Source organism: Salarias fasciatus, unplaced genomic scaffold (genome assembly GCF_902148845.1).
Source record: "Salarias fasciatus unplaced genomic scaffold, fSalaFa1.1, whole genome shotgun sequence".
NCBI lineage: Eukaryota > Metazoa > Chordata > Actinopteri > Blenniiformes > Blenniidae > Salarias > Salarias fasciatus.
This window is the reverse complement of record NW_021941376.1, coordinates 691770-824182: the sequence shown is the minus strand read 5'-3', so window position 1 is coordinate 824182 and position 132413 is coordinate 691770. Positions and strand designations below refer to the sequence as shown.

The 132413-nt window shown below is 53.4% G+C and overlaps 4 protein-coding genes across 4 annotated transcripts in view; 1 reads left to right on the top strand and 3 right to left on the bottom strand.

The window, feature by feature from the left end:
- Positions 1–39221, bottom strand: part of psen1 (presenilin 1) — a 54895-nt gene extending 15674 nt beyond the window's left edge. The window contains exons 1-8 of the mRNA XM_030087226.1: positions 39126–39221; positions 32442–32525; positions 21498–21817; positions 21072–21213; positions 19892–19959; positions 19594–19814; positions 5792–5890; positions 1849–1941 (exon numbers count right to left, since the gene is read on the bottom strand). Coding sequence (XP_029943086.1) covers positions 1849–1941; positions 5792–5890; positions 19594–19814; positions 19892–19959; positions 21072–21213; positions 21498–21817; positions 32442–32477 — 979 coding nt within the window. The 5' untranslated portion in view covers positions 32478–32525; positions 39126–39221. The remainder of the gene's footprint in view (positions 1–1848; positions 1942–5791; positions 5891–19593; positions 19815–19891; positions 19960–21071; positions 21214–21497; positions 21818–32441; positions 32526–39125) is intronic.
- Positions 39222–49889: 10668 nt separating this feature from the next.
- LOC115385239 (BRD4-interacting chromatin-remodeling complex-associated protein) lies at positions 49890–72985 on the top strand. The gene is made up of 13 exons (XM_030087203.1): positions 49890–49956; positions 51771–51816; positions 52553–52595; positions 52723–52788; positions 52856–54334; positions 57024–57224; positions 57502–58039; positions 59222–59367; positions 59447–59508; positions 60612–60760; positions 61348–61442; positions 69727–69829; positions 72333–72985. Coding segments are annotated over exons 1-13 (3582 nt in total). The 5' UTR covers positions 49890–49955.
- A 4500-nt stretch (positions 72986–77485) lies between these two features.
- On the bottom strand, positions 77486–97744 carry exd2 (exonuclease 3'-5' domain containing 2). The gene is made up of 9 exons (XM_030087180.1): positions 97613–97744; positions 96266–96631; positions 95349–95605; positions 95140–95266; positions 89965–90251; positions 89794–89900; positions 85468–85603; positions 83931–84299; positions 77486–78532 (listed from the first exon to the last, which is right to left on the bottom strand). The coding sequence occupies exons 2-9, from the start codon at positions 96587–96589 to the stop codon at positions 78316–78318; spliced, it is 1824 nt and encodes a 607-aa protein (XP_029943040.1). The 5' UTR covers positions 96590–96631; positions 97613–97744; the 3' UTR covers positions 77486–78315.
- A 20065-nt stretch (positions 97745–117809) lies between these two features.
- On the bottom strand, positions 117810–128928 carry numb (NUMB endocytic adaptor protein). Its single transcript, XM_030087179.1, has 8 exons — positions 128887–128928; positions 128027–128101; positions 127539–127679; positions 123746–123950; positions 123320–123589; positions 123102–123245; positions 119699–119848; positions 117810–119251 (listed from the first exon to the last, which is right to left on the bottom strand). Exons 1-8 carry the CDS (start codon positions 128926–128928, stop codon positions 118353–118355), a joined length of 1926 nt encoding a protein of 641 aa, XP_029943039.1. The 3' UTR covers positions 117810–118352.
- Between the last annotated feature and the right edge of the window lie 3485 nt (positions 128929–132413).

The window sequence follows — 132413 nt, the reverse complement described above, 5'->3', positions numbered from 1 at the left end:
GACTGAACAACCCGTCCATCCGGCCACAGCCGAACGAAGACCAGATCGCTGCTGGTTCTGTTTCCACCGGGATAAAAGAAACACGTTAAGGCAAAAACACGACAGGACTTGAATGTGAACAGTTGTTCTGGAACACGTATCGGCTTCCAGCGTCCGCCTTGCTTCCTTCAGACCGATGCGGCACGCGGCGGCAGCGCCCCGGAGCGCTGGGAAAATAGGATCCTTGCTGAAAGTTTCCGGACCGCCGAGCGGGCTCCGTAGCGGCGCCGAAGCGGACCGCGGCGTGACGGTCCGGGCACGGTACTGGAAACCGGCTCTGCAAAAGAACCCGGTCTCCATTCTCATCCCTACATGCTACACACTGCTGCTGCAGAACACAGCTGGTGGAGCTGGGATCCAGGTGTGAAATTACAGCAGAGCATCAGGAGAGGGCCACTCCAGCCCCCCAGAGGGCATCACAACCCCCAACACACACACACACACACCAGAAGGGGGGTCGATCCCCCATTGGGCTGCTTTACCAAGACTGGGATCCAGATGTCCCACATTTAAGGTCAACATGTACCATATTGGCCCGAATATAAGACCATGTTTTTTTCCAGAAACTGCATCCTCAAAAGTGGGGTGGTGTTATAATCGCAGACTTACGGTAGATGGTCAATACACATCCGCGCCGCTAGATGGAGCCAAAGTATCCTGATCAGAGAGCGAGTGGAGCGATGAAATGAGATCAGATGATCTGATGAAAAATGGCGGATCATCTGGAACAAAGGGGGCTGAACGCTGGACAACTGAGCAACAACAGAGGAGAAGTTATGATACCAACTTTAAACTGATGGTGATCAACGCAGCAGAGTCATCAAACTACTGCCAAGCCGCCAGGAGGTCTGGTGGAGCAGAGCCTCGTTCTGACTGGAGAGCACAGAAAAAAACACTCCAGATGCTAACGCTATGAGAAAAGCTTTCCGTGGTCCTGAGAGACGCTTCAGAGAGACTGATAGAAGGGAGAGAGAATACGTCTCTGAAAGACGGACAGACGGAATGTCCACCACCAGAGCCTGATTCAGCTGAAGGACCTGGACAGTTATTTACATCATTGATGCAGTTTGGACCCCTTGAGGTTCTTATTTGTTGCTTATTGTTTTGAGAAAGAGAATATATTTTTACTCAATACTGTAGTAATATTTTTTCATTTTATATCTCGTGAAATGTTATCTCAGTTGTGAGTTTTTGAGTTTTATACTAATTGTATAATAAAAAGTAGTTTATGAGTGACCTTACTGTCTAAAGCATTTTTTTTTTTTTTTTTTCACAAAATGATCTTTGAAACATAGGGTGGGTGTTATAATCGGAGTCGTCTTGTATTCGGGCCATACGGTAATTCACTTCCAATGTGGAGCAGTGGAGAAGTGGTAAGGCCCTCACCTCACGGTGAGAACGTGTTGGGTTCAAGCCCGGGTAGGGACTTTGTGTGGGGTTTGCATGTTGTTCCTCAGCATGTGTGGGCTTCTTACCACAGTGGTGTGGTGTGTGTGTGTGTGTGTGTGTGTGTGTGTGTGGTGTGTGTGTGTGGGTCCTGCGTCTCTCCACTCACGTTCCTCGTCGTCGTCTTCCGGGGGAGGCCGGGCGGACGGCATCTGCTGGACCTCCCTGCGGCTGTCCTGGGTGGACTGGAGCGGTCCCAGCTGGTGCTGCTGCTGAGTGACCCAGCCGGGGCTGAAGCCGCCGTCGTCCTGGGACGGACTGGAGGGGTCTGGAGACGCTGCTGCTGCATGCAGGTGAGACCAGACAGGCTCAGTTCAGAAGACCGTGAACGAGGGTTTGTTCGTTCGGATTCACTCAAGTCACCTTCTAGCGTCTCCGGCTGGGGCGGAGCCGCTTCTGCGGAGTTCCTCTGCTGCCGGTCGCTGTCGGCCATGTTGACGAGCCACACCATCGTAGCTGAGAAAAGAACCATAACGTCAACCTTCAAGAAGGAAGAGGGTCTATTTAGGACTCCCTGTCTCTGGAACTCCTCCCCAGGAGGTTCCTCCTGAAGAGGAGCTGAGCCTCCCAGCTCCTCCCCCTGGTGACGTAGCTCCCTCCCCCTGGTGACGTAGCTCCTCCCCTGGTGACGTAGCTCCTCCCCTGGTGATGTAGCTCCTCCCCCGGTGGTGTAGCTCCTCCCCTGGTGACGTAGCTCCTCCCCCTGGTGACGTAGCTCCTCCCCCTGGTGACGTAGCTCCTCCCCGGTGATGTAGCTCCTCCCCTGGTGACGTAGCTCCTCCCCCTGGTGACGTAGCTCCTCCCCCTGCTGACATAGCTCCTCCCCCTGCTGACGTAGCTCCTCCCCTGCTGACGTAGCTCCTCCCCCCTGCTGACGTAGCTCCTCCCCCTGCTGACGTAGCTCCTCCCCGGTGGTGTAGCTCCTCCCCCGGTGGTGTAGCTCCTCCCCTGGTGATGTAGCTCCTCCCCCTGGTGACGTAGCTCCTCCCCCTGGTGATGTAGCTCCTCCCCTGGTGACGTAGCTCCTCCCCCTGGTGACGTAGCTCCTCCCCCTGCTGACGTAGCTCCTCCCCCTGCTGATGTAGCTCCTCCCCGGTTGGTGTAGCTCCTCCCCCTGCTGACATAGCTCCTCCCCCTGCTGACATAGCTCCTCCCCCTGCTGACGTAGCTCCTCCCCTGTCTCCCAGGGAGCCCAGCCCCCCTGCGGAGTGCAGACTGCCCGGTGACCCGAGAGCTTCTCCTCTCAGCTCAGCTCTTCCTTCAGCACCACTGCTCCGCCCGGCAGCCTCATCTCCACCCGTCCTCCACTCCTGAACACGAACTCCTCCACTCGGGCCAGGGTCTCTCCACCAACCCAGAGGGGGCAGACCACCTTCTTCTGGTCCAGGACCACGGCCTCGGATTTGGACGTGCTGATCCTCATCCCATCGGCTGCAAACCACCCCAGTGCATGATGGTCCAGGTTCCATGGAGCCAACAGGACAACATCATCTGCAAAATGCAGAGATGAAATCCTGTGGCGATCAAACCAGACCCCCTCCAGCTCCTGGTCCCTGAACCAACCCCCTCCAGCTCCTGGTCCCTGACCAGACCCCCTCCAGCTCCTGGTCCCTGAACCAGACCCCCTCCAGCTCCTGACTGTGCCTCAAAATTCTGTCCATAAAGATTCTGAGCAGAACCAGTACCAAGTTCAGCCCTGCTGGAGCCCAACATGCACCGGGAACAGGTCCGATTTACTGCTGACAATGTGGACCAGAGTCCTACTTCGGTCCTACAGAGGACCAGGCGGCCCTGAACAAGGGGCCCTGGACTCTGTACTCCCGACCCCCCCAACAAGACACCACGAGGAACGCGGTTCGGAAACGTCTTCTTCAAGTCCACAAAACACCAGTGCACTGGTCTGGCGAACTCCCACGAGCCCTGGGGCCCCTATGGAGGGTCTAGAGCTAGGTCCAGGGGTTCCAGAGCAGGACGAAAACCACATTGATCCTCGAAAAGAAGTCCCGAAGCTCTGTGAAGAGTCCAGGACTAGGGCTGTACAGGTCCCGAAAGACGCAGAAAGCAAGACCTTAAAGGGGAACGGTCGTTTTTACAATCTGGACCTTATTTCACATTCGTCACAACAACATTTACTCACCCGTTTGACTTTCGTGTGATTTGCAGTTGGTTCGGAGATAATTAGCTCCTCCCATATCCATATAACGGCAGCGGGCGGGGCGCCGACGTGCAGCCGTTACAGACGCTCTTTTCTCTTATGTTTGTTGTGGGGTGGTAGATACATGTAAATTTATTAAGTCAGCATCACTTAGCGCTACTGGGAAGTCTGTAAACCGACTAGATTGAGCAACTCTCCGGGAACTCTGAAGCGATGATGTCATCACCCTGCGCCGTGGCGCACATTCATTCTGTTTGTTTACATGGAAGCAGCGTCTCTGCTCTGCAGTCAAACCACGGCATCTCCATCGGCTTTTTTAGGCAGTCAGAGTTTATTTTCAGCTGGTTGTAACTTTGGTACAATGGTTCCAGTGTGCATATATCCTGGCTGTGAAAGTAAAATGACCAGCTGGACGTCACTGAGCTCACAGGCTCCCACTGCGTGACGGGATTTATTGAAGCTGTGGCTAATAGCGCTCAACACGGACCCCAGCATCAAAGTTCCAACTTTACCACGTTTGGATTATCGGGTGTGTAGTGCCCACTTCACATCGGAGGACTTCTTCCCAGTTCAGGAAAGAAATGAAGGCCAGAAGATCCAGAGAATGAACCTCAAAAAGAATGCCATTCCAGCGGCCGCAGGAGGAGGACAGGTCGAGGTAACGTGATGCTAATAATATTCATTTTTTTCTTTACTAACGTCTAGAGGCTGGATGTTTACTGTTTAGTTCATTTGAGCAACAACAAAGGATGATACAAGTATATCTGTCAATGACAAGAGTTGTACATAAACAGTAAAATATTCTGTACACTGTTGCTCAAAAGGAGTAGGAACAAGTTTATAAAACTCTAGCCAACTCCAGACATTAGTAAAGGAAAAAATTAATATTATTAGCATCACGTTACCTCGACCTGTCCTCCTCCTGCGGCCGCTGGATGGCATTCTTTTGAGGTTCTCTGGATCTTCTGGCCTTCATTTCTTTCCTGAACTGGGAAGAAGTGCTCAGATGTGAAGTGGGCACTACACACCCGATAATCCAAATGTGGTAAAGTTTGAACTTTGATGCTGGGGTCCGTGTTGAGCGCTATTAGCCACAGCTTCAATAAATCCCGGTCACGCAGTGGGAGCCTGTGAGCTCAGTGACGTCCAGCTGGTCATTTCACTTTCACAGCAGGATATATGCACACTGGAACCATTGTACCAAAGTTACAACCAGCTGAAAATAAACTCTGACTGCCTAAAAAAGCCGATGGAGATGCCGTGGTCTGACTGCAGAGCAGAGACGCTGCTTCCATGTAAACAAACAGAATGAATGTGCGCCACGGCGCAGGGTGATGACATCATCGCTTCAGAGCTCCCGGAGAGTTGCTCAATCTAGTCGGTTTACAGACTTCCCAATAGCGCTAAGTGATGCTGACTTAATAAATTTACATGTATCTACCACCCCACAACAAACATAAGAGAAAAGAGCGTCTGTAACGGCTGCACGTCGGTGCCCCGCCCACTGCCTTATATGGATATGGGAGGAGCTAATTATCTCCGAACCAACTGCAAATCACACGAAAGTCAAACGGGTGAGTAAATGTTGTTGTGACGAATGTGAAATAAGGTCCAGATTGTAAAAACGACTGTTCCGCTTTAACAAAGAGACGGCCGGACATCGAGAGGCCCCCAAATCTGGATCACAAAACTGAATGGAACACTCCTCTCCAGGTGAAGAAGAGGTGAACTCTGGGAAGGTTTTCACCATGGGGGTGATGGACGGTGCTGCAGACTCAGAACTGCTGGCCCTGAGTCCGGGTCCACAACCTCCTCCACTCCCCTGCAGAGAATCCTTCAGGAAGGTCTCGTGGAGGACCTGGTCCTTTGATGGCACCGTTCCTTTTCTCCACCACCACGAACTCGTGTCGCAGTGCAGCCTGAGCCAGACCAGACCTGGCTGAGGAGGCGGTCGGTCCCCCTTTCAAAGCAACACATCATTAAAGAAGCATAATGCTGTTTCCTGGAACCATGCTGGCGAATCGTGAGCGTTCTTCATCCCAGCAGACGGACCGATAGATCCTCTGTGTGCTACCATCCTGTCCTACCTGCAGCCTGGAGCTGCAGAGACCACCACGGTTCTGTGTAGGACCAACAAAGTCCAGTCCTTACATGAGTAGATGAGAGCTGGGAAGATGGGCTCGTTCCTCTCCTGAGCCGTTTCCACCAGGATCCTCAGAGGCCCTTTGGGACAGAGCACCGCCAGCAGGTCTGGAAGGAGAACAGAAAGCAGAGCGGACATCCGTGGTGAGAGGCTGGAGGTTTCAGTGGACCTCCTCAGACTGGACGGAACCGAGAACCACAAGACACTGCAAGGACGGCATTTATGACCCCTTAAAGGACCAAGAAGGAAACTAAAGCACAGAACCTTCCTGATCTATGAACATGGTGCAAAACTAGACTTCAAACCATAGACTGCAAATTAAGAAGTGGACGGACCATGTGGCTGAAAACACGAGGCCGACCCGAAGTGTCAAAAACTTGCAATATCACAGTGTCCACCAGGGGGGGCTCCAAAAAGGCTGTGACTCCTTAGACTCCCATTCAAAATGAAACAATAAAACTGAGCGGCTGAGTTTCTGTAGCTCACAGTTGTTTTTTTCACTGCATTTCACCGTCCGGAAGAGAGACCAGGTGGTCCATCTGAAAATATATAATACTGACTTTTTGACAGAGCGTTTAAGTTTTCATAATGAGGGGGCGTGGCTACTTGATTGACAGATCCTTCTAGCAGCTTTCAGCAGGTTTACATTAAGGAGTCTGACATTAAGATCAAGTTCTCCTCTAATTGTTATTTTCCACAGTGACTCAGTTTGACTAGTTTTAGTTAGTTGTTGGTTCATTGTAACCAGGACTAGTTCCTGGATTAACTACTCAAAAGGACGCTCAAAGGATTCTGTTATCCAGTTTTTTTCTGTAATTTCTGCCTTTATGTATAGTTTAACAGTAAATATGTGTTGTGTTCACCGTAACAAATCATTTTTCCTGAGGTGTTGTGTTTTGAACATGAAGTCTGCTTCGTTTGGATCAGGCTGTAGTTCCAGCTGTTAATGCAGCCTCAGGCTCGGGGCTTCAGCGTCACGGCTCGGTTCAGGATCCACCGGCTGGAGGGGCGGAGACAAACCCAGATGGAGGGGGGCTCCGCCGCTGGCCGTGCCTGGCGCCGCCGCCGGCTAGCGGGTAGCTAGCAGGTAGCTAGCGGGGACAAAACACCACCAGCAGCCGAGGAGAAAGTGCTGCTACCCAGGAGAAAACAGAGCGAGCGGCCGGGGGGGGGGGGGGGAGCACCATGGGGCTGACTGGGGGGGGGGGGAAAGCACCATGGGGGGGGGGGGGGGGGGAGCACCATGGGGCTGACTGGGGGGGGGGAGGGGGGGGGGCTGTTTGGGACAGAGCGCCGCTGTTGGCGCGGAGCGGCGGCCCGGCGGCGCTTCCCTCCACGAACCCTCCAGCCTGTGAATCCCGGAGGAGAGAGAGTATATTTCTGTCCCATTCAGAGGCTAAACTGTGACTTGGTTACTCTGCCTTGTGGCTGCTTGTGTGCCCTGTGACAGCGTAGGTGAAAGGTCACCATAGCTAAACCTTGATCTCTTGTGGTAACGTAAGAACCACGGCCCTGAGGGACATCAGGGCTGCACCAGCCAGAATAAGGAGCTGACGCCCGGTCAGGAGCCCAGGAGGCAGTTCAACTCCAGGTCAGGCTTCCAGGTGTACCCATGTGTCAGTCTATTGCACCGGTCACATGCTCAGATGAGCTGGACTGGTGGAAAAGGCCCCAGGCCAGCAGGAAGAGTGTTGTAACTGTCTGCAGGACCGCAAAGCTTAAGCATGATTGCTAAATTCTGAAGAAGAGAAGTGTCATGTGGTCACCCTTAATTATGCGAAAACCAAGTATCAGGTTGGCCCTCTCCCTTCGATCGGGGCCATTCAGCCTGGGGTTAGGACTGAGATCGGTTCTCGCCGGGCTGATGGACCGAGACGTCTCGTATTTTTATTTTATTGTTAGTATAGACCTTCTTCGCTGTCTGATCATCTTCTTCAATCAAATAAAAGAACCTGTGCTGAGACTTCAAGCTTCCTTTTTTCATTTTGAATTTAGTCTCAACAAGAGCCAGGATCCTGCGGCACGGCGCGGCGGCGGACGTTCCCGGAGTTGCTTGGGATTCTGGTCAAATGCATAAACACGGTAAACGTTATTATTGACAAGAAAATGATCAGAAACACCATGGAAGCAGTTCACAGCAGAACGCCACAGTGCTGGGCTGTCAGCCCCGCCCCTTGTCGCTCTCCGGCCCCGCCCCCTCACTGTCTTTTTCATCTCTGGCTCCAAATTTCCAACATGTCCGCCTCCGAGGAGCCTCGTTTGATGGTAACGGAAAGAAACGGGTGACGTCACGACTGGTACCACTTTAAAACGCAAAGCGTCTCACGTGAGGAGAACTCGGGAGGACAGAACGGTTCTGGAGAACCGTGGGGCACCGAGACACTGACTGACAGAGTGCAGCATGTTCAGAACCGTACAACCCGGGAACCATGTCAGACCAGCCCTGGTTCCTCCCGACAGGGGGTCCAGCAAGTCTCGACCAAAGACAGGAGGGAACAGGCCCCAGTACGGACCCATGCACGTTCCCCCAGAACAATCCCTGAGGAGGTCCAGCCCGGCCCACTTCCTGAGGTGGTGCAGTCTGGTCCACTTCCTGAGGTGGTCCAGTCCGGCCCGGTCCATTTCCTGAGGTGGTGCAGTCTGGTCCACTTCCTGAGGTGGTCTGGCCTGGTCCACTTCCTGAGGTGGTCTGGCCTGGTCCACTTCCTGAGGTGGTCTGGCCCGGTCCACTTCCTGAGGTGGTGCAGTCTGGTCCACTTCCTGAGGTGGTCTGGCCTGGTCCACTTCCTGAGGTGGTCTGGCCTGGTCCACTTCCTGAGGTGGTCTGGCCTGGTCCACTTCCTGAGGTGGTCTGGCCCGGTCCACTTCCTGAGGTGGTGCAGTCTGGTCCACTTCCTGAGGTGGTCTGGCCTGGTCCACTTCCTGAGGTGGTCTGGCCTGGTCCACTTCCTGAGGTGGTCTGGCCTGGTCCACTTCCTGAGGTGGTCCGGCCCGGTCCATTTCCTGAGGTGGTGCAGTCTGGTCCACTTCCTGAGGTGGTGCAGTCTGGTCCACTTCCTGAGGTGGTCCGGCCCGGTCCACTTCCTGAGGTGGTCTGGCCTGGTCCACTTCCTGAGGTGGTCTGGCCTGGTCCACTTCCTGAGGTGGTCCGGCCCGGTCCATTTCCTGAGGTGGTGCAGTCTGGTCCACTTCCTGAGGTGGTGCAGTCTGGTCCACTTCCTGAGGTGGTCTGGCCTGGTCCACTTCCTGAGGTGGTCTGGCCTAGTCCACTTCCTGAGGTGGTCCGGCCCAGTCCACTTCCTGAGGTGGTGCAGTCTGGTCCACTTCCTGAGGTGGTCTGGCCTGGTCCATTTCCTGAGGTGGACCGGCTTGGTCCACTTCCTGAGGTGGTGCAGTCTGGTCCACTTCCTGAGGTGGTCTGGCCTGGTCCATTTCCTGAGGTGGTCTGGCCTGGTCCACTTCCTGAGGTGGTGCAGTCTGGTCCACTTCCTGAGGTGGTGCAGTCCGGTCCACTTCCTGAGGTGGTGCAGTCTGGTCCACTTCCTGAGGTGGTCCGGCCCGGTCCATTTCCTGAGGTGGTCCGGCCCGGTCCATTTCCTGAGGTGGTGCAGTCTGGTCCACTTCCTGAGGTGGTCTGGCCTGGTCCATTTCCTGAGGTGGACCGGCTTGGTCCACTTCCTGAGGTGGTGCAGTCTGGTCCACTTCCTGAGGTGGTCTGGCCTGGTCCATTTCCTGAGGTGGTCTGGCCTGGTCCACTTCCTGAGGTGGTGCAGTCTGGTCCACTTCCTGAGGTGGTGCAGTCTGGTCCACTTCCTGAGGTGGTGCAGTCTGGTCCACTTCCTGAGGTGGTCTGGCCTGGTCCACTTCCTGAGGTGGTGCAGTCCGGTCCACTTCCTGAGGTGGTGCAGTCTGGTCCACTTCCTGAGGTGGTGCAGTCTGGTCCACTTCCTGAGGTGGTCCGGCCGGTCCATTTCCTGAGGTGGTCCGGCCCGGTCCACTTCCTGAGGTGGTCCGGTCCGGCCCGGTCCACTTCCTGCATCCGAACTGGAGCTGGTCTGGGATCAGTCAGCAGCTCCTCATTGGGTCCAGCAGCCGCCACAGCCCGAGCGTCCAGCAGGGACACGTGAGGGACGCCTGGCTGAGGGCCGGCCTCTGATTGGCTCCTGCTCCGTCTCACCCGCCACGTGGGAACATTCGCTCCTGATGTGACGTTTTAACGTCCCAGTAGAAAAACCCCGTCTGAGCCTCGGTCCAGGCAGGAGCGAGAAACACCGTTTGTTTATTTTTCCATGAAATGGAGGCGGAGATGATTTTCTCTAAAGGAGAGACGGCGAGTCCCGAGGCTCGCCCTCACTTCTTTATTTTCTATCTATTTATTTATTTGATGGGGACACCTGCAGACAGACGCAGTGACAGAACAACGTTTGCAGCTGATGTGGATCCACAGCTCCCGTCCCCAGTTGGGCTTTTCTACACAAAATAACACCAATCCTAGAATCAATTCACCCTCAGACAGGCAGATCTAAAAGATGCTTAAAAACTCACAATTACACACACACACACACACACACACACACACACACACACACACACTCCACACACAAGCCTACTATACACAACATAGAAAAGCCTGAAAGCGCTCACACTCACGTTCTCCTTCACTCACAGTGCTATTTACTGATGAGGACACTCTTGATCACTTTTAAGCCAAGACTTAAGCCTGGAGGTGAAAACTTGAAACTCAGATATGGTCTTCAGCTCGGTCGGTAAAGAATTCCACAACTTTACACTTTTAAAAGAGAAAGCGGATTGTCCAGATGAAGTATTGCAGCGTGGGACCCGACCGTTGTGATTTAGAGACGCTCTGGCGTCCCTCTGGCTGTTTTGTCTCTGAATAAATGAACTCAGTGGCTCAGGTGCTGGATTGTTCATACATTTAAATATTAGCTTGAGAAAACACAAATTTGCAAAGCTTTCAAAGCTTAACAATTTATACTTCTCAAGGACATTGCAGTGATGGGTACGGATTGGCTTTTTGTCCGTGATTTTTACAGTTTGATTGTATAATGAACCTCTGCGTTCAGTGGCTGAGGGAGTGTCCTGGCCCAGGCTGTCATGCAGGATGATATGTGTGAGAATATCATAGCTTGCATGTACAGGAGGGCGGCCTGGTTTGGGATGGAAGATCTAATTAATTTAAAACAATTTAAATTGCTTTGAACTGTTTTTGAGACTTTCTCAATGTGTTTATCAAATTTAAGTTGGGGGTCTGGGACCAATCCAAGATATTTAAATTCTGTTACAGTGGTAATCTTCTTATTTTCTAAGTTTATTTGGAAATGTTGTTCTATGTTTTGTTTTCTGATAGAAAAACACGTTGAGACCGTCTTTGTTAAGTTCAGCACCAACTGATTTTGAGTGAGCCACTGACTCCCCTCGGCCACACATGCAGACACGATGTCCGCTGCCTGCTCTGGGGCCTTGGCGGCTGCATAAAAAACTGCATCATCCGCATATAGTTGGCAGTTAGCTGCAGCGCAGGTTTTAGGCAGGTCATTTACGAATAGACTAAACAGTAAAGGCTGGTCCATGCTTCACATGTCCGCGTTTCCGCGTCCGCTTTGGAAAGTCCACCGATGCGGACGCGCTTCCTCCCATGCTACATTTGAGCTCAGCTGTGAGCGTCTCATGCCGGCGCGGTGATCCACGCAGCCTCGACAAGCTTTTCCGGCTCTACAGAGTGTTAATCTGCTTCTTTATTACGGATTATTTAGAGAAAATTAAGCACATACACTGTCAGTATTAAAGTTTATTTAGCCTTTTTTTTCTGTTTCTGCATCGCGGGGCGGCGCCGGAGCGATTAGTTACTTTTTCACTTCTGTCTGCAGACCTTCTCCTCCTCCAGACAGTCTCTCTCTCTTTCCACCAGTTTTTCACTCTGTCGGTGTCTTTAAGTGGAGCCATCAGGCTGGAGCTCCGTCTACTTTCACTTTTACGTCATGTTTTGTTTGCTCTGGCGCTCTGGCGCAGGCGCACACTTCCGCGACCTGCGCGCAACGCGGTCTCAAATTCTGGCTGCAGCGCGGACGTCCGTGGACCGGTCCGCGGGCCCCAGCGGACAGGAATTCATGACGATTTTTACGTCACGCGGACATGTGAAGCAGCCTTAAGGGTCCCAGTATAGAGCCCTGTGGAATGCCCCTCTGACTTTTTAGGAATGAGGACTTATCCTTGCCTGCTTTAACACACTGTTCTCTGTCCTGAAGGTACGATGAAGCAGCCCATTGCCTCAGTGCAGATGTTAAAAGATGGCATTTTTGATAAAAGCAGACTATGACTGACTGTTTCAAAAGCTTTTTTGAGATCTAAAAACACAGTTCCTACCACCTGGCCGCTATCAAGAGACTTTTTCAAGTTTTCAACTAAACAGCAGTTTGCTATTTCGGTAGAGTAACCGGGTCTAAAACCACACTGCTGTGGGTGGAGGAGCTGATTGGCTTTCAAATGGTCAATCAGTTGTGCAGCTACTGCTTTCTCAATCACTTTAGAAAAGACTGGCAGAATTGATATGGGCCGGTAATTGCACATGGCTTCTTTGGTCCCTGCTTTAAATATTGGTATGACGGCTGCTTTTTTCCAGTCTGAGGGAAACTTAGAAGTTCTTATAGAAAGATTGACCAGATAAGTCAATGGTTTAACCAGGACATCACTATATTTTTTTAAGAAAGCTACTATTGATATTATAGATGTCATTTGTTTTTGAAGTTCCTAATTTTGAGATTAATTGAGCAACCTGTGCCTCATTAACTTGTTTTATATAAAAATTATCTACAGATGATGTGTGTGAGGTCATTTTTATGCTCAGGGGTCATAAAATCTTTTGCCAAATCTTCTACTGACCATATAAAATAAGAATTTAATTTCTTTGCCATTGTGGCACTTTTGTTAGTAGTTTTGCCATCAATAGTAAGCTCCTTAATTCCTTTTTGTTTAGACGTTTTATTTGTTATATTATTTAAATATTTCCAAAGTGAGCTATTATGTCCCTTAGCATTTCCAATAAGTTGTGTATAATAAGAGGCTTTTGCTTTCAGTAATTCCTGCGCGACTTTATTTCTTAGACTTTTATATGTTAAAAGATCAGTGTTAAGTTTTGAGGCTAGTGATTTTTTTAGAGCCATATCTCTCATCTTCATCAGTTTTTTAATCTCATTTGTTAGCCATGGAAGGGTACTTTCATTTTGTTTGCATTTTATTTGCTTTGTAAATTTTCCTATAAGACTAATGATTGCTGCAGTCATTGAATTACAGCAGTCATCTACGTCCTCCATAGTCATTATATGCTCCCAATTTAGACTCTTTAGCTCTCTTTCAAATTGTAAGGTTTTAGATTTGGGGATGGTAAGCTTTATATTATTATTGTTATCAGATTTACCAAAGTATTTTAGTCTCTTCTTTGTCAGTTTTCTGTCAAAGTCATGTTGTGGTCCGAGAGACCTGTGATTAAATGATATGTCTTTGTAAGGCGTTCAGGTCTGTTAGCAAAAGCCATGTCAATGAGTGTTTTAGACTGTTTTGTAATCCTCAGGACCTTTAATTAATTGATTGTAATTAAATGTAGTCATTAAAGTTTGCAGCTTTTGCTTACAGCCTTTGTCCAGCCAGTTGATGTTAAAATCACCAGAACATTTCGTCTCTCTATACACTTCAAGCTGTTTAACTACGTGACGAAGTTCATCATAAAAGGACACATTGTGAGATGGGGGATTATAAAGAACAGCAATAGTAAAATTCATGGAAGAGGACAAAGTAACATTCAGAGCAAGGCATTCGAGGGTGGTGTTCAGACTGACTAACTGGCATTTGAATTTGTCTTTAATATAGATTAACACTCCTCCCCCCTTTCCAGAGCTTCTGTCCTTCCTGAAGCACTGGTGTCCTGAAATGTTGATCATACGAGGGTGTACCCAAAAAAAACCGGAATTTGATTATAACTTTTTATTTATGACATTTCAAAATAAAACACCACCGTCGCCTTCAAAATAATCCCCATCTGCATTCATGCAGCGCTCCAGCCGTGTCTCCCACTTCACCAATGCGTCGTCAGACCCGCGCGTAAAAGTGCCATTTTTGCCGGCTGCGATTTTTCTGTCACCTCCTCCACATCTGCAAACCGCTGTCCCTTCAGCTCTTTCTTCAACTTGGGGAACAAGAAAAAGTCACTCGAGGCTACATCTGGCGAATCAGGCGGATGGGAGAGGAGATTCATCTCATTCTTCACCAGAAACTGCGTGACGCGCAGCGCCGTGTCCGCTGGCGCACTGTCGTGGTGGATCAACCGGGCTCCACTCCGCCACTCCGCGGGCCGCTTCCTCCTCACGGAGCCATCTGAGGACTTCCATGTAGTAGTCCTGGTTTACAGTCTGACCTGGAGGGACAAACTTGCTGTGGACGATACCCTGGACAGCGGAAAAGCAGCTCAGCATTGTTTTTACGGCTGAGCGCACCTGACGCGCGGACATCTGGCCCTTTTTAAACCACCCGAACCACTCATGGACCTGATTCTTCCCCAGAGCATCATCCTTGTAGGCTTGCTGCAACAAGGTGAGTGTTTCTGCTGCTGTTTTTTTCCCAGCAGAAAGCAGAATTTAATGTTTACGCGCTGCTCTGTCTTCCCCGTCAATGTCGCCATTTTGGAAAAAATCGCAGACTGCCTCTGCACTCTGTTGCTATAAATAGCTCCTGACAGGCGTCAGTGTAACTCTCGGAGCTCAAATTTCTCACAGATGTGCATGAGGCTTACCTGCAGCACATCTGACGGCCAGAAGTCGGAACTCATTATTATTATTGTTTTCTGACCAAATTCCGGTTTTTTTTGGGTACCCCCTCGTATTTGTCGGTATGCTATCGTGCAGCCAGGATTCCGTTAGGCAAAGATAATCCAAATTGGAGTCCTGCAGGAGTGCGCAGATCTGGTCTCTTTTGGAGATAAGACCACGGATGTTTAATTGTCCTAGTATTCCTTTTGGCTTGCTGGCAGGTTCCCAGAGCACCCTGGCGTGGTTAACAGTTTGAAAGAAGAGATAATCCTTTTGCTTTTGCGCAGCGCGACACGAACGCGTTTTACCGTTTCCTCTGTTTGCACCCCTCGCCGACACAGCGCCCAAGTCCCTCAACGTAACTCCGCAGTCAGAAGCCATGGTTGTTACCGGCATAGTCTCTGCGTGTCGCTGTGTCAGAGGGGATGTCTCACCGGTCGAGTAGCAGTCCGAAGTATACAAGCCGTTAGATCCAACAGCGGTGCGCTCCTCGGCGTAACGCCGCCGCTCCAGCGGGTCCCGGCTCAGAGCCGACAGCTGACCGGGCCTGTGCCCTGCTCTGCGGGGTACCGGAGTCCCGGCGTCACCGTCCACACCAGGCCTCACCTGCTCCACAGCGCTGGCTGGCTGCTCACCCACAGTGGGTCCAGGATTAAGGTGTACGTCCCCAGCCAGACGGAGGAGCACCAGCAGATCCTTGCGCTCGACCCTGCTGAGCTGGCGCTTTATTGGCACTGCTCCCTCTGCTCTTAGACCAGGAAGACGACCAGCTGGAACAGAGTGCTGTGTCCATATCCAAACATGTAGAGCTTAGTTTGTTCACCTTGTATTAAGTCAGTCAAGGTATCTTTACATGGTGAAAAGTTGTAACTCCAGGCATAAAGCAACAATAAGAAAACTTGTAAAATACAGAGGGCTTGAGTGGAGCCCGACAAACCACTCCTGCCCTCAGCAGCCATCTTGACCGACCGCAGCCGAGCTGAGCGTGCTGTGGCAGAATGAGTGGAGTCTGTTTCCATTTTATCATTCTGATTTGTATTGGGCGTCTCCTCCCTGGATTCATGCTGGACTGTCAGTGTATTCCTGTTTTGCGTCATTATACTTATGTGGTACATCCAGGCTTGTGTGACGTGGCGTAGGGCTGGGCGATGTGGCAAAAAAAAATGATCACGATTTTTTTTTCCATATCATTCAATCTCGATTATAATCACGATATGTTATATTGTTTTTAAACCAGTTTTAAAGCATCTGCACTGAAAACTAGAACTATAGAATAGTTTAACATTTTATTAACAAACCAAGCAAATAGCAATGAAAATTAAAGGTGCATTAAGGAGTTTGCACGTTTTATGTGAAGCAGTGCCCCCTGCAGGCCTTGGGCGTAATGCAGCTTAGTGAAAAACTCGTCCCTGTGGCTCGCGTGCACGGAAGAGAGGAACTCCTTCCTCGCTCGTTTAGCAGCGCTCAGTAAGATGTCAGTGTCTCTCCCTGGTGGAGTCTGTGTGGAGCTGCAGTGCTAGAAGCCAGTCTGTTCTGACTTCCTGGAAGATCCTGCTCAGCTGTTGCTCACTAAGCATCTGGCGGAGTAATGGCGGACAAAACGAAACTTAACGAGCCGGAGCGCGCATTACGTCATTCCTTTCAAATTCTCCCCAAAAACTGTGGAGCTGGACCGGCACTGTGACTTTCAAGTGACAGTTTAGCCTGTTAGAGGTTCTGGTGATGAATCTGTCAGGGCTCATTGGACACAGCATTAAAAATGTGCAACATATTAATGGTGGAAAATAAGTATTTTTAAGGTTGGAAAACTCCTTAATGCACCTTTAAATAATACAAACATAGAAAAATATAAGAACAATCTCACTTGACAATGCAGTAAATGGAAAAAAAAATCTAGCACCAAGATGATAAAATCTTGCGATGCAGCGTTTTTTCAGTAAAAGAGAAGAACTGAACCATCGTTAGTTAAAGTGTGACACTTTCCAGCCCTGAGGATTTTTGTTGCTATAAAAGATTAAAAACTAAAGAAACCTCCTGGGGATAATGAAGGTGCTTTAGAATGGAAACATTATTTTCAAGTTATGATACTAAAGATGCTGCTGCCATCATTAATGCTTGCATCAAGTGTACAAAATTTAAATAATCTAGATTGGACAGATTACACTTAAAATGTAACGGCACAAAACTACAATAATATAAAAAAAACAGACAAAATTAATCATTTCTCTCCTCTCAGAATGTTGCTCGTACGGTGCAGTGGCCTGAAAAGACGACGCTGGCTGCGTTTACATGCAGTCAATGTTCATGTTAAGATCAATATTCTGGTTTCTGAAACATTTGGAGTAACTCCAGGAGATCCTCAGTCAGACCGCGGCCACAGACCACGCCATGACTGCATTTACACTTCATGCCACTAGGTGTGCTGTTTGCATGTTCAACCTTATTTTACACGGACACCACAGAAGAAGAACGGCGCTGCAGCCGCTGCAGGCTCTCTGCATGTTGTTACAAGAAGAGTGTTAGGGCAAGATGTGGTGACATGTTCAACGATGCACCGTTTTTTCAGAAAGAGAGAAGAACTGAACCATCGTTCGTTAAACTGGATCACCAGTAGTTCCTGGACTGAAAAGACCAGATTCCTTGCAGATCGGTGAGCTAGCAGCAGTGAGCTAGCAGCGGTGAGCTAGCAGCGGCGAGCTAGCAGCGGCGAGCTAGCAGCGGTGAGCTAGCAGCGGCGAGCTAGCAGCAGTGAGCTAGCAGCGGTGAGCTAGCAGCGGCGAGCTAGCAGCAGTGAGCTAGCAGCGGCGAGCTAGCAGCGGCGAGCTAGCAGCAGTGAGCTAGCAGCGGCGAGCTAGCAGCGGCGAGGTAGCAGCGGTGAGCTAGCAGCAGCGAGCTAGCAGCAGCGAGCTAGCAGCGGTGTGCTAGCAGCAGCGAGCTAGCAGCAGCGAGCTAGCAGCGGCGAGCTAGCAGCGGCGAGCTAGCAGCGGCGAGCTAGCAGCGGTGTGCTAGCAGCGGTGAACTAGCAGCGGCGAGCTAGCAGCGGTGTGCTAGCAGCAGCGAGCTAGCAGCAGCGAGCTAGCAGCGGCGAGCTAGCAGCGGCGAGCTAGCAGCGGTGTGCTAGCAGCAGCGAGCTAGCAGCAGCGAGCTAGCAGCGGTGAGCTAGCAGCGGCGAGCTAGCAGCGGCGAGCTAGCAGCGGTGTGCTAGCAGCAGCGAGCTAGCAGCAGCGAGCTAGCAGCGGCGAGCTAGCAGCGGCGAGCTAGCAGCGGTGTGCTAGCAGCAGCGAGCTAGCAGCGGCGAGCTAGCAGCGGTGTGCTAGCAGCGGTGTGCTAGCAGCGGTGAGCTAGCAGCGGCGAGCTAGCAGCGGTGAGCTAGCAGCGGCGAGCTAGCAGCGGTGTGCTAGCAGCAGCGAGCTAGCAGCGGCGAGCTAGCAGCGGCGAGCTAGCAGCGGCGAGCTAGCAGCGGTGTGCTAGCAGCAGCGAGCTAGCAGCGGCGAGCTAGCAGCGGTGTGCTAGCAGCGGTGTGCTAGCAGCGGTGAGCTAGCAGCGGCGAGCTAGCAGCGGTGAGCTAGCAGCGGCGAGCTAGCAGCGGCGAGCTAGCAGCGGTGCGGGTGGAGCAGCCTTTCCTGTCAGCAGCAGCCTCATCTTCAGAGGAAGACGCCGAGGCAGGGCTGACTTCCTCGGCTTCGCTGCCCTCGGCTCCACTCAGCTCATCCTGTTTACTTCTCAGACAGCTTACAGGCGGAAGCTGAGCAGGAAAAAGTCGACTGTGATTGGCTGTGTCACGCACATTTCTGCCACGTCTGATCGAGTAAACGTGCTCACAGCTGATCACCGTGATCGACGGGAAATTAATCGCGATCACTAATCACGATCATGTAATCGCCCAGGCCTAACGTGGCGGATCTACTTTGTGGTCAGACGGCGATGTTGACCGGTGACGCCGAGCTGTTTTCTACCTGGCCGGACAAGCTGTGTTTTTCATGAATGAATGCTGTGAAGAAACGGTGGAGGAGACACTGTCATGGAGTCAACACACCCTGTGCGGCGGGAGCGGTGCAGCGAGGTGTGCTACTGCGATGCAGCCGGACACAGAAGATCCAGTATGGCAGCGCGTCACAGAGACTGAATCAGCATCACGTTGTGTTTCGGCTCCCATAAAGCCCGTTTACTCGACGAGCAGCTGACGGAACCCTACCCATCAGTTCTGGAACAGGCCAATAGGACTCGCTCTCTACTCCTGTCAGCTGGAGACGGGCGCTCCGCCTCCGCCGCCGCCTCCGCCGCCGCCGCCGGGCTGCTGCTGTCCTGATGAGAGGAGATTACCGGAATTTCCAGACTGTAAAGCGCGCCTGATGGTAGGTCCACCGGCTGAAGACAAAACGAGTGTGTAGATAGACCAGCCGCACCGGACCAAGAAGCCGCAGGTGTCTCCATGTTTGATAACCATATGTAAGGGATTGTGGGAAAAGCCCCGGTGATGTGTTATAACGATGGAGGACGTCTGCGATTCTGCCCAATGCGCCATGTCGGTAATTTGTAGGAAAATTTTGATGTTAGCGACCATAACTGGCCGAACACAGACGTGCTGCCATCACACCAGTCTGCACCCTGACTGAGGGGTGAGTCGGACTCTTCTTTAATCCCGCATCGTGAAAAATCACACACTGTGTAGTGTCTCGGAGTGTAGAAATGGTTTTGCCGATTTAATCAATAAGTAATCCAAGTGGTCTTCCCAGGTAGAAGATTTCCTTCGATGAGCATCTTAACTCTGAACCACAAATGTTCGGCAGCACAGAGAAGCAGAAAGAAGCTTCCTCTGAGCCGTGGCAGAGCAGCACGCCGTTCGCGGCAAAACGGAGGACAAAGGGTGGAATCATGTCTGCAGAATGAAAACTGTAAGACGACTATATTTTTAACAGAATTTCTCCTGAAAGTCATCTTTTAGAAATGGACTCGTCCCAGACGGCCGACAGAAACGCTGCGGGGCTTACCGTAGACCGAGATGACGGCCAGGATGAGCCAGGCGGTCCACTCCGGCAGGTACTTGATGAAAACCAGGGCCATGAGGGCGCTGATCATGATGAGGTAGGCCTGCTGGAGCCGCAGGGGGCCTTTCCAGTGGATGCACATCATGCCCACCACCCCAAAGTTCCAGATGACCACAGACAGGGTGAAGTAGTCCATGGCCACGTTGTAGGTCTTGAAAACCTCCCTGCCAGACACCAGGAGGGAGAACATGAAGCGCCGGAGGCAGACGGCGTCGGGCTGGACGACGGTGAGGAAGCTTACTTGAGGTAGATGTAGGAGAAGAAAAAGAGGAGGAGGAGGGAGGAGAGGAAGAGCCAGCCCTGGATCACCTGGGAAGTTACACAACAGGGTACAACATCAACACAAACACACAACAGTCCAGAGGCTCAGTGGAAACGTCAGACCAATAGTGGACTGGAAACCAGGAGGGGTGGCAGGGCCTGCAGTAACAGGCCCCCCACCGGGCTGCAGGCCCCCCACCAGGCTGCAGGCCCCCCACCAGACTCCAGCGGCCCCCCCACCAGACTCCAGCGGCCCCCCGAACAGACTCCAGCAGGTTTCCAAATTCAAACCCTGTGCTCTTTTCTGATAACTGCAGAGCAACACCCTCATATTTACCAGGTCTGAGTGAAACCAGCCGCAGCTTTAACAAGTGGCACAGCACACGGCGCCGGGGTTAACAAGCAGCACGCGGTGCCGGGTTTAACAAGCGGCACGCGGCGCCGGGGTTAACAAGCGGCACGCGGCGCCGGGTTTAACAAGCGGCACGCGGCGCCGGGTTTAACAAGCGGCACGCGGCGCCGGGTTTAACAAGCGGCACGCGGTGCCGGGTTTAAAAAGCGGCACGCGGTGCCGGGTTTAACAAGGGACACGCGATGCCGGGTTTAACAAGCAGCACGCGGTGCCGGGGTTAACAAGCAGCACGCGGTGCCGGGTTTAACAAGCAGCACGCGGTGCCGGGTTTAACAAGCGGCACGCGGCGCCGGGTTTAACAAGCGGCACGCGGCGCCGGGTTTAACAAGCGGCACGCGGCGCCGGGTTTAACAAGCGGCACGCGGCGCCGGGTTTAACAAGCGGCACGCGGTGCCGGGTTTAAAAAGCGGCACGCGGTGCCGGGTTTAACAAGGGACACGCGATGCCGGGTTTAACAAGCAGCACGCGGTGCCGGGTTTAACAAGCAGCACGCGGTGCCGGGTTTAACAAGCGGCACGCGGTGCCGGGGTTAACAAGGGACACGCGGTGCCGGGTTTAAAAAGCGGCACGCGGTGCCGGGTTTAACAAGCGGCGCGCGGTGCAAGCGGCACGCGGTGCCGGGGTTAACAAGCGGCACGCGGTGCCGGGGTTAACAAGCGGCACGCGGTGCCGGGGTTAACAAGCGGCACGCGGTGCCGGGTGTCAAACAGGAGCATGTCCAGTCCAGGCGGCCTGTGCAGCGCGGTACCTTGTAGCAGCGGTACTTGTACAGGAGCACGAGCACCAGCGTCATGACGATGATCACGGTGATCATGATGGTGGCGTTGAGGATGGAGTTGAGGGCTCGCTGCGCCACGGTGTCGGTGTCTTCGGGGAACGGTGTGTAGATCCTGGACAGGCACAACATCAAGAAAAAACAACTTCATGTTCACACTGAAGCGTGTCAGCCCTGCTGCCGTCCGCCCTGCATGCAGCCCCTCAGGCAGCGTCTCCAGCGACCTGGACCCAGGATGCTGCCGCTGGAGCTCCATCCATTCACCAGACGGTTCCACCTCACACAACTTCAGTCCTGACAACCGACAGCTGCACAGCTCCCCCTGCTGGCAGCCTCTTAGCATTACATCCACATCCTGCCTTGAGTATCAGAGGTCCCGGCGAGGGTCCGCACACTCACAGTCTCTGTCCGTCGTTCTGGGTGTAGAAGCTGACGGATTTTATGGTTGCCACGACGACCACCATGCAGAGCGTCACAGGGACGAAGAGCATGATGACGTGTTTTGCTCCATACTTCAAGGTCAGCTCCTCATCCTCATCCTCCTCAGCCTCCACAGCCAGTGGAGGGCGGGCTGTGGGGGGCTGGCCGTTCTGCTCCGGACTGCTGCCGTTTCTGCCCCCCCCCGCTCTTCCTTCCTCGACTCCTGAGCCGCCCCTGGACCGCGCTCTGGTCCCGCCAGCCTCCTGTGGTTCTGGGGCTGTAATGGCCTCTGGTTGGTCCTGTTGGTGTGAGACAACAACCACATTTATTTGTGAGAACAGTTGTACAATCATTATATAGCGTTCATAAATAAACTCCAAAAACCAATATTAAAGAAATAATTCTTCAATAACAATAATACTTTCTATGCACATTCACTAGAAAAAATAAAATTAATAAAAGAAAGAGCTCAGACGATCCCTCCATCCAGAGGAACGTTCAGTAGCAGGTGGAGCTTCTTAGCGGCCGATATAAAGATCTGAAAAGTGGGGTCTCCTATGCTGCATCAGCTTTAGGTTCAGTCTTCATTAGTTGCTCTTCTTTTGCAATTTGCTTTCTTTCAGTCCATTCTCTGGACAAACGTTTCCATGTGAGGTTGAGAAATTCATTGCTTGCCATTAAAAGCACAAGCAGGAAACCAAAACAACAACAACAACAACAAAAACCAAATTGGCACACTATGAAATACTGGACTAAAACATGTTTGTACAGGCTTGGAAAGTAGTGAATCCAAAACCCAGAGAGAATAACACCCTGGAATCCAGGATGAAGTACAGCAGAAACAGAACCCGTCCCACACCTCCCTGAAGAGACCACTGCACTCTGGCAGCACAAGCATTTCACTGCTGTCCATTTACGCTAAAGGACTTCACACACTGTCGTCCATCCATCTCCTTCCAACCCGCTCATCGCTGCAGGGGTCTAGAGCTCATCCCAGCTCCACCTGGGGAGGGTGGAGGACACCTGGACAGTTTGCACTTTCTCTTTTGATGGACTTCTGGCAGAAACTGCGAGGAGACAGTTTGGAATACAGTTCACGACTGCAGCTACAGCACAGGCAAATATGCAGAAGTGAGAAAAACTGCAAGATATCCTGATTCCGAGTTCTGGAAATAAAGACAGTGGTGAGAGAGTGATTTCACTGACAGCTACATAGAGCCCGGAACCAGGTAGACCAGAGACCACAGCTGCAGCCCGGAACCAGGTAGACCAGAGACCACAGCTGCAGCCCGGAACCAGGTAGACCAGAGACCACAGCTGCAGCCCGGAACCAGGTAGACCAGAGACCACAGCTGCAGCCCGGAACCAGGTAGACCAGAGACCACAGCTGCAGCCCGGAACCAGGTAGACCAGAGACCACAGCTGCAGCCCGGAACCAGGTAGACCAGAGACCACTGCTGCAGCCCGGAACCAGGTAGACCAGAGACCACAGCTGCAGCCCGGAACCAGGTAGACCAGAGACCACAGCTGCAGCCCGGAACCAGGTAGACCAGAGACCACAGCTGCAGCCCGGAACCAGGTAGACCAGAGACCACAGCTGCAGCCCGGAACCAGGTAGACCAGAGACCACAGCTGCAGCCCGGAACCAGGTAGACCAGAGACCACAGCTGCAGCCCGGAACCAGGTAGACTAGAGACCACAGCTGCAGCCCGGAACCAGGTAGACCAGAGACCACAGCAGCAGAAGGACCCGGGCGGAGACAGACTTCCGGTTTATGGGCAGGGGGAGAGACATCTGCTCCATCAGGGCAGCTTCCTGAAGAACACTGGAGTAGACCTCCTGCTGCTTCCTCAGAACACTGCTGTAGACCTCCTGCTGCTTCCTCAGAACACTGGTGTAGACCTCCTGCTGCTTCCTCAGAACACTGCTGTAGACCACTGCTGTAGACCTCCTGCTGCTTCCTCAGAACACTGCTGTAGACCACTGGTGTAGACCTCCTGCTGCTTCCTCAGAACACTGCTGTAGAACACTGGTGTAGACCTCCTGCTGCTTCCTCAGAACACTGGTGTAGACCTCCTGCTGCTTCCTCAGAACACTGCTGTAGACCACTGGTGTAGACCTCCTGCTGCTTCCTCAGAACACTGCTGTAGACCACTGGTGTAGACCTCCTGCTGCTTCCTCAGAACACTGCTGTAGACCACTGGTGTAGACCTCCTGCTGCTTCCTCAGAACACTGCTGTAGACCACTGGTGTAGACCTCCTGCTGTTTCCTCAGAACACTGCTGTAGACCACTGGTGTAGACCTCCTGCTGCTTCCTCAGAACACTGCTGTAGAACACTGGTGTAGACCTCCTGCTGCTTCCTCAGAACACTGGTGTAGACCTCCTGCTGCTTCCTCAGAACACTGCTGTAGACCACTGGTGTAGACCTCCTGCTGCTTCCTCAGAACACTGGTGTAGACCTCCTGCTGCTTCCTCAGAACACTGCTGTAGACCACTGCTGTAGACCTCCTGCTGCTTCCTCAGAACACTGCTGTAGAACACTGGTGTAGACCTCCTGCTGCTTCCTCAGAACACTGGTGTAGACCACTGCTGTAGACCTCCTGCTGCTTCCTCAGAACACTGCTGTAGAACACTGGTGTAGACCTCCTGCTGCTTCCTCAGAACACTGGTGTAGACCACTGGTGTAGACCTCCTGCTGCTTCCTCAGAACACTGCTGTAGACCACTGGTGTAGACCTCCTGCTGCTTCCTCAGAACACTGGTGTAGACCACTGGTGTAGACCTCCTGCTCCGGGTTCTCAGGCTCGCAGAGACTTTCCACTGCATGCATCACAGGGCACTGGCAGACTGAGGCTTATTCATGGCCCTACTGTCAGGGTTAAATATTCCAGACAGGAGAAATCAGTCAGTGGAAGCATGAAGCAATGATGATAACTGCATTTTCCCAACACTACGTGTCATACGTCTGCGCTCGTCTTGGTCCTGCGGTTATGCAGGTTCCAGGGTGACAATAAGTCCAGTTGTTTGGACGTCGTGTTGAAATCACAGCACATAGAATTCCTAATATTTCAGAATATAAAAGTGCTCCATAGAGCTAGGGGGCGCTGGAGTAGCTGATGGTTGCCCGTAGGGGACTTTGGCAGGCCGGGACAGAATCATACGTCTCTTTGAACCATTTTTTCCCTTTACTTTGTTGAATGTTGTGGCAGTGCACTCAGACATGAGACATTTTATTTTGGACGTATTAATCAAAGGATTCCTTTTGGACTACTTTACTGAAGCTGCTACCTCTGATTGCACTGTGTTTATTCCTTGTGTTCAAAAGATTGGGTAATACAACAGTTTGTTTTTTTATGACCACAATATCTTTATATATATATAACAAGTGTTTTTTTTCCCCAACATGTTCAATCAATGACTACGTTTACATGCAGTCAATATTCGGGTTAAGGTCAATATTTCAGTTTCTGAAACATTCGGAAAACCCCGTTTCCCTGCCTAAACCATAGACAGTAAATAAATGGACAGACCACTTGTGACGTCACCCACAGCGTTCCCAACCGCCGTTCTGAAGACCACAAGCGAGTCCAGCAGGACGTCTCCACATTGAATATTTGAAACCGGATGTAATGTGATTGGTCCCGCCCGTCACGTGACCGCATCACGTGGACAGAGGAGGCGCTGTGATAGGGCGACTTATGCAAAACTTTAACTCGTAATATAAAATCAACAGATGACTTATGTGAAAATCAGAGTCTGGTGAAGCAGCAGGTTCTAGAAACTAGAGATAGAGACCAAAATATGTTCTGAAACCGGGCGCTTTATATGTTTATTTGCACTCTGAAAATCGGCGTTTTGAATGGGTTCCAATGAGACCGGGGCTCTTTTTGAAACCAGCACCATCGCCCCCTGCTGGAATCTCTCCGGAATTACAGCTTTTTTGCACTTCGCATTATCTTCATGATTTATGAGCGGAGGTTGGCGCCTGGCCTAAACAGACAGAGTCACCCCGTTTACAAGTCAGCGCATTCAATCGGGATCTCCCCATCAAACCACGGCCACAGACGACGCCATGACTGCATTTGCACTTCATGCCACTAGGTGTGCCGTTTGCATGTTCAACCTAATTTTACACAGACACCACAGAGGAAGTGCGCCGCAGGCTCTCTCTGCATGCTGTTAGGAAAAGAGTGGTAATATGTTCAATGCTGCCATGCAGCGTTTTTTCAGTAAAAGAGAAGAACTGAACCATCGTTTCCACACATTTTAATAACTCAGTAGCAGTTAAACTGTGTCACAAGTAGTTCCTGTACTCAAAAGACCAAGATTCCTTGCAGATAGAAGATGCGCAGAACAGTATTTAATGTCTCTTTCTACCGAGATATCCTGATGCGCGTTTATATGAACAGAAATTTGGGTTTAAAAAGGAGGAACCCAGCGGTCTTATTTGGGTTTTTAAAAACCCAAATATGAGCTTATTTGGGTTTTTGCGGGTGTTTACATGTCCACGAGCTACCGGGTAACTGCCAATATTCGGGTTTTTAAAGGGTTAATCGCTGCATGTAAATGTACTCAATGCTTTTTCAAATTCAAAGACACAATCATGTAAATACGAGGGGGGACCGGAAAGAAACCGGACTGTGTTTATAAAATTAAAACAAGAAGGATTTCAGAGTTTTGGTTGTTCGATCTCACTACAGCAGGTTCTTGTGCAGATCTCTGCAAAGTGTTGTCTCACAAAGTCACACAGGGAAAGCACACACAGCGCCGACGTCAGCACAGCAGGACCCCCGTCTTCGGAAAAGCACAAAATGGCGAAACACATCACTAAACGCGATCAGCGCGCAAGCATCCGATTTGTTTTTTTTGTTTTTTGTTTGCTGGGAAAAACAGCGTCAGAAACACTGACCGCGGTCCAGGAGGCGTATAAAGATGGTGTCCTGGGAGAACGCAGGTTTCTGAATGGGATGGGCGCTTTAAAAGGGGCGAAATGTCCACTGAAGACCAGCCCCGCTCCGGACGACCCGCATCCTCACGCACGCAGGAGAAGATCCGCGAGGATCTTTTTTCTGGAAGCCGAACACAGCGAGTCTGAGCCGCCTGGCAGTCTGTTCACCAGGACCACTACATCCAGGTCCTGAGGGGCTCCGAGGAGCAGGGAGGCAGCAGCGTCCGGAGCTTTGGCGGGATGGCGAGTGGTGGCTGCACCACGATAACGCGCCGGCGCACCGGGCCCTGCGCGGAATGCAGGTCCTGGAGAAAAACGGGATGACCTGCTGCCTCATCCGCCCTATTCGCCGGACTTAGCCCCTGTGACTTTTTTCTCTTCCCAAGAATGAAGAAAGAGCTGAAGGGGCGGAGATCTGAGGACGTCGAGGAGGTTAAACAAAAATCGAAAGACGCACTGCACGGCATCCTTACGCACGAGTTTTCAAACGCCTTGAAAGCTGGAAAACATGGAAGCAACGGTGGATTCAAACCAGCGGGGATTACTGTGAAGGAGACAGCTTTGAATAATTGTTACAATTAAACACATTAAAAGTTATAACCAGTGTCCGGTTTTTTCCGGTTCTCCCTCGTAACGATGATGAGAGTCTTGACCAAAATAACCGTGGTGATTTGTTCCCATAATGGAGCAGCCCTGTGTGGTAAAATGTCCCCAGTAGACCAGGAAATCTTCTGTTGGTTCCAGGAGAACTTCTGTCATGTGGAGGATTCTTCCTGCCGCTGCTGCAGTCCGCTTTCCAAACCAGTCCGGCCACGTGGGGACCACGCCGCTTCTGCCAATCAGGGAGCTGCTCGGATCGTCTGCAGCGCGTCACACTGCAGGCGGCACGAGATGCAACTCTCAAATTGTCACAGGTGTGTGTGTGTGTGTGTGTGTGTGTGTGTGTGTGTGTGTGTGTGTGTCGATCTACTGAAGAACTTCCTTTTTCCCTCACGTTGTGTCTTTCCTGTTAAAACGTCTGCTGACACGCAAACTGCGATCAGCCTGTTTGTGTTTGCGTTGTCGGGTGGAGCCGCTCCACCGGCACCCATCTCCCCTGGAAACCGGCGCCGTGCCCGTTGGCACTCAGCCCGAGGACCCGTCACATCAGGACAACGCCAGGAAGCAACCGAGCAGACAGCCGACCCAGCTGTCAGGCGGGTTGAGACATGCTGCAGACATGAGGCAATCTCCGGAGGCCGGGGATCTCCACAGCCCGACACACACACACACACACACACACACACACACGTCATTTAAATAAGCAGGTACTTTAACAGTGAAAGTTTGAATATCTGTCTTTAGGCAGACGCATCAGGAAAGCTGCAGCACGAGAGCAGCGCCGCGGCCAAAACCACTTCTGCCTCGCAGGCTCAGGGTGAACAGTTCATGAACTGAATCATGAGCAACTGTCCGTCACATAAACTGAAAGAACTGAGAGATGAAGCAACAAAAAGCAATGCGTCTCCCTCCCTCCACAACTCACCTGAGCCTCAAGATGGACTTTGTGCTCCAACATCTAATAAATGACCGCCGGAGCGCCAGCTGGGCGCGCCACAGCCGACCCTCACACACTCTCACTGTGTACACCCACTGGGAGTTCAAATCGCCGTCACGGGGAAGCTACACCGAGAAACAGCCGCAAGTCACAAGAACAACTTCTGAAAATGTGTTGGCAGAGTCCTGGTGAGAGAAAAACCCACATCTGGGGCAGAACAGCTGGATCCTGCATGAAGAGAGGCCAGCCCATTCACACCCGGGTCGGAATGCCGTTCAAACCCTGTCCCACACACACACACACACACACGCACACACACACACGCACACACACACACACACGCACACACACGCACACGCACGCACACGCACACGCACACGCACACGCACACGCACACGCACACACACACGCACACACACGCACACACACGCACACACGGGTTGCATGCTTTGAATCTGCTCAGATTTGTTTTTAGACGTGTGGATTAGAAGTTGACATTTTGAATGAACGCTCGGTTCCTGGACTGGACGATTCGTGGTCTCTGGAGGTATTTGTGGCGATGTTGATGGTTTTGACAGTCTGTGCTCGATGTCATGCTTCTCTGATAATTTAACAGTTGCTTATCCAAATATTAACAACCAGCTTTACTGAGAGTGAGCGTTTTGATTGGTCCTCTTCGAGGCGGTGCCCCGGAATTATTGATGGAATAAACCACAAGTTCTTTTGATGCATAATTCACAACTTCTTTCAGCTCATTTTCTGTAATTCACCCATTTCCAGTAATTGGTCATTTGTGGCATTATTGATTGATTAATAACACCTGGTTAATCAATGAGTTAATGGTTCAATCACTCTGTGGTCTACTCATCCCCAAACAGCTGATTGCTTGACATGATCAACTAGGGATGCAAAATAACGAGTAATTCATTAAACGATAGTTGTTTCATCTTATCGATCAATTATCGATTAATTGGTAAGCGGCAATATTTCCACGAAGCTGAATTTCCCTCTGAATCAATCGTTTCATTTCTACGAAAATGCTGTCTTTCTTATGAAAGAGAAAATGCAAATCATATTCCTTAAAACATTTATTCCTAACAGCAGGAGCAACACAGTCACAAGTAGAACAGTGCATTAACGAGGCTGATTTAAGGTTCACTGAAACATGAAAATAATAGAAGCAAAACAAATACAACAAAAATGAAGGTGACTTTAACTTGAAAATAAATCAGTGCACTGTCTCTTATTTAGCAGTATAATAAAATACATAAATTCTGAGAAGAAATTAAAGGGATGCTTCAACATTTTGGCAAATTGGCCCATTGAGCTCAACTCCTCAGTCCTCAGAGCAGCAGACTGACTGTTTCTGAGGTCGAGCTGTTGTTCATCCAGAGGAGAGTCAGGAAGGTTTTCAGGACGGACACAATGGAAGTGGACGGTATTTTTGTTCCCCCTCGTCAAACTCATCAAATACACAATCCAACAACCCCACAACACTTTGGTGACACGTTATAATCCACACATTCACTACGCTGTGGAACATTAAAGCAAAATGACCAAATTGAGTTGTTTCTGCGAAGATTGCTGAGACGGATCTCTGGGCGTAGTGATTTCAACAGAAAAAGTAGTTCCCAGTATTTGCTTCAGCGTGGTAACGCTCCAGTATCATTTGTTGGCGTTTCCCCCTGCAGGGTATGAAGCGCGACCCTCCCTGGACGGCCGGCTGATCTGCGCGTCGCCTTGATGAGGTGGTCCAGGACTGCCGAGCTCCTTGCCCACGCGAGTCCTGCGTGGTTTGCAGGGGGACCACCGGGCCTTGGTCCAGGACACACTGGTGCACCCCTGGCCAGAGTCCTCCTCCACACCTTTCCGCCACTCCCTCAGATTTTGTCAGCGCCGCAGAGGGTCCGTCAGGAGGGCCGCGCCCTGCTGCCGGTGGCCCCCTTGTAGCCGGCGTGGACAGGGTTTCTCTGGCCCAGCAAACTGCGGTGCCTCCCCAGCAGGAAGGATCTGCTGTCCCAGCACGGAGGTCGGGTCTGGCACCCCAACCCTCAGCGCCTCTGCCTGTGCGCCTGGCTACCGAGTGGCGCGAATCGCTGCTGAGCAGCCGCGGCCTGTCGGACGGACCGTCGGCTGCACGGCGACAATAGGTGGAAGCTGGTCCTGGGGGCGGGGCGGCGCTCGTGGGCCCAGTCGCAACTCTGAGGTACGACATGGACGCTACAGGCGTTCTGGTTTTGAGCGCTGTGCTCCTCAAAACGCTAAAGGCCTTGGTATGCTTCCCCGTCGCAGCGACGCCGTTCCTACGCCGCTACTGAGCACATCCTGCGTCTGCATCAAGGGAACGCCTCCTCTGCAATTTCACCGCCAAGCCGCTAGCAGTCACAACAACAATGCGGCTTCCGTAGCTCCGGCTTTACCAAGACATAGACCTGTAGACATAGATCTACAGACGTACGTATCGACACTCGCTGCACTTACCGAACTTATATCTGCATATACGACATACCTGGACCCCGGGCTGTGGAGGAGAGGCTGAGGCACCCGGAGGAAATGTTGGTGAAACTAGTGAGCTTTTGGACGATTAAAGCCGTTTCAGGAGCGGCTCTACACACAGCGCCGTCTGCTAGCAGTGCTAACACTGCTAACAGTACAGCGATATGCGCTGCTCAGTTTTGGATCTAAATTTCTCCCGAAGCTCTGCTGGGATCAGAAAAGCATTCGGGGTGAGCATATTGTTCTACTTCATTCTATAAACAACGCGAAAGCGGACCAATCACAGCCCTCGACGTTCACGTCACCACGCGTCGCCTCGACGCGAAGTCAGGATTTTCGGGAGGCGCGCGTCAAGCCCCGGCGTAGGCGCCGAGTAGGGTGCTACGTACACGGCGTCGGAACGGCGTCACTGCGACGGGGAAGCTTACTGAGGCCTTCAGAAGATCAGACTTCTGCGCTTCGCGACAGGATTCACCAGGGTGACACTCTGGCAGATATTACAAATTAAAGCTCTCCTAAAAGCTGAAATATTTGCTTACTGAACTACTTTTTTTCTTTCTATTTTACATTGAAAAGTCAAATGTGATCAAGTGTGGATTTGGAGGTTGTGATGTTCTGGATGAGCAGTAGGTGGCGGTGTCCTGGCGCTAGCAGAGAGCGAGAGTAGAGGAGCAGGCGTTTGCTTCACGCTGTCCCGTTCTGAAGGACATCACAGGAAGCAGGGCTGCCGATGAACCGACGCCGCATCGAAACTGCTGCGGTAACCGAACCGCGCAGGGCTGAGGTTTTTAGAGGCATTTGAGTGACAGACCTGTCCACCAATCAAAACGTTCCAGTCTTGCATTCCGCGCCACCGGCCAATCAGAAATGACAATAGAAAGCAAGTATGTCTGCACTGCACCGCTGCAGCTAACTAGCATCAGGTCGCTAACAACAAACTCTGCTGTGTGCTTTGTGGCGTCGTGAGGAGCAACAAGTCTTCAGTGTGACTCGTTCTCGGTGTGAAAATGGCCGAGATGACAGCAGGAGGGGGCGGAGCCGCTGGTGTCAGAAGGACCTGGAGCTCAGCTGTTTGGACTTTGAGTTTGAAAAAAACCACGTGGAGCAAAAGCGAGCCAGACGGCGTCGCCGTGCAGCAGCCACATCAGAGGAAACACGTCTAGTTTATACCAACGCCGCTACACAATTAACAGAAAAGTCGACAAGTCGCAGGTTGTTCTCTCTCTCCCCCGATCGCCCCACAGCCCTCATGTGACGCTCTCTCTCTCTCCATGAAAACATGAAGCTGCAGCCCGAGAATGAGAGAAGACGACCAGAGCAGGGTGACTAATCTGACTGTGATCTAAGAATATTACAGCAATAAGGATTCTTTTTTTTTGCCCTTTATCTTTAGAGGCTGGCCAGTTCTTTTTTTTTTTTTTTTTTTGCGAGTTGAAGTTGGTTTCACAGTGGCGCCTATTTGCGGTTCTGGTTTTTAATTTCCATTTATTTCACGTTGAAAACTGTGACTAAACTAAATAATGTTCTGTGAACCAAGCAAGCGAGACCAGTATTGAATTACAGTTTGGACAGCATTGAATTTACTTTTTTTTTAATTTATTTCATTAAAACAAGGCACTCATTCTTTCCAAAGGTGACGCAGACAGCCTGGCGGCGTCTGGCTGCCGCTGCCTGAAGCTTCGTCAGGTCCGTCTACATCATGTGTTATTTTATGTGTCAACTTGAGCAAGACCATGTCAATGTAACAAGAATTATTTTTTACCAAAATTTTAGCTGTTTTCTGCATTTGAAAGTATAAAATGTGAAAATCGCAAATCGAATCGCAATCGCATGATTGGTCAGAAAAATCGCAATTAGGTTGTTTGTCAAAATCGCGCAGCGCTAACAGGAAGTCTCAGCGCTGCGGTCACACCTCCTCTCCAGGACACTCGTCCGACTCACCACGTTGTCCTTAACGTCCTCGGCACTGTCGGCCATGCTCGGCTCGGCTCTCACTCCTCACATGCAACCCAAACCGGTTCCACCCTGGAAAAGAAGAGAGAAGCAGCAGCTGTCAGCAGGAAGCGAGAGCGGCTGAGGAGGGAGAGCGTTCGCCGCCAGGCAGCTGGATCCATCAGCGCACCACGACACCGGGGTGAGAACGGAGAGGAGCTATCGCCGCCAGGACCGCGGACCGCCCGTTTCCACTTCCCATTCATTTAACAGCAGTCCTCCCCACCCGTCCAAAATGAGACGTTCGTCCTGCAGTCTGCCGGCTGTCTGAACGCCAAGGACGACGGGTCGAGACAGCCGGCGGCTAAAGAGTGGATCGTCTGCGTAGAGGAAACTCAGCGAGTGCCAGGAACCAGCAAGCAAGAAAACATACTCAACACGCTGAACGCAGAAACCAGAACTCCACGCTGCTCAGAAGAAAGGTCTGCAACCAATTTTTAAAACCACTTTCTACAATAGTTCACTGTTTGGGTTATTTCTTCACAACAGATTCAGAACATTAGCTGGCTTCATCCTGAGACGTGTCTCCAGCAGCCCCCCCCCCAGCCCCCAGCCCCCCCAGACTGACCCTACAGCTCCAACAGCCCCCCCAGACTGACCCTACAGCCCCCCCAGCCCCCCCAGACTGACCCTACAGCTCCAATAGCCCCCCCAGACTGACCCTACAGCCCCCCCAGACTGACCCTACAGCCCCACCAGACTGACCCTACAGCCCCCCCAGACTGACCCTACAGCTCCAACAGCCCCCCCAGACTGATCCTACAGCCCCCCCAGACTGACCCTACAGCTCGGGGGGGCACGGTGGGTGCTGCGTTTCTGGACTTGGACAGGCCTCTGACACAGCTAACCTCCATGTCCTCTGTCTGCTCTCCGTGTCCTCTGTCTGCTCTAAGTGTCCTCTGTCTGCTCTCCGTGTCCTCTGTCTGCTCTAAGTGTCCTCTGTCTGCTCTCCGTGTCCTCTGTCTGCTCTAAGTGTCCTCTGTCTGCTCTCCGTGTCCTCTGTCTGCTCTCCGTGTCCTCTGTCTGCTCTCCGTGTCCTCTGTCTGCTCTCCGTGTCCTCTGTCTGCTCTAAGTGTCCTCTGTCTGCTCTAAGTGTCCTCTGTCTGCTCTAAGTGTCCTCTGTCTGCTCTCCGTGTCCTCTGTCTGCTCTAAGTGTCCTCTGTCTGCTCTCCGTGTCCTCTGTCTGCTCTAAGTGTCCTCTGTCTGCTCTCCGTGTCCTCTGTCTGCTCTAAGTGTCCTCTGTCTGCTCTCCGTGTCCTCTGTCTGCTCTAAGTGTCCTCTGTCTGCTCTCCGTGTCCTCTGTCTGCTCTCCGTGTCCTCTGTCTGCTCTCCGTGTCCTCTGTCTGCTCTAAGTGTCCTCTGTCTGCTCTAAGTGTCCTCTGTCTGCTCTAAGTGTCCTCTGTCTGCTCTCCGTGTCCTCTGTCTGCTCTCCGTGTCCTCTGTCTGTCTCAAACCGTGTGCAGTGTGTCAGAACACATGATGCTCTGTCCTCTTTGAAATTGTGCACCACTGGGGTCCCACAGGGGTCACTTCTGGGACCTCTGTTGTTTAGTATCTACAGTAATGATCTTCCGACAGTGTGCAAAGATATTAACATCATCATGTACGCAGATTAGAGGTCGACCGATTCATCGGTTTGGCCGATCAATCGGCTGATTGGACGTTTAACAAACTATCGGAATTAACGGCAGATGACCCGATAGCGGCCGATGGCTGGGGGTTTTTTTTTTTTTTTTTCGGCAGCGCGAACCGCTCCTTCCCTCGCCTGCTGCTCTCTGTCTCTCTGATCACCGAGGGGGGGGGGGCTGCTCTGCACACACAGCGGCATGGGGCGGGGGGGGGGGGACACGGAGCGAGCAGCACAGCAGCAGAGAGAGAGAGAGGGACGTGGAGACACCATTAGCATCATTAGCATCACTAAGTGTATTAAAACCTTCACAAGCTGAAAGTCAACATCTTCACCTCCTCTGTGGAGGAAATCAGCTCCAGCTGTTCAACAAGCACAACGTGCATCATGTTAGCATAACAGCCACGTTTTACACAACCACACTGCTTGTTCAGCTAACAGCTAGCAGCTCGGTGAAAACACGCTGAAAGAAAGCTCTCTGTGAAGGCAGCTCAGCTTAGTTTGCCATGAATCTTAAAATTTGGCAATTTTAGCCGCTGTTTGAGACAAACCAGCCCCCCCCCCCCTCGATTTTCCCCCGCAGATATTCTGGAGGTTCTAGTGACTTTGCTATTGGAAACTTTACGGTTCCTGCTGTGGGTTAGACAGGCTGTGTTTGGGAATGAATTCAGAATTTGTTCTTTCAAAAAAGATAGCCTAACTAAAAAAAACCAAAAAACAAACCATTCTTCCGTAGCGATAAAGAACAACTGTTCAGAGTGTATGAGACAGAAGTTCAGGATAAAGGTTACAGTTTATGGGAGGATGAGAAAATCACAGCTCAAATCCCTTCAGTCCAGACGTTTAACTAGTGTTATTATTATTATTTTTTATGGCGTACAGTAGCATCACTCACAAAATGTGATGCCCCCCCATATTAAAGTGTAACAAAATTATCCATGTCAATTTTGATAGATATTGAATACACAAGTTTAAATTAAATATATTGATTTTTATGTTTTCTTTGCAATTTCATACATTTGGATAATGTTCAGTAGTGCTAATAAAGTCCGAGAGTTTTCATTTCCAACAGTGTTGAATTTTTCCCGGGGGGCTATCGGCCAATTAATCGGTTATCAGCTTTTTCCTGCTCCAAACTGTCGTTATTATATCAGCCTTTAAAAATCCACTATCGCTCCACCTCTAATTTAGACCAAACTTTAAGTTTTAAGAAGCATATCAAAAAACGATGCAATTCAATTAAATATAATATCTCTTCTTTTAGACATATTAGGAACAGTCTGACCACGGAGGCATCTTTTATGTGCTTTAACGCTGCGATCATTCCTCACATCACTCACTGCCTGTCTTGTTGGTCTCAGGCTAATGAGGCCACACTCAGACCTCTCAGATCCGTCTAGAGGCACTAAAGGTTCTGGACAAAAGACCTCTTCGTTATCATCATTGCAATATTCTCAGTAGGTATAAAAAAATTAAGCTTTGACAATTTAATTTTATATACAAACATAAGAAATATCTTTAAAATTGTCAATAACATTGCTCCACCTCCATTAAAAACATTTGTTCAACTTTACTCTGAACAAACTGGAACATCTGGATCCACAGCTCACAGAAACTGAGCGATCCCAAAACGATCCTCTGCCTTTGCTCAAACAGCTTTTTCATTCAAAACCATTCAACACTGGAATCGGCTCCCAGACCGTCTGAAATGTTCTGCAGATTTAAACATTTTTTCTAGAAATCTAAAGAAATATATTCTTGATAACCAACTGTGTCAGCATCAGTCCGGTTGGTTTTGTACGCAGGATTTGACACTGATGGATATTAATTTTAAATGAACTAATGTATTGTGTTTTGTAACAGTTTTTAACAAACAGTCATGTGATTGCAGTGTTACTGTTGTGAAGCTTCCCAGGGACGGCAGACGCTCACGAGCATGAGCTCAATCTGGAACCAAACATCTTTCCTATTGAAACATTCATGTATTTGTACACAGTCCCTGCAAATACATCAATAAACTAAACTAAACTCCAACAGCCCCCCCCCTGCCCCCCCCAGACTGACCCTACAGCTCCTACAGCCCCCCCTGCCCCCCCCCAGACTGACCCTACAGCTCCAACAGCCCCCCCCGCCCCCCCCAGACTGACCCTACAGCTCCAACAGCCCCCCCCCGCCCCCCCCAGACTGACCTACAGCTCCTACAGCCCCCCCGCCCCCCCCAGACTGACCCTACAGCTCCTACAGCCCCCCCCGCCCCCCCCAGACTGACCCTACAGCTCCAACAGCCCCCCCCGCCCCCCCCAGACTGACCCTACAGCTCCTACAGCCCCCCCCGCCCCCCCCAGACTGACCCTACAGCTCCTACAGCCCCCCCCGCCCCCCCCAGACTGACCCTACAGCTCCTACAGCCCCCCCCGCCCCCCCCAGACTGACCCTACAGCTCCTACAGCCCCCCCCGCCCCCCCCAGACTGACCCTACAGCTCCTACAGCCCCCCCGCCCCCCCCCAGACTGACCCTACAGCTCCTACAGCCCCCCCGCCCCCCCCAGACTGACCCTACAGCTCCTACAGCCCCCCCCCCAGACTGACCCTACAGCTCCTACAGCCCCCCCCGCCCCCCCCAGACTGACCCTACAGCTCCTACAGCCCCCCCCGCCCCCCCCAGACTGACCCTACAGCTCCAACAGCCCCCCCCGCCCCCCCAGAACTGACCCTACAGCTCCAACAGCCCCCCCCGCCCCCCCCAGACTGACCCTACAGCTCCAACAGCCCCCCCAGCCCCCCCAGACTGACCCTACAGCTCCAACAGCCCCCCCCGCCCCCCCCCAGACTGACCCTACAGCTCCTACAGCCCCCCCCGCCCCCCCCAGACTGACCCTACAGCTCCAACAGCCCCCCCCGCCCCCCCCAGACTGACCCTACAGCTCCTACAGCCCCCCCCGCCCCCCCCAGACTGACCCTACAGCTCCTACAGCCCCCCCGCCCCCCCCCAGACTGACCCTACAGCTCCTACAGCCCCCCCGCCCCCCCCAGACTGACCCTACAGCTCCTACAGCCCCCCCCCCAGACTGACCCTACAGCTCCTACAGCCCCCCCGCCCCCCCCAGACTGACCCTACAGCTCCTACAGCCCCCCCCGCCCCCCCCAGACTGACCCTACAGCTCCAACAGCCCCCCCCGCCCCCCCCAGACTGACCCTACAGCTCCAACAGCCCCCCCGCCCCCCCCAGACTGACCCTACAGCTCCAACAGCCCCCCCAGCCCCCCCCAGACTGACCCTACAGCTCCAACAGCCCCCCCCGCCCCCCCCCAGACTGACCCTACAGCTCCTACAGCCCCCCCGCCCCCCCCAGACTGACCCTACAGCTCCTACAGCCCCCCCCGCCCCCCCAGACTGACCCTACAGCTCCTACAGCCCCCCCCGCCCCCCCCAGACTGACCCTACAGCTCCTACAGCCCCCCCCCGCCCCCCCCAGACTGACCCTACAGCTCCAACAGCCCCCCCCGCCCCCCCCAGACTGACCCTACAGCTCCTACAGCCCCCCCCCGCCCCCCCCCGACTGACCCTACAGCTCCTACAGCCCCCCCCGCCCCCCCCAGACTGACCCTACAGCTCCTACAGCCCCCCCGCCCCCCCCCAGACTGACCCTACAGCTCCTACAGCCCCCCCGCCCCCCCCAGACTGACCCTACAGCTCCTACAGCCCCCCCCCCAGACTGACCCTACAGCTCCTACAGCCCCCCCGCCCCCCCCAGACTGACCCTACAGCTCCTACAGCCCCCCCCCGCCCCCCCCAGACTGACCCTACAGCTCCTACAGCCCCCCCCCCCAGACTGACCCTACAGCTCCTACAGCCCCCCCCCCCCCCCCAGACTGACCCTACAGCTCCTACAGCCCCCCCCCCCAGACTGACCCTACAGCTCCTACAGCCCCCCCAGCCCCCCCCCCAGACTGACCCTACAGCTCCTACAGCCCCCCCAGCCCCCCCCCCAGACTGACCCTACAGCTCCTACAGCCCCCCCCGCCCCCCCCCAGACTGACCCTACAGCTCCTACAGCCCCCCCCCCCAGACTGACCCTACAGCTCCTACAGCCCCCCCAGCCCCCCCCCAGACTGACCCTACAGCTCCTACAGCCCCCCCAGCCCTCTGTCAGTGTCCCCTGCCCCACAGCTCTAGTATCTGTGTCCTAAAGGCTGTCCCCCGCTGTCCACTGCTGTCCCCCACTGTCCACTGCTGTCCCCCACTGTCCACTGCTGTCCACCACTGTCCACTGCTGTCCACCACTGTCCACTGCTGTCCACCACTGTCCCCCACTGTCCACTGCTGTCCCCCACTGTCCACTGCTGTCCCCCACTGTCCCCCGCTGTCCACTGCTGTCCACCACTGTCCACTGCTGTCCCCCACTGTCCCCCGCTGTCCACTGCTGTCCACCACTGTCCACTGCTGTCCCCCACTGTCCACTGCTGTCCCCCACTGTCCCCCGCTGTCCCCCGGTCGTTTCTGGTCTGGATCTCTGAACATCTCTGGATGATCCGGGCTGGAAGCTGCAGCCTGGTGAAGACTGAGGACCAGAGACAGAGACGCTCTGTGGACAGTGACGGGTTGAGGGTCTGAAACCTCAAGCCTGGACAAACTCACAGAACCTGGCAGTTGAAGTGTCTCTGCTCATTTCCGCCGGCAGCTCCGAAGCTCCGGTCCGGCTGCCGCGGGGGGAGGCAGCGGTCAGACCGGCGCGTCTCACCGCAAACACGGACCGTTTCACGGTGCAGACACGGAGCTGAAGACCGCTCCGGAGGAAGGCTCCGGAGGAAGGCTCCGGAGGAAGGCTCCGGAGGACCGCTCCGGAGGAACGCTCCGGAGGAAGGCTCCGGAGGAAGGCTCCGGAGGACCGCTCCGGAGGAAGGCTCCGGAGGAAGGCTCCGGACCGCAGCGGCCGCTCCGGGAGGACGCCGCTCGGCGGGCTTCAGTGAAACTCGTCGGTAAAGAGGGAACAGAGCGACGCTTACCTCCAAATCAGAGCAGAGGGACGTCGGGATGTCGTGCAGGTTTTAAAGCCCGGAACTCCCTTTCTTTGTTGTTCCTGTGTGGCGCTCTACATCCGGGCCACTGCCGGAAACTACTTCCTGCTACCTGAAGTCAGACTCACGCTCGACACTGACTATCGCATGGACTCACACACACACACACACACACACACACACACACACACACACACACACACACACACACACACACACACACACACAGCCGGAAACTGACTTCGTAGTCCAAAGCGCATCCCCTAATAAAAAGTCCTCGGAAGCTTAATGTTTGCAATTTGACTCAAATTAATCTTGAAATAGTTGTAATATATATATATATATATATATATATATATATATATATATATATATATATATATATATATATATATATATATATATATGTACATATATATATATCAGGGGCGAGCGGTCATAATAAGCTATAAATGCAGTGCATGCCCAAGCCCTTCAATAAAATAATTGCAAATATTCATCTGTCAGTGTGTTCTACAATGCAGTACGTTTGTTCTACTGTTTTGGTCTGAAATTCCTGCCTCATCTGTGCCGTTTTGCTTGCGAAAAGCTGGAAAGCTGACAGCTTGTTTCGCGCATGCGCACTGCGATATTGAGCAGTCCCCGCACTCGGGGCGGTCTGCTGCACATGAGCCTTTTGAATGGCAAAAAAACTGTCAGTGAAGCAGCTCATCTGCCAACGGGCACGCTCACAACTGGATTCACTTCACGACCTAACTTCACTGCCTTGTAGTAGCCGAGTCAAAATGAGTGAAATTAATACAATTCAGTCTTTGCCTTCAGTTTCGTTTTCCCGGAGAACTTTTGAAGAAAAGAGGGAAATAATTTCAAGTGGTCGACCTGCTCCTGATGTAGTCGTCACAGAAACAGTAAAGAATTTTGTCCGTCACTTTCAAGCTAGCACATATGACGATAAACGTGAATGAAACATACGTGTGTTTTAATATATCTGATAAACTTAGTTTATTAACACTGTGCCGACTTTCTGAATGGATTAATCAGGCTAAAATAACAGTTTACAGGACGCAGAGACGCTGATGATCCACCGCTGTCCATCTCATTCGTGCGCATTTACGCGCTGCTGTATGCTCCTACGAGACAGCGTCAGTCAGAAAACAGTCTGATCCTGCTGATCTGCTAACCTGTTCAGCGCTGTGGCTTTGAGATGTTTGGCTCTGCAGCAGCGATCTGTCAGCAGGGTCGGCGGGAGAGAGCGTCCGCCTTCAGGTTGATAAGAAATAAAATACAGCCATAATCACTTTAATAAGAGCTCACTCAAGGGGAGCTGCTGTGACATCAGGTTTTGCGTTATGGGAACAAACTTCTCCAACATTGCAGAGCTCAGTTTAGGTCTCTGTGTTTGTTGCCTCTCATCACACACCTTGTGCGTAATGTCATTAATATAATTCTCTCTCCGTGGTGCCGAAGCTTGTGAGTCCCGCTTGTTGCGGGTGTATGTTGTGTAATGATGTTATTATGACTTTTATCGTTTGGATTAAAAGGCCCGGTCATTTGCCCCGCCCCCGGCCCGGCTCTGATTTGTTCCACTAGTGGCGTGGAGGGAAGGCTTTATTCACGCATACCCACACTATAGAAGGTGTACCCTCGCCTTAATAAAATATTCTGCAGCCTAACACCTCCGGGGCTCGGTAAAAAACATATAACATTTTTTTATTAATAAATAAATACGCAAAAATTGGTGCTAGCTGTAGATGACACTCCAGCATGACTACTGTAACAGGTCACCGCTCTCCACTGATATATTTATATATACACATATATACATATATACACGTATATATATATATATATATATATATACATATATACACGTATATATATATATGTATGTATATATATATATATATATATACATATATACATACATATATATATTTATATATATATATATACACACACCTTTTCAATTTAGTTTTTGTTTATGTGTGCTCGCCTGTCAAAACAAAACACAACAACATTTATCCATTTCTCAGGGTCTCGTGGTCTCGGGGTCTCAGGGTCTCGGGGTCTCGGGGTCTCGGGGTCTCGGGGTCTCGGGGTCTCGGGGTCTCGGGGTCTCGGGGTCTCGGGGTCTCAGGGTCTCGGGGTCTCCGGGGTCTTGTGGTCTCGGGGTCTCGGGGTCTCGGGGTCTCGGGGTCTCGGGGTCTCGGGGTCTCGGGGTCTCGTGGTCTCGTGGTCTCGTGGTCTCGTGGTCTCGTGGTCTCGGGGTCTCGGGGTCTCGTGGTCTCGTGGTCTCGTGGTCTCGGGGTCTCGGGGTCTCGGGGTCTCGGGGTCTCGGGGTCTCGGGGTCTCGTGGTCTCGTGGTCTCGTGGTCTCGTGGTCTCGGGGTCTCGGGGTCTCGTGGTCTCGTGGTCTCGTGGTCTCGTGGTCTCAGGGTCTCGGGGTCTCCGGGGTCTCCGGGGGCTAAAGCCAACCCCAGCTGCTGAGGGGTGCGGTCCACCCCAGACAGGTTGCCAGTCTGCCTCAGGGCCAACACATATAGACAGACTACCATTCTCTCTCTCTCTCACACACACACACACACACACACACACACACACGAACACACACACGGGGAGAACATGAAAACTCCCCACAGAAGGGCCCCGGTCCCCGTGTTAAGCGTCGCCGTGGAGCTTGAAGGAACTTTCAGACGGACAGTCTTCTATTCAGCTCTGCTGGATGTTTGTTTCACGCTGGCAGGCAGAGAGCGGCGTGGAGCCGCCGCTAACATGGAGTCAGCAGGAACAAGGGTAGGGACAACACACTGTGTATCCAGCAACACTGCCCCCTGGAGGACACAATAAGTAAGTGTGTACATGTCCATGTTATGGCATTTAACAGCGGCTGGTGTGTGGACCCGTGTGAGATGCACAGGTGATTTGTGTTAGCTATAGTTCACGTGCAGCTCCCAGATGAGCTCTCGCCTCGTCCGCTTTAATTCACCTTGCAGTCCAACTGAAAGCACTGTAGCCCGACCAGTGTAACGTGTCTCAGTTAGCATAACTTCTACTTCACACACAGTTCATTATATCAACAAGTGGCTACTGTCACTACATGCTATGCGATTTAGCCAGCATTAGTTTGCGGTTGGTTTAACCTTACTGTTGGAACATCATAGCCATTGGTTGGTTTAATGTTACGTACTAAACAACCACCACCAAGCTTGTTGTTAACTGACAATGCCGTCTTTAAGGTGGACTGCGGCGTGTCTCTTCAGGTTTGCTGTGTTTATTCCAGCTGCCTTGTGCCCACATTCCTTCCTGTTGACTAAAATCAAGCATGTGGTTTTTTCTTGTCACCTAAAATGTCCACAGATCTTAGTCCAGCCCATTAACTACATTTTCATCTTGTCTTCATTAGTTCACAACAATGTATACTGATTTAGTCCCTGTTATTGTTCATTAATGGGAGTTTTAGTCTCATCTCGTCCAGTTTTCGTCCAGTGAAAAATGTGCGATCACGAAAATATTTTCTTTTAGTTTTTGTTAACGAAATTAACACCAGGGAGCGATAACTAAAACCTCAGTCTTGTCCTGGTTGAGCTGCAAGAAATTCACTGCTATCCATGACTTGATGTCTGAAATACAGTTAAAAAGTGTTTCTATTGGTCCTGAGTCACCAGGAGACACACACAAAGTAGACAAAGGACTGGTCCCTGTCCTGGTCCCTGTCCTGGTCCCTGTCCTGGTCCCTGTCCTGGTCCCTGTCCTGGTCTGCTGGAGGTTGAGACTCAAAGCAGACCAACCTTAGCAAATGATAGGAACCAAACAAACAAAAAGCTTCCTCTCAGTCTTCTCTCCTCTGTAAAGGGGGGGTGAACCTCCAGGCCAGTCCCGGCAGGGCGAGACATCTCCTGGCGGTATCTCCTTCCAGCTCAGGTCCTCGACCAGAAGCCTGGAAGCTTGAAGGGTCTTCGGGAAGAGCTTCAGAATCAAGTCGTCAATCACGGCCTCTGTGCTGCACAACATCATGACACCAAACCATCGGGGCTCTGCTGCTCATCCTGCAAATGCATGTTTCTTACAGATGTGGCACCGGGAGAAAAGGGGGAAAGAACTGGTCTTCCAGTGGCATGAAATGTTTTGATGAAAAATGTGTTGTGCGTTCATGCACACTCTGTGTCGCTCAGTGCCTTCCTTCCTCTCACAGCCACAGTACTCAGAAAAGTTCAAGAATCACATTTGCCTGTATTTGCACTAGGGCTGTCACGATATCAAATTTTCTCTTCACGATTATCGTGGGCAAACAATATCACGATAACGATATTATCACGATATCAGCAAAAATTTAACTAATAATGGCACAAACAATCAGATTCATCTTTAATTTTATATTTGTTTGTTTTCTCTCTTTTCCCAGATGAATTACAGTCAGAATACCTGTCAAATGAGGTGTTGAAACAACATGAGAACAGTAACTGTACAACTGCAAACCAAAAGTGGAGTTACACTCAACTAATTAAAATCTGATGAACTGATTAACAGAGGATCCACAGCAGAGGCGTAGTTTACGTCGGGTTGGTGGGTTCTGAAAACCCTCGGACCCTGTTGGGGTGAAATCCTGTCCCACCACCACACTGCCGAGAGTTTGTTTGTTTGTTTGTTTAAATCGGAGGCGGAATGAGCAGCAGCTGCTTCTCTCCAGCAGAGGCGCCGCTACTGGCTAGGGCCCCGAGCTGAAGGGGGCCCCGAGGGACGGCTGACATCAGTCAATTTCAATGACAAATTTAAGACGCTACACTAGACGCTGCAACGACAACGTGTTGAAAATCCCCCGCATGGGGCCCTTTAGAGTACTCCCCGGTTAGTTGCTCGAAGGGGGCCGGCGGAGAAGACGGCGGATATCAGCGACACAACTTGAAACCCCTGGACACATTACAATGACACGTCTGGAACCTACCTAATGGGGCCCCACTGCTACCCGGCTAGCTTCAGCGTGCAGTCAGTGTTGCTAAACACACTTTTTTCGGGTGAGGATAGAGCATCTCGCTGTTGCTGTCGGCCACCGCCGACATGTTTAGTTTAGGGAGCCACGCTAGCTAGGAGCCGCCGCTACCGCTGTGGGGGGGGGGGGGACGAAGCAGGGCGGAACAACAGGAGCGGATTTTGAAAATGCACTTCAACACGTTTCAAGTGGCGCTAGATCCTCTTTACGATATTATCATGTGCGCATTTTGAACACGATATTGAAATTTCATTTTTTAATACCACGATTATCGTCAATAACCTAACCCTATCCTGATCGGAGGGACTCAGGGACCTGCTGGGGACAAGGCTGTAGCAGAGCTCTGTAAGTCACCACAAGGACTTTCAATTGTATCCAGACCTCAACGAGGAGCCAGTGAAGAGCCATTAAAATTGGGACCACATGGACCTCCTGGGGGTCCTGGTCAGCAGTATGGCAGCGGCGTTCTGGACACCTGCAGGCGATCCAGAGACGCTTTGCTGAGGCAGGTAAACAGCGAGTTGCAGGAATCCAGATGTGATGATACGAACGCATGGATTAGCATCTCCGTCTCAGCTTGAGACACAATGGGCCTGAGTCTGGCTGTTCCTCAGCTGGAAGAAGCAAGAGCCAATCAGATGTCTCCCCTGCTGATCCAGAGTCAGAGCCTGGTCCACGAATGGCCAAGAACTCTAACGGAAGGTTTAACCTGGAGGTCTGGGACTGAGAGCCATCTTTAATCCTAGGGACAGGACTTGGAGGGGCAGAGATAAGAAATTCAGTTTTGTCAGAATTCAGCTGCAGAGAGTTCTTTAGCTTTTTATCGCAGTGATTCAGAGCTGACAGTGAGGCATTGTTGGGTGAAAAGGAGATATACAGCTGGATATCATCAGCATAGCAATGATAAGAGACACCTTTAAACTGATCTATCTGCCCAAGAGGAAGCAAATACAAGGCAAATAGAACTGGACCAAGGACTGAGCCTTGGGGTATCCCACAGCGGAGAGGTTCAGGTGAGGAGGCGACGGCACAGCTCCTGTCAGGGAGACAGAGGACCACTGCATCACGTCCCCGTCACACCCACCCACTGACCACGCCTCCATCAGCACCGTGGTCCACTGCATCACATGCTGAGCTGAAGTCTAACAGCGCCCCCACTGGACAGCCTCCTGCATCACTGCACATCAGGAGCTCAGAGCAGTTTCTGTAAAGCGCAGCCTTTGAAAACCTGACTGAAACTTGTCAAAGATACCGTGATCATCTAGAGCAGCTCTGAGCCGGACTGCAGACACTTCCTCCAAAACTTCTGCCACAGCAGGCAGCCTGGAGACGGACCGCTGGCTTAGAGGCAGGACTGTGGCTTAGAGGCAGGACTGTGGTTCAGAGGCAGACCTGTGGTTCAGAGGCAGACCTGTGGTTCAGAGGCAGACCTGTGGTTCAGAGGCAGACCTGTGGTTCAGAGGCAGGACTGTGGTTCAGAGGCAGACCTGTGGTTCAGAGGCAGACCTGTGGTTCAGAGGCAGGACTGTGGTTCAGAGGCAGGACTGTGGTTCAGAGGCAGACCTGTGGTTCAGAGGCAGACCTGTGGTTCAGAGGCAGACCTGTGGTTCAGAGGCAGACCTGTGGTTCAGAGGCAGGACTGTGGTTCAGAGGCAGGACTGTGGTTCAGAGGCAGACCTGTGGTTCAGAGGCAGACCTGTGGTTCAGAGGCAGACCTGTGGTTCAGAGGCAGACCTGTGGTTCAAAGGCAGGACTGTGGTTCAGAGGCAGACCTGTGGTTCAGAGGCAGACGGACTGGTGGTTCAGAGGCAGACCTGTGGTTCAGAGGCAGACCTGTGGTTCAGAGGCAGACCTGTGGTTCAGAGGCAGACCTGTGGTTCGGAGGCAGACGGACTGGTGGTTCAGAGGCAGACCTGTGGTTCAGAGGCAGACCTGTGGTTCGGAGGCAGACGGACTGGTGGTTCAGAGGCAGACCTGTGGTTCAGAGGCAGACCTGTGGTTCAGAGGCAGGACTGTGGTTCAGAGGCAGGACTGTGGTTCAGAGGCAGACCTGTGGTTCAGAGGCAGGACTGTGGTTCAGAGGCAGACCTGTGGTTCAGAGGCAGACCTGTGGTTCAGAGGCAGACCTGTGGTTCAGAGGCAGACCTGTGGTTCGGAGGCAGACGGACTGGTGGTTCAGAGGCAGACCTGTGGTTCAGAGGCAGACCTGTGGTTCGGAGGCAGACGGACTGGTGGTTCAGAGGCAGACCTGTGGTTCAGAGGCAGACCTGTGGTTCAGAGGCAGACCTGTGGTTCAGAGGCAGACCTGTGGTTCGGAGGCAGACGGACTGGTGGTTCAGAGGCAGACCTGTGGTTCAGAGGCAGGACTGTGGTTCGGAGGCAGACGGACTGGTGGTTCAGAGGCAGACCTGTGGTTCAGAGGCAGACCTGTGGTTCGGAGGCAGACCTGTGGTTTGGAGGCAGACCTGTGGGTTAGAGGCAGGCAGGACTGTGGTTTAAAGGCAAAGAGTCTGGGTTTGATTTCTTGAGCAGAGGCTGAATAAAAGTATGTTTGAAATGAGCAGGAACACAACCAGATAAGGTCAAATATCTTTAACACTTTTTGACTGACGATTGGTCTGATGACAGACATTAAAAGATAATATTGTAAACTGTACGCTCAGGCAAATATGTTTCTGTGCAAATTTTGCATGTGTTCTACCGATGTTAAATGTGCCCTGTTCAGAGCCTTTTGTACTCCTCTGTATACTGCCCCCTTGTGGTGTAACTATCGGCAGTACACCCTGCGCAGACTGACTGCGGCCTATAATGACTGTTTCAGGCTGTTGATGAAGGTGCCGCGGTGGCACAGTGAAAGTCAGTTGTTTGTGGAAGCCAACATTCCTACCTGTGAGGCTCTGCAGATACACTTAATGTTTACGTTTATGGAGCGACTGGACGAGTCTGAGAACTCCATCATAAAGACTCTGTGTGACCCTCAGAGGAGCAGCAGTCGTTACACCTCTTTGCTGAGGAAGCACTGGATGAGGACATTGTTAAAATGATTTAATATAGATGATTGTCTTTGTATAATATACTTTTGTTTCTGTACTTCTTTTAATCTATATGGACCTTTATTGTGTCTGGCTTAAATAAAGAATGAATGAATGAATGAATGAAAAACAGAGATCTGTTCAATATAGAGAGCAACGCCGGACCAACTGACCCAAGAACATCTTTAAACACAGATTCTGGAAGAACATGAAGTTTTACGGTTAACCAAGTCAGAGAGTTGATGCAGGGTTGTAGGAGAACAGCTCTCCAGGATAGACGAGAGAAACAACCACCAGAGGGAGCCGGAGAGGGGACAATGTTTGATCTAATGTCATTAATCTTGCCCAAGAAAAAAGAAATGACAGATAAAGAATCTTGAATCTTGAAGAAAGAAAACTGTCACAGTCCTCATCAGAGAATATTGGTACAGCAGGAGACGCTGGGTAACAATATTACCAATAGCCTCAAATAACACTTTGGGATTATGCTGGTTATTTCACACAAGCCTGGAGAAATACGCAGCTCTGGCCTCCTTCACTGCATTATTTAAAGATGCTAAAAGCTCTTTCAGAGAAGAACAGCGGGCATGCAGTTGAGTGGATTTCCATCCCTTCGGCAGTCTCTCTTCAGCGAGCGAATACTGAATACTGTCATTAATCCAGGGGGCGGGCTTGGTTGCGGGGGCCCATCTTGTTTTGAAAGGGGCCACATCGTCCAGAACAGTACGGCCATGTTCATTGAAGGAATGTACTAAGGTGTGAACATCACAGTTCACATCCAGCAAACTTTCCTGCAGAGAAGTGGCAAAACATGCGAGAGCGTATGGTAGGGCAGCAGGGTAAGGAATCCAGATTAAAAGACAGATCAAATAAAATACAGCTGTGATCAGTCATAAAAGGATCCTCAAGGAATAAAGGATCCTCATATTCAAACCCAGACTAAAGACAAGATTCCTCTGTTATGTGCAGGGCCTAATACATGCCGTGTAAGGATAAAAGACTCTGATGTTAATAAAGCTACAGGCAAAATTATCTGCGACATCAACATGTATGTTAAAATCACCGGCAACGAGAACGCTGGATAGTTTAAGGATAGAGGACAAGAACTCAGAAAACTTAGATAGAAATAATGCATTTGAGCCGGACAGACGGTAGATTAAAACACAGTAAAATGGATTTTTACAACCAATTTTAGTCATTTGAAGCTCAAAGGAAGAGAAGGATCCAGTGCTCACCGAGCAACGAGTGAAGCGGCTCCTGAACGGCACAGCAAGTCCTCCACCGCCACCCGAGAGCCTGGGCCAGCTGACGAGAGTGAAGCCGGGGGCAAGATCCACCTTCCTCTGCCAGGTCTCCGTCAGGACGAGGAAGTCCACATCTGTCCACAGAGCAGAGTCACTTATTTACAATGTCAAAATAAGCTTCTCGGTATTGATTTCATTTCCCACAGTTGATTCTGAGAATGTCTTTACAGTTTTCTGGTGTAAGTGTCGGTCAAAGGTCTGCTCAGAGGGGGGGGGGGCATTAATCCGGTTGGAGGAGCTACCGCCGCCGCCGCCACGTGGAGCCTCACGCCGCCTGACGGAGCGCGGGAGGCGGCGGAGCGTCCGGCTGCCGCTGCACCGTCTGGATCCTCACGCTCTCACACCCAGCCTGGTACCCCCTCCCTCTGCTCCTCTGCCATCCAACCCTACCCTACCCCATGCACCCCCACCTCCTCCCCCTCCTCCGCAGCCACCAACACCCCCTCTCCTCCTCTTAGCATCTGAAAGGACCGCTGAGTGAGAATCGATGGCGCAGAGGCCCGCTTGACAGGACAATAAACCACAAAGAAGGGGTGAGTCGGTCCTCCTCTTGCTCCTTGTTTCTTTGCTGGCAGGATTCCTGTGACGGCTGGACGGCTCCGGCCGCCGCCGTGCGAGCCACATCCATCACAGGGAATCTTTTGTTAGCGCGATGTGATTTCCAGCAGGCGTCAGCTGCCGTGGTCTCATTCAGGAGGGGAAATGTGTGGAAATGGAAGGAGAATGAAGGGGGGGGACGTGCACGCTCAGCATCCTGCTGCATGTTTTGGGGACATTGTTTCACCTTATGTAACCCGTGAAGCCGTTGTCGGCGCTGCAGCTCTGGATGAGGGGTTCCGCTGCGGTACCTGGAGCTCTTGATGCAGCGCTCTCTTGTAAACAAAAATATGTCAGCGGCTTGAGAGAAGCTGGTCTGACTCTTCTCTACAGGACCTCCCCAGGAACCTGAGCCAGTGATGTTAGAACTGGCCGAAGCTTTTTCTCTCCACATTGCTCCTCTCTTTCTTTTTTTACGGCATGTCCGACAGAGTCTGCTTCCAGCAGAGTCTCAGATCTGCGTCTCACGTCTGAGAGAGCCACAACAATAGCGCCCATTTTCCTCATCAGTCCGGTGCTGAATGGACAGCTGAAAACACGCTGCCGTTACTGGAGATGTGCTCTGGCCTCTCAGCAGATCTGAGCGCTGGAAGCTGCAGCAGAGGAGGAACTGATGAATCGTTGGTCGATCTAGCGTCACATGTGAAGGTGTTCTGCCTGCTGCTAACCTCAGGTGACCCGTCTTCATTCGCCCCCCTCAGCCCACTCCTGCGCCGGCTCCCGGCCCTGGACGCCGCCATGTCCCGGCAGACGGGGGTCTCGGAGCCGTCGTCATCGCCACTTGGATGCCTTGGCCTGGCAACCCCCCAACTCCAGACCCAGAAGCACCGCCGCCACTTCCCATGAGGCCACTACTAGAACGCAGCACGGCCGCTCTGTATGGAGCCTCCCACATATGAAGTAGGTCCACGTCTGCTCCTGTGTGGACAACAGACCCAAGTCCATCACAGACCACTCCAAGAGTGTACAACCCTCAAAATGAACCACAACCCTGAAACCCAAACTCATCCTGAACTGAAAGTCCAAAACCCAAACTGAAGCCCAACGACCTCCAAACTGAACCCCCTAAAGCCGAAACTGAACCCTTAAGCCCCCCCAAAAATCCAAACAGAACCCCCCAAACTACAAACCGAATGACAAAAAAACCCCAAGAAACCCCAAACTGAACATCAAACCCCAAACTGAACCCTGAAACCCCCCAAAAATCCAAACGGAACCCCCCAAACTACAAACTGAATGCCCAAAAACCCCAATAAACCCCAAACTGAACCCTCAAATCCCAAACTGAACCCTGAAACCCCAAACTGAACACCCCAAACCCCAAACTGAACCAGCTAAACCCCAAACTGAACCCTCAAATCCCAAACTGAACCAGCTAAACCCCAAACTGAACCCTCAAACCCCAAACTGAACCAGCTAAACCCCAAACTGAGCCCTCAAATCCCAAACTGAACCCTGAAACCCCAAACTGAACCAGCTAAACCCCAAACTGAACCCTCAAACCCCAAACTGAGCCAGCTAAACCCCAAACTGAAATCCCTAAACTGCAAACTGAATGTCCATAAACCTCAGCAAACCCCCAATTGAACCCTCAAACCCTAAACCGAACCCTCACACCCCAAACAGAACCCCAGAACCCCAAATGGAACCCCTTAAAAGAATACTCTGAAGATTTTGGACCCACGTCCTATCTCTATCATTTTTATAGTGAGACAAGATCATACATACCTTTATTGTCTCTCTGCCTCCAGTGGCTGGATCCCAGCTGTTAGCATCGTAGTTAGCTTAGCTCAATAGCTGGAGGTGAAGAGCAGACAGAGTCGGACTGACGAAAGTGGACAAAATATTCCTCACAGTGGTCCGGGGGACGGCGTGTTAGCACGTGAAGTAAATCCCAATGTTTATAAAAAAAAAATTTAAAAGACGTGTTTTCTTTTCAAATAACGTTTTGATACACAGACCTGCGCATGGCAGCGCTCCGTGGAAGGATATACCGGAGCACAGCGGCTAAGTCTATGGCTTCTACTGCTGTGCTCCGGTATATCCTTCCACGGAGCTCTGCCATGCGCAGGTCTGTGTATCAAAACGTTATTTGAAAAGAAAACACGTCTTTTAAATTTTTTTTTTATAAACATTGGGATTTACTTCACGTGCTAACACGCCGTCCCCCGGACCACTGTGAGGAATATTTTGTCCACTTTCGTCAGTCCGACTCTGTCTCCTCTTCACCTCCAGCTATTGAGCTAAGCTAACTACGATGCTAACAGCTGGGATCCAGCCACTGGAGGCAGAGAGACAATAAAGGTATGTATGATCTTGTCTCACTATAAAAATGATAGGGATAAGGCGTGGGTCCAAAATCTTCGGAGTATTCCTTTAACCCCAAACTGAACCCTCAGAACCCCAAACAGAACCCCTTAACCCCAAACAGAACCCCTTAACCCTAAACTGATCACCCTAACCCCAAACTGAACCTTCAAACCCCAAACTGAGCCGTAAAGGCCTTTCAGGCTTCAGTGGTTCATAGATCAGCCACAGTGAAGCATTTTGAGAGGAAGTTGTTCTGGAGCTGGTCTGAGTCTGGTCTGGAGCTGGTCTGGAGCTGGTCTGGGTCTGTGAGGGCTGAGCACATGAAGTTCCCTGTTTCTATAAAATATCTGATTTTGTTTTTGCGGGACGTGAGCAGCTAACTCCAAAACTGTGCTCTTCCTCAGTGGACATGGAAGATGAAGATGGGACTTGTCTGCTTGATGTCTTGTGGTGAGTGCTATCCTCTCACTGGTTGAAGTAAACACCACCCAGAGGTGGATGTTTCACATAGAGATTGACCTTAAAGTACATTTTTTTGAAGAGATCACAAATCGAACAAATGCATTTAAAATGTAACTGAAAAGACAGATGTTATCTACACACTGAAATATTCAGCATCTTTGACATGTTTCTGGTAATTTCATTCTGACAAAAAAGCGAAAACGTCTGATGTTGTAAACCATTTTCAGAGTCAAAACAGAATTATCAGCAGGTAAAATAAAAGTGTTGAACAAGTCCCATTCTGCTCGACAAATATGTTTCTAAAGGTCTTATTGACAGGAAGTTCTCACCAGACGTTGCTAACACGCCGTGGGTGGAGGAGGTGGTGCAGCCGGTGGCGGTCGTGGAGGTGAAGTCATGTGGTGGACTGACGGAGTTTGAATGCCGACACCAGCAGGAGAGTTTTTGGAGCAGGAGACCAGAGAGAAGGTCCAGGATGTGGACGAGTGGACTGGGTTTGGACCAGGTGGAGGAGGTCTCTGAGCTCTCTCTGACCTCCTCCACACGTGGCGTGTTCGCAGCGTCGGGTGAAAACTCGCCACTCTCCTGTAAGCCATGAAGGCACCGTTCTTCCTCCGGGTTTATCTTCCCGGCCTCAGGATCTGGAGAAGTTCCTGGCCGTGTTCAGTCTGGTTTCTGCACCAAATATTCAGCCACCTCATTTTATTCCTCTTGCTATTTGCAGTGACCCTCAAGCCCTGAACGACTTCCTTCATGGGACCAATGAGGTAAAAAGAAAACAAAATGTTTTGAAAAGTGGTATAAATGTTCATTTTGTGATGCGCTGGACGCTGTGGGAGAGAAGGCTGGAATGTAAGAGGACTTCTGGGCCTGAATGGTCTCTGTGCTCACCAGCTGCAGACTGAAGACCTGCTCATCAGCGCCTCCTCTGGGGAGCCGTCCCTCTTCACCGAGGCCCCGGTGAGTGTCTGGATTTTCGTTTCCCCTCCTCTTCGCTGTCACTAATCACACCGGCCTCCTCCTCCAGAGCCCCGTCTCTCTGCTGGGGGACGGCGGGGACTCCCCGGACACGCCTCCACCCGGCTGTGTGGACTTGTCCTTCCTGGAGGAGGCGCTGCTCTCATCTCCAGAGGGTGGAGCCGACCTGCTGCTGGAGGCCAAGAAAGGAGTGGAGGAGGTGGAGGTGGAGGTGGCCTGTGACATTCTCCAGCAGAGCCTGCAGGAGGCCGAGATCACCGAGCAGACCATGGCTCTGGAGGCAGATCTGGCTCAGACCGGGGACGGGCTGTCCCTGTACTCACCGGCCCCCCTGCTGCCTTTCATACCCAAGGCCGTGACGCTGCCCGTCGCCTCGGCGTTGCCCAGAGACACGCAGGCAGCGGTGGAGCCCCCCCAGCCCTCCCTCTTGGCCGTGGGGCCGGGATGTCCGTCCCTGAAACCCGCCGCCCCTCCTCCGCTGATGGGCCTGCTTCCCGGAAACGTGTTCCCTGCTCCTCCTCCAGAGACCTCCTTCTCTCTGAGTCCAGCCCAAGGCTCCAGCATGATCATCCACAAGGCCGTGGCCGGCGCCGCCAGCCGTCCGCTCGTCACCCCAGCACTGAGAGCGACGACCACGGCGGCGGCGCCGGGCGCCGTCCCGCAGCGGGCCCCTCTCCCCATCCAGCCCAAACTGCCCGTCAGCATTCAGCCCCGGTTGGTTCAGATCAGCCCCAAACCCTCTGGGCAGAAGCCCGCTCCCGGAATCACTTTTGTCCCTGGGACGGCTCCGTCCAATATTTTACTGTCCCAGTCCGCATCCCGAAAGAGCGCCATCCCGCCGGCGCAGAACGCCCAGCAGCTCCCCAAGCCGCTCAGCCTGCAGCTGGTCAACCAGGGCGCCTCCTTCCTGCTACAGCCTCAGGGACTCTTCCAGGCCCAGAACCAGCTCCTCGTCCCGGGCCAGTCCCCCGTCACCATATCACAGGCAGCTGGTGCAGCTCGGCCGCTGCTGACCCCGGGTCTCCCGGGCCCGTCGGTTCACGGTGTGACCCCCTCCGCTGGCCAGCTAGTGGACGGCTCTCAGATCCTGACCGTGCCCCAGAGGCAGCTGAACTTCGGCCCCGTCTTCGCCACGCCCACGGGGCAGCTGGCGCTGCGCCAGGCCACGGTGCTATCAGGACCTTTGCAGCTGCAGTCGGCGCCCGCCGCCGTCTTCCAAATGCCGGCACAGCTGGCCGGAGCCTACACCCCGGGGGGCCCGGGTCAACGGGCCACCCTGGTCCACAGTCCTGCTCTTGGAAACCACATCACGTTGATCAACAGTTCAGGGGTGCTTCCGTCAGACCTGACTTCCATCTCCATCGTTAACGGGCCGCCGGTGGTTCAGGGGCTGCCGTTCGCCGCGCAGACGGCGGCTTCTCAGCCGGACCGGCAGCCGAGTCTGCAGCAGGCGTCTGTCGTGCTGCTGCCGGACAGGAGCGTTCAGGAGGAGAGCCGCTCAGGTCCCACCTTCCACCAGCTGCAACAGGTGAGACTGGCGGGGTGGGATGGGGTGGGATGGGACAGGGCAGGGTGGGGCGGGGTGGGGCGTATCGGGGTCAGGTGGGGTGGGGGGCATTTGAAAAAGAGGCAGATGAGACGGTGTAAACATGATCCTCAAGCCAACAATGTGGAATACTAGTGGAGTCAACAGCAGACCAGCAAACAGCGCCGAGAGCAGGAAACCCAGACCTGTTGTCTGCTCAGCCTCACCTGTCTGTAATGTGTCCACTGTTAGCCGCTTTGTGTCCGCCGTTAGCCGCTTTGTGTCCGCCATTAGCCGCCGCTTTGTGTCTGCCGTTAGCCGCTTTGTGTCTGCCGTTAGCCGCTTTGTGTCCGCCATTAGCCGCCGCTTTGTGTCTGCTGTTAGCCGCTTTGTGTCTGCCGTTAGCCGCTTTGTGTCCGCCATTAGCCGCTTTGTGTCCGCCGTTAGCCGCTTTGTGTCCGCCGTTAGCCGCTTTCTGTCCGCTGTTAGCCGCCGCTTTGTGTCTGCTGTTAGCCGCCGCTTTGTGTCTGCTGTTAGCCGCTTTGTGTCTGCCGTTAGCCGCTTTGTGTCTGCCGTTAGCCGCTTTGTGTCCACCGTTAGCCGCTTTGTGTCCGCCATTAGCCGCCGCTTTGTGTCTGCTGTTAGCCGCTTTGTGTCTGCCGTTAGCCGCTTTGTGTCTGCCGTTAGCCGCTTTGTGTCCGCCATTAGCCGCCGCTTTGTGTCTGCTGTTAGCCGCTTTGTGTCTGCCGTTAGCCGCTTTGTGTCTGCCGTTAGCCGCTTTGTGTCTGCCGTTAGCCGCTTTGTGTCCGCCATTAGCCGCCGCTTTGTGTCTGCTGTTAGCCGCTTTGTGTCTGCCGTTAGCCGCTTTGTGTCTGCCGTTAGCCGCTTTGTGTCTGCCGTTAGCCGCTTTGTGTCCGCCGTTAGCCGCTTTGTGTCCGCCGTTAGCCGCTTTCTGTCCGCTGTTAGCCGCTTTGTGTCCGCCGTTAGCCACTTTGTGTCCGCCATTAGCCGCCGCTTTGTGTCTGCCGTTAGCCGCTTTGTGTCCGCCATTAGCTGCCGCTTTGTGTCCGCCGTTAGCCGCTTTGTGTCCGCCGTTAGCCACTTTGTGTCCACCGTTAGCCGCTTTGTGTCCGCCATTAGCCGCTTTGTGTCCGCCATTAGCCGCCGCTTTGTGTCCGCCGTTAGCCGCTTTGTGTCCGCCGTTAGCCGCTTTGTGTCCGCCATTAGCCGCCGCTTTGTGTCCGCCGTTAGCCGCTTTGTGTCCGGCGTTAGCCGCTTTGTCTCCGCCGTTAGACGCTTTGTCTCCGCCGTTAGCCGCTTTGTCTCCACTGTTAGCCGCTTTGTCTCCGCCATTAGCCGCTTTGTGTCCGCCGTTAGCCGCTTTGTGTCTGCCGTTAGCCGCTTTGTGTCCGGCATTAGCCGCTTTGTGTCCGCCGTTAGCCGCTTTGTGTCCGCCGTTAGCCGCTTTGTGTCCGCCGTTAGCCGCTTTGTCTCCGCCGTTAGACGCTTTGTCTCCGCCGTTAGCCGCTTTGTGTCCGCCGTTAGCCGCTTTGTGTCCGCCGTTAGCCGCTTTGTGTCCGCCGTTAGCCGCTTTGTCTCCGCCGTTAGCCGCTTTGTGTCCGCCGTTAGCCGCTTTGTGTCCGCCATTAGCCGCTTTGTGTCCGCCGTTAGCCGCTTTGTGTCCGCCGTTAGCCGCTTTGTGTCCGCCGTTAGCCGCTTTGTCTCCGCCGTTAGCCGCTTTGTGTCCGCCGTTAGCCGCTTTGTCTCCGCCGTTAGCCGCTTTGTCTCCGCCGTTAGACGCTTTGTCTCCGCCATTAGCCGCTTTGTGTCCGCCATTAGCCGCTTTGTGTCCGCCATTAGCCGCTTTGTGTCCGCCATTAGCCGCTTTGTGTCCGCCGTTAGCCGCTTTGTGTCCGCCGTTAGCCGCTTTGTGTCTGCCGTTAGGCGCTTTGTGTCCGCCGTTAGCCGCTTTGTGTCTGGCATTACCCGCTTTGTGTCCGTCGTTAGCTGCCTCACCAACTCGGCCAGAGTTACATGGCGACTCACAGTGGTTGTGAGTAAAGCCTTGAGATGCTATCTCACTGTAACAACAGACACAACAACGCCACTGAATACACCAATGCAGGGGGGGGATGCCCTTATTTGCCCCCCTGCCTTCTGAGTCTCAGACTGGCCATTTGAGAGGGGGCCAGCCGAGCCCTTCAGGACCAGGGCTCTGTTGAGGCTTACACTTATTTCATCTCCATAATGGGAAACAGAGGTCGACAGGAAGTGGAGCAGCTGCTGGACAAAGTCTGGACTGACAAGCTCTCTCTCTCTTATGCTGCATTTTGAACTCAGAAGTGTCTCAGAATGCTTGACAAGAAACAAATACAAATATTTCAAACATGTTCAAAATTCCACTGACTAATCTGCAAGACCCTCACAAAAGGAAGCTTTTTCAGTCCAGTTTGGAAAGTGTTTGTCTCAGACCAGTGAAACTGGGACTTGACACGTGGTTACTGAAACCCGAGGACACAAGTCCTTAATAACTGTATGAGGACCAAAGCTGCTCCTCCACCCGTCACGGTCAGACCCACTGCATGAACTGCTGAGCCGGTCTCTGAGCGGCCGGCCCCGGACCGACGGGGTTATGGGGAGGTTCTGGTGACTTGAGGCGGTATTACGGTGACTGTGGCATCTCTCTCTGCAGTCCTATGGACACGTTGTCCAGCAGGTGGCACTGCAGCCCACCTCCTCTCCCTCTGCAGCGCCAGTCCTCCAGTCCCCTCCGGAACCGACCCCGGCCCCCAGTCCAGCTGTGAAGACACCCCCAGGAGACGTGAGCCCGGCTGTGGAGGAGGAGACGGACTCCGTCAGCCCAAACCAGGCCTCCATGCAGCGTCTGCAACAGGTCAGAAAGGTCAGGCCGCCTCTTGAGCAGGAGTCTTCGCGGCAGTCTGGCAGTCAGATGGAGGATGAGGGGCTTTGTTGTCACTGCTGTAAAAACAGAACTTCATTGGTCTCAATCCGTCTCAGAAGCAGCAAAAGAATGCAGCGTCTTTAGTAAAGGGACGTGAAGAACACTGAAACTAAACTGTACTTCAGGTAAATGTGACTTTACAGGTCAGTCGTGTTAAAATTCCTAAAAAGACGATGCCGTCAGCTCGTCTCTGGTCCCTGTCCTCCAGGAAGCGCTGGATCCTCCCGTCTCACCGGAGTTGGTTGGAGCTCTGCCAGCCGTCCCCGTGGGGTTGCTCGGCTCGCCGGCCGCCGCCGACGCAGAGACCCGGCCAGCATCCGACGCCGTCTGCAGTCAGGACACCCGTCCCACAGTGTTGGACCAGTGTGTGGAGGTCTCCCCGCTGCGGTCCGATCCCGAGGACACGGCGTCGACCTGCTCCCCTGACCGGACTCCGGACCCCGGCAGGCTGGCCGGGCCTCCCTCCACTCTTCCCTTTTCTGACAGTTCAGTCTCGCAGACCACGACCCCCCAAGTATGCGTTGAGCCCCCGGTCCGGTACCCCGGCCCTCATCAGCTCCGGGTCTCACAGGCTTTATGTACCCAGCCTCCAGTCCAGGTCCAGACCTCGGTTTCTCAACCTCAGGTCACGTCGTCCATGTCCCAGCCGCGGTCGGGGGGCCGGCCGTCAGCCTCGCCCCCCCAGCGGCAGTCTGCTGCCCCGCCCGGAGAAGACCAGCCCGGCGTCCCACTGCACACACACAACAGTGAGTCCCTTCACGGCGTCCAGGGTGGCAGCAGCCAGACCGCCGGTCAGGGGATCAGTCCTCCTCCGCTGTGCTCCGAGTTAGGAACTGAATTTCAGAGAGAGCGGTCAGTACGACGACATTCAGGATCCACATATTTTCCATTTGGTGTCTCAGTGCTTCTCCCCTCAGCCAGCGCTGCCCGATGCTAGCTCCAGGTCACAACACTCAGGCTAACTCTGTTAGCCAAGTGCTAAGCGTCTTGTCACCCCACCGACCACACAGAGTTAGTCTTGGTCCGCTAACATCGCCTCCTTCAGGAAACGCAGCTCTCAACAGTGGGAGCGCTAATGCTCCGGCCTGGTTCAGTCCGACGCTCCAGCAGTAGGCCAGGCCTTCACTCTGCATGTGTTCTGCAGGAAACCTGCTAAGATGAGCCACTGTGCTAACAGGCATTGCTCACTAAGGCGTTGGAGGACATTGCAGTTCGTTTCATGGACTGATTAAGTGGAAAGATGAGGCTTCAGAAACGCCAGAACGAGACCTCCAGCAGGAAGTCTGCAAATAAAGAGCATTTAGAGCCAGTTGAGGACATGACTGAGCTGCTTTCCACCTCCAGGCCAGGAGACATTCAGACACGAAGCATCTCACCGTATAACCGATCACATTCAGGCTTCACAGCGGCTCACTGCTGCGTGAAACCACAAGTTAGCTCCGATAAAGTACATTTTCAGGAGCAAAGTAACTCCACTTCGTTTTCAGTGATTAATTACAACCCAAATGAAGTATACATCCTGAAGCACACCAGAGCACAGAGTTCCAGTTTCTACTGAAGCAACAGAAGTCACCAGACAAGACGAGAGCTCAGCATTTCCAGCCACGACATTAAATGAACTGCAATACCTTTAAAAGAGACTGACTGGGAAGCGCATGCAAGGCTGATTCTCAGGGACGAGTAACTTTACTCCTTTAGAGTACAAATGAGTAGAAACAGGAATAAATCACTGTCATTAACAGAGAGTGGTAATGACACCACTTTTTTAACCAAAGTTGATATGAAATGTAATCGTCATTTTCAGCAGATGGAGGGATGGATGGGAGGAAGGGAGGATGGGAGGATGAAGTAGACGAGCATCAGATACCATCAGGAAGTGAGCGTCCTCCACGCCCTGCCTCTAACATCCTGCCTGTTTCCTCCATCAGAGCCAGCAGCTGCCTCGGTTGTGGGGAGTGAATCATTTCCTCTCGATGTCCACCCCCCCTCTCCGGCGGCCCCGGGGGCCCCGGGTCAGAGGCCCCTGGCTCCCATGGAGGGTCCCCCGCTTCAGCCGGGCCAGCAGAGCAACGAGGTCTCACCACACTGACACACATGCATCCCAGCGCCATGGCCGTCTGTCCCTGGAACTCATCCTGAATGTCTTCCGCCAGCCGGCAGGTCCCCCGGAGCAGAGGACAGACGAGACGCCGGCGCCGGCAGGACGCAGACACAGGTGAAGGACTTCCCCGCTCCGGGCTCGCTGCAGGCGTCACAAACGAGGAGACTGGTTCTGAAAGAAGGAACCAACACAAACAGTCTTCACTGCATGTCCCTGTTTGCAGGCGTCTCCATATTATCGGCTGGATTGTTTCTGCACGGAAACAATCTGAACACGTTGGTGCCTCGCATCGATTTTCACCGACAATCCGATCAAATGATGTCTGCAGACTGTCAGGGACAGAGAGAGCAGAGAGAGCCTGATCCAGAACCAAACCGCTGCCTTTAAATGAACGCTGGTTCTGATGGGAAGCGGTCAGAAAACAGTCTGCTGGGGGGGGGGGGGGGGGGGGGGGGGGGGGGGGGGTTAGGTTAGAGGGACGATGACCGTCCCTCTGCAGCATGAGGAGAGGACACTGCAGCAGACTGAGCTACACGAGGCTCATGCAGCACCTGGTTGCCTCATGCAACACCTGGTTGCCACCTGGTTGCCTCATGCAGCACCTGGTTGCCTCATGCAGCACCTGGTTGCCTCATGCAGCACCTGGTTGCCACCTGGTTGCCTCATGCAGCACCTGGTTGCCACCTGGTTGCCTCATGCAGCACCTGGTTGCCTGATGCAGCACCTGGTTGCCTCATGCAGCACCTGGTTGCCACCTGGTTGCCTCATGCAGCACCTGGTTGCCTCATGCAGCACCTGGTTGCCTCATGCAGCACCTGGTTGCCTCATGCAGCACCTGGTTGCCACCTGGTTGCCTGATGCAGCACCTGGTTGCCTCATGCAGCACCTGGTTGCCACCTGGTTGCCTCATGCAGCACCTGGTTGCCTCATGCAGCACCTGGTTGCCTCATGCAGCACCTGGTTGCCTCATGCAGCACCTGGTTGCCTCATGCAGCACCTGGTTGCCTCATGCAGCACCTGGTTGCCTGAGCTGTTGTCAGCAGAAAGCAGCTGTAAAGCCAGGAGGGAACTAAACTGTGCCTCTTGACCTGGACTCTGACACTGAACTGGGAAACGGCGTGTTCCCAGGAGCAGCTAGCCCATCGCCAGTCAGTCCCCCACAGCTCCGCCCACTGCTGTCCTCTGTCCTCTGCTGAGACCACCGTGTCCCCCCTCAGGTTCCAGCAGCAGCTCTGCTCGGACCGTGCGGCGGCGCACAGCCCGCCGGTCGGCCCCGCCTTCTCCACGCTGAAGGACGCCGTTCGGCGCCTGCTGCCGTACCACGCCTGCGCCGGTCGCCTGCCCACCAAGGAGGACTTCGGTCTAGGTCAGTGAGCCGTGGTCTTGAGACGGAGCCAACCGGCTTTTATGGTCAGACTCCAGAACCCGGAGCTCAGACTGAATATTCATGCAGATTATTCAAATACGCACATCTGAAGAGAAACACCGAGTGAAGGGAGGTTTTCATGAGGCTATCACACCAACAGCGGGATGTTCAAAGCTCCAAAAGTCTGTTTTTCATGTTAGAGCTCCTTTAGTACCGTCCAGATGTCCTGCTGCGGGACAGTCCATCTGACTGGCTGCAGGACTGCCGTTATACTGCAAAACTGGAAGCGGTGGACCATACACTCGTGCGTGTGTGTGTGTACATATATACATATATATATATATATATATATATATATATATATATATATATATATATATATATATATATATATATATATATGTTTGGAGAGAGAGAGACTTCACTGAAGTCTTTGGTTTTATTACAGCAGTGGCAGTGAAGTCTGTCCATCAGTTTGTCCATCAGTTTGTCCATCAGTCTGTCCATCAGTCTGTCCATCAGTCTGTCCATCAGTCTGTCCATCAGTCTGTCCCAGCTGATCTGACTGCTGCCGTTTCCCTCCTCAGTGGACCAGGAGTTTGACACCGTCTCCGGTTTCCTGCTGAAACGCACCAAGGACATGATCAACAAATACAGGCAGCTGTTGGTTCGAGAAGCTCAGGTGAGGCACAGACGGCACCAAGGTGCATTTTCAATATTTGATCATGTGACATGACGGTCAAAATGTCAGAATGTACACCGTTATTTTTCTGTTCTGATGAAACTAAAGTCTGGGTCAAAGGTCATGCCCCTAATTAAGACCAAGAGGCACCTTTATTTTATTTATTTAACCTTTATTTAACCAGGGAGTCCTGGGGTGAGAACGTTTAACCATATAAATGCTATCTCAGAGGCGTCCCTACTCTGCTGGGTTTTTGGGTTTTTTGTGGTGCGAGTTGCTCTTTAGCTACATCTGACCATAAATACGACTCTCTGCATTAAATGACTTCAGTTTAACTCTCAAAACGTAAAATCTTTAAAGGACCTGTATCCTGCTTTTTTAGCTCGTCCAAACCCCATTATTGGCATTAACATGGTAAGAGTTTCTTTTTGGCGCTAAGGAAAAGTCATTTTGTGTGAAATAAAAGATTTTCTGGGGCTAATTCTGAAACCCGGAAGAGAAAACGCTCCGTTTCACTGAAAATCCCACCTCTCCCCCTGTGGACTTTGACTGACAGCTACTTCAACCAATCAGAGCTTCAAAACAAATACGTCATGCGTTAGCGTCTCTCAGGGCTAGCTTTAGCTCTTTAGCTCTAGCTTCTCTACACGCGAAGACACGCGAAAACGTCTTTTCCTGTGAGAAACTCACCAAGCGCAGACCCTCCAGACCCTCCAGACCCTTCGGACCCTCCAGACCCTCCAGACCCTCCAGACCCTTCGGACCCTCCAGACCCTCCAGACCCTCCAGACCCTCCAGACCCTCCAGACCCTCCAGACTCTTGCTTGATTGTGGCTTTCAGATGATGGTTAAAGTTTATCTCCGTAATCGGAGTTAGAAAAAAGCAGCAACGCTGATTGCCGAGGGCCTGCGGGGATGGGGGGGTGGGGGGGGGGGGGGTGGGAGGAGGAGTTCAGCTTTGTGTTGTACTCAGGTTTGAAGAGTTTCAAACGAGCTGTTTTCTACCCGAAGGGAGGGGCTGCTGTAGAGAGCAGCAGACTGGAGAGATTACTCAGACATGCGTGGAAGAAGGCAAATAACATTTTACAGGTGGTTTTAAAGGGAAATCAACTTTGTGGCATGCTGAAAACCAGAGGTGGGAGATTGGAGCCTGATCAAGTCATCTCCATGCCATGTTTTTGCTCTGACCATGTCTCACACCAGGTGAATCTAATCAACCCTGCTCCTCAGCTTGTCTGTAGTACATGGTGAGGGCAAAAACATGGCATGGAGATGACTTGATCAGGGTCCAATCTCCCACCTCTGCTGAAAACCTTAAAAAAAGTGGATTTTGTATGATATAGCTCCTTTAAATTAGTTTCTGAAACATATCAAACAATTAAAAAAAACTATAGTAATGAGAAATCTCCATGATCATTTACACAGTGCTTCTCCACAGAGAGCTGGAACTCAATCTCTGTAGATCCACTGGGTTTATGTTCAGGATCTGCAGTTTTAGTTTTGACGGTAATCCCGTCAGCTTTCCTGGTGAAGCTGCCGCCACTCCGGTTGTTACAGAACCGTTTCTCGGAGCTCTGTCTGGAACTGGCCTCTGCTCCTAAAGGAGCATGATTAAGAATCAGGAATCTGTCTGAATGGAATCTGACCGCTGTAAGATTCCAACGCTACATCAGCTCAGCTGAGGATCCGGTGCTCTGTCTGGCTGTAAAGCTGACCACAACGCAAGCTGGAAAGAAATTCATGAAACTGTTCCAATCCAGGCTGGAGGGGGTCAGGAGACAGATGGACCACTCTCGGCTCGGTCTTATTTCTGGAGGCGGCGGCAGATGTTGATGGTGCTCTGGGAAGTGGGCTGAAGGGGGCGCCGCTCCTCCAGCGGTGCCGGGCGCCGGGGTTCATGGCTGGGGAGGCGCTGTCGGCACCCATCAGCCACCTGGGCCTCCGAGCAGCGTGCTGCAAGAAGCACCCAGAAAGAAACGCATTGAATAAACAACAGAACAAACATGTTTCACAAAGAACTGTTCTTCCTGCTTTGGCTTTAGTCTGCCACACTGATTCAGTGCTTTGGTTCCAGCACACAGAAAACCACTTTTCTTTTAAAACATGCTTTACGGTCTTACCTTTCCTTCTAATGAACTGGAGAGAAAAGCAGGCAGGAAGAGCAGAAAGGTTTTCCTCAGAGGACGTCCACACAGCTCCACCCAGCAGGTCTTCTTCAGCTCCAGTCCGCTTTAGAGCAGGAGGGTTCCCTCGAGGTCGTCTCCAGCCGGCGGCTTTGGGTCAAACTGGAGAACGTCTCGTGTCGGATGTTCTGGGGACGGAGGACATGGTCCAGCCAGCAGGGCGGCGCTGTGCGACCAGGAAGATGCTCGGGGCTAGCCTGGCTCTGAGACCTTCACTGGAGACTGGCTGGGCCGCCTGGTGTTCTCCATGGTCCTCAGAGCCCCTGGTGTTCTCCATGGTCCTCAGAGCCCCTGGTGTTCTCCATGGTCCTCAGAGCCCCTGATGTTCTCCATGGTCCTCAGAGCCCCTGATGTTCTCCATGGTCCTCAGAGCCCCTGGTGTTCTCCATGGTCCTCAGAGCCCCTGATGTTCTCCATGGTCCTCAGAGCCCCTGATGTTCTCCATGGTCCTCAGAGCCCCTGGTGTTCTCCATGGTCCTCAGAGCCCCTGGTGTTCTCCATGGTCCTCAGAGCCCCTGGTGTTCTCCATGGTCCTCAGAGCCCCTGATGTTCTCCATGGTCCTCAGAGCCCCTGATGTTCTCCATGGTCCTCAGAGCCCCTGGTGTTCTCCATGGTCCTCAGAGCCCCTGATGTTCTCCATGGTCCTCAGAGCCCCTGATGTTCTCCATGGTCCTCAGAGCCCCTGGTGTTCTCCATGGTCCTCAGAGCCCCTGGTGTTCTCCATGGTCCTCAGAGCCCCTGGTGTTCTCCATGGTCCTCAGAGCCCCTGATGTTCTCCATGGTCCTCAGAGCCCCTGGTGTTCTCCATGGTCCTCAGAGCCCCTGATGTTCTCCATGGTCCTCAGAGCCCCTGGTGTTCTCCATGGTCCTCAGAGCCCCTGATGTTCTCCATGGTCCTCAGAGCCCCTGGTGTTCTCCATGGTCCTCAGAGCCCCTGATGTTCTCCATGGTCCTCAGAGCCCCTGGTGTTCTCCATGGTCCTCAGAGCCCCTGGTGTTCTCCATGGTCCTCAGAGCCCCTGGTGTTCTCCATGGTCCTCAGAGCCCCTGGTGTTCTCCATGGTCCTCAGAGCCCCTGGTGTTCTCCATGGTCCTCAGAGCCCCTGGTGTTCTCCATGGTTCTCAGAGCCCTGATGTTCTCCATGGTCCTCAGAGCCCCTGATGTTCTCCATGGTTCTCAGAGCCCTGATGTTCTCCATGGTCCTCAGAGCCCCTGGTGTTCTCCATGGTCCTCAGAGCCCCTGGTGTTCTCCATGGTCCTCAGAGCCCCTGGTGTTCTCCATGGTCCTCAGAGCCCTGCTATCAGAGCCAGACTGTGGTTCAGGGGCCTCGTTTCTGAGTCATACAGCAGAATGGAGAGGACAGCTAGGCTGGAGACCCAGAGCTTGGTCTTGGTGAGATGGTCTGGATCCAGAGTGGTTTCCAGAGGGACTGCTGAGCAGATGCTGCCAGAGCTCGTCTGCAGTCAATCTCTGATTTTAGGTCCTGCTGTCTGTCACCATGGACCCCAGAGACACAAAGTTCGTGACAAGCTCTATGATGTCACTCCCGGTCTGCATGGGAGGTGGATCTGGTCCATCACCAACATGCATAGACCTGCCCGATAAGGTTCATTAGGCCTTTTTTTGCATTCATGGTTTGGATTCGTATACACAGGCCAGAGGTTATTTTTCCTACCTTGACATGTTTCGGCTGCCAAGCTGCAGCCTTCCTCAGAAGTGTCACGTGATGTTGTCTGGTCAGCTGATTAATACAGGTTTTGGCGCCAGCTTCCTACTGGGTGCAGTAGGATGACAGCGCCATCTGCAGTCCGACTTCTTCAGTACTGTGTCCCAGGTATGGGAAAGTTGATAGCCCCCTCTGCCCGGTTCACAGTCTGGGGGGCGTTTCCGGATCTCGATGGCCTCCCTGATCCAGCGGTGGTACTTGTTGCTTTCCGTGCCGATGATCTGGGCATGGTCCCAGTCCATGAGGTGGTTTTCCCTCTTGCAGTGTTCGGAACTGGCAGACTTCAGCTGTTCCTGCTCTGCCTGTCGTTTGGAGGAGCGTGTGCACGCTTTAGATGTTTCTTTCTCGCATTCAGTGCGATGTTCTTTGGTCCTGATGTTGAAGGCTCTGCCAGTCTCCCCGACGTAGGATTTGTTGCACGACAAACAAGGTATTTCGTAAATGATATTGCATTTGTGTTGTGGCTCTATTTTGTCCTTGGGATGTACTAGTAACTGCCGTAGTTTTGTGTGTGGTTTTACTGGGGTGCTGAAGTTGTGCTTATTCATGGCCCGTTGTATTCTCTCTGTGATCCCTCTGATGTATGGAAGTGTCACCATGGCCCTGTTTGGTTTCTCAGTTTGTTTAGTTGTTGTTCTCTTTTTTGTGTCTTGGTTTTGTTTTGCTTGTTGGCGGCCTTTGTTTATGGCCCACATCGGATAGTTGCACTTTCGTAGTGCTTTTATGATGTGTTGTTCCTCCTCCTTTCTGTCTTCTTCCTGTGTGATTAGTTTTGTGCGTTCAAAAAGGGTTGTTACGACTGAAAGTTTGTGGTTAATGGGATGTTCTGACGTCCAAAGAAGGTATTGGTCTGTGTGAGCGGGTTTCCGATATATGTGAATTTTAATGCTGCCATCTTCCAGGTGTTTTATGTCCAGGTCCAGGAAATGTATGGTGCTGTCTGTTTCCTCTTGCCTAATGAACCTTATCGGACTACTAAGAACGAATCATGGACAAACCTGTGTCAAAGAGTTCCGCTGCATGGAGCAGCTGGAACAGAAGAGAGCGCGTTTCCGGAATCACCTGAGATTCAACCTGCGGTGCCGAGACGAAGGCATCATACCATCAAGCCTGGATTTAAAGAACCCCATACCAACGCAGAACGCGGACAGAATCGTGAGGAGAGCGCAAAGTGCATTGCTACAGGAAAGGATCTGCTGCACGGCAAACAAGGTGAAAGAAATCAACTTGTCACTAGCACAAAAAACGGCACATTTCAGACAGACATACAATATGGACAAGGACACATACAAGCTGATAGAAACACATCTGAAGCACGCACACGAATGGCAGTTCGCAGAAGCCAAACATCGCCAAGTTAGGAAATTAGAAACACTAATCCAAAATAAACAAGCCAGGGAACGTAACACGCACGACGTAGCATCCAGGAAGTGGGTGCACAACATCTCCAGTCGCTCTTTAACCACCACGGAGCAAAGCGTTTTAGCCCGGGGTCTGAACTCTGCCATCACACCCGCTAAAATTCTGTACGACGATTACATTTTAGCTACTGAAATAGCGTGCAAATCAACAGAAGACCAGGGGAAAAAGTCAGAACTATGAAACGAAATAGCAGGCATTTTAAAATCCGCAAAGCTACCACCAGCCAACATGACTAAGGAGGAGGTGAAAGCAGCACAAACACTCGCCAAAGACAAGAGCATCACCATATTACCAGCAGACAAGGGGAGAGCCACAGTAATAATGAACACGGAGCATTATGAAAAGCACATGGATACTATGCTACAAGATTCCAATACATATGAGATTCTACAGAAAGACCCAACTGAAGACAAAAAGAAGTCCCTGAAATCACTACTCAACCCCCTTCTCAATGAAGAAAAAATAAGTAAGGAGACATACAATCATCTCATCCCCACAGCAAGCATCACTCCTATGGAACCCCCAAGATACACAAACCTGGAACACCGCTGAGACCCATTGTGGATAGCATCGGGTCTGTGACGTACAATCTGTCTGAAGCTCTGGTCGACCTCATAAGACCACTCCTTGGCCTCACAGACCAACACTGTAAAAATGCCAAGCAACTGGCCCAGGAACTGAAGGACATAACAATTCAAAAAGATGAAATATTCATCTCACATGATGTGGTTTCTTTATTCACAAAAACTCCCATAAACGTCACAATACACATCGTACATAATCGCCTCAAGGAGGACAAATCATTAAAAAGAAGGACCCCACTCACTGTCGAGGACATCACAAGGCTCCTGGAATTCGTCTCCACCTCCACCTACTTCCAGTATCAGGGTACCATCTACAGGCAGAAGGAGGGGTTCGCAATGGGGGGTCCGCTGTCTGCCATAATGAGCGGCTTCTTCATGGAAGACCTTGAAGCCCGGGCCCTGGAGACAGTCCCACCACACTGCGGCCTTTCCCTCTGGAAGAGGTACCTGGATGACATTTTGGAAATAACAAGGAAAGGACACACACAAGAACTCACGGATCATCTCAACACACTGGATGACACAAACAACATCAAGTTCACCCACGAAGAGGAAACAGACAGCACCATACATTTCCTGGACCTGGACATAAAGCACCTGGAAGATGGCAGCATTAAAATCCACATATACCGGAAACCCGCTCACACAGACCAATACCTCCTCTGGACGTCAGAACATCCCATTAACCACAAACTTTCAGTCGTAACAACCCTTTTTGAACGCACAAAACTAATCACACAGGAAGAAGACAGAAAGGAGGAGGAACAACACATCATAAAAGCACTACGAAAGTGCAACTATCCGATGTGGGCCATAAACAAAGGCCGCCAACAAGCAAAACAAAACCAAGACACAAAAAAGAGAACAACAACTAAACAAACTGAGAAACCAAACAGGGCCATGGTGACACTTCCATACATCAGAGGGATCACAGAGAGAATACAACGGGCCATGAATAAGCACAACATCAGCACCCCAGTAAAACCACACACAAAACTACAGCAGTTACTAGTACATCCCAAGGACAAAATAGAGCCACAACACAAATGCAATATTATTTACGAAATACCTTGTTTGTCGTGCAACAAATCCTACGTCGGGGAGACTGGCAGAGCCTTGAACATCAGGACCAAAGAACATCGCACTGAATGCGAGAAAGAAACATCTAAAGCGTGCACACGCTCCTCCAAACGACAGGCAGAGCAGGAACAGCTGAAGTCTGCCATTTCCGAACACTGCAAGAGGGAAAACCACCTCATGGACTGGGACCATGCCCAGATCATCGGCACGGAAAGCAACAAGTACCACCGCTGGATCAGGGAGGCCATCGAGATCCGGAAACGCCCCCCAGACTGTGAACCGGGCAGAGGGGGCTATCAACTTTCCCATACCTGGGACACAGTACTGAAGAAGTCGGACTGCAGATGGCGCTGTCGTCCTACTGCACCCAGTAGGAAGCTGGCGCCAAAACCCGTATTAATCAGCCGACCAGACAACATCACGTGACACTTCTGAGGAAGGCTGCAGCTTGGCAGCCGAAACATGTCAAGGTAGGAAAAATAACCTCTGGCCTGTGTATACGAATCCAAACCATGAATGCATGGACCTGGTTTGAGTCCAGCTCCCCTGGAGCCGAGCTGTGCTCCTCCTCACGGTGAAGCCCAGAGCGTCTCAGCTGACTGCAGGCTGTCTGAGCAGGATGGCGTCGTCAGCGTATTCCAGGTCCGTCAGGTGGTCGCTGCCACATGACAGAGGAAATGTGGCGCAGTGGACCAGTGGATCAGCTCCAGTCCAGACCCACAGGGCCGGACCCGGACTCGGCTTTCAGCCAGTGCAAACGTTCCACTGGAACCTGAGAGAGAAGCGTGGAGCGGGTTCTGGTCAGGAGGAAGGAAAAGTGCTTGAGGGCAGCTGCATACCGTAAAGCGTAAAGAGCAGCCATGTTGAACAGGTCATACTTACAAAATGCTCAATAAAAGATCTGTGGTGACTCCGTCACAGCAAGGGCCACAACCTGAGGACTACACACAGGAAGTGTTGAATATGTTTTGTTTGATTGAAAATAGAAATATATTTATATATATATATATATATTTCTGACACAAAATGATAGCAGGCTGAGAGTGATCTGCAGCAGCTTGTTTTCCACTCCACTCATGTCAATCAATCAATCAATCAATTTATTTTTGTATAGCCCAGTATCACAACAACAGTTGCCTCAGAGGGCTTCAAGATGTTACATTTGTCGGTAAAAGTAAAAACAGTGAATAAGCATAATGGTAATATGTCAATATTTACAGTCCCTTCATGTCCCTGAAGCGGGGCAGGCAGGACGTTGTCTGATGGCTTCTGCCCTGGTTTCCACAGCAGGACAGTCCGTCAGCGGAGATGGTGATGCTGGAGCGCCTCTTCCTCCAGGCCGAGCGCCACGCCTTAGTGGAGGACAGACGGCGAGCTCGCAGAGACCCAGGTATGGACATTCAGGCACAGACACGTCTTTGGCAGCTGCAGCCTGGGATGATGTGGAGAACGCCGTGGTGCCGGGTCGGGTTCGTCTGGTTCCATGTTTGTGTCGGGACGCCTCCTGCCTGGAGAGGAGAGAACATGCAGAGACCTGTCTCTGGAGGACGGACAGTTCCAACGAGGACAGGCTGAGACAGCCGGCCACAGTGAGCTCCGACGGCTGGTTTTTACCGTGTGTGTTCTCTGTCGGGGAAGGTGTGACGGAGCTGTGTGGAGCAGAGTCAGGTTCTGGATCACACCGTCAAAACGCTGTGGACGGAGGAAGGGGGGCTGCCGCTGCTCCAGGACCTGTGGAGCAGCGGGGCTCCAACCAGACCCCGATGGAGCCCCGCTGCTCCAGGACCTGTGGAGCAGCGGGGCTCCAACCAGACCCCGATGGAGCCCCGCTGCTCCAGGATCTGTGGAGCAGCGGGGCTCCAACCAGACCCCGATGGAGCCCCGCTGCTCCAGGACCTGTGGAGCAGATCTCCCTTTAATTTGAACTCAGCTTCACTGAGTCAGCCCCAGTCCGACACAGCCACCCGAGGGTTAGGGTTAGGGTTAGGGGTTAGGGGTTAGGGGTTAGGGGTTAGGGTTAGTAGTACACTCTAGTAGACTCTTTCACCGAGGAAGTCTGACGGGTCCTCGTGAGCAAGATACTGTATTTAGGTTCTCGACTGGACTGAACCACAGCTGGAAGTGAGTCTGAAAGACCACAGCTGCCTCTTCTGCCCAGATGTTAAAGGGGACTGTCCCTGTCCTGTCCCTGTCCCTGTCCTGGTCCTGACCCTGTCCTGACCCTGTCCTTACACATCACTGCACTGAACCACACCTAAATAAAAGACTGTGGACAGGAACAACTCCATTGTAGACGGAAAGAACCTGCAGAACCAGACTCAGAGGGGACAGTGTGTGACCCCTGCAGACGGGGGACACCTCCGCTGGTCCACAGCAGACGTCGTCCCGTCAGGGAAGGTTCCACTGCTCCCGGTCCGGCAGGCGGTCCTCTGGATGTGAGTTCTGGAGTGATCAGGAGTGCTCTGGGGCCTGGTGAGAGGCCTGGTGAGAGAGTGATCAGGAGTGCTCTGGGGCCTGGTGAGAGAGTGATCAGGAGTGCTCTGGGGCCTGGTGAGAGGCCTGGTGAGAGAGCGATCAGGAGTGCTCTGGGGCCTGGTGAGAGAGTGATCAGGAGTGCTCTGGGGCCTGGTGAGAGAGTGATCAGGAGTGCTCTGGGGCCTGGTGAGAGGCCTGGTGAGAGAGCGATCAGGAGTGCTCTGGGGCCTGGTGAGAGGCCTGGTGAGAGAGTGATCAGGAGTGCTCTAGGGCCTGGTGAGAGAGTGATCAGGAGTGCTCTGGGGCCTGGTGAGAGGCCTGGTGAGAGAGCGATCAGGAGTGCTCTGGGGCCTGGTGAGAGGCCTGGTGAGAGAGTGATCAGGAGTGCTCTGGGGCCTGGTGAGAGAGTGATCAGGAGTGCTCTGGGGCCTGGTGAGAGAGTGATCAGGAGTGCTCTGGGGCCTGGTGAGAGGCCTGGTGAGAGAGTGATCAGGAGTGCTCTGGGGCCTGGTGAGAGAGCGATCAGGAGTGCTCTGGGGCCTGGTGAGAGAGTGATCAGGAGTGCTCTGGGGCCTGGTGAGAGAGTGATCAGGAGTGCTCTGGGGCCTGGTGAGAGAGTGATCAGGAGTGCTCTGGGGCCTGGTGAGAGGCCTGGTGAGAGAGCGATCAGGAGTGCTCTGGGGCCTGGTGAGAGAGTGATCAGGAGTGCTCTGGGGCCTGGTGAGAGGCCTGGTGAGAGAGCGATCAGGAGTGCTCTGGGGCCGGGTGAGAGAGTGATCAGGAGTGCTCTGGGGCCTGGTGAGAGGCCTGGTGAGAGAGCGATCAGGAGTGCTCTGGGGCCTGGTGAGAGAGTGATCAGGAGTGCTCTGGGGCCTGGTGAGAGGCCTGGTGAGAGAGCGATCAGGAGTGCTCTGGGGCCGGGTGAGAGAGTGATCAGGAGTGCTCTGGGGCCTGGTGAGAGGCCTGGTGAGAGAGCGATCAGGAGTGCTCTGGGGCCTGGTGAGAGAGTGATCAGGAGTGCTCTGGGGCCTGGTGAGAGAGCGATCAGGAGTGCTCTGGGGCCTGGTGAGAGAGCGATCAGGAGTGCTCTGGGGCCTGGTGAGAGAGTGATCAGGAGTGCTCTGGGGCCTGGTGAGAGAGTGATCAGGAGTGCTCTGGGGCCTGGTGAGAGAGCGATCAGGAGTGCTCTGGGGCCTGGTGAGAGAGTGATCAGGAGTGCTCTGGGGCCTGGTGAGAGAGTGATCAGGAGTGCTCTGGGGCCTGGTGAGAGGCCTGGTGAGAGAGCGATCAGGAGTGCTCTGGGGCCTGGTGAGAGAGTGATCAGGAGTGCTCTGGGGCCTGGTGACCCCCACAGTGCCCCCTGGCGTTTGAACCACGCTGCTGCCTCAGACTGACCGGCGAACTCGTCTTCCTTGCAGAGACCTTCCTGACGGCCTTGGCCCCGCCCCCCCACGCCGCCCAGTCCTCCTGCAGCCCCGCCTCCCCGCCGGCCTGGACCCGGCTGTCCGACCGGCCTCCGGGACTGAAGACGTACCGGTCCAGCTCCCGCGGCGCGCTCAGACTCACCATCAAGCAGGAGTCCGGCTCCCGGAAGGTGGTCCACAACTCGGCCTGGGACCCCGGACTGAAGAGGGACCACACGGGCCAGCTGGCCAACGGGGGCGGAGCCGCGATGGAGCACGGCCCCGAGCCTCCCGGCGGATCCCCTCGGCAGCCTCGGCAACGCCAGATGTCCAACGGCCACTCCTGCGAGGACGCCCCACAGGAAGCGCCCGTCTCCAGATCCAACACCCCAGGTCCTCCTTCTGCGCCGGAGCCGGACCTCCAGCCGCCCCCCAGAGACGTCAGCGCCCCAAAACTGAGATGTTGCAGGTTGGACGCTTCTCCTGGGCCTCCGCCCGTCCCAGAGGACCACGTGCTGAGCGAACACCTGCAGAGCGCCATCGACAGCATCCTGGAGCTGCAGCGCCTGCAGGGCCCCTCTGCGGCCCCGGGCAGGGCCCCGAGCAGGGCCCCGGCCGGACCCCCGCCAGACCAGCCTCTCACCAGCATCCTGGAGGGACACCTGTGAGGCACCAGACACAGAAACGTCCCGGGCGTGTCAACACGAAGACATGGTCCTTCTGACTGTCAGAGGACGGAAGAACAGGGACAGAGAGGCGCTATGCAGGAAGGCCGGACAGCAGCGCCCTCTGCTGGCCCGCCGTGTGACACCCTTCACTGAGAACAGCAGCTCTGCTGTTTCAGCGGTAGACCCGTCATACGTCAGCTCGCCGTGACCTCCGACAGCTCGCCGTGACCTCCGACAGCTCGCCGTGACCTCCGACAGCTCGCCGTCACCTCCGACAGCTCGCCGCGACCTCCGACAGCTCGCCGCGACCTCCGACAGCTCGCCGTGACCTCGGTCAGCTGACAGCTTCTCATACTGAGGATGAAGGAACTGGAAGAACTGAGATTATTCAGTAGTTTTTTATGAAATGTGAGCCGTCTGCTGCAGAGTGCCGAGCTTCCAGGGTACTTATTTTGGTAATCTGTGCCAACTGTGTTTTCGCATTGAGAAGGGTGTGTGTGTGTGTGTGTGTGTGTGTGTGTGTGTGTGTCCTGCAGGCTCCATCAGCTCGGCTTAAAGAATGAACTCCAAAGACGGAGTGACTGGCTCCACCCTGGACTCACCAGCACACACCTTGTGTGTGTCCTCTCTGGAAGCAGCACACACTCTCCAGGCCAGCCCTGCTCACACACACCACTGATCCGTCGTGTGTGTTTTCACATGCAAGCAATAAAGAAGGTTTGTTGGGAGCAGAGAGGAGGAAGAGGAGGAAGAGGAGGAGGACAGAACAGGAAGTGGGTGAGCAAGAGCAGGAATAGAAGCTGGACTTGTCTGTACAGTCGTGAAGCTGTCCTCCCTGAAGACGAGCAGCTGAGGGTCTGCAGCTCCTTTTGTCCTTTAACACCTTTAAAACCGTCTTTGCTCCAGAAAGTCCTTCCAGCAGCCGGGCGCTGTCCCCTGCAGGACCGTTTGAGACGAAGACAAGACCTGCTTTATCTGAGCCTGCAGAACCCGCAATAACCAGCAGACTGTGTGTGTGTGTGTGTGTGTGTGTGTGTTCCTACATGAACCTGTATACCTGTGTCTCCTCAGCCTCAGATCAGCTCTCCGGTGGATTTTACTGGGAGGGATTCTGTGTGTACATGTGACCTCAGTTTGGACTTGCAGGCTCAGCCCTGTCAGGCCGCCTGTCCCGTGTTTGCATCGTATTTCCTCACAAACCTTTCAGTTCCACCTGCTCAGTGATTCTGCAGAACACTGGAGAACACTGGAGAACACTGGAGAACACTGGAGAACCTGCTGAAGGTCAGCCTGCGAGTCCAGACTGAGGCCAAAACAATCCCCCTCTGGAAACCAGCTTCAGCCCAACTTCAGCCCAACTTCAGCAGGAAGCAGCACCTGCAACCAGAGGAGGAGGAGGAGCAGGAGGAGGAGGAGGAGGAGGAAGAGGAAGAGGAGATCAGGAGGAAGAGGAGGAGATCAGGAGGAAGAGGAGGAGATCAGGAGGAAGAGGAGGAGATCTGCTACCAGCTGCAGGGAGGATGAAGGTCTGATGGTCGCTTCCTACGGTTAATATGCAGTAATTCAGATCTGAAACTCTGCGGCAGCTGGGACACACACACACACACACACACACACACACACACACACACACACACACACACACACACACACACACACACACACACACACACACACACCCTTTGTAACAGGTCTCCCAGATTCCGACGCTCGTCCTGTCCCTGAACGCCTCTCAGCTGTCTGTCCCGCCTGAAGACAACAGTCTGACTCACGGACGTCCTTCAGCCTCGGACTCTCCCGTCTAAAACAGCAACATTCACCATCTGACCCCGTGAACTGTCCTCCCGCCATGTCCCTGTCCCTGTCCCCGTCCCTGAAGCTCCGTCCATCCAGCTTCAACCGCTGATCCAGGACCTGGTGGCGGGGCAGCAGTCTGGCCTAGACCTCCTGTCCCCAGACCTTCTGTCCCCAGACCTCCTGTCCCCAGACCTTCTGTCCCCAGACCTTCTGTCCCCAGACCTCCTGTCCCCAGACCTTCTGTCCCCAGACCTCCTGTCCCCACACCTCCTGTCCCCAGACCTTCCTTGAGGATCCCAAGGCGTTCCCAGTCCAGCCGAGACATAGTCCCTCCAGAGTGTCCTGGTCTTCCCCGGGTCCTCCTCCTGGTGGGACATGTCCAGGTCTCCTCCCAGGGAGGCTCCAGGAGGTTCCATCCTGAAGAGGAGCTGAGCTCCTCACTGCTCCTCTCCATGTGGAGGAGCAGCGGCTCTACTCCCAGCTCCTCCCCCTAGTGATGTAGCTCCTCCCCCTAGTGATGTAGCTCCTCCCCCTAGTGATGTAGCTCCTCCCTGATGACGTAGCTCCTCCATCTGTCTCTACGGGAGCGTCTTGCCACCCAACAGGAGGAACTTCACTCAAACCGCCCCAGTGCATGATGGTCCAGGTTCCATGAAGCCAACAGAACAACATCATCTGCAAAATGCAGAGATGAAATCCTGTGGTTCCCAAACCAGACCCCCTCCAGCTCCTGGTCCCTGAACCAGACCCCCTCCAGCTCCTGGTCCCCGAACCAGACCCCCTCCAGCGCCTGGTCCCTGAACCAGACCCCCTCCAGCTCCTGGTCCCCGAACCAGTCCCCCTCCAGCGCCTGGTCCCTGAACCAGACCCCCTCCAGCGCCTGGTCCCCGAACCAGACCCCCTCCAGCGCCTGGTCCCTGAACCAGACCCCCTCCAGCGCCTGGTCCCCGAACCAGACCCCCTCCAGCTCCTGGTCCCCGAACCAGACCCCCTCCAGCTCCTGGTCCCCGAACCAGACCCCCTCCAGCTCCTGGTCCCCGAACCAGACCCCCTCCAGCGCCTGGTCCCCGAACCAGACCCCCTCCAGCTCCTGGTCCCTGAACCAGACCCCCTCCAGCTCCTGGTCCCCGAACCAGACCCCCTCCAGCTCCTGGTCCCCGAACCAGACCCCCTCCAGCTCCTGGTCCCCGAACCAGACCCCCTCCAGCTCCTGGTCCCTGAACCAGACCCCCTCCAGCTCCTGGTCCCTGAACCAGACCCCTCCAGCTCCTGGTCCCCGAACCAGACCCCCTCCAGCTCCTGGTCCCCGAACCAGACCCCCTCCAGCTCCTGGTCCCTGAACCAGACCCCCTCCAGCTCCTGGTCCCTGAACCAGACCCCCTCCAGCTCCTGGTCCCTGAACCAGACCCCCTCCAGCTCCTGACTGCAACCTAAAAATTCTGTCCATAAAGATTCTGAACAGAACCGGTCCAAAGTTCAGCCCTGCTGGAGTCCAACAGGTCCGACTTACAGCTGACAATGTGGACCAGAGTCCTACTCCGGTCCTACAGAGACCAGGTGGCCCTGAACAAGGGGCCCTGGACTCTGTACTCCCAGAGCCGCCATAAGACCCCACAACACACCCGGTCCAGCACCTTCTCCAGGCCCACAGAACATCTGTGGACTGATCTGGTGAACCCCCATGAGCCCTGCAGTCCCTTTGTAGGGTCTACAGCTGGTCCAGTGGGCCTCGGGTCCGGCCTCCTCCAGACCCGGGTCCGGCCTCCTCCAGAAAGTGATTTCTAAGAATTCCTGAGGTTTGGGAGAGAATGACGCTTCTCACAGATTCTGTTCAAACTAAAGGTCAAAGGTCGAGTTCTACCAGACGTCAAGCCGTTTGCCTTAACGTCTTGATCCGTTCAGCTGAAGATCAAAGGTCACGTTCAGGTCAGACCAGCGCAGAGCCGCTCTCCCGACTCCGACAGGAAGGGAAGGACGTCTGAACGTGTTGCTGAAGACGGACGTGGCGTCGCATCCCCGGTCCTGAGGGTGGAGGTTGCATGTTCTCCCTGTGCCCGAGTGTGTGTGTGTGTGTGTGTGTGTCCGTCCTGCAGCAGAGACGTCAGTCTCTCAGCACTCCACACTCTACCAGCTCTCCCTGAACCCCGCTACTGGAGGATGCTGGGTGTGACCTTTGACCCCACCCGGCCCTGTCCGCTTGTCTCCTGACTGAACTGAATCCGTCCGACTCCGAAGAGACGATTGTTCTGATGCCAAATTCCAGAAGCCTTAATCCAGCAGGACCGCCTGCCGGACCAGAACCGCGCTTTTCTACGTTTCTACAGATTTATTAAACTGGCATTTTAAAACCTGACTCTGTGTGTGTGTGTGTGTGTGTGTGTGTGTGTGTGTGTGTGTGTGTGTGTGTGTGTGTGTGTGTGTGTGTGTGTGTGTGTGTGTGTGTGTGTGTGTGTGTGTGTGTGGTGTGTGTGTGTGTGTGTGTGTGTGTGTGTGTGACTGACTGAAAGTTCCTTCCTTCTCGTGTTTCTATGACGGACGACAAGTTAAAACCTGAGCCTGGAGCTCCATGTCGCCCGCTAACAGATTCAACGTTTCTGTTCCAGTAAAAAGTGAAAAAAAAAAAGTAATCCATTACTCTGCAGAGTGGTGTTCAAGGACCAACTGAAGAAAGTAATCCATTACCGAGTTCAGAAACGTGTCAACTTTTATTCAGATCAGTCACAATTCAGGAGAACCTGCAGAACTCCAGGAGAAGCCGGGGGGGGGGGGGGGGGGGTTAAGAGGCACATTAAAACATGAGCCATGTTAGAGCGCCGCCCTGTGGGCGGGCGGGGGGCGGGGCTTCTCCCACTGGTACGTCTCAACCATAAATAATCAGTCTGTCATTAAAAAAGTGTCTCATTGCGACCAGGCTGCAGGGAGAGAGAGAGAGAGAGAGAGAGAGTGTGTGTGTGTGTGTGTGAGAGAGAGAGAGAGAGACTGCCATGGAAACACACTGGCAGTGTTCTTCCCCCGCTGCTTCTGAATAAGGAGGCCCGCAGGGTCCGCCTCACCGGGGGGGGGGGCACCTGGCCGGGGGGGGTCCGCCTGGCTGGGAGGTCCGCCTCACCGGGGTGGGGGGGGCGCCTGGCCGGGGGGGGGTCCGCCTGGCTGGGAGGTCCGCCTCACCGGGGTGGGGGGGGCACCTGGCCGGGGGGGTCCGCCTGGCTGGGAGGTCCGCCTCACCGGGGTGGGGGGGCGGCTGGCCGGGGGGGGTCCGCCTGGCTGGGAGGTCCGCCTCACCGGGGTGGGGGGGCACCTGGCAGGGGGGGGTCCGCCTGGCTGGGAGGTCCGCCTCACCGGGGTGGGGGGGGCGCCTGGCCGGGGGGGGGGTCCGCCTGGCTGGGAGGTCCGCCTCACCGGGGTGGGGGGGCGCCTGGCCGGGGGGGGTCCGCCTGGCTGGGAGGTCCGTCTCACCGGGGTGGGGGGGCGCCTGGCCGGGGGGGGGGGTCCGCCTGGCTGGGAGGTCCGTCTGGCCGGGGGGGGGGGGGGGGTCAGTGCAGCTGCACCGGCAGGTCCTCCCCGTGCTTGCGCAGCAGCTTGGCGTGGTTGTGGTCCACGGCCCAGCGGGGGGGCAGGTGCTGCGGCCGCATGCTGTCCAGGAAGTGCTGCCTCCAGCGCCGCTCCAGCTCCATCAGGCCCCGCAGACCCCGCGCCGCCTGGGCCCGGACCACCTTCAGGCCGTGAGGCACGTAGGCCTCGTTCCAGATCCTTGGGGGGGGGGGGGGGGGGGGGGGGGGGGGGGGGGGCAGAGAGAGAGGGAGAGAGGCAGAGAGAGAGGGAGACAGAGAGAGAGAGAGAACATTAAGATCTGATTTTCCTGATGAAATCAGACTCTGTCCAACAGACCCTGATGTCTGGTGTCCTGCAGCGTCTCTGGGCCGTCCCGCTCTCAGGACAATAACTGGTCCGGTCTACATGGTGTTTCTTCAATCCGATTGTAAACAATCGGATTAAACGGAGTGTGTTCACGTACGGCAGACAAAGCGATCCACGATGAATCCTGGTGAGGCGGATTCTACAGCATCCTGGGACATGAGGACAGGGTCTCTGGAGGACCTTCCAGTCTTCCTCAGACCCAGCAGAGTTTTATCTGCTGACCTCTGCTCAGATCATGTCTCATCATCTCCATGATACCTGCTGAGGGAGCGCTGCTCCCCCGGCCGGAGCGCCGCCGCCGAGCGCCACGTCTCGCTGTGAGCTCTGCTCCATGCCGATGTTTCGAGTTAACTGGTGCCCGTGTTAACTGGTGCCCAACAGACTGAAACGTAGTGGTTCTGGAGAACGTCGGTTATCTACAGTTACAGTGAGTGTACAGGTTTAGAGTCTTGTGAGTCTGACTGTAACAGCTGCTGCGATCAGCAGGTGTTCACACAGACCGCCACGTCACTCGTTAACACGGGAACCAGTTCGTCCATAACACCGGCCGGGTGATCGCTCGTATTCTGCTACGGAGCTCTTTATACAACTCGCTCTGGCGCAATTTGCTTCCATCTCGCCTCTCCAGGGTTTTTTCCGACGGGGTTTTTACTAAAAAAGTGTTTTTCAACCACCGTGGCGTTCTCTGCTGGTTTTTGACTGTGCTGCTTCCCGTTTACTGCGCATGTCACACGTCATTACGTACGAGGGGAACACATGCACGGAACAAACCTCCCCCGTTTAATCCGCTCCGCTGTCAGGCGGCTTTTAAGGGACACGGAGCGGATTGTGGATCGGTGTAGACCACCTCGTACAGTCGGCTCCGAAATACAGTCCGCTACGAGTGAAGCGGATCCTCTCGGTGTTCACATGACACATTCACAACCCGCCCCTCGTATAATCTGCTTACACGTGGTCCATGTAAACGTGCCTACTGTGTCTGGACAGGGCTTTGCAGTGGTGGCAGTTCTGCAATGCATCATGGGAGTTCAGGATGAGACATTCCAGACTGAAATGCTGTTTTCGTCCTGCAGAGCTGTGCCGGAGTCTTAAATCTTCTTGATGGAAATCCTGCAGACATTCTGACTGTCCGTCCATCCAGCCGGACCCACGGGGAGCGGTGCTGCTGGAGTGCCCATGAGCTGAGGCGGTGTTGAACCAGGTCGACTGTACTGATGGGAAAAGGCTGTTTGCTTTTGGTGCTTAGCTCTAGATCAGGGTTCAAGGTTCAAGGTTTCTTTATTTATACCGCTTGGTAAATTTGTTGGGACTCGGCCGTCCGAATAAAGCACACACAAAACAAACAAACAAAAACAGCACAATCAACACACAAAGAAGCCAGTCGTTCAGAACCATAACATCACCCAAGATTTCCCAGATAACATCTCCCAGATCCAAAGGGTCAATCGGGCCCTGGCACCGAGCTTTGTGGCAGCTGCCGGGACAGAGCTGGATCTGGTCCTGGACTTGGGGACCGCGAAGCGACGGCCGGAGGGCAGGAGTTGGAACTGGCTGTGCAGAGGGCGTGAGCTGTCCAAAACAGCAGTGCTGGCTTTCCGCTGCAGCCGGGCCTCATACAGGTCTGTCAAGGGGAGCTGGGGCTCTCCAGGCTGCCTTCCGGCCCGTTTGACAGTCGGGCCCACAGCGTTTTGGTCCTGCAGAGTCAAGTTAGCAAACCAGGCCACCAGTGCAAAGGACAAGACGGACTGTATGAAAGCACGGCGGAGGAGAACGAGCACGGTCCTGCCAACGTTAAAACGAGCCAGTCGCCCAAGATGAAACAAACGCTGATGTCCCCTCTTACACACAGCTTCACTGTTGTGTTTAAAAGACAGTTTTGAGTCGGTCAGTGTCCCGAGGTGTTTGGAACTTCCACGCGTCCCAGGTTGGCCCTTGATAACTGAGGGATTGTGGGTTGATGTCTGGGTTCTAAAATCAATAACCAGGGGTGTCTTTTCTGGGCCAAGATCTACTTTTCAAGTAGTCGTTCCTCCAGGGTTGACCCGGAACTGGGGACCGGGGGGGGGGGGGTACCGGAAGGTAACGCGATACTTAACGCGATAAACAAGTGATTTTAAAATAAAATCTGTGTCGTGCATTAAGGAGTTTTTCCACTTTAGAAATACTTATTTTCCACCATAAACATGTTACAAATGTTCAATAATGTGCACAATGTCCCTGACATGTTCACTGCTAGCACCGCTAACAGCGCTAAATTGTCCATTGAAAGTCACAGTGCCGGTTCGGCTCCAGAATTTTTTTGGTGAGAATTTGAGAGGCTGTGATGTAATGCAGCCTGATTTCCTTAAGTTTGGTTTTGTCCGCATTCCTCCGCCAGATGCTTAGCGATCTTCCAGGAAGTAAGAACAGACCGGCCTCCAGCGCTGCAGCGCCACACCGACCCACCAGGCAGGAGAACCTTAAACTTCACTCCAGCGCTACTTAAAGAGTGAGGACGGAGTTCCCCTCTTCCGTGCACGTACATGGACGCAAGCCACAGACACGAGCGTTTCACTAAGGTGCAGTTACGCCCAAGACCTGCAGGGGGCGTTTCCCATAAAACGTGCAAACTCCTTAAAGGGCAACTCCGGTTTTTTGACACCTGGACCTTATTTCTAGGTGTGTCATGCTCATATACTCACTCAGACAAACATGGTGCAGCTCGGAGTCCTTCAGAAGTTATTTAGATCCAAACGATGTAGCCGCACTAGCGGGGGGGCCACAGCAATGGAGCGTTAGCGCGGGACATAATCTCTGCAAAGGCGCTCATTTCGGCTGTATTTTTCCTCCATCGGGTTGCCTTTCGGTCGGAAGGGGGGCCTCCGGCGGTGTCCCGCGGCCTGGGTCGGAGCGCGCATCCGCCGGGCGGCGGAGATCTGGATTCTCCCGGCGAGGAGAGCGCTCCGGCCGGCGTGGAGCGCGCATCCGCCGGGGAGCGGAGATACGCTTCCTCCCGGCGAGGAGAGACGTCCAGCGGCCCAGCGGCCGTGCGTGAGCCGTGCGTCTTCGCCGGTGTCCGGAGCCTCCGTGGAGCAGCTGAGGGCCGTTTTCCAACTCGGCCCCTGGAAGTCAGACGCCGGGGCGCCGTGACAGCCGAGGCCGACTCAAAGTGCCTCTCTGCTGGGGAGAGGAGCGCCGCAACGTTCCCATCCGAGCTAATTGTGGATAAGTTAGCGAAAACTGTCAGCTCTTCAGCTGACCCACCTGAAGACGGTAGACGAGCTGACTTTATAACACTGGCGATGGATGAAGAAATACAGCCGAAATGAGCGACTTTGCAGAGATGATGTCCCGCGCTAACGCTCCATTGCTGTGGCCCCCCTGCTAGTGCGGCTACATCGTTTGGATCTAAATAACTTCTGAAGGACTCCGAGCTGCACCATGTTTGTCTGAGTGAGTATATGAGCATGACACACCTAGAAATAAGGTCCAGGTGTCAAAAAACTGGAGTTGCCCTTTAAAGCTCGTGTCCGGAGTTTTGAAAGAGAGAGGTTTTTTTAATCCAACGTCTGGAGGCTCCGCCCTCCCTCTGCTTTCATGAGCAACCAAGCCACGCCCCTTTAATTGTGCACGAGTATTATCTGTGGGGTGAAAATGAGAGCCTCCAGTCCTGCAGCATCCTCCACGTTGAGCTGTTTCCGGTGGATGTTCAGCAGACGGTGGATATATCCGAGGTGAGCGGGGCGGCTGCTGCGGAGCTAACTCTCCCCTGCTGGGCGAGCGCCGTGCTCTGTGGCTGCAGCAGCTGACTGACAGCAAGGCGGAAGCTCGAACTCTATTGGCTGAAGCTGACCGGCACTTTTTTGGATAACACGGGGGTCTATGAGACGAAGGCGGGGGTCATAAATAAATGTTTATATTGCTTTATGCTAGTATCGAACCAGACGAACACGTTTAAGCTCTGTTAAAAAAAAGATTCCTACATTGGAAACGAACAGTCAACTCCGGACACCAGCTTTAATGCACCTATAAAGGAGTGGTATTACCCTTTAGGATCAATCTACAGCACTCAAGCTACAGCTTTGCACAAAGTTGGATGGTGAAAGCTGCATGTGTCAAAAACAACTTCAATGTTCCTCCGCATCAGGCTGCCTCAGACACTGGAAATGAGTCCCTGTCTCTTTAAGAAGCTCCTCAGCTTAGACACGCCCCCTCAGAGTGACCATCTCAGCGATTAGCGGTGTACTTCCCCGCCCGAGGGGTGGGGGTGAGCGAGCTGTGCAGGAGCAGCCACGCAGACTACGTCAGAGATGGGCGGAGCTGTGCATTATGGGCGGAGCTGTGCAGAACCGAGCGTTTCAGCCTCAACATGGGGAGATTCAGGGATTGCTCAAATATGCTGAATGGTTCAGGAAACAACTCCATGCGTTTTTTTAACGGGGAAGAAACATTACAGCTTTATACAAAGCTCAAAAAAGTGGATTTTGCATAATAGCCCTCCTTTAATATTCTATTTTCAACTTCTTCTGGTAGAACGCAGAACAAACAGCGATGCAGTCATTATACACAGTAGAAGAAAGAACGCTTTGTTTTCTACTGCAGGAAGTCAAACGACTCCAAACAGCTCTCTGACCAGAGCGGCCCTGGGTTGCCAGATTGGGCGGGTTTCTGCCAAATCAAGCTTCTTTTTGGAACACGTCGGACGGGATGATGAAATGATTGTTCATGACGTGTTTTTTTTTCTCTATAGAAAAACGGTTTTAACGTGCATTTTCAACCCAGATGGCGGTTTGAGCTGCTTTCTATTGAGTGAAACGGGTTTCATATTGTTTACGGGGGACAGCGACAGATCTGGCAACCTCCTCCAGGACTGCAGAGGCACCGCAGCGCTGCGGTGGTTCCGGACCGCAGCCAGAACGGTTGTTCTGCTGTACTGGGTCTTTCTGCAGCCGTACAGCTCCTCTCCGCCGTGCTGCATGAGCTCAGAACAGCAGCTGGAGTCGAGCGCTACGGAAGCCTCACACGGACAAAAGTGCGGCAAACGAGGAAAGTGGGCTGGACCCGGGCAGAGGCCGGTTCTCACTGGGTCTACATGGAGCCGGGTCGACCTCGGACCTCCTCCTCCCAGCGGCCCCGGCTCCACCCAACGTGAAAACGTGTTCACACTGTGGCTCCCGGCTCCACCACGGGCCGCCACGTGGGTTAGGCGGAGCCGGATACCTGTGGTGGGAACACGGCCTCGGCGTCTCACCTGGTCTCCAGGTCGGCGGCCTGCTGCAGGGCCTGGGCGTCCAGCTGCCGGTCCGGGCTCACGTCCAGGAAGTCCCTGATCAAGGCCGTCAGCTCGTCCCGACGCCGCTCCGGCAGCCCCTCCCCCGCCGTCAGCAGGGCCCGGGCCGCCGACCGCACCCGGCGGCGCTCCGGGTCCTCCAGCAGGCGGACGCCCTCCTCGCAGCCCTGAGGGGCGGCGAACTCCTCGGCCAGCCGCTGCTTCAGGACGCCGTCGTGCACGTTGGACGCGGCGTGGCAGGCCGTGCACAGCAGCAGGATGTCGTGAGAGTTGTGGTCCTTCATCTCCGTGGGGAAATGGCGCCGGTACTCATGAGGAACGATGTTCTTTCTGTCACAGCAAAAAAGAGACGGGCCATTGGAAAACCAGCTCAGTGAACCGTTAGCATCTAGAACCACTGACTGATCTGTGAACCGTTAGCATCTAGAACCACTGACTCAGCTGTGAACCGTTAGCATCTAGAACCACTGACTGATCTGTGAACCGTTAGCATCTAGAACCACTGACTCAGCTGTGAACCGTTAGCATCTAGAACCACTGACTGATCTGTGAACCGTTAGCATCTAGAACCACTGACTCAGCTGTGAACCGTTAGCATCTAGAACCACTGACTGATCTGTGAACCGTTAGCATCTAGAACCACTGACTCAGCTGTGAACCGTTAGCATCTAGAACCACTGACTGATCTGTGAACCGTTAGCATCTAGAACCACTGACTCAGCTGTGAACCGTTAGCATCTAGAACCACTGACTCAGCTGTGAACCGTTAGCATCTAGAACCACTGACTCAGCTGTGAACCGTTAGCATCTAGAACCACTGACTGATCTGTGAACCGTTAGCATCTAGAACCACTGACTGATCTGTGAACCGTTAGCATCTAGAACCACTGACTGATCTGTGAACCGTTAGCATCTAGAACCACTGACTCAGCTGTGAACCGTTAGCATCTAGAACCACTGACTCAGCTGTGAACCGTTAGCATCTAGAACCACTGACTCAGCTGTGAACCGTTAGCATCTAGAACCACTGACTGATCTGTGAACCGTTAGCATCTAGAACCACTGACTCAGCTGTGAACCGTTAGCATCTAGAACCACTGACTCAGCTGTGAACCGTTAGCATCTAGAACCACTGACTGATCTGTGAACCGTTAGCATCTAGAACCACTGACTGATCTGTGAACCGTTAGCATCTAGAACCACTGACTCAGCTGTGAACCGTTAGCATCTAGAACCACTGACTCAGCTGTGAACCGTTAGCATCTAGAACCACTGACTGATCTGTATGAACTGTTAGCATCGTTAGCTCATTCATTCCTTCTCCGAGCTGCTCATCTTTTTCAGGGTGACGGACAGCTGGAGCCAATCCCAGCTCCATACGGTCGAGGACGGGGTGCACTTCAGACGGGGTCGGGGTCAGGGTCAGGGTCGGGGTCATCTTCAGGAGAGACCAGCTGCTCTCAGCAGGGTGGGCCTACACTGTTCTCCGTGGGCGTACCTGATGTAGGAGTCCACCTTCCCGCAGACCACACACAGGTTCTCCTTGGCCGTCAGGTAGTAGTCCTGCTGGGAGTCGGGCCGGCCGGACGGCTCGAACAGCAGCTGCACCACGAAGGGCTCCTCGCTCCTCAGCACTGCCACGACACAACACACAGTCAGCCGGACGCCCGGCGAGACACCCCGGGACGCCGTCCTCCCAGGAGACGAGGCGGGGACACCCCGGGACGCCGTCCTCCCAGGAGACGAGGCGGGGACACCCGGGACGCCGTCCTCCCAGGAGACGAGGCGGAGACACCCGCCTGCACTCTAACATGTACTGTTCCTGCCTGACGTTCTGCGGTGTCAGAGCTGAACACAGACGTTGTAAGGCAGTGGTTCTCAAACTGTGGGGCGCGCCCCCCTGTGGGGGCGCAGTGCGATGCCCGGGGGGCGCGTGTGACCGTGGGGAACATGCTTTTTTTTCCGCCGTACTAAAATAAAGTGTAATTGCACATCCACTCCAGTAGGTGGCAGTGGCGTTCTCACTGTCAGAGTGTGCAGGGTTTTTTTGCACCGAGCTGCGATGTGAAGCCAGTAGACAAACCTTGAGACAACATGAAGACATTTTTAACAGGGATGACAAGAAAGGCGGAGAGAGACGAAGACAGTGAGTCAAAAGAGGACTCTGAGTGTGGAGAGGCAGGACCCCCTCTCAGGGCCGAGGTCTGGGGTTCTGCTTCCTTTAGCAGCATCTCAGCTTTGTGAAGCCAAACCTCCTCTGAGAAGCTGTGCTCTGCAGAACCTGCTCATGTAGCCGTTAGTCCTGGCTTCCTCATTTTGATAAAATAAAGGGGAAAAAAAATCAGCCCAAAATGTTTTATTGGTTTTTGTTTTGTAGGTTAAAGTGTTTTAAATATTGTGCTGCTGAGTTAATGTTGCATTAAGGAGTTTGCACGTTTTATGCGAAACAGCGCCCCCTGCAGGCCTTGGGCGCAATGCAGCTTAGTGAAACACTCGTGCCTGTGGACCTAGCCTATCAAATATACTGTGGACAAATTTACTTGTACTTTTATTCAATATTCTATCGATTTAGTGTTTGTGAATGAACCATCATGGTGAGTGGCACAATCCCATTTTGCGCGGAGCTCCGTCACAGAGCAGCTCACAATGTCGGGAAAAAACTTCAGAACAAGTCAAAGATGATCCAAAAAAAGTCAAATGCAAGTTGTGTCCTTTCATATCACTCCACAGCAACATGGCTTTCCACCTTAAACGGGTCAGTAGCCAGATAGTTGGGCTGATAAAAGACGGTTCTGTTACTCAATTCTCATTTTTAATGCTGAATTTTATTTCGTTTAACTGTAATATTTAAGGTTATTAGTATATCTTTATTTTATTTCTCTAAAAGGCTAATTCTATTTAATTTAGTGTTTGTGAATTTTCTTCTTGCTGGGGGGGGGGGGGCGTAACAGAAAATAATTGAGAAGCACTGTTCTGCAGTGTCAGAGCTGAACACAGACTTGGCGGGAACACCATAGGACAATTAAATCTGTCATTTGCTGCCCTGATCTGGAGTTGCTAGCCGTTAGCATCCGACCCTACTACGTCCCACGTGAGTTTTCACACGTCATCACGCTCTGTGTTTACGTCACACCGAGGGCGGACCCAAAGGCGGCACAGGAAACAATCTACAGCACGGTAACGACACTTCAAGCACAACATCCCGATGCACTCTACATCATATCTGGGGATTTTAATCACGTGACTCTGGAGGATACCCTCACGTCGTTCCATCAATACGTCGACTGTCCCACAAGGAAAAACAGGACAATTGATCTGTTATATGCAAGCACTAAGGATGCATATTCAGCACTCCCCCTGCCACCTCTTGGCAAATCAGACCACGATCTTGTCTACCTGCAGCCTACTGACACTCCCCTTGTGAAGAGGCAGGCTTTCACCACCAGACAGGTCAGGAGGTGGTCTCCCAGTGCAGAGGAGGAACTGAGAGACTGCTTTGCCACTACTGACTGGAGTGTGTTAGTAGATCCTCATGGAGAGGATATTGAGGTGGCAGTGGATGTGGTGACTGACTATTTGAACTTCTGTGTGGACTGTGTGGTGCCTCTCAGAACTGTGAAGTGCTACGCTAACAACAAGCCATGGATTACCCGTGATGTGAAGGCAGCACTAAACAGGAAAAAGTGTGCATTCTATGGTGGGGATGATGAGAGAAGACGTGGGGCACAAAGGGAGATTAAGACTTGTCTGAACAAGGCTAGGGAGGCATATGGGAAAAAGCTGGAGAACAAACTGAAGGGCAATAACATGAGGGAAGTCTGGAATGGCATGAAAACCATTACAGGCTGTGGCAGTAAGAGCAGTTTGGGGGGCGGGGACCCCCTGATGGCTGAGGAGCTGAACGTATTTTTTAACCGGTTCAGTCCCTCCCCAGCCACCGGCCCTCCTCCTCCACCCTCTGTTCCTCCGACCAGGGGAACCTCAGCCTCTCCCTGGGCACACCTCTCTCTCCCCAGGGCTCCCTTCCGCCCTCCCTAGTATATCGGTGGACCAGGTGAGGAGGGAGCTACGTAAACTCCACCCCATGAAGGCAGCAGGACCGGATCGCATCAGTCCAAGGCTCCTCAAGGTCTGTGCTGAGGAGCTGGCGGTCCCTCTACACCACATCTACAATCTGAGTCTGCGCTTGGGAAGGGTCCCCTCAGTGTGGAAAACATCTTGCATTGTCCCTGTGCCCAAGAAGAGCCGCCCCAGTGAGCTGAAGGACTACAGACCTGTTGCACTTACATCCCACGTGATGAAAACGCTGGAGCGACTGGTTCTGCAGCTCATGCGACCACAGGTACAGGGTAGGGGGGACCCACTCCAGTCTGCCTACCAGGAGAAGGTGGGAGTGGAGGATGCGGTGCTCTATCTCCTACACCGTGCACTCTCCTACCTGGACGTGGGTGGATGTGCTGTGAGGCTGCTCTTTTTTGATTTCTCGAGCGCCTTTAATACAATCCAGCCCTGCCTGCTCCAGGAGAAGCTCAACAACATGGATGTGGACCCTCACCTGGTGAACTGGATTATGGACTACTTAAACAACAGGCCACAGTTGGTCAGGATGGGAGGTCAACAGTCTACATCTCAGTCCTGTAGTATTGGAGTGCCACAGGGAACAGTGCTATCGCCCCTCCTCTTCACCCTATACACCTCAGACTTTCAGTACAACACCGACACACGCCACGTGCAGAAGTTCTCCGATGACACTGCTGTTGTGGCATGTGTGAGGGGGGGTGAGGGGGGGGAGTACAGAGCCCTGGTGAAGGACTTTGAGGGCTGGTGTAGGCGGAATATGCTCCAGCTGAACACCTCTAAGACCAAGGAGGCGGTGCTGGACTTCCGCCGGGTGCCCTCCTCCCCCCGTCCTGTCTCCATCAATGGAGCAGAGGTGGAGGTGGTGCCCTCTTACAAGTACCTGGGACTTCACCTGGACCACAAACTGAACTGGGCACAGAACATGGACACAGTTAATAAAAAGGGGCAGAGCAGGATGTACTTCCTGCAGAGGCTCTCCTCCTTCAGAGTCTGCTCGCAGCTGCTACAGGTTTTCTATCAGTCCGTTGTGTCCAGGGTGTTGTTCTACGCGGTCGTGTGCTGGGGGGGCAGTGCCAGGAAGAAGGACATTCAGAGGCTGGACCGCCTCATCAGGAGAGCTGGTTCTGTCGTTGGACTGAGCCTGGACTCTGGAGAAGGTGGTGGAACAGAGGACTTGGGCAAAAATAAAGAACATCTTGTCCAACCAGGGCCCCCCTGCACCCAGTGTTCTCCCGACAGAGGAGCTCAGTGAGCGCTCGGTTCCTCTCATTGACCTGCTCTACAAACAGACTAAAGAACTCTTTTGTACCACGTGCCATCAGACTGTACAACTCTGCCATCTCAGGCCGGAGAGGGGGGCCATGTCCATGCTGATTAAGGCTCTTCAGTGTTTTCAGCTCCTTAGCACCTTATTTTCTAATCTATTGTTTTTAATAATTTTTACTTATTTAATCCTGGAATGCATTTTAAGTGTGAATGTGAGCACAGACTGCCTTTTAAATGTCCCTTTGGGATCAATAAGGTATTATCTATCTATCTACCAGCCCAGCAGGAAGCCTCTGCCACCGGCCGCCGGCTCTGCGTCACACAGCAGGCCTCAGAACCCAGCAGCAGGCTGGATGTGACTGAGCAGGTCAAAGGTCGCGAGTGCTTCACTGCACATGGAGGAGCTGGGAGCCAGCTCCAGTCTGGATTCTCTTCCAGAACACGGTTCTTTAAGAGGCAGAAGGACGGAGTGGACAACCTCCAATTCCTTTGTCCAGGTACCACTTGGCCTTCTTCTTGTCGCAGGTGCAGAGCGGCTGGCCGTCAGGAGCGTGCAGGAAGCAGTTGTCGTAGAGAGGAGACTTCCTGGAACAGACGGCAGCTCAGTGTCTCCGTCAGCAGCAGCAGCAGCTGCCGGGCCGGCGCTCACCTGGCCGAGTAGCCCACGCCCAGCGGCTTCCGCTTGTTCCTCCGGGGGTCCGGGGTTTGCTCGTCTCCGGACGCCGGAACCGTGCAAGCCGGCGGCGGCCGCCTCTTCTCTCTGCCGTCCCCGTCCCCTCGGCCCCGGAAGGGCACGTCCACCAGGCCCTGGCAGCGGGAGGCCAGCTCAGAGTACGAGCTCCCGTCGGAAGGAGCGAGCCCGGTGTCGGGTTTGAGGCCGAGGAGATGGAGGAAGAGCGCCATGGACACCTGCGCGTCTCTGGCGGCGTAGGACATCTGGAAGGAGACGAGAGGCGGCGGGAAAACTCAGGATGGAGACCCCTCCCCCATCACAGCTGCTGCTGAGGACGGAGACGGAGACCCCTCCCCCATCACAGCTGCTGCTCTGGACGGAGACGGAGACCCCTCCCCCATCACAGCTGCTGCTGAGGACGGAGACGGAGACCCCTCCCCCATCACAGCTGCTGCTGAGGACAGAGACGGAGACCCCTCCCCCATCACAGCTGCTGCTCTGGACGGAGACGGAGACCCCTCCCCCATCACAGCTGCTGCTCTGGACAGAGACGGAGACCCCTCCCCCATCACAGCTGCTGCTGAGGACAGAGACGGAGACCCCTCCCCCATCACAGCTGCTGCTCTGGACAGAGACGGAGACCCCTCCCCCATCACAGCTGCTGCTGAGGACAGAGACGGAGACCCCTCCCCCATCACAGCTGCTGCTCTGGACGGAGACGGAGACCCCTCCCCCATCACAGCTGCTGCTGAGGACAGAGACGGAGACCCCTCCCCCATCACAGCTGCTGCTGAGGACAGAGACGGAGACCCCTCCCCCATCACAGCTGCTGCTGAGGACAGAGGCGGAGACCCCTCCCCCATCACAGCTGCTGCTCTGGACAGAGACGGAGACCCCTCCCCCATCACAGCTGCTGCTCTGGACAGAGACGGAGACCCCTCCCCCATCACAGCTGCTGCTGAGGACAGAGACGGAGACCCCTCCCCCATCACAGCTGCTGCTGAGGACAGAGACGGAGACCCCTCCCCCATCACAGCTGCTGCTGAGGACAGAGACGGAGACCCCTCCCCCATCACAGCTGCTGCTGAGGACAGAGACGGAGACCCCTCCCCCATCACAGCTCCTCCCGAGCACCTCGAAAGACCACATACTGTACATAAAGGTGGGCGGAGCTAATGTGGCGTCCCCCACAGCGTTCTGAAGCCTCCAGCAGGTCTCCATACTGGACTCTGTAAACCAGGTGTAAAGTGATTGGTCCAGCCTGTCAGAGGAGGAGCTGTGATTGGCTGATTGATGCTGAACTTTAACTCCAGAAATCAAATCAATAAAAAAATCAGAGTCTGGTCCAGAAGAACCAGGGCCAAAGACCAGGACCCGTTCTGGAACCGGGAGCTTTATGTTTATTTACACTCTGAAAATCGACATTTTCTGAACGGGTTCTAACGGGTTCTAATGGCTTGTAATGAGTTCTAACGGGTTCCTGAGACCCGGGCTCTTTTGAAACAACATCATCGCCCCCTGCTGGAATTTCTTGAAGATAATCTTCAGTTTCTAGCAGCGGAGGCGGGCGCTCGGACGGGGGTCAGGAAGCAGCCGGAGAGACTCCAGAGCAGCGGTCGGCAACTGGCGGCCGAACGATAACGTCTGGCCCGCCAGATGATTTTAAGAATCTGAGGCAGCTGCTTCACGGAGGCAGTAACTCCGCCCACTAACCTGTCAGCATCCAGCTCCTCCTAAACCGCCTTCATTACCTGTGAAACACCTGAAACCCTCTGATTCAGAGAACAACCTGAGCTGCAGCTCCTGCTGCACCGCGCTGCGTTCAGGGACACTACGTAAAAGCATCCTGCTGCTAAACGTCTCAGTCAGCTGTTAGCTTAGCTGTTAGCCACCGACGAACTAGCTGGATTTGAACGATTCCTTCGTGCTAAAACATCAGTCGACGGCACGCAATCTGAACTTCTGAGACGGCGGAGAGAAGATTTAAAGCAGAACTATGCAAGACTTGCTTTAGGGCTCCCCCTACTGGTCTCCTGTGAAAGCTGGCTGTCGTAAACGTCCTCCGCACCACCCCCCCTCCTCCACCCCCTCCCCCGCAGACAGCGTCCCACTCCCGTTTCCTTTCTTTCTGCTCGTTAGACAAAGTTTCTTTCTGTCGTTTCGGTTCTGCCGTGGTGAGCCCCTCAGGGTGGCGCTGCTAACGCTAGCGAGGGTTTCATGCTTGTTTTACGCTCTTTTGTTAAATCTTCTGCGGCGGCAGCTCCTCGCGCTGCCCGGGAACTTCCTGCGGTCGCTCCCTCTGTCGCAGACATGGCCGCCTCGCACGCTCAGACTGATTGGAAAACAAACACACTTCAGCTCGGTGCAGCGAACTCACTCGCGCTCACTTCTACCAGAGGAGGTGCCACTCCTCTGTATTTTTCAGTTACCAAACGGAAATTAGAACCAATCAACACATCATGCGAAGATCGTCTATTGCAACACAACGACAGATGTCGCGCTCCAACAGCTGTTATCCTTGTAATCCCGTCTGAGCGCCGTAAAGCAGGTTTGTTCTCTCAGATGTAGGCGGGTCGATCCTCTGAAAGTTCAAGCGCTGTTTTCAGGACACGGACCCCGGGGGGGGGGGGGGGGCACATTTATTGAGGTAACAAAGTAGCTTAGTTCTGCTTTAAAGGTGCATTAAGGAGTTTTACAACCTTAAAATACTTATTTTCCACCATAAACATGTTACACATTTTGAATGCTGTGTCCAATGAGCCCTGACAGATTCATCACCAGAACCTCTAACAGGCTAAACTGTCTCTGGAAAGTCACAGTGCCGGTCCGGCTCCACAGTTTTTTTGGGGAGAATTTGAAAGGAATGACGTAATGCGCGCTCCGGCTGGATAAGTTTCACTTTGTCCGCCATTACTCCGCCAGATGCTTAGTGAGCAACAGCTGAGCAGGATCTTCCAGGAAGTCAGAACAGACTGGCTTCTAGCACTGCAGCTCCACACAGACTCCACCAGGGAGAGACACTGACATCTTACTGAGCGCTTCTGATGGTGCGTTCACACCGGACGCGTTGCAAGCGTCACGGCGTCGCTTTTACATTCAAGTCTCTGGTGGACGAGCTTCAGCGGACCTGACGTGCATCAGGCGCTTTCCGAGCGTTGCTTTCCGAGCGTTTCGAGCGTTGGCGACGCGCGTCACGCGTTGCAGGCGTCAACGCCTGAAGTTGGGAAAATTGAACTTTCGAAGCATCAACGCGCGCGTCATCCAATCACAGACGAGCACTCTGAGCGCTGACGCGGGCCAGAAGCTTGTCAAACTGGGCCCGGGAGAGGCGGAGGCTCGCCGGCGGGCCTCCGCTGGGGTGGCGCGCCGCACCGGGGGGCCGATTCGGTGCGACGCCCGGAGCGGGCCCGCTCCGTAGGACCGCTGGGTGAGACGGCGCGTCTCGGTCCTGCTGCGGGTCGCCGGGGAGCCGGTCGGAGAGGCGGGGGCGGCCGAAGGTGTGATCCGCGTCGCCCGCCGCCAAAGCCCGACCGGGCCCGGAGGCCGGGCCACCGGGTCGGAGGAACGGCCAGCGCCGTGGCGGGCGGGGGGCCCGGGGCGGGTCCAGGGTTCCTGTGTGCTCTGCTTCTCCGACTCCTCCTGCTGGAGCCGCTCACTGCGGCTGGCTCGCATTTCGCCGAATTCGTCCGAACAAAATCATAAACAGCTGGTATTCGGACAAACAAACGACACACTCGGCTCTAAAGCACCACTTCGTCGCCTAATTTGAAAAAAAATCTCAATAAAGTTCTACATTTGAAGAGTTTAGAGCTAAAGTGATTTCTGCACCGATTCCGCCATTATCAACATGAAGACAGGACACAAGCTCCTCCCACTCCCGCCAGTGAGCTGCCGCGCGTTGTAAGTGTCGAATTTCACACTTTACACGCGTCAACTTTGAGGCGTCAGTGACGCCCGTGACGCTGGCAACGCGTCCGGTGTGACGCACCATAAACCAGCGAAGACGGAGTCCCCCTCTTCCGTGCACGGGAGCCACAGGGACGAGTTTTTCACTAAGCTGCATTACGCCCAAGGCCTGCAGGGGGCGCTGTTTCGCATAAAACGTGCAAACTCCTTAAGGCACCTTTAAAGCCGAGCGTCTCGGGCAGAACAGAAAAAGTTGTTCCTGACGGACAGTTCAGTTCTGAGAGGACGGAACTGAGCGGCGTGGAGAGAACCAGGGAAACATCCTTGTTCTGGTAGGTTCCAGACCAGGACACGGCTCTAGAGCCTGTCCACACTGGGCTCCGGACCAGGAGACGGACCACGTCTCAGAGCTGTGGACGGTCCCTCTGCAGGACGGAGGCAGGCTGGGCGGACAAACAAACCTGCAGCGTCTGTGGTCCAGACTGGAGGACAGAACGATGTCTGGAGGACGGAGGGTCCAACACCACGGAGTGTGGAGAAGCTCCTGTTCACCTGAGACACTGAGACACCACGCTTTTATTTTGAAAACCGACCCGTTAAAAACTGGAACATGAACAAAAGGCTGAGTTTCTCTGCTTCTGAGTTGGATTTCAATAAGACGGACAGAGACGTCCTCACGGGACCAGCCTGGCAGAGACGTCCTCACGGGACCAGCCTGACAGAGACGTCCTCACGGGACCAGCCTGGCAGAGACGTCCTCACGGGACCAGCCTGGCAGAGACGTCCTCACGGGACCAGCCTGGCAGAGACGTCCTCACGGGACCAGCCTGGCAGAGACGTCCTCACGGGACCAGCCTGCCTCCTTCAAACACTCCAAACATCACAAGTCCCACTTCATCTGTCCCCTGAACCGCTACACCTGCTCAGGTTCACAGGCTGCAGGAGCCAATCCCAGTGTGCTATGAGCAAGGCAGCACACACCTGGACAGGTGAGGACAGGACTCACCTGGACAGGTGAGGACAGGACTCACCTGTCCAGGTTGTCAGTCTAATATGAACAATGACAGCCAGTGATGGACGGTGTTCCTCCAGTCACTGCTACCCCTGTGAGGCAGAACCGGGTCCAGCGGCAGAACCGGGTCCGGCGGCAGAACCGGGTCCGGCGGCAGAACCCGGTCCGGCTGCGGACCCGGGCCTGGAGTCATCCCCGGTCCACGGCGAGCAGGACGTGGGCGGCGGCCTCACCTGCTCCGCAGTCAGCTGGTCGGCCTCCCAGTCGCTGCAGCGCAGCTCCAGAGACTTGTCCAGAGACACGTCCAGCAGGTCGGCCGCCAGAGACTTCAGACTCAGCCCGTTGTCCAGCGAGGCCCGCCTGCAACACAGCTCCGTCAGCGCTCCGCCAGACAGGAAGAAGAAGAAGAAGAAGAAGAAGAAGAAGAAGAAGCGCCGCCCACCTCTGCCTCAGGGCCAGGTACCGCAGGTCCACCGTGCAGGACAGAGACAGACCGTAGTCCCGCGTCAGACGCTTGCCGTCCTCGTAACAGCCGACGCCCACTTTAAAAACGCGCGGGTCTCGGAGGACGTCCGTCAGAGAGGCGGGGAAGGCGTGGCGTCCGCTCCAGAAGGCCAGCAGCCGGACCAGGACGCACAGGCCCGAGTACGAAGACATCTGCAGCAGGGACACGGTGGACGGCCGTCCCTTCACCGACACCTGGACACCAGCAGCAGTCAGACAGGACCAGGAGGACGCCGGGGACACAGCAGCCGTCCAGCAGGCCGCGGCTGCTGGGCAACGCTGCTGGGCAACGCCGCTGGGCAACGCTGCTGGGCAACGCCGCTGGGCAACGCTGCTGGACAACGCCACTCAGCAACAACGCCGCTCAGCAACAACGCCACTCAGCAACTACGCCGCTTAGCAACAACGCCACTCAGCAACGCCGCTCAGCAACGCCGCTCAGCAGCAACGCCGCTCAGCAACGCCGCTCAGCAACAACGCCGCTCAGCAACAACGCCGCTCAGCAACAACGCCGCTCAGCAGCAACGCCGCTCAGCAGCAACGCCGCTCAGCAACAACGCCGCTCAGCAACGCCGCTCAGCAACTACGCCGCTTAGCAACAACGCCACTCAGCAACGCCGCTCAGCAACGCCGCTCAGCAGCAACGCCGCTCAGCAACAACGCCGCTCAGCAACAACGCTGCTCAGCAACAACGCCGCTCAGCAGCAACGCCGCTCAGCAACAACGCCGCGACATTCACTGGAGCAGAATTGTGACACATTAAAGGACAGAAAGTCAAGACGGCTGCTTCAGAGGACAGACGTGCAGGACAGACGTGCAGGACAGACGTGCAGGACAGACATGCAGGACCTTTACCCATTCGCAGTCCAGGCCCAGCACGGGGAAGACGGACAGGTCCTCCTGGACCAGGGGCCAGAGCCGCTGCCAGTCGTCCTCGCAGCTCACCACCACCGGCTTCACCCCCAGCAGCTGGTCTGAGGACAGGAAGTGGAGCGGGGGGGGCCGCCGGGACGCCCGCCGGCACCGACTGTCCGCCGTGGGCGGAGCCTCCGCGGGTTCGGCCGCCTCCTGGTCGAAAGGCGGCCTCTTCCTGGTCCGATACGCCCGCCAGAGCAGCAGCCCCCCCAGGGCGGCCCCCAGCACCGCCGTCAGGACGGCGGCAGGTCCTCGATGAGACATGAGCTCTGGACACCAGCTCCGGAGCGGCCGAGACGATCCAACCTGGGAGGGGGGGCAGAAGAGAGGCTTCAAAACTCCCAGAGCCGCAGGAGGACTTCAGTCAGGGGGGGCCGGTGGGCCACAAGAACCAATCATCTCCCTTCCCTGACCGTCAGACCTCCAGACCCCCAATCCTCCAGATCCCCAGACCTCCAGACCCCCCCACCAGCACAGCAGCCTCCCTGACTCCTCACAGTCCTGTCAGAGGTCCAGACCGGAGCTCCAGGACCAGAAGAGGAAACAGAGCATCATGAAGCAGCCTCCTGTCTGCCCCCCCGCCCACCAGAGTCACACAGCCCCCTGCAGGACCAGAACCCCTACAGTCCCGGTTTGAGATGGTGTCGTCGTCGGCTGCTGTGATTTCCAAAGAGACTGCAGGTTGAATTCCCGAGGAGCCCTTGGCCCCGGAGTGTTTCCTGCAGTTCACATCAGAAACTAACTTCAGCAGCCTCACAGCCTCCACGGGCCTGGAGGAGGACTGGAGGACCAGGACCCAGACACAGAGCAGGAAAAGGGACTTCAGGGACAAAAAAGAGAAGGTTTCTTCTGAGCGAGGAAGGCGCAAACAAAGCAAAGTGAATCAGCTGCTCCACGGGCGGAACCGTTGGTGGGGGACAGAATTCACCGGAACACCGGGCAGGCTAGCTGTCTGAAATCTGTCGATTTCTCAAACAGCAGAAATTCCCGTTTGTCACTTCGAGCACTTCGCAGCTGAATACGCCCAGTAGACCCCCCCAGTAGACCCCCCCCCCCCCCAAACGAGCAGCTGAAGAAAGAACCGGGAGCTCGGAGGCAGCGGCTAGCCTCATGCTAGCTGCTAGCATCCTCCTGCAGGGACGCGCCGAGCCTTCCACCGGGATCAAAGTCCCCGTTCCGTTCAGCCAGCAGCAGCCCGGTGAACCGGCGCGCTTCAGCTGCTCGGAGTAGAACCTGAAACCAGACCAGGGCCGGATCGGGTCCAGACTGACGCGTCTGCAGTCTTACCTTTCAGGTGTCTCATCCAAAACACGCGACTTTCTCACACTTAAAAGCCGATGCGCCTTTTCCGGGCTGTATTTATCACAGTCAGCTGTAGGGGGGGGGAAACCACCAGCTCCCCCTGGAGGAGGGGCGGACCACCACCCCCACTAGAGGACCACCAGCTCCCCCTGGAGGAGGGGCGGACCCCCCCCCCCCCCAGAGGACCACCAGCTCCCCCTGGAGGAGGGGCGGACCACCAGCTCCCCCTGGAGGAGGGGCGGACCCCCCCCCCCCTAGAGGACCACCAGCTCCCCCTGGAGGAGGGGCGGACCCCCCCCCCCCCCCCCCCCCCCCCCCCCCAGAGGACCACCAGCTCCATTGATATGGAGAAACGGATGTCAATACATAAGGAAAACTGAGGTGGTGAAAGGGTCTGAAGATGGGGGTATAAACGCGATAGATTTTGATATTATGAATGGCGTCTTAAAATTAAAATGGCTAAAGTTGTTTATGACAAATAGGGATTCATTTTGGTTCACTATTCCTCACATGATTTTTCAAAAGGTGGGGGGATAGACTTTTTGTTGCGTTGTGACTTTGAATGTAGATCGTTGTCGGTTAAACTTTCTATCATCAACAAATCCTTCTCGATTGGAAATTGCCATACTGCCATAATTTTACTCCACACAATACACCAATCTGGAATAACCGATATATTTTGTTGCACAGGAAATCAGTTTATAAGGCAGAATGGAATTCAAAAGGAGTCTGGGCTCCGGCTCACCTGCTAGATGAAAATGGGAACCCGTTATTACATGAAGACTTTTGCAAAAAATACCAAATACAATGTAACTTCAAGGAATACACAAAAGTAATAAATGCAATACCGATCTCTTTAGAGCAATGGTTAAAGAAGATATCCGAAACTCTGACGTCTCCCAGAGACTGAGACAGTTGTGCATTGGGGGGCTGGAGTTTGGTGATCGTGCATGTGACAACAAAACTATTAGAAGACTGTTGCTGGATGAAATCGACCCAAATCCAATCAAAAGGTCTTATATTTTGAAGCAATTTGAGGTGGAGAAAATTAAAAGCATAAGAAAAAATTATATTTCATTTCCGTTACCTCCCAAGACCAAAGAACTCCAGTTTAAACTTTTGAATGAAATTTACCCAACAAACGAGTTTCTAAGACTAAGATTTAATTTTGATGCAAATTGCTGTGTTCTTTGATGTGGATGTTGAAAACCTGAACCGTGTTTTCTTTCACTGCAGTGTGGTTGGTACACACACTTTGGTGTGACTTAACTGGCCACTTTCAAACAACGTTGTTTCCCCTGACAGAAGCTTCTGTTATGTTTGGTGTGTTTAAAGATGACAAGAATCTAGAATTTTTACTGAATGTTTTATTGCTTTTGGGGAAATTTTTTATTCACTAATGCAGGTATTTTAAGTCTAGACCTTGTTTTACTCACTGGAAGAATGAGTTCTTCTCTTTTTGTAAATCTTTAAAGTTAGTTGATAATAGAAAAACCCTTCACTTGTTTTCTTTATTAGAAAATTTTGATTTAACTTAAAAGCTCCCTCACAAATCTTATTTATTTTTTATTGTTTTTATTTAATTTAATTTTTTTTTTTGTGGATTTACAGTGACTGCTCAATCTATAATAGTAGTTTGTTGATTTTGATAATATTCATGTGCCTTGTTTGTATGTGTATATGTTCTTGTTCTGAATAAAACTTAAAAAAAAAAAAAAAGACCACCAGCTCCCCCTGGAGGAGGGGCGGACCACCCGCCCCCCCCCCCCCCCCCAGAGGACCACCCAGTGCTGTATAGTAGACCAGACGCTCACTGCCCCCGAGAGACGGCCAGCCGGAGCTGACTCCGGGCGTGGCCGAGGCGGATCAGAGCGGGATCCAGCACGGTGTGTGACGGAGTGTTTGGTGGTTTACCGAGGTGCAGTAGACTTCTGTTTGGAATCAAGTCACAATGCTTGAAATCCGGTGAGAACAGCAGCCAGGAGAGCCAGACCAGCACTGGAGGTTCTTCAGGGTCTGCAGCTGAGCCGGTTCTCCTCAGGAGACCCAGACCAGCACTGGAGGTTCTTCAGGGTCTGCAGCTGAGCCGGTTCTCCTCAGGAGACCCAGACCAGCACTGGAGGTTCTTCAGGGTCTGCAGCTGAGCGGTTCTCCTCAGGAGACCCAGACCAGCACTGGAGGTTCTTCAGGGTCTGCAGCTGAGCCGGTTCTCCTCAGGAGACCCAGACCAGCACTGGAGGTTCTTCAGGGACTGCAGCTGAGCCGGTTCTCCTCAGGAGAGCCAGACCAGCACTGGAGGTTCTTCAGGGTCTGCAGCTGAGCCGGTTCTCCTCAGGAGAGCCAGACCAGCACTGGAGGTTCTTCAGGGACTGCAGCTGAGCCGGTTCTCCTCAGGAGAGCCAGACCAGCACTGGAGGTTCTTCAGGGACTGCAGCTGAGCCGGTTCTCCTCAGGAGAGCCAGACCAGCACTGGAGGTTCTTCAGGGTCTGCAGCTGAGCCGGTTCTCCTCAGGAGAGCATCCATATGTCAGTCTGCACTTTTTCATTTACTGTAAATAAACTTTTCTGTTTTTTGTTGCTTTACTGTGTTTCATGCTTTCATTTTTTCCATTTCTTGTCTTCCTTTGGCTGTTTCACTCAATCAGTTTTAATTATTCTAGAAATGAGTGTCCGTTGTATTCGATGAAGCTCTTCTGATTAAATTGACTTCATTTCTTATTACACGACTTACTTTATTTTTTACATTTCACTCTGAAAGCCCTCTGTGTCTATTCGAAGAAACACCTCATGGATGCCCTGGGACGCATCATCAGTGATGTTTCCCGGGGTCATTGGGTGTTTTGGGTCTCTCAACATCATACACCTTCACCCAGGCGACCCAGCCGGGGGTGATCAAGCCCCGACTTGCGTCCCAGTAGCAGCCCACGGATCTGCCGTCTTCATCCAAAGCCACCAGGTGGCCTTTTCGGCGGCTTCACTTGCGGACTCGATGGCCCTCTTCTTTGCCACTGCTGCGATGCCCAGGCGGCTCGGGACCTTGCACAAGGACCGTCCTGCAAATCGCCTGCAGCCTGCCTCCGTGGGCTCGTAGAAGGTCCTCCAGCCTCCCCCCCTGCACTCCTCCACCAGTTCCTGGTACTTGGCCCTCTTCCTCTCATTTGCTTCCTCCATGTTTTCTTCCCAGGGCACTGTCAACTCCCGTATGATCAGCTGAAGCTGGAGAAGACTCCCCCTCGAAGGGGGGGACAGCAGGTGAAAAGCAATGAACGGACTAAAGGGAAGAACATTCAGACATTAGAGGACAGGGCTCAGTGCTCCGTACTTCCCACAGCATTCTAGCTCCTAGGCAGCTTTGTGGATAGTTTAGTATTCAAACTAGTATTGAGTTAGTATAGTTTAGCTCAGGGGTCGGCAATTAGCGGCCCGCGGGCCAAATGTGGCCCGCCGAACCGTCCAATCCGGCCCGCGAGAGGATTCCAACACGCGCACGCACAAACGCACGCACTACCCCGGGCCCTCGAGCAGACGCACGCACCCCTGTTGGAGTGCGATATCTGTCATTGTGTTGCAATAGACAATCTTCGAAGGATGTGTTGTGTAGTTGTGGTTTCCGGTTTGTCACTGAAAAATAAAGAGGAGTGGCGCCTCGTCTGGTGAACATAGAGCGCAAGCGAGTGCTGCACCTAGCTCAGCGTGTGTGTTTATTCTCCAGTCAGTTTGAGTGTAACGGTGTGTTTCCACCGGACGCCACGTGAATTTTTCGTGCAATGAGATTACATACAGAGTCACTGTAATGATCCGATTGTCGCTCAACCTTGAGCGGCGGACGCGAGTGATGATGCGGCGAGCGGCCGGCGGCGAGCGTTTCCAGGGAAAAATCTGCGCGCCCGTCGACTTGCACTGCCAGTCGCTGCCGCCCGCATCCCGCCGCTCCATCGCTCGTCGCTCAAGTTGAAATAATTGAACCTTTCAAGCGAATTGGCGCCAGGACAGCCTGTCAGCGTGGAGGTCTTCACGGACGTGCTGACGGAGGGCAGCAGGGCTCCGACCATGCAGGACAGTTGGCGTGATGCCAAGGCGAGCGGCGTGCGTGATCTCACTTGTTCACCGCTTCTGGTGGAAACCGGGCGTCAGCCTGAAGCAGCGCTGGAACCGGCCGTCTGAGAGCAGCTCCTGCAGACAGTGGAACTCACCGAGCTCAGACCGCCTCCGGAGGGCAGCAGGCAACCAGGAGCGATGCCGCCGCCTCGCTGCAGCCGGAGGAGCTGACTTCCTCAGGCCAAATACAGAGCAGCGGTGGCGGTGGCAGGCGGAGCATCTCAATCTCGATCTTTATTTGTAAAAGTACTACTCATTTTCATAAAAGTCCTGAACAGTAAAAACAGTCATAAAAACAAAAAAGAACAAAACCCGCACCATCGATCAGTGTGTGCCCGTGCACACACATACACACAGACAGCCGGGCGCACACAGGACTGTGGGACAAACAGAAGAATCCTGTCCACTGTGCAGGAGGCGGTGATGAGGAGCTGTGATCTTTCTGCAGGATGTCCTGTGTTGCATATTTGTACCAGCGTGACGCGTCCCGCGAATGAATTCACACAGCAGCGATAAAACTCGTGCGTCTAGCGCGGCGCGGTGTCATTTGTCACGCGAATGCAGCCCCCCCCTCGCGCTCTCCTGTCCGCGGAAGGACGCGCGATTGAAGTGCCCCCCCCCAAAAAATGGCCCGCCGCCAAACCTAATTGCCGACCCCTGCCTTACCTGGTCTACAAGCGCTGCCCGGAGCTTCTACGGCACCTGTGGAGAATCCTGAAGGTGATTTGGAGAAGGGGGAAAGTGGCCGGCCAGTGGAGGCGTGCTGAGGGAGTGTGGATTCCCAAAGAGGAGAACTCAAGCGACATCAGTCAGTTCCGTTCCATCTCGTTGCTGAGCGTGGAAGGAAAAGTGTTTCTTAGCATCGTCTCACAAAGACTGACCGGAGTTTCTCCTCAAAAACAGCTATATTGATCCATCAGTTCAGAAGGGAGGGATCTCTGCACCTGGCTGTTTGGAACACACTGGCGTCGTCACGCAACTAATCAGAGAGGCCCATGAGAACAAAGGCGACCTTGCTGTTTAGTGGTTGGACCTGGCCAATGCCTGTGGGTCCAGACCACACAAGCTGGTTGAGCTTGCCCTCCACCGCCACCACGTTCCCAGTTAGATCAAGGACCTCATCCTGGATTACTACAATGATTTCAGGATGAGGGTCACTTCTGGGTCGGAAACATCAGACTGGCACCGCATAGGGAAAGGAGTTATCACAGGCTGCACCATCTCCGTTGTCCTCTTCTTCCTAGCCATGAACATGGTGGTCAAGTCAGCTGAGGTGGAGTGCAGAGGGCCCCTGACCAAGTCAGGTGTACGACAGCCCCCCATCAGAGCCTATACGGATGACCTCACCGTAACAACAACGTCGGTCCCAGGGTGCAGGTGGATCCTACAAGGGCGCGAAAGACTCATCGCCTGGGCAAGGATGAGTTTTAAGCCCTCCAAATCAAGATCCATGGTGCTGAAGAAAGGGAAGGTGATTGACAAGTTCCGTTTTTCCGTCTCAGGAACTGTCATCCCAGCCATCACGGAGCAACCCGTCGAGAGCTTGGGGAAACTCTTCGACTCCACCCTGAAGGACTCAGCAGCCATCCAGAAGACCAGTGCAGAGCTTGGAACCTGGCTCACCAAGGTAGACAAGTCTGGCCTGCCTGGTAGGTTTAAAGCCTGGATCTACCAGCATTCAATCCTGCCCCGCATCCTGTGGCCCCTGCTGATTTATGCAGTCCCAAGAACAGCAGTGGAGACCCTAGAGAGGAAGATCAGCGGCTTTCTTCGAAAGTGGCTGGGCCTTCCCCGCAGCCTTACCAGCGCTGCCCTGTATGGAACAAGTAACATCCTGCAGCTTCCTCTCAGTGGCCTCACAGAAGGGTTCAAGGTGGCACGCACTGGAGAAGCTTTACGATACAGGGACTCAAAGGACTGCAAGGTTTCAGCAGCCGGGATCGAGGTGAGGACAGGAAGGAACTAAACTAAACTAAACTAAACTAAACTAAACTAAACTAAACTGAACTGAACTGAACTGAACTGAACTGAACTAAATTAAACTAAACTAAACTAAGGGATTCCACTGGGGCCTGGTGCCGATGCCGAGCGGGCCGTCTTGACGACCTCCTCAACCTCCTTCAGGCTTGGCTCCTTCAAGCTGAATTCCGTTGTTGGGGGGTCTGCGCTGATGAGAGCTTTGTTGGGTTCCAGTTCCAGGTCTCTCAGAGGATCGCTCACGGTGTCCCGGAGGAAGCGGTTTACTTGCTCTATGGAACACTCAAGCCGGCCGCTGCGCTTGTCCCCAAGCCGTTGCTTTGTGAAACCAAAGGGATTGGCGATGACGGCTGCTCGCTTCCTTGCCCTCTCTCTTCCTCGTCTCCGGTGCCACTCTGCTCTGCGAAGAGTCATCAGCTTCTTGCGCAGGATGTTTTTCAGTTCCGCTCAGGGCTGCTTCTCCTCCTCTGTTGCAGTCTTGTACATAAATAATGTGTGTGTTCTGACTGCAAGAATTGCTCCTCCAGAAACTTTTTATCGCCATTTTTGTGGGAGGAAAAGAGCAACCATTCCAAAGTCTGTGGGTCTGAGCAGCTGTGAAAGTCCGACTGAATCATTTGAATTGGAGAGAATTTGTTTAAAACACTAACTTTCTTATTTGGCATTGTTTCTGTTTTGGCAGAAACAATATTGATTTGAATCAGCAGCTGGGAGTGCTGCGGGGTTAAGGGACCGTCTACAACTTACAAGACGCTGCAACAGTGAAGACAAACACCATGTCCAATAAATCTGATAGGAGACAAATGAAGGTTGTGGTGATTATGGTGACACTGCAGTGAATCTCTGTGGTGGTATTACGTTGGTTTTTTTTGTTTTTTTTTTTGTGGTATTTGTCTTTACGAGCATGGAGCAGAATGAAAGACCAACGAGGATCTCCCATCAGCACGAGGACGAATAATGACGGACAATGCTCGGACTACACTCGGATTCGAAAAAAATGCATTATTATTATTTAAAACGAGTATTCGGCTCACCCCTAGTGCATGTTTTAGTTTTTTGAATATTTATTTTATTTGGAGCCTTAAATAAAAAACACAGCACGTGTTAAATATCATGTCCTGTCGTTTTTTTGTTAATGCAATACAGGAAAAAAGGGTATATTTCAGACATAGTTGGGAATTGCGATTATTTGTAATTAATTAATTTGTAAACTGTGATTAATCTGATTAAAAATTTTAATCATTTGACAGCCCTACTTCATAGAAAAACACGAAGGTAAGTAAAGAGTTAGCATGTTAGCCTAAGTGCCACTGAACCCTGGCGACTGTACTTAGACATACTCTTTCATGTGTAGATCCTGATAACCGTATCCAAACATTTAAGTTTCATTTGCAGCATGACGACAACCGTTTGTTCTCTTTCTGGCCGTTTCAGTAAACGTCTTTCAGATACGATATTAGACGAATGCTATCATTGATTAGCTCAACAGCTAACAGCGTTAGCTCTCTGCTAACGTGTTTTTGTCCGTGTCTTATCGTCATCATAGTATCAGATGCATTAAATAGAGCAGAACTTCCTGCCGTTGCAGCTGCTGCTGCAGCTCTCTGCTGACGGGCCGTCCATCCCAGCCTTATCTTATACAGGAGCCTCGACTCTGCTCTCTTTCTTTGTCCTTTTATTTCACTTCATTCCGTAGGTGATAAGTCTCTACTGCTGTTATCTGTTTCTATAACAGACCTGTGGCCAGAGGAGAGCATCCCCACTCAACCAAACCAGCTGTGTGTGGTGTATTTCTGTTGTACTGAAAAAAGTCAATCAATCAATCAATCAATCAATGTATTTTTGTACAGCCCAGTATCACAACAGCTGCCTCAGAGGCTTCAAGATGTTACATTGGTTGGTAAAAGTAAAAACAGTGAATAAGCATCATGTTAATATGTCAATATTCACAGTACCGAGACAAAACGAAGCAACCACCGCCTTAGACCCTCACATCCGGCAAGAACAAACTCCAGAAACCCAGTGGGAGAAGAAGAGATCTTGGGGAGAACCACAGTATGGAGGGATCCCTCTCCCAGGGACGGACAGCTTTGGCAACAGCTAGCATGAGACAATAAGAAGTAAAGCCTAGGACTATGTTGAGGACAGTCCGTTGGACGGTCCAGCACAGGAACCACGGATCCCAGAAGTAGAACCGACGCCAGTCCGCGGGCAGCAGCAACAGGAGTGTCCTCCCGGTCCGGACGGAGCTTGTTCGTAGGCCCTCGTAATAGTGGAGTCAGCAACTGAAGCTGGAGAAGACTCCCCCTCGAAGGGGGGGACAGCAGGGGAAAAGCAATGAACGGACTAAAGGGAAGAACATTCAGACATTAGAGGACAGGGCTCAGTGCACCGTACTTCCCACAGCATTCTAGCTCCTAGGGCAGCTTTTAATAATGATGGTTTAGAATCCCTAGCTGACCTGATCATAGGCTGCATCGAAGAGAAACGTCTTGAGCCTCACCTTAAATGTGGAGACTGTGTCTGCCTCTTTGACACCACTTGGAAGCTGGTTCCATAAAAACGGTGCCTGATAGCTAAAGGCTCTTCCACCTAGTGTCCATTTAGAGACTCCAGGAGTCACCAGTAACCCTGCATTTTGAGAGCGGAGTGCTCTGATTGGTTGATAAGGCGTTACAGCATCTTGGAGATAGGTCGGAGCCATCCCATTTAGGATTTTGTAAGTCAGGAGAAGGATTTTAAATGTAACTCTAAACTCGACAGGAAGCCAGTGAAGAGATTTTAGAACGGGAGTAATGTGTTCACGTCTTCTAGTTCCAGTTAATAATCTGGCGGCCGCATTTTGAACCAACTGAAAGTTTTTTAATGCACTTTTTGGGCAGGCTGCGAGAAGGGAGTTGCAGTAGTCCAGTCTAGTAGAAACAAATGCATGGATGAGTTTTTCTGCATCGCTTCTAGGTAGAATGTTTCTTATTTTAGCTATGTTGCGCAAGTGGAAATATGCTGTTTTACAAGCCAGGTTGATGTGTGCTTTAAAGGAGATATCCTGATCAAATAAGACCCCGAGGTTCCTCACAGTAGAGGAGGAGGATACACTGACGTTATCTAAGGTGATAATCTGTTCAGATAGACACTCTCTCAGTTTATGGGGGCCTAGTATAATGACCTCTGTTTTGCCAGGATTCAGACGGAGATAGTTCGTAGTCATCCAGGATTTAATTTCTCTGATACAGTCACTGAGTCTGTCTATTTGATTAGTTTGATCAGGTTTCATAGATAAATACAGTTGTGTGTCATCTGCATAGCAATGAAAATTGATATCGTGACTTCTAATTATGTTCCCTAAAGGAAGCATATACAACAGAAATAAAATTGGCCCGAGCACGGACCCTTGAGGAACCCCATAACTGACCTGACCTAAAGTCGTGTCTGTGTGTGTGTGTGTGTGTGTGTGTGAAAATATATTGTAAAAGTTAGTTATTTTGGACCAAACAGGGTGGTGGTGGTGCACTACAGAGCCCCTTGCCATCAGCTGTTACCATCTCTGACCACTGACAGTGACGTATCTCCATGACGTCTTGTTCATCATTCTTCTCCATTTCTGTACAGATGACGCTTGCTGTTGACAGTGGGCGTCTGAAGGCGTTTTCCTGTAGCTGTGCAGCAGGAAGAGGGTTTTTCAACCACGCTGTGGCCCTGCTTCATCAGACAGCGCATTCCACACAGTCTGGCCTGCAGACTGTCCTCCATCTCTGGCCTGCATGAGCTCCAGCAGCGGCACAGAGCGAGGACTCAGGTGGTGTTTAATAAGGTCGTTTATTTCCTCTGTTTTCATGAAGTGCTTGTGTTTACCGTATGTTGTCTTTTTTGTTTGTCCTGAAATTAATTAAAAAAACAACACACACACACAGACTGTGTATTACTACAATTCTCTGCAAAAATGAACATATTTCTCCATTGGTTTCAGGGAATTCATCCAGAACCTGTGAGTGATGTGGTGTGAAAGCCAACAGCAGCTGGTGAGAGTGGTCTTCAGTCCACGCTGTACCAGGCATATACAGGTAATAATATTCAACATTTCACTGTTGTGACAGCTAAATGCTAATGCCTCTGTGTAATGATGGCCAGGTGTAACTACTGTAACTACATTTTCCCAAAACAGAAGCACAAATAAGTCGAGGCTTTATGTATCTGTTTTTAGGACGGTTTCCGACCCTGACTTGATGGCGGCTGGACCCAGGCTGTGTGAGGAACAACCCCAGCCCCTCAGTGCTCCTGTGCTGGATGGCTTGTCTGAAATAGAGCAGGTTCCATGGCCCTGTCCCACCTGGATGCCCCATGCCTTACCTTTATCCACCTGAAACATCCAGTGATCTGATCCAGCACCACTCGGCTCCTGAACTCCCAGTTCTTCCTCCTCCTTGGTCTCAGGATTCCCTCTCTAACTTATACTTCTGTTGTCTGTTGTAAATATTTGCTGCACTGCTGTAACAGGATTATTTTGATATTTTATCACATTGATTATTATTTTACAGTTTTGCATAGTGATCTAACATTGTACATATTTGTAAATGCACACATGGTGATTAGTTACACAGCTCATTTGATATTTCATTTGTTAAATGAATTGTTCAGAACATGGCCTTGGCCTGTATTGTACTGTGTGTTTAAATCAAATGAATGGATTGCTTATTAATAAAATATCTTAAACCTACACTAAGGAACTTTTCAACCTTAATACAACATTTTAATATCTTTTGTGATGATACATCGACTTACAACTAGTTGAATGACCCCTCTGTCACAGGCTGAGGGCGTCAGTATTGCTTCACTTGGACTAAGCAACTGTGAGGAGGGTGGTAGGAACCCAGCACACTGAAAAACTCCAAATGTGCGGACTGCTTTACGGCATGCGTCACATCATCATATAACATTGTTTAGCCACCATCAGATTCATTACCTCGTCGCTATCCGTCCTTCACACAGCCACTGGAAACAAATGAAGGCGAGTTGAGTCCGACAGCACGCCACCAGGAGCAGCAATTTACGACGTCACGCGCTAGGCCTCATGGGAACTGTAGTATTCGGTCAGGCAAAACACTACCGCTTTTGTCCACTGGCGCCGCCAAAATCAACGAAAAGTGAAAGTTCCTTAGTGTCGCTTTAAGCCTCAGTTGAATTAATTGTGCTTGTTGCAGTGTGTATGATTTCACTTTTTCAGATGTGGCTGCACGGCTAAATTCAAATCCTCTCCCCACAAAGGAACAGTAACAAAAGAATGTGTTTCATGTAAATCAATCAAACTTTATTTATACATCAATTCGACTGAAGGCGGCAGGGAAACACTCTGCAGTTTGGCTTCCAGCTCTCTGATGTAACCTGCCACCTCATCCAGAACACCTGTGGTGATTCAGAAGAAAGATTAATTCTGGTCTTTATACAATTTATTAAAATATTAGACCCTGTTGACACACACACATATATACTTGCATATATATGTAACGAGTTGGTCCATTATTCCACTTGCCGTCAGTTTTACGAGTCGCGCGTTGGCTCTGAACGCCTCCTCCGGCTGACGTGATGGTGCAGACGCTGGTCCCGGCAGTTCCAGGTTGTTCGCGTTTGAGGTAAGTCGGGTCCCCCTGCGCTCTGTAGTTGGGAAAGTTGAAATGATGGGAGCTATGGTGATTAATATTAGCAGTGTTATATCTTCCTGATCTCCTGCAGGGACTGTGTTTGCGGCCCGACTTAAAGCCATCGTGACTGATTCGTCTTTTCATTCATTGCTATTGCAGGAAGCAATAAACGGCCGTAGTGGGGCGAAATCTCTACAGTCGTCTCTGTCCTCGTTATTAAAGAAAACAGAAACACAACGCAGAGTCAAAGGACAGAACTGAACCTGCCAGCACCAGCAGCTGGCATGGTTACATTTACTCACACACACACACACACACACACACACACATTTATATATATAAGAAAAATAAAATGTGTATGTAATCCGTTGTTTACAACAGACGGAGCGTCTCACCTGCAGGAGGCGGGTCGCAGCAGCTCCAGTTTATCCTCCTTCGCTGCGTTTCTGTCTGTTTGCTCTCCACTTCCTGGACAGACAGACTGCGGCGTGGAGCAGCGGCCGACGCCGACTCCTGGTAGGAAGCGGAGTGAACTCGTTCCAGACTTGGAACAGCATCAGTTTTAAGGCGGCTAACACTGAGCTCCTGGACGTAGCCGCCGGAGTGACATGTCATGCAGACGGGCTGCTCCCCTCCTTAATAAGGAATCCGGCCCCTCCCCCGCCTAATGGCCTGAACCCACTTCTGTCTGACCTCTCCGTTCTTTGGAAACGAGTGAAAAGTAAGATAAGGCTGCTTCAGCCCATTAGAAAAGCATCCAGGTTCGCTACAGCATCGTTAGTTTGTAGCTTGTGGCAGCGCTACGGAAGCTAAGTCACCCACTGATGGCGTATTTCCGGCTAAAAAACCAGGAAGTGTGAAAAAGGTCTATTGGTGGCAGCTGGGAGCTGAGTCTTCTTCTCTCCTGGCCACACGGTCCAGCTGCTCAACTGACGGCGCCCCCACACAGCAGCTGCTGGAACTGCACCACACCGCCTGGGCCTTTCAGAGTGTCGAGTGCAGCAAGAAGAACCAAATGAAGGGTTCTACCCTGGAACCTTTCATGACCCGCACCGACCCAGGAGGGTATGAGCCTGGACAACAACCGCCCCCCCAAAAACCAAAGCTTCAAATCCTCTCAGTGAGGCGCCTGGTTGAAAGGAGCCGGTGGAGGTTTCCCCAGGAGGACTTCCACACCACCCCAGAACCTGTACGAGGGAGAACCGAAAAAAAAAGCAGACACTGGTCATAAAGTTTCATTTGTTTAATTGTAACAATTATTCAAAGCTGTCTCCTTCACAGTAATCCCCGCTGGTTTGAATCCACCGTTGCTTCCGTGTTTTCCAGCTTTCAAGGCGTTTGAAAACTCGTGCGTAATGATGCCGTGCAGTGTGTCTTTCGATTTTTGTTTAACCTCCTCGACGTCCTCAAATCTCCGCCCCTTCAGCTCTTTCTTCATTCTTGGGAAGAGAAAAAAGTCACAGGGGGCTAAGTCCGGCGAATAGGGCGGATGAGGCAGCAGGTCATCCCGTTTTTCTCCAGGACCTGCATTCCGCGCAGGGCCCGGTGCGCCGGCGCGTTATCGTGGTGCAGCCACCACTCGCCATCCCGCCAAAGCTCCGGACGCTGCTGCCTCCCTGCTCCTCGGAGCCCCTCAGGACCTGGATGTAGTGGTCCTGGTGAACAGACTGCCAGGCGGCTCAGACTCGCTGTGGACGACCCCTTTCACGTCCAAACAGCAGATCAGCGTGGCTTTTACCGCCGACCGGGACTGGCGCGCTGTTTCCGGCCGAGGGGAGTCCGGGTGTCGCCGCTGGCTCGACCGCTGCTTCGTCTCGGGATCGTAGGCGTGACGCCAGGTCTCATCCGCCGTGAGGACTCTGCCCAGCGGCAGGATCCTCTTCAGAGTGCTGGAGGATTTCCCGGCACACATCCAGGCGGGCCGCCTCCTGCTCCGGAGTGAGGACGCCCGGAACCATCTTCGCTGCGACCTGCTGCAAGTCCAAATCCTGGGGCAGGATCTCCTGACAGGAACTCCACGGAACCCCCGTCAAGGTGGACACCTCCCCGATCGTCCTTCGCCTGTCAGCCAAGACCACGGCTTCCACCTCGCCGATCTTTTCCCGCGTGCATGAGGATGCCGGTCGTCCGTAGGGTTGCCAACTCCCAGAGATTGAAATAAGGAACACCTCTCGCGGGCAGCTGAAAGAAACTGGGTTTTTGGGGGGTCAAACACGCATATCTAACAGCATTTTGCCACAGTTATACCTATTACAGACTATAAAAACACATTAGGCTACTGCATTACACCTACAGTAGCAAGATTGTAATAACTCATGATCAGCTTGATCTGTTTGTATTTGAGGCCTACAGTGAGACAGTCATTCATATCATTCAAGTATCATCATGATGGACAGCAGCTCTCAGCCACTGCACCGGACGGCAGAGCAGCTCAGCAGCTCCTTCAGAGGAGACTGAGACCCTCAGTGCAGGAAGGAGCTACCACAGGCCTCTCATCCCCACCGCTGTCAGGCTGTACAGTTCTACTGTGTAGAATATGTGCAATAATCCTGGACATTATAATATCCTGCACCCCCCCTGAAGAAATTCAGCGACACTTCATTATCCATTCACTCTGCTAAAGCATATTGTACATATTATATCATACTGTATAGTTATATATTGCATCATATATTGCATATTGTATTGTATATATTGTATATATTATATATTTCCTGTTATATTTTTAAGACTCAGGTTGTACATACAGTTTGATCTTCATTGTCTTTAGCTTCTATTATCAATCCTACTATGATTTGCACTATAACTTGTTAATTATTGCACCATTCATTAGTTTTGCACCCCGCTGTGGGTTCTATGAGCCTATACGCCTGTAAATGTCTCCACTGTGAGATTAATAAAGTCTTCTATTCTTATTCTATTCTATATTTATTGCTAAATGTGCAAAATAACATCAAACAGCTGCTGTCTCTTCTGGATTTTAACATGTTCCTTTTTTATTTTCAACTAAAAAAGTGCAAAATCAAAACTGAAAAACCTTCTGAACAGAAAAAACCAACAAGGTTCCGTTTCTAAACTGAAAACACTCCACAGTCTGCAGCAGCAGACACACATCAATGAACTAAACATGATATATCCGATATGGAAACGGCACAAACTTACATGTCTCTGGACGCCCTGCTGCGCTGCTTTAATGTTGTGATTTACTTCCTCCCATGCGCTCTGTGACCAAACTGACTACTGGCCAATGAGCTGCCGTAGCCTACTCGGAACGGTCTTTTTTTGACCAATGAGATAAGAGCGATTCTGTGTTGTCAAGCCATCTCTGTCAGCTCATTGGTCACAGAACGTCAGAGAGCCGGTGAACAATTTACTTCAAAAAAAAAGCGCAAGTTCCATTGCTCACGTTTTGACTCTCACAAAAATACGGAACAAAGTGCGTTCCTTTTCAGCTCAATACGGAACGCACACTTTTACATCCAAATACGGAACGATTCCGTTTTTCAAGGAACGGTTGGCAACTCTAGTCGTCCGGAGCGGGGCTGGTCTCCAATGGACATTTCTCCCCCCCCTCTTTTTTTTTACCCTTGTCCTGTTCGGCAGCTGGCGCGTGCAGTATTGTCTGATTGTAGCCTTTTACTATCCGAACAGATTTTAATGTTAGCAGCAGGACGAGACTGAGTCTCCTCCTGCTGCTGCCTTTATTTAAAGCTGGCATCCGGCATGGCTGAGGACAGGACCGGGACGGAGACGCTTAGAGAGCGAGAGACAGAAAGAGAGGGAGAACGGGGGGGGGCACAGTGTTGACAAACAGTGTTGTCGACGCACCACACGCAACCAAGAACAATCCCAAACCCCAATCTATACAACACCAAATCAGAGCCGACAACCAACACAGAAGCTGACAGAACCAGAAGCCATATATATGTAGGCTGGGTATCGATTTGAATTTCCGAAAATGATTCGATTCACGATTTTCGATTCAATTCGATTCTTTGACAATTTTTTTTTTTTTTCCAGTTAAAGCTCGTGTCTGGAGTTTTGAAAGAGGGGTTTTCTTAATCCAACATCTCGAGGTTCTGCCCCCCCCCTCTGCTTTATTAACCTACCAAGCCACGCCCTTTTAATTTCGTACGTGCATCACCTGTGGGGTCAAAATGAAATCCAAAGTATTTCCAGACATCTGCCTCTAAGTTTTTTGTTGGTGCTTCACACCTGCCAACTTTGGTGAAATTTTTAGAGTACCACTTAGCTAGCTTAGCACGCACGCACACGCACACACAGCTCGCGCTCATGTCGATAGGAAAAAAAAACTTTCGGCGCTCATTTCCTCGTTATGACATCGTGTTTTCAACGTGAAAGTAACGTTAACAGTACATAGTACAACAGTACAAGTCGGAGCTCATTATTATTATTGTTTTCTGACCAAATTCCGTTTTTTTTTGGGTACCCCCTCGTATATATATCCGACTTCTGGCCGTCAGATGTGCTGCAGGTAAGCCTCGTGCACATCTGTGAGAAAGCTGAGCTCCCAGAGTGACCCTGACGCCTGTCAGGAGCTATTTATAGCAACAGAGTGCAGCGGCGGTCTGCGCTTTTTCCAAAATGGCGACATTGACTGTGAAGCCAGAGCAGCGCAAACATTAAATTCTGCTTTTTGCTGGAAAAACAGCAGCAGAAACACTCAGCTTGTTGCAGCAAGCCTACAAGGATGCTGCTCTGGGGAAGACTCAGGTCCATGAGTGGTCCGGGGGTCTGAGAAGGGCCAGATGTCGGCGCGTCAGGTCCGCTCAGCGTGAAAACAACGCTGAGCTGCTTCTCGGCTGTCCAGGGTCTCGTCCACAGCGAGTCTGTCCCTCCAGGTCAGACTGTAAACCAGGACTACTACAGGAAGTCCTCAGACGCTCCGTGAGGATGTGAGGAGGAAGCAGAGCGTCGTGGCGGAGTGGAGCCGGTTGATCCACCACCACAGAGCGCCAGCGGACACGGCGCTGCGCCTCACGCAGTTTCTGGAGGAGAATGAGATGAATCTCCTCTCCCATCCGCCTGATTCTCCAGATGAAGCCTCCAGGGACTTTTTCTTGTTCCCCAGGTTGAAGAAGCAGCTGAAGGGACAGCGGTTTGCAGATGTGGAGGAGGGGACAGAAAAATCGCAGCCGGCCCTGAATGACTCTACGCACGGGTCTGACGACGCATTGGTGAAGTGGGAGACACGGCTGGAGCGCTGCAGTAATGCGGATGGAGATTATTTTGAAGGCGACGGTGGTGTTTTATTTTGAAATGTCAGAAATAAAAAGTTAGTCAAATTCCGGGAACTTTTGGGTACCCCCTCGTATATATATATACATACAAACATATATACACATACATATACATATACATACATACATACACATATACTTTTTTTTTTGAGAATATAGCTAGTAGTAACTAGTAGTAACTAGTAGTAACTAGTAGTAACTAGTAGTAACTAGTAGTAAACTCGGGGCGTGCATCAAGAGAGGTCTGCTACAGATCACCGTTAGTCTAACCACCACAAGAAGACAAGGTAACCCAGTATGTGAAGAGTGATTAAAGATCAACGTGATCATGTGAATATGATGGTGATGGTGATGGTGATAGTGATCATGCATATATGACCTCTGACCCCTGAGAAGGCCAGAAGCAGGCCAGAGAGGCCCTCAGAGCCCAGACAGCCGGCGGTCATCACAGAGCCCGGATCCAAGCCGCCCCCCCAGGCAGACGCCCCCGCTCCGGTCCAGAAACGGGGCAGAGGAAAGCCCCGGCCGGGGACCCCGGCAGTCCCGGGGCCCGGGCCCCGCGGAGCCACGACCGGCAGGAGCCGGCCCAGCCCGGGCGCCAGACGCCCGGGGCGGGCAGAGCCGAGAGCCCAAGGCCCAAGAGTCCAGGAGCCAACCCCCCACCCAGGCGGAGGGCCATGACCCCCCCGGGAGAACCGGCCCACATGGGTGGCTACCCACCCCAGGCCAGAACCCCCCCCAGCGCTCCGGCCACGCACCCCGAGATCCAGGGCATCACAACCCCCACCCCCCGACCACCCCTCCCACCCCCTGTCCTCTCCCACCTCACTCCCCCCCGCCCAACCCAACACTCATACCCACTCACTCACACTGACACACACACACGCTAGCAAGCACGTACACACACACACACACACACACACACACACACACAGTCAACCCTAACCCAAACACACTCACATTCCCGCGTCATCCAACTGTCATATCCTGTGGGAGACACCCCCGGAAGGCAAGGGAACACCGAACCCCACATCCAGGACCCCCCGCCACCCACAACTGCCGCCCCCACCCCCCCCACCCCACCGCCGCAGACAGATATGCACCCCCCAGAGCCAGCAGCCCCCCCAAACCACAGCCGCTCCAAACCCCAGGCCTGTGGGGAAACAACAGCCCCCCCCCGCCCACCCCCCACCAGAAGGAATCCGGAAACGGGGGCGCAGAAGACCCCATTGCCCCCCCCCCCCCCGTCTCGTGAGTGTTGATGGAGTATATGTTGTTTGCGATTAAAATTGAGGGGCAGTAACCACACCGTGCCGCGAGTGAGGCCAAACGAGCAGTCTCATCCACCTGAACAGCCCCCCCCGACACGGCGCACCAAGACCCCCCGACGTGTGTGTTTGTATGTATTTGGTCGTGTTAGATGACTAAGTGCAATTAAGACTGAGAGGCGAGCCACTGAAGCGTGCAGTGATTGAGGCCACTTAGACGGCCCCCCCCCCCCCCCCCCCCCCCCCCCCCCCACTACACCCTACCTGATATTTATACATTTGATAGCTATACTTTTCTCCCCTTTTAAAGCGCCCATACCACTCAAAAACCTGCAATCTCCCCAGGGCACCGTCTTTATACGCCTCCTGGACCATGGTGAGGTTTTCTGACGCTGTTTTTCCCAGCAGAAAACCAAATCGGATGCTTGCGCGCTGATCGCGTTTAGTGATGTTTTCCACCATTTTGTGCTTTTCCGAAGACGGGGGTCCTGCTGTGTTGACGTCGGCGCTGTTTGTGCTTTCCCTGTGTGACTTTGTGAGATGATAATTTGCAGAGATCTGCACAAGAACCTGCTGTAGTGAGATCGAACAACCAAAACTCTGAAATCCTTCTTGTTTTAATTTTATAAACACAGTCCGGTTTCTTTCCGGTCCCCCCTCGTATAACCGCATGAACAAGGTGAGCACAGACCCCATGCTGATGACGAGAGTCTGTCTCATACACTCCCCTGGGGCTGGGGGGGGCTGGGCGGGGGGGGCTTTTCAGAGGTCACCACAGCTCAGCCAGTAACATGAAACACCGAGTTCTCCTCCACCACCAGCATTTATTCAACCTTTGATCTTTAACATTTCTCCAAAGAAGTGAATAAAGTCATGAAATAATTACAAAATGGAAAAATAGATCAGAGAACAGATCATATTCACAGGTTTGATTCAGAGAAATAAAAACATGACAGAGAGGTCAGACACTGAGATGAATCTGTGGGTTGGTTTAAAATCCCCCATCAGAACCACGGCAGGCTCTCAGAGGTCAGAGGTCAGCACCACTGACACACACACACAGACACACACACACACACACACACACACACACACACACACACACACACACACACACACACACACACAGATCAAAGTCACCTGTCAGGTCAATCATCTACTTTAGGTGCTTGTGCAAAATAAAAACTTAAAAAATGAACTGATCAGAAAGGTGGAGGTCCTACGGTGTTAAATAACAGGGAAAAGAGACAGAAGGAGGAGGAGCCTCCGTCAGCCCCAGCTGGACAGCTCCACCCAGCAGGAGGAGGAGCCTCCGTCAGCCCCAGCTGGACAGCTCCACCCAGCAGGAGGAGGAGCCTCCGTCAGCTCCAGCTGGACAGCTCCACCCAGCAGGAGGAGGAGCCTCCGTCAGCTCCAGCTGGACAGCTCCGCCCAGCAGGAGGAGGAGCCTCCGTCAGCCCCAGCTGGACAGCTCCGCCCAGCAGGAGGAGGAGCCTCCGTCAGCTCCAGCTGGAGAGCTCCGCCCAGCAGGAGGAGGAGCCTCCGTCAGCTCCAGCTGGACAGCTCCGCCCAGCAGGAGGAGGAGCCTCCGTCAGCTCCGGCTGGACAGCTCCGCCCAGCAGGAGGAGGAGCCTCCGTCAGCCCCAGCTGGACAGCTCCGCCCAGCAGGAGGAGGAGCCTCCGTCAGCTCCAGCTGGACAGCTCCACCCAGCAGGAGGAGGAGCCTCCGTCAGCCCCAGCTGGACAGCTCCGCCCAGCAGGAGGAGGAGCCTCCGTCAGCTCCGGCTGGACAGCTCCGCCCAGCAGGAGGAGGAGCCTCCGTCAGCTCCAGCTGGACAGCTCCGCCCAGCAGGAGGAGGAGCCTCCGTCAGCTCCGGCTGGACAGCTCCACCCAGCAGGAGGAGGAGCCTCCGTCAGCTCCAGCTGGACAGCTCCGCCCAGCAGGAGGAGGAGCCTCCGTCAGCTCCAGCTGGACAGCTCCGCCCAGCAGGAGGAGGAGCCTCCGTCAGCCCCAGCTGGACAGCTCCGCCCAGCAGGAGGAGGAGCCTCCGTCAGCTCCAGCTGGAGAGCTCTGCTCAGCTACACCTTGATTGTTGCTGCAATGAACGTATTTACAGTGAGACGCTTCAATCAGACGGACGTTTGTCTTCAAAAACAATCAGAATAAAAAAGAATGAACAATAAAATAAAGCAGCTGTCCCTTCACTAAATCTCTGGCGTCATACCATATATATCCTCTGTGTGGCGCTGTGCCACTTCTCTTCTGTTAGATCGGAGCTATTTAAAATAGAATTAATGCATAAAAATAAAGATTTTGGCATCGTCTGTTCAGCTCGATTCAGGAGACCTGCAGCCAGGCTGACGGCTCCCGGGGGGGGCTGAGAGGAAGCTGGCAGGAGGGGGGGGGGTGGAGCCTCAGGGTGCTCCGCCCCGCCCCTCCAGCCCCTCGGCCCCGCCCTTCCACGCCGCCCGCCGCCGCCGGTCCTCAGAGCTGGATCTCGAAGGTCTTGTGCAGCTCGGAGGAGAAGGGGTTTGTGGGGGAGGGCGAGGCGTGCTGCCGCGAGCGGCCCTCCAGCGCCGCCCACTGGGCCTCAAAGGCATCTTCCTGCGGGTGCTGGGGGGGCCGGGGGGAGGGGGAGGAGGACGCGGCCCAGCCCTCCGCCCCGTTGAAGGCGGCGCTGCCGTTGGCGGGCCGGAGTGCGGCGGGCGGCGGGGGCTTGACGAACGGGCCCGCGGGGGCGGCGAACGGGCCCGCGGGGGCAGGGGCGGCGAACGGGCCTGCGGCGGCGGGGGCGGCGAACGGGCCTGCGGCGGCGGGGGCAGGGGCGGGGGCGGTGAAGGGGCCCGCGGGGGCGGGGGTGGCGAACGGGCCTGCGGCGGCGGGGGCAGGGGCGGGGGCGGTGAAGGGGCCCGCGGGGGCGGGGGCGAACGGCGGCGGCTGCGCGGCCGAGCCGAAGGCGTTGGCCACCATCTGCGACGGAGTGATTCCAAACAGCGGTGCGCCGGCGAGCGGCAGGCCGTTGGACATCGGGTAGCAGGCCGCCTGGCGGGGGGGCAACACCGGCACCGGGACGGACGGCGGACCGGGAGGAGCCGGCGCCACGGGCATCTGCACCGGGGGGGCGAACGGCCTGGCCGGGGCCGGGACTGGGGCCGAGGCCGGGGTCGGGGCCGGGGCCGGGGTCGGGGTCGGGACCGGGACCGGGGCCGGGGCCGGGGCCGGGGCCGGGGCTGCCACGGGACCGGGCTGGGGGGCCCGGACAGACTTGGTGACTTCCTCTAACCAGCGGTCGGCTTCTGACGGCGTCCGCTTGTGTGACGGCAGCACCGGAGAGGAGGAGGGGGGGACGACGATCACCGGGGGGGGGGCCGGCCACTCGCCTCCTGCAAAACACACACAGCCGAGCTCAGGAAGCCGTCCAATCACAGCGGCCGTCCAGCCCTCCGGCAGCCAATAGGAAACAGTCTCATAGCGTCACCAGAGCCGTGATCCACTGAGCCGACCAGAACCCGGACCCAGAGGGACCCGTCTGACCACAGAGGCTCTGGAGCAGGACCAGGACCGGGACCGGGACCAGAACCAGGACAGACGTGTAGCAGCAAAATACATAATATGGAAACATCAGTTCAGAAAAAAGTGGCCTCATAGTGGTCCTGGAGGTCTACAGAGACTCGGGGCCTCAAAGTGGTCTTCACGGGAAGGGGGCGGGGGGTGGATCGTCGGGCCTCTCAGATGAAGCAGTAACACATCGTGAACCTGGAACCAGGATCCAGACCAGTGGGACCAGGTTCAGGACTGGCCCGGTGCAAACGGCAGACTGGTGTTCTCACCTGGAAGGCCTGCGGCCGAGGCTCCTGCCGGGTTCTTGGACCAGGGGTTAGTGTCTCGGGTAGGCAGGGCGGGGGGCGGGGCGGGGGGGTTAGCGGGGGTGGAGCCATTCACTGCAGCAGAGAAGAGAAAGATGCTAGAACAAGCTAGCTCTGCAAAGACAACATAGGACAGTTAGCTCTGCAGAGGCAACATGGGACAGTTAGCTCTGCACCGCGGCAACATAGGACAGTTAGCTCTGCACCGCGGCAACATGGGACAGTTAGCTCTGCACCGCGGCAACATGGGACAGTTAGCTCTGCAGCGCAGCAACATAGGACAGTTAGCTCTGCAGCGCAGCAACATAGGACAGTTAGCTCTGCACCCTTTCAACATGGGACAGTTAGCTCTGCACTATTTCAATATGGGACAGTTAGCTCTGCACCGTTTCAACATGGGACAGTTAGCTCTTCACCGCGGCAACATGGACAGTTAGCTCTGCACCGCGGCAACATGGGACAGTTAGCTCTTCACCGCGGCAACATGGGACAGTTAGTTCTGCACCGCGGCAACATGGGACAGTTAGCTCTGCAGCGCAGCAACATGGACAGTTAGCTCTGCACCCTTTCAACATGGGACAGTTAGCTCTGCACTATTTCAATATGGGACAGTTAGCTCTGCACCGTTTCAACATGGGACAGTTAGCTCTTCACCGCGGCAACATGGGACAGTTAGCTCTGCACCGCGGCAACATGGGACAGTTAGCTCTGCACCGCGGCAACGTGGGACAGTTAGCTCTTCACCACAGCAACACGGGACAGTTAGCTCGTCACCGTTTCAACATGGGACAGTTAGCTCTGCACCGCAGCAACATGGACAGTTAGCTCTGCACCCTTTCAACACAGGACAGTTAGCTCTGCAGAGGCAACATGGGACAGTTAGCTCTGCAGAGGCAACATGGGACAGTTAGCTCTGCACCGTTTCAACATGGGACAGTTAGCTCTGCACCGCGGCAACATAGGACAGTTAGCTCTGCACCGCGGCAACATGGGACAGTTAGCTCTGCACCGCGGCAACATGGGACAGTTAGCTCTGCAGCGCAGCAACATAGGACAGTTAGCTCTGCACCCTTTCAACATGGGACAGTTAGCTCTGCACTATTTCAATATGGGACAGTTAGCTCTGCACCGTTTCAACATGGGACAGTTAGCTCTGCAGCGCAGCAACATGGGACAGTTAGCTCTGCACCCTTTCAACATGGGACAGTTAGCTCTGCAGAGGCAACATGGGACAGTTAGCTCTGCACCGCGGCAACATGGGACAGTTAGTTCTGCACCGCGGCAACATAGGACAGTTAGCTCTGCACCGCGGCAACATGGGACAGTTAGCTCTGCAGCGCAGCAACATGGACAGTTAGCTCTGCACCCTTTCAACATGGGACAGTTAGCTCTGCACTATTTCAATATGGGACAGTTAGCTCTGCACCGTTTCAACATGGGACAGTTAGCTCTGCAGCGCAGCAACATGGGACAGTTAGCTCTGCACCCTTTCAACATGGGACAGTTAGCTCTGCAGAGGCAACATGGGACAGTTAGCTCTGCACCGCGGCAACATGGGACAGTTAGCTCTGCAGCGCAGCAACATGGACAGTTAGCTCTGCACCCTTTCAACATGGGACAGTTAGCTCTGCACTATTTCAATATGGGACAGTTAGCTCTGCACCGTTTCAACATGGGACAGTTAGTTCTGCACCGCGGCAACATGGGACAGTTAGCTCTGCAGCGCAGCAACATGGGACAGTTAGCTCTGCAGCGCAGCAACATGGACAGTTAGCTCTGCACCCTTTCAACATGGGACAGTTAGCTCTGCACTATTTCAATATGGGACAGTTAGCTCTGCACCGTTTCAACATGGGACAGTTAGCTCTTCACCGCGGCAACATGGGACAGTTAGCTCTGCACCGCGGCAACATGGGACAGTTAGCTCTGCACCGCGGCAACGTGGGACAGTTAGCTCTTCACCACAGCAACACGGGACAGTTAGCTCGTCACCGTTTCAACATGGGACAGTTAGCTCTGCACCGCAGCAACATGGACAGTTAGCTCTGCACCCTTTCAACACAGGACAGTTAGCTCTGCAGAGGCAACATGGGACAGTTAGCTCTGCACCGCGGCAACATGGGACAGTTAGCTCTGCAGCGCAGCAACATGGACAGTTAGCTCTGCACCCTTTCAACATGGGACAGTTAGCTCTGCACCGCAGCAACATGGACAGTTAGCTCTGCACCGTTTCAACATGGGACAGTTAGTTCTGCACCGCGGCAACATGGGACAGTTAGCTCTGCAGCGCAGCAACATGGGACAGTTAGCTCTGCAGCGCAGCAACATGGACAGTTAGCTCTGCACCCTTTCAACATGGGACAGTTAGCTCTGCACTATTTCAATATGGGACAGTTAGCTCTGCACCGTTTCAACATGGGACAGTTAGCTCTTCACCGCGGCAACATGGGACAGTTAGCTCTGCACCGCGGCAACATAGGACAGTTAGCTCTGCACCGTTTCAACATGGGACAGTTAGCTCTGCACCGTTTCAACATGGACAGTTAGTTCTGCACCGTTTCAACATGGACAGTTAGTTCTGCACCGTTTCAACATGGACAGTTAGCTCTGCACCGTTTCAACATGGACAGTTAGTTCTGCACCGTTTCAACATGGACAGTTAGCTCTGCACCCTTTCAACACAGGACAGTTAGCTCTGCAGAGGCAACATGGGACAGTTAGCTCTGCACCGCGGCAACATGGGACAGTTAGCTCTGCAGCGCAGCAACATGGACAGTTAGCTCTGCACCCTTTCAACATGGGACAGTTAGCTCTGCACTATTTCAATATGGGACAGTTAGCTCTGCACCGTTTCAACATGGGACAGTTAGTTCTGCACCGCGGCAACATGGGACAGTTAGCTCTGCAGCGCAGCAACATGGGACAGTTAGCTCTGCAGCGCAGCAACATGGACAGTTAGCTCTGCACCCTTTCAACATGGGACAGTTAGCTCTGCACTATTTCAATATGGGACAGTTAGCTCTGCACCGTTTCAACATGGGACAGTTAGCTCTTCACCGCGGCAACATGGGACAGTTAGCTCTGCACCGCGGCAACATAGGACAGTTAGCTCTGCACCGTTTCAACATGGACAGTTAGCTCTGCACCGCGGCAACATGGACAGTTAGCTCTGCACCGTTTCAACATGGACAGTTGGCTCTGCAGAGGCAACACTGGACAGTCCAGACGACTGTCATCAGCCGGGGACGGTTAGCCGCTGAGTCGACCAAATAAAGACGGACAGAACCGAGAGGCGCTGGGCACAGGGTCCATCTGCCCCCGACGGCGGCGAGGCCCCGCCCACAGGTGGAGGAGGGGGCGGCGTTACCTGGTGCTACAGGAGACTGAGGGGAGGAAGCCGGTCTGGGCATGGGGGCGGAGGAGAAGGGGTCCTCCGGGGGTCCGCTGAAGGCCGTGGTGATCTGTGTGCACAGGGCGCTGATGCTGTCCCCCTCTCCATCCACCTCGGGGACTGCAAGGACAGGAGAGGAGTCAGAGAAGGGCCGGGACCCCCTCCGTCCTGGGGGGGGGGGGGGGCAGACCCACCTGCGGTCTGGATGGGGAAGTCGGACTTGCGCTGCACGGTGGATGGCAGCTCATTCATGCGCAGCGACAGCTGTCGCTTGAAAGGAGACGTCTTCTGGCTGAGGACCGGGAAGCCCCTGAAGGAGCCCTGCCGGGCCAGGGCCTCGGCCGGGGCGTGTCTCCGGGGGATGGCCTGCGGGCCCAGAGCGGCGGCGGACGGCGGCGGGGACGGCGAGGGGGACGGACAGCCCCCGGCCAGCTGGGAGCTCCCAGCAGCCTTCACTTCGCCGTCTGCTGGGAAGAGAGGATGACAGTAAAGGAAGGTCGCGACCCCCGCCGGGCCTTCCTCTGACCCTGACCCTGGACGCTCCGTCACGTCCAATCAGGACACAGTGCAGATCCAGTCGGAGAACTCGGTTCCACCAATCAGAGAGCCGCAGCACCCACCGGTCTTGGCGTCCTGCAGCTGTCTCATCACTTCCTCCCGCTCTGCCGCCTCCGTTGCCGTGGTGACGCGGAACGAGCCCTCGCGGGTGAAGGTGGTCCTGTTGGCGTCGAAGGTCGCCGTGACGCCGCACTCCTTCTCCCGCTTCTGCTTCCTCTCCAGACAGGCGGCGAAGGCGCAGCCCACGGCGTGGCTGAGGCGCTCGCCCTGCAGGGACAGACAGCAGTGTGTGTGAGTGTGTGTGAGTGTGTGTGAGTGTGTGTGTGAAGCCGTCCATCACGCTGTCCACAGCTTCCTGTATGTCCTGCATTTCAGTAAGACCCCCAAAACCCGACCCTGCTCTCCTCCAGCCCTCACCCTCCTCCACCGGCGGGGCGGGGGCGGGGCAGGGGGCGGGGCGGGGGCGGGGCAGGGGGCGGGGCGGGGCGGGGCTTCTTCACTGCACTGAGCGGACCGCCAACGGACCAAACGGAACATGATGGAGTTCCAGCAGCTGCCTTCGGGGGCGCTGTCAGCTGAGCTGAACACAGCAGACGGGCAGAAGAAGACATCTGAAGCATCTGTCAGTCACCATGTCTGACCTCTGACCTCTGACCTCTCTCACCATCGCTTTGCTTTATTCTGCTTTTTACCCGGCCGCCCCCGGGGGTCCAGGGTTCTCCTGACAGACCTGGATCTGTTCTGTATCTGTTCTGAACCTGGATCTGTTCTGGATCTGTATCTGTTCTGGATCTGGATCTGTTCTGAACCTGGATCTGTTTTGGGTCTGGATCTGTTCTGGGTCTGGATCTGTTCTAGATCTGTTCTGAACCTGGATCTGTTTTGGGTCTGGATCTGTTCTAGATCTGTTCTGAACCTGGATCTGTTTTGGGTCTGGATCTGTTCTGGATCTGTTCTGGGTTTAGATCTGTTCTGGGTCTGGATATGTTCTGGATCTGGATCTGTTCTGGGTCTGGATCTGTTCTGGGTTTAGATCTGTTCTGGGTCTGGATATGTTCTGGGTTTAGATCTGTTCTGGGTCTGGATATGTTCTGGATCTGTTCTGGGTCTGGATCTGTTCTGGATCTGTTCTGGATCTGTTCGGGGTCTGGATCTGTTCTGGGTCTGGATCTGTTCTGGGTCTGGATCTGGATCTGTTCTGGGTCTGGATCTGTTCTGGGTCTGGATCTGGATCTGTTCTGGATCTGTTCTGGGTCTGGATCTGTTCTGGGTCTGGATCTGTTCTGGATCTGTTCTGGGTTTAGATCTGTTCTGGGTCTGGATATGTTCTGTGTCTGGATCTGTTCTGGGTCTGGATCTGTTCTGGGTCTGGATCTGGATCTGTTCTGGATCTGTTCTGGGTCTGGATCTGTTCTGGGTGGTTTTAGTTGAAGCAGACTCTGTTCTCATCAGTGTGATTCTGACGAAGATCAGATCAAAGTTCTGTGATTTTATGAAGAAATGTGAGAAATTCCAGAAGGTTCCAGAAGGTTCCAGACGGTTCCAGAAGGTTCCAGAAGGTTCTGACACTGTTTCATCTGTAAAACAAAGAGCTGAGTCTGACAGACACTGCAGTCATGTGACTCACAAGTGATTTGAGTCACCAGGTGGAGTGTCCTGAGTGACTGAGGTCACTCCACCTGGTGACTCCACAGGTGGAGTGTCCTGAGTGACTGAGGTCACTCCACCTGGTGACTCCACAGGTGGAGTGTCCTGAGTGACTGAGGTCACTCCACCTGGTGACTCCACAGGTGGAGTGTCCTGAGTGACTGAGGTCACTCCACCTGGTGACTCCACAGGTGGAGTGTCCTGAGTGACTGAGGTCACTCCACCTGGTGACTCCACAGGTGGAGTGTCCTGAGTGACTGAGGTCACTCCACCTGGTGACTCCACAGGTGGAGTGTCCTGAGTGACTGAGGTCACTCCACCTGGTGACTCCACAGGTGGAGTGTCCTGAGTGACTGAGGTCACTCCACCTGGTGACTCCACAGGTGGAGTGTCCTGAGTGACTGAGGTCACTCCACCTGGTGACTCCACAGGTGGAGTGTCCTGAGTGACTGAGGTCACTCCACCTGGTGACTCCACAGGTGGAGTGACCTGAGTGACTGAGGTCACTCCACCTGGTGACTCCACAGGTGGAGTGACCTGAGTGACTGAGGTCACTCCACAGGTGACCTGTGAACCGCATGGCGTTCGCCTCTCCTTCAGACGCGGCTCTCTGTTTGCTCATGGAAAGTTATTAAGAATTTGTATGAATATTTTTATGAAAGAAGAGTTTTTCCTCAACAGCTCTCAGGTTATTGGACCCACTGACTCCGAGTCACTTGTGAATCACATGACGACACCGTCAGGTGCAGACCAGGCTCCGCCTCCGCTCAGGGAACATGAAGATCATGCTGAAGTGCAAAAAAGCTGTAATTCTGGGGAAATTCCAGCAGGGGGCGATGAAGCTGGTTTCAAAAAGAGCCCCGGTCTCACTGGAACCATTCAAAATGCCAATTTTTCAGAGTGCACATTTTCAGAACAGGTCCTGGTCTCTGGTTCTGGTTTCTAGAACCTGCTGCTTCACCAGACTCTGATTTTCACATAAACCATCTGTTGATTTTATATTACGAGTTAAAGTTCCGCATAAATGGCCCAATCACAGCGCCCCCTCTGTCCCCGTGACGCGGTCACGTGACGGGCTGGACCAATCACATTACATCTGGTTTCAAATGTCCAACACGGAGACGTCCCGCTGGACTGGCTGCAGTCTTCAGAGCGCCGGCTCCTGAATGCAGTCGGGAACGGTGGAGCGAACAGATCGCCAACAGAGCGACTCCCGCAAACACCAGCAGCTCCGCCCCGCTCCCCCGGAGACGCTCGCCACTGGTGGACGCCTGTCACTCAAACATGCCCGACCAATGGAGAAGCTCCGCCCACTGCACACATTTCCCTCAGCGCCCTGACAGCCGGGAGACCGGGGAGGGCCCCCCGCATCCCCCGAGGGCCCCTGTCCCCCAAGGGCCCCCGTCCCCCGAGGGCCCCCCGTCCCCTGAGGGCCCCCCGTCCCCCAAGGGCCCCCCGCATCCCCCGAGGGCCCCTGTCCCCCAAGGCCCCCGTCCCCCGAGGGCCCCCCGCATCCCCTGAGGGCCCCCCGCATCCCCCGAGGGCCCCCCGTCCCCTGAGGGCCCCCCGCATCCCCCGAGGGCCCCTGTCCCCCAAGGCCCCCGTCCCCTGAGGGCTCCACACAAGAACCTGAAAGCCAACCTGGTTCTTTAAAAAAGCTTTTCATGAAGGTTCTGAAGGTTGTCTGCTGGCAGAACTCTGATCCTCTAGAGACGAGTCTGGGGTCTTTCTGGCAGGGTCAGGGTCAGGGTCTTAGGGTCAGGGTCTTAGGGTCAGGGTCAGGGTCTTAGGGTCAGGGTCTTAGGGTCAGGGTCTTAGGGTCAGGGTCAGGGTCAGGGTCTTAGGGTCAGGGTCTTAGGGTCAGGGTCTTAGGGTCAGGGTCTTAGGGTCAGGGTCTTAGGGTCAGGGTCAGGGTCTTAGGGTCAGGGTCTTAGGGTCAGGGTCTTAGGGTCAGGGTCAGGGTCAGGGTCTTAGGGTCAGGGTCTTAGGGTCAGGGTCAGGGTCTTTGGGTCAGGGTCTTAGGGTCAGGGTCAGGAGCCGACTTGACTGAATCCCGGGCCCCGGGCCCCGGACCCTGGACCCCAGACCCCGGACCTCAGGCCACTGGGGAAACAGGTTGAAGATACAGGAAATAGACCAGGACTCAGTTGAACCTGGACCAGGAGAACAGAGACGTCTCCTAGACAGGTCCAGAGACGCGGTCCTCACCGAGTCCTTGACGGCCATGAAGCAGTGGCAGATCCAGCGCCGCGTGGTTCCGTCCCGGCAGATGTAGGAGAACGCTTTCTCAAAGTTCCTGTCGGGGGCGCAGAACGAGACCTTCTCTATCGTCTGGTCCAGGATCAGGTCCTGCAGGCACACACGGGACAGGTTAGACCCTGAGGCTGGTTCTGCAGGAAGTCTCCTCCTCTGAGGCTGGTTCTGCAGGTGGACCTGTGCTGGACTGAGCAGAGTTCTGGAAGCCGGAGTGGAGCTGAAGGGACAGGAGAACCGGACCGGATTTTATCAGCAGGTCCTGTTCGGTTCCCCTCCACTGTATGGAATCAAACGGGTCCAGGCCTGCATCAAGGCCCGGACCGGGCCCGGACCGGGTCCGGACCGGGCCCGGAGCAGCGGTGCTGGGGTCCCTGTCAACAGCTGATCAGTCCCGCAGGCAGCCGCAGAGGTCACAGGTCACAGGTCAAAGGTTCCGGTACCTTGGTCTTGTCGTCGACGACTCGCAGCCCGTCGGCCGAAACCCAGAGAACGGCGCGGACCGCCTTCCTGCCCGCCTGCAACACACACACACATCATGAGGACACACACACACACACACACACACACACACACACAGACACACAACACACACACACACACACACACACACCACACACACACACAGACACACACACACACACACACACACACCACACACACACACACACACACACACCACACACATCATGAGGAGACACACACACACACACACACACACACACACAACACACAGACACACACACACACACCACACACACACACACACACCACACACACACACACACACACACACACATCATGAGGAGACACACACACACACGCACACACACACACCACACACACACCACACACACACCACACACACACACACACACACACACACACACACACAGACAACACACAGACACACACCACACACACACACACACACACACCACACACACACACACACGCACACACATCATGAGGAGACACACACACACACACCACACACCACACACACACACACACACACACACACACACACACACACACACACACACACACACACCACACACACACACGCACACACATCATGAGGAGACACACACACACACCACACACACACACACCACACACACACACACACACACACACACCACACCACACCACACACACACACACACACACACCACACACACACACACACACACACCTGTGAAGACAATGCAGCAGGTGGAACACAAGAGAAGAAGAGTTAGGAGTGTGTTGTCAGGGGCGTGTGACAGTCAGAGAGGGGGCCGGGAGACCCCGTGAGAACCTGTGAGAACCCTGGAGAACCCGGGAGACCCCGTGAGAACATGGGAGAACCCGGGACCCTGGGAGAACCTAGTAGAACCCGGCGGGTTAGAACCCCAGAAAGGAAGCCTTCACTGTCTGAAGGGAGACCAGGCAAGCCTGTTAACACAAAACACACAACACAGGAGTGCCCCGCACACACACACCACCCGCACACACACACCAGCATCAGTGAGCGCGCGCGTGTGTGTGTGTGTGTGTGTGTGTGTGTGTCTTCCAGCCATCCAGACGTCATCAGGGTGAAGTGAGAGGAGAAAGGAAGGATCACCACACCCAGACACACAGAACTTACTTTAGAAAAGAGTCCTTTGAAGAACTTCCTGTCCTGGAAGTGGGTGTGGTCAGAGGGGGCGGGGTCAGGGGCGGGGTCAGGGGCGGGGGCACAAGGTATGAAAATGTTACCTGGGAGGCCGAACAGACGACCTGGAGCCCACCAAGGGTCTGAACAGTACACTCTGATGAACGAGTGAGTGAGTGAGTGAGTGAGTGAGTGAGTGAGTGAGTGAGTGAGTAAGTGAGTGAGTAACTCAGTAACTGGGTGAGTGAGTAACTCAGTGAGTGAGTGAGAAAGTGAGTAACTTAGTGAGTGAGTGAGTCAGAACAGAATCTAAAATCCTCCTCTGAACCTAGAACTCTCTGAACAACTGTGGATCACCTGGTTCTAGATCAGTAGATCTGTGGATCACCTGGTTCTAGATCAGCAGATCTGTGGATCACCTGGTTCTAGATCAGCAGATCTGTGGATCACCTGGTTCTAGATTAGCAGATCTGTGGATCACCTGGTTCCAGATCAGCAGATCTGTGGATCACCTGGTTCTAGATCAGCAGATCTGTGGATCACCTGGTTCTAGATCAGCAGATCTGTGGATCACCTGGTTCTAGATCAGCAGATCTGTGGATCACCTGGTTCTAGATCAGCAGATCTGTGGATCACCTGGTTCTAGATCAGCAGATCTGTGGATCACCTGGTTCTAGATCAGCAGATCTGTGGATCACCTGGTTCTAGATTAGCAGATCTGTGGATCACCTGGTTCTATATCAGTAGATCTGTGGACCACCTGGTTCTAGATCAGCAGATCTGTGGATCACCTGGTTCTAGATTAGCAGATCTGTGGATCACCTGGTTCTAGATTAGCAGATCTGTGGATCACCTGGTTCTAGATCAGCAGATCTGTGGATCACCTGGTTCTAGATCAGCAGATCTGTGGATCACCTGGTTCTAGATCAGTAGATCTGTGGATCACCTGGTTCTAGATTAGCAGATCTGTGGATCACCTGGTTCTAGATTAGCAGATCTGTGGATCACCTGGTTCTAGATCAGTAGATCTGTGGATCACCTGGTTCTAGATCAGTAGATCTGTGGATCATCTGCAGAACAGTGGAAGTTAATGGAGAGTTTCCTGATGATGTTCCTACAGGAAGACTGGAGAACGTGAAGAGTAGAGGTTCTAGGACAGAACCCTGTGGAACTCCATGTTTAAGTTTAGTAGAGGTTCTAGGACAGAACCCTGTGGAACTCCATGTTTACCTCTGATCTGAAGAGTCGTTAACATGAACCAAGTGGAACCTGTCTGCTAAACATAAAGGAACCAGTTTAATGCAGAACCTTTAATCCCAATAATATGGTCGAGTCTCTGTAGCAGGATGAGACCAGGACAGGGACCAGTACAGAGACCGAGCTCTAGAACCGGGTCTCTGGTCTATGATGAGCTCTAGAACCGGGTCTCTGGTCTCTGGTGAGCTCTAGAACCGGGTCTGTGGTCTATAGTGAGCTCTCGAACCTGGTCTCTGGTCTATGGTGAGCTCTAGAACCTGGTCTCTGGTCTACGATGAGCTCTAGAACCTGGTCTCTGGTCTACGATGAGCTCTTGAACCGGGTCTCTGGTCTATGGTGAGCTCTAGAACCTGGTCTCTGGTCTACGGTGAGCTCTAGAACCTGGTCTCTGGTCTATGGTGAGCTCTAGAACCGGGTCTCTGGTCTACGATGAGCTCTAGAACTGGGTCTCTGGTGAGCTCTAGAACCTGATCTCTGGTCTATGGTGAGCTCTAGAACCTGGTCTATGGCGAGCTCTAGAACCTGGTCCCTGGTCTATGGTGAGTTCTCGAACCTGATCTATGGTGAGCTCTAGAACCTGGTCTCTGGTGAGCTCTAGAACCTGGTCTATGGCGAGCTCTAGAACCTGGTCCCTGGTCTATGGTGAGTTCTAGAACCTGGTCTATGGTGAGCTCTAGAACGGGTCTATGGTGAGCTCTAGAACCGGGTCTCTGGTCTATGGTGAGCTCTAGAACCTGGTCTATGGTCTATGGTGAGCTCTAGAACCTGGTCTCTGGTCTCTGGTGAGCTCTAGAATCTGGTCTCTGGTGAGATCTAGAACCGGGTCTATGGTCTCTGGTGAGCTCTAGAATCTGGTCTATGGTGAGCTCTAGAACCGGGTCTCTGGTCTATGGTGAGCTCTAGAACCGGGTCTCTGGTCTATGGTGAGCTCTGGAACCTGGTCTATGGTGAGCTCTAGAATCTGGTCTATGGTGAGCTCTAGAACCGGGTCTCTGGTCTATGGTGAGCTCTAGAACCTGGTCTATGGCGAGCTCTAGAATCTGGTCTATGGTGAGCTCTAGAACCTGGTCTATGGTGAGCTCTAGAACCTGGTCTCTGGTGAGCTCTAGAATCTGGTCTATGGTGAGCTCTAGAACCGGGTCTCTGGTCTATGGTGAGCTCTGGAACCTGAAAAGACTAGCAAGTCATTGATATATAAATGTTCTCAAAGCTGACTTCATCAGTTTTCTCTGTGATTCTAGAGATAACGGGAAGGTTGGATGCTGGTCTGGAACTTGTTAGAACAACTGGATCAAAGGGGGCTTTTTAAGAAGAGGTTTCATAACAGAACCTTGAAGGCCTGCGGAACAGAACCTGGTACTAAAGAGAGGCTGATCTGGTCTAGAATGGATCACTGACCAGGGGAAAATGTCTCTAAACAGTCCAGTTGGACCGGATCAGTAGACCAGTTCTAGGTTCAGATGAAGAACTCGGAGTTCTACAGGATGGAGCTGGACCGTAGTGAGTCCGGTTCTCCTGACAGATCTGAGGATGTGATTGGTCGGTCTGTCTCCACAGGGCTTCCAGTCCGGTCTCTAATAGTTCTAACTTAGTGGTGAAAGAAGGTTCTAGATCCTTCCTGCTTCAGGCTGAAGGATCTGAGGCTCCAGAGCTGGACTTCCTGTCAGCCTGGAGAACCCTGGACTGGTTCTGCTGGTCTTCAGCTCCAGGTCTTACAGGTTAACAGGAAACACTTCTAGCTGAGTTCGACTCCATCTGCTCTCTGGTTCTCCTGCTGGGTTCTTTAAGGTTCTCAGCTGTTGGTTCCACCGTGGAGCCGTTCTCCTCTCAGCTGTTTTATCTTCAGAGGATCAGTAGAACCAAGTGAGGCTGCTGCTCCGTCTACAGCTAACCAGTCTGAGTGCAGGAGGAGGAGGAGGAGGAGGAGGAAGGAG

Excerpts from the sequence above, each read along its gene's own strand:
- exd2 (XM_030087180.1), bottom strand. The coding sequence starts at position 96,589 with ATGTCTCATCGAGGACCTGCCGCCGTCCTGACGGCGGTGCTGGGGGCC. Across the intron at positions 90,252-95,139 it reads ACCAGCTGACTGCGGAGCAG|ATGTCCTACGCCGCCAGAGA; the intron begins GTGAGGCCGCCG and ends GTCTCCTTCCAG. Across the intron at positions 84,300-85,467 it reads AAGGTGGACTCCTACATCAG|AAAGAACATCGTTCCTCATG; the intron begins GTACGCCCACGG and ends TTGCTGTGACAG.
- numb (XM_030087179.1), bottom strand. The coding sequence starts at position 128,928 with ATGTTCTCACGGGGTCTCCCGGGTTCTCCAGGGTTCTCACAG. Across the intron at positions 128,102-128,886 it reads GTTCTCCAGGGTTCTCACAG|GCGGGCAGGAAGGCGGTCCG; the intron begins GTTCTCACGGGG and ends TGTGTGTTGCAG. Across the intron at positions 127,680-128,026 it reads TCGTCGACGACAAGACCAAG|GACCTGATCCTGGACCAGAC; the intron begins GTACCGGAACCT and ends GTGTGCCTGCAG.
- LOC115385239 (XM_030087203.1), top strand. Across the intron at positions 52,596-52,722 it reads TCCTTCATGGGACCAATGAG|CTGCAGACTGAAGACCTGCT; the intron begins GTAAAAAGAAAA and ends TGTGCTCACCAG. Across the intron at positions 69,830-72,332 it reads GCGAGCTCGCAGAGACCCAG|AGACCTTCCTGACGGCCTTG; the intron begins GTATGGACATTC and ends TCTTCCTTGCAG.